We start from the raw sequence: 144,179 nt of genomic DNA on the forward strand, positions 1-144,179 counted from the left end.
GCCCACTCACACTGAAGCAGCTATTTCCCATTAGAGAAACGGCCCTCCGACCTGGAAAGGCAGAAATGTCCTCTCGTCTAATGGTAACTAGCCCATTCACACTGACGCAGCTATTTCCCATTAGAGAAGCGGCCCTCCGACCTGCAGAGGCAGACAGGTCCTCTCGTCTAATGGGAACTAGCCCACTCAGACTGAAGCAGCTATTTCCCATTAGAGAAACAGCCCTCCGACCTGGAAAGGCAGAAAGGTCCTCTTGGCTAATGGGAACTAGCCCACTCACACTGAAGCAGCTATTTCCCATTAGAGAAACGGCCCTCCGACCTGTAAAGGCAGAAAGGTACTCTCGTCTAATGGGAACTAGCCCCTTCACACTGAAGCAGCTATTTCCCATTAGAGAAGCGGCCCTCCGATCTGCAGAGGCAGAAAGGTCTTCTCTTCTAATGGGAACTAGCCCACTCACACTGAAGCAGCTATTTCCCATTAGAGAAACGGCCCTCCGACCTGCAGAGGCAGAAAAGGTCCTCTCGTCTTATGGGAACTAGCCCACTCAGACTGAAGCAGCTATTTCCCATTAGAGAAAGGGCCCTCCGACCTGGAAAGGCAGAAAGGTCCTCTCGGCTAATGGGAACTAGCCCACTCACAATGAAGCAGCTATTTCCCATTAGAGAAACGGCCCTCCGACCTGGAAAGGCAGAAAGGTCCTCTCGGCTAATGGGAACTAGCCCATTCACACTGAAGCAGCTATTTCCCATTAGAGAAACGGCCCTCCGACCTGGAAAGGCAGAAAGGTCCTCTCGGCTAATGGGAACTAGCCCATTCACACTGAAGCAGCTATTTCCCATTAGAGAAACGGCCCTCCGACCTGGAAAGGCAGAAAGGTCCTCTCGGCTAATGGAAACTAGCCCATTCACACTGAAGCAGCTATTTCCCATTAGAGAAGCGGCCCTCCGACCTGCAGAGGCAGAAAGGTCCTCTCGTCTAATGGGAACTAGCCCACTCAGACTGAAGCAGCTATTTCCCATTAGAGAAAGGGCCCTCCGACCTGGAAAGGCAGAAAGGTCCTCTCGTCTAATGGGAACTAGCCCATTCACACTGAAGCAGCTATTTCCCATTAGAGAAGCGGCCCTCCGACCTGCAGAGACAGAAAGGTCCTCTCGTCTAATGGGAACTAGCCCCCTCAGACTGAAGCAGCTATTTTGCATTAGAGAAACGGCCCTCCGACCTGGAAAGGCAAAAAGTTCCTCTCGTCTAATGGGAACTAGCCCATTCACACTGAAGCAGCTATTTCCCATTAGAGAAGCGGCCCTCCGACCTGCAGAGGCAGAAAGCTCCTCTCGTCTAATGGGAACTAGCCCACTCAGACTGAAGCAGCTATTTCCCATTAGAGAAAGGGCCCTCCGACCTGGAAAGGCAGAAAGGTCCTCTCGTCTAATGGGAACTAGCCCATTCACACTGAAGCAGCTATTTCCCATTAGAGAAGCGGCCCTCCGACCTGCAGAGGCAGAAAGGTCCTCTCGTCTAATGGGAACTAGCCCATTCACACTGAAGCAGCTATTTCCCATTAGAGAAGCGGCCCTCCGACCTGCAGAGGCAGAAAGGTCCTCTCGTCTAATGGGAACTAGCCCACTCAGACTGAAGCAGCTATTTCCCATTAGAGAAAGGGCCCTCCGACCTGGAAAGGCAGAAAGGTCCTCTCGTCTAATGTGAACTAGCCCATTCACACTGAAGCAGCTATTTCCCATTAGAGAAGCGGCCCTCCGACCTGCAGAGACAGAAAGGTCCTCTCGTCTAATGGGAACTAGCCCCCTCACACTGAAGCAGCTATTTCCCATTAGAGTAACGGCCCTCCGACCTGGAAAGGCAAAAAGGTCCTCTCGTCTAATGGGAACTAGCCCATTCACACTGAAGCAGCTATTTCCCATTAGAGAAGCGGCCCTCCGACCTGCAGAGGCAGAAAGGTCCTCTCGTCTAATGGGAACTAGCCCATTCACACTGAAGCACCTATTTCCCATTAGAGAAACGGCCCTCCGACTTTTCTGCCTCTCTAGGTCAGAGGGCCGTTTCTCTAGCTACTTCAGTGTGAGTGGGCTAGTTCCCATTAGACGAGGGGACCAATTGATCTCCTGTTGATCATCAACTTGTCCCGAATGTCCTCTTTCTGATAATGTTCAAAACAACACTTTATAGCCAACCCTCACAGTGCTGTAACAAACTCCTCAATGGTCTCACAACATTTCTGTTGTCTGATGGAAAATTGATAACAAGCCAAAATGTTATTCCCCTTCACCTCGTAATGCGTGTCCATCTTGGCTATGCATACATCAAGCTGGTTGCCCATCTTGATGCATTCAGCTAGTTTTAAGAATTTGTTGTCCAGCCCGACCTCTACAAAGAAACAGTGCCTCTTTCTTTTTACTCAAATAATTAGGACCATATACTGCTAACATATGCTTCTGGAATCTTTCTTTCGATTTAATAACCTAGGAATAACCCAGTGCCTGGTATATTTCCCATAATCTTTGAATTCATTTCTGTTGCTTCCCTATTTTTGTGCTCTTGGTATTTGTCACCTTGTTCACAGGGACAAATGTCTGTAATCTCCCTTTTAAAGTGCAATGAAAAAACACCTCTCAGAGTAACATCCAATTGTGCTACGGCATGCTCCCTTCTTTATGTGTGCAAGTGTTTCTTTCGGTCGTTACAGTGCACGTGGGACAGGCACAGCACGGAGCGCAGTGTCCGCAGTGAAGGCCTTCAGCTTGTTACATAGCTAAGCAACAGGCATGTCAACTCTTTATCATGTCTAAAATTGCCAGGTAACAACTTGCAACACCGGACAATGCGTCCTTGGATCACGTGTTCTGTCGTCTGCATGCACGGCTATGCTGCCAGGGTGCTTCCTGTGTCCTCATAGGCTCACGCACAGCCCAGATAATCCCCAATACATGCCTGGAGAGTCCCACTGAGCTACCATTTTGACTGTGCAACTAACCCTGTACCTGTTCAGCCAGGGCAACCACACTCAATGGCAAGTGCAGGCTCTTTGTCATTGCCGCAACTCATCACCAGTTAAGGAAGTGAACCAGAACACAGCCAGTATGTGTGACTTAATTTCTTTTAAGTTCATTTTTATGCTGTAACAACTCTCTCTGTCCTCCCCCTTACACCAACCACCATACAACTTGCCTTGCATTCTCTTCTAGTGTTCTCTGTTCACATTCCACACCCATAAGATTCCGTCTGCTGACATTCCTAACACTGTAAGGAGTCCCCCTTTCTTCTAGAGGACTTTAATCCCCTGGCCACTTTCCGTATTCTAATATTACTCAACTAGAGTTGTATTGCCAAGTGGGAATGCTTCAGTTAGTCCCCCTCTAGTGCTCTATATGAGCATGGGTTGATCCTCCTCGGATTGACGACGCATTGGCCCTATTGGGCATGAAGATTTGTTTGCTCTCCTGGCCAGAAAGACCATTTGTTTGTCCCGGGCTTGAAGATGCGCTGGCACTCCTGGGCTTGAAGACAAAGATAGGCCCTTCCAGGGGCCAGAAACCAATGATGTGATGCATCGGCAGGGCCAGAAACCGAAGACAGGCCCACTCAGCTTGGTGTTGAGAGTTAAACCACGGTCAAGTTGGTTTACCCAGGGTACTGCACTCCTCCTCAACTTTCCAATACCCCTCTCTACTTTTGATGGGCTAGGTATTAGGTTAAGATGTACAACCAGGCACCAGCTAGCATAATACTTAATGGACACAGGCTTTCGTCCACAGCATTTACCTTATTTTCAGGGTCCACCTTCTGCACTTCTTCCTTCCTCCACCTTCCTTTTCTTCCTCAGTAGCTTTCCAAAAATGTTCCTCCATCGGTGGCCCTCTTCCTACACCGATTTTGTCTGTACCTTTTAAACTGTTCTCCAAGTAATTTCTTCCTTTCTCTTGTGTCTCACCTTGCATCTCTGCTTTTCCCCCATTGCTAGTTTTCCCCTTTTTACGCTGCTCTCCACTTTCCCTTCTTTTGTCCCATCTTCACCTTCCTCTCCCATCCACCTCAAGTCTTACTCTCCTTCAACTCCCTTCGCCTTCCTTCTTCCTCTTTTACTCTGCTCTTTACTGCAACGCTTGTTTCTAAACTCTCATACTAGGCCTTCTACCAAAGCCTCCCTGTATAGTCCTGCCCCTTTTTATACTGGAAAAGGAAAGGAGTTAATTAATGTGCCCAACTCCTTGTGTGTACGTGACAAAGTGATTGGCTCTTCTGAGTAACTCGCCATCTTCAGATCTAGTGATTCTTATCAGTTATAAATTGTCAGCTCCCAACTTGAAGTCAAGCAGCGCTGTCATGGTAGCTGCCTGACCCCACCATGGTGCCTCCTGCAGGCAGCTGCGCAATAACTCAGCCAACATTGAACCTCCTCATATGCCAACTTCATTGCATACACAAGCTCAAGTAGGTCTTTTCCACAGTCCATCCTGCAGACTGTGTATTCAAATGTACTTTTAGTGGGATCAAAGACGATACCCACAAAACTTTTGACCTTCTAATGCAGAGTTGTTCATTCTTCAAAACTCTACCAGGTCTTGAATTACAGACTGGAACCTGGCAAAGGATAAAGTGTATAGGGTATACGCCTTGGGAATACCTTATATACTGGCTATTATCTTTCTGAAAGTACAGGCCCCTCCAGGGTCTCGTAGCTCCATTCCCATATGTCCACCTAGAAACATGGTCACAGTTCTCTCCTTTTTTATGCTGTCACTCAGTTCATTGTTGTACTTAATATGTAATTCTTTTCATTGACAGTTTCATATTTTAAGTCGTTTATATTCCATGAAAGTATTTATATTGTTAAAGTAGGCCTTATTTTCATTTATTTTATTACTCGAGTTATCAGTTCATGGTTCTTACATATTTATCATATTCAAGATTTATTATAACCATTTAATTGGACCAAAGTGTGAAATATCTTAGCCGTTGGCATAATTATGGATCTATGTGTTTAAATTGAACCTGAAGTAATTGCATTTTTTCCAAATTTTTTGTACCCATTTTTTTAAATATCAGATTTTGGGGTAGGTCGCTCTCACTGCACTTGAGGATGGTGGACTCACATGGGAGACAGATGCCGAAGGCCGGGGACATCACCTCCAGCCGTCCTCGAGTTTTGGCTGGGCTACATTACAGCTTTTCCCTTCGTGGAGGTTTTGGCACACTGCCGGGGCTCCCTGGTGGGGGAAAGCTGTAACATAGGCCAGCCAGAGCTCCAAGACGGTTGCAGGTAAAGTGCCCGGCCTTGGGCGGCTGTCGCCCATGTGGGTTGACCATCCCGCAGCCCAGCAGCGGTTCCAGGAAGCACCAGAAGGGTGCCACTCCCTCACGGTAGGTGACCCTGTCAGTGCTCCCTGGGACAGCCGCTGCACTTGGAGATGGTCACTCCATATGGGAGACAGCTGCCCAAGGCCAGGAACAAACTATCCTGGAGTTCTGGCTGGCCTGTGTTACAGCTTCTCCCTCTGGGAAAGGTCGGGGAACCTGCCGGGGCTCCCTGGGAGTCCTGCTGCACTTGGGGATGGTGGACCCACATGGTAGAGTCATCTAAGGCCGGTGATATCACCGCAGACCATCCTGGAGCTCTGGGTAGGCAGCATTACAGAATTTCCCCTCAGGGAACGGATGGAGACCCTGCTGGTGCTCCTTGGGAGTGCCGTTGGACTTGGGGATGGTTAACACTTTTTCACCCAGGTAGGAACACCCACACGAGGTACTGTTTTCATCCAGACACCTTTGGGAAGGTAGGCCATGTGTTGGCGGTATGTTTCAGTAGTTTCCAGGTTGGAAATGTCTGAAAATTGTGTTTATTTTCCCTAAATTTCAGACTTTGCCGGGCTTTTGGGTAATAAATTCTAGGGCAATTGGCACAAGTCAGATCTCTGTGGGTTCCTACGGGAGTCTGCTCTCCTGAAACGCTTGGGTTACCAGTGGTTTAGCCCTTTCCATTTGCACCCAGGTAGTTGCACCGACACATGAGGTAGAGTTTTCGTCAGGACATGTGTGGGTATGTAGGATAGTAGGACATTTGTTGTTTTCTCTTGGTTTAACATTTTCATACATTTGCTATTGCACTTTGTTACACAACCCTTTAATTTCCCAAATGTGAACTACATGTAGTTGCCGATTTAAGCACTGTATGCTTTTGTAACCTGCTCAAGTCACCTACCCTTCAAAAGGGCTGCCTGTGCTCTTTCAAAAATGGTATGCTTGCCATTCCTCACATTTATTTTCCTTATTTACACATGCTAAGCCGTCAGCATAAAATTCCTGTGTACTATGGCTCAGTTTTTGGCTTATGGTACATGCGATTTCCTAACTGGAAAAGTCAGGGGAATGTAGCGGGGCACTGCTTTTCTAAATATTCATAGAAGCCCTTACCTTACAGGTCCAACCATGTCCAGCACATACCTTTCTTAACTGTAATTTTTCAAATCTTTCCCCAAACTATGGGCATTTTCCCTACATAGATGTTGCCTCCCCTGCACAAATCACCCTTTCCTAAACTTGGAATTTTGTCTTCTTTTCAGAAATGTATGCCTTGGTCTTCCCTTTCAGCTTTCCTACCCTCCTCTTCCATTCTGTCCCCGCATGGACTATTGGTGGGGGGGGGGGAGGGGTAAACCTGCATAGCTCTCACAAAATTGATGGTAACGTTATTTTTTTGGTTTTCACTCAACCTGTTCTTGAAAGCCTGGAAAATGGCAAATTCAGCACAGCAAATCATTTGTTCCTAGCTCTTACAAGAAAACACCCACAGGCTTCTTTGTACATAATTTTATTGGCATTGTCTGAAAAAACACGAAATGTGCTCCGTTTTCGGTTATTTTCTCTCACCCCATACAGCAAACTAGGATTCCTAGGTGGCGTTATGATCACCTACATGTGGGAAGAAAGGGGGCCAAATTTGAGGGAGATATCACATGTAAATAAAGCATTACAAGGGATTGAATGGCAACATACCGAAACCACCAAAAAAGGGCTTGGTGCGCGGGGGGGTGGGAGGCATTGGCAGTTAAGGGGTTAAAAACAAATAACACATTAGCTTAAAGAAATAGACAATTGGGAACTGAAGTGTTTTTATTATGACAAGTGCTTACACTGTAAAGCAACAAATAATACATATACAATTGTAAACCAAAGATCAAATTGGTGGAGCCATATGGAGTGAACCTGCATTACCTGGGGGATTGGAAGGAAAAAGAAGCCGAATAGTGAAACATTTATGGAAAAACAGTTCTCATAACTGCAGATGAGTCGCTGCAAGAATTGGATAAAAGAAAAAGTAAACTTTATTATTGCAAATGTTCACAATCTTTTGTCACAATATTTCCTGTAAGGGCTCAACAGATATTACGACTTCACACCTTCAGCAGGGGAACGATGATACACAGTGCCGGAGGTTTGTGACGCAATTATCGATCTATAAATTATTTGCTTTTCATAATGGTGCTGTAGTGTGAATAAGTACAGGTAAAGTATAGACAACTAAAGGTCTCAGAATATTTGCAAGTAAAAAATGTCACTCGAAATATGGATTTATAGGACAGTGGGCCTCATTACAAGGTGGGCGGAATGGGTTTAACAGCGCCGGTAAACCCAATCCACCCTATTACGAGGTTCCCTTGCGGGACCCCCCTCGGAACGTCTGGTCAGACCAGACGTCCTTTGCGGGTCCCGCAAGGGGACCATTCCCATTGAGCCCTGTGGGGGCTCAAATGGAAATGGGGATGGGTTTTTTGAATGAGGAATTACCGGATCCTCCAAGGTTGGAATGGCCTGGTAATTCTTCATTCAAGGAACCCGGACCAGAGTTTGGAGGCAGCCATGGCGCTAATAGCACCATGGCTACCTCTAAACTCGTAATGCGGCCCAGTGAGTTAAAATAACATGAAAAGCAACTCACACTGCCTAAAATTAAAAATGCGATTAGAGTGGAAGGAACTCAGAAACACTTGACACGTTTCTCAAGCGCACCTGGCATTTTTTGAATCCGTTATACTCTTGGCACTTTAGTCAGGCATTTGCAATAGTTACAATTTGCCTTGAAGTAATATGGTTCTGCTTTGACTTTATGACGCATTTGCACACAGCACTTTTATATGGATGTATAATGGATTTATATGTACAAGGCAGTTCGTCAGTATTTAATATCAGGCATTCCAAGCGGAGTGGCCGAGCACGAATGTACAAACAGAATTTAGCCTGTAGACATTCTGCCCCAGTTCCATAAAAGGCATGATGTACTAGACATTAGCCCTTGACCTGAATGGGCTTGGCCATGGGTAGCCAATGAAGATGGTGCACACATGGAGTAATGTGAGCACAACTAGGTGTGTAAGTGGCTACTCTGGCTGCAGAGTTCTGCAGGACCTGAAGGTGCCATAAGAAGTAGCCAGTTTGTGCCAGAAATGGGGCGTTGCAGTGTTCCATGGAGGACATAACAAGTACGGACACCACAGGCGCACGTAACTGAGAAAGGAGTAAACAAAGAACCTTACTATGGGGTTTTCAGTTGAAGATGGCCCCTTTGACATACTAGACTTAGCTTTTCTGTCTGCGGAATCTCAGATGACATATTTACCCCTAAAGATGGCCAAAAAGAGGGGGTCCAAAAGGCAGTAGAGGAAGGAGGGCCCACCACCAACACCTCATTTTTTCCCCTTGAAGCAGCCATTACACATCCATGCACCCACAGCTTCGAGACAGGACCTAAATCTGGTCGCTGTCTCGACAAGAGAGAGATCTAAACGGACCAGGATCTGTGTGATCTGTTAAGAATAACAGTGGAAGCCGTGAGAGCAGATAAGCTTGGTAAGAGGTTACATGTACATGTTAAACAAAACCTGGAAGATGGAGGAAACCTGAGGGAATCCATATCTCAAGGCAGACGGTACAGAGTGAAAAGGGGGGGTATGGAAATTGACTGTTCGGTTAGAGGAAAGCAAAGAAAACCAGGAAAGTACGGCACCAGAAAGGCCGGTCCAGACGAGCAAGGCGGCATGGTCAACGGTATCAAAGGCGGCAGATAAGTCTAGTAATAAGCACCGACGCTGCCAGAGTTGTGCATCCAAGCCGCATCATCAGCGTTGGAGACCAGCACCCCCTCTGTGCCACATCCTGGACGAAAAATGGATTGAGAAGTGTGGAAGAAAGATTACTCAAGAAAGGGAAGACAAAGGTTCAAAAAGCTTCATAAGAAGATTCCAAAAGGGCCCCCGTGACCACCCCACCGTGAGGAGCGCGCTCCTCCCCGGCCATCCGAAAAAGGAGCAATAAGCTGCGTTACAAGACCCCACGGCAGCAAAAGCAAAGGGGGCGACCCGTGAAGCGAGCGGTCCCCAAGAAAACTTCAACTGCAGCGTTTGGGGGCAGAGTTAGTGGACCTGAGACCGCCAGCAGCGATGCCTGTGTGGGGACTGTCAGTCAAGCCGGAGGAGATCAGAGAACCCACGCGGGTGGTGCAGAAGACGGAGGGTGCCCATTCAGCCAAGGCAACATAGGCGAGACTGGGGAGTGTGAGCGGACCACCTCGGATCCACTGGCAATACAGCAGAGCCGGCGCAGCCCGGACACCCAGCTACAAATGAGAGGGAGCAGGTAGTATTCCCCTGAAATCCTGCGCCTGCCTCTGCCCCATACAGCAAGCCCGGCTCCACGCAACGCAGGGCCTCCATGAACCACGCGGCACAGGGCCCCCATGAGCTGTGATGCGCCCCAGCTGGCGCAGGGTAAGTAGGCATAATTAAGGGAGTTGGCAGCCATGAAGCAGGCGCACGCAAGACGCTCCTCTCCCAAACAACGGACATGGAGGTTTATGAAAGCATCTGCCCCAGCGCACCATAACCTACACTTGGAAGGAGACCCCCCCTATGGCAGGAGACCCGCAGCATACCCGGACCCCAGCAAAGGCCCATGACCATACCATTCAGCAACATCAGAGGCAAACTGCAGTAATAGAAGGGTGACAGCACTAAGTCTCCTGCGGCATCCCCCCCGCTAACGGCCAGGGAAGGAACCCGGGGCGAGGGGTGGGGACGGCACGTGTCCCCAACCCTCAGCATTTGACTCTGCAGGAGAGCGCTGCTTCGCTCCACCACCCACCCTTATGAAAACTAACCCTGCCATGCAAGATTAACCGAGAAGGAACCTCCATGGGTTCAAGAGCATACTTAGAGGCTCAGGAATGGTGGGAGCACGGGGGCCCCCCGGGAAGAAATTCAAGAAGCTCCTGGGCTCCAGGCCAGTGTGACACTGCGACCATAACCACTTTCACCTTTGAGCGTATTAGCCCCACAGCCCCCAGGGGGCAACCAACCCAGGCTCTAAAGGGGAGCTAGACCCCCGCTGCGCACAGGAGGGAGAGAAAAGCATCCCCTTCCTACAGAACAACTGGCCAATACCCCGGGGTCAAGAGGAACCTCAGAGGCCTGGGAAGAAGCCCCCTACAGTAAGGTGCAGGCAGGCACTCGCCATCAGCAGGCAATGTTGCGCAACAAGGCCAAGGAGGCCAAAAAAGGCCCCTCAAGGACCAAGATCTCAAGAAAACAGAAGGGACCCTCCAAAAGCTATGTAGAAATGAGGGGGAAGCCCCGGAGGAAGAGGATCCATGGGTGACAGAGAGGCAGCAGTTGGAGGAGCCCCCGACGCTACCACAGGGGCAAGAGGTCACGAGCAAGGGGCTGCAACAGTGCTTTAAGGCATTCAGTGACCAAATGACTGCTACCCTTCAGACACAATTAAGCCTAATACGCACAGAACTTGCACAATCCCTGCAGGAAATCAAAGGCGACAGTTGAATTGATACAAATGAAACGCAATTCAAGAACTCACTTAAAACACCCGGAAGATAGATGTATTAGCGAAGCTGCAGGCGGTAGCAACACAACCTGGAGCTCCAAGCCAAGGATTTGGAGAACCGCTCGGGAAGGTCCAACATCAGGGTGAAGGGGCTGCCAGAATGTGTGAGCGATGCCGACCTCAGGGAAACAATGCAGCATGTGTTCAAAGATTTGCTGGGCATGGCTGGGGGAGAAATTCTCAGATAGATGGTCCGCAGCGAGAAGAACCCGGGGCCAGGCCAAGAGAAGTGGCGATGGCTTTACAGCGATACGACCGAAACAAATGGATAATAATAATAATAATAATAATAATAATAATAATCCTCCAAGCGGCAAGGAAAGCAACCCTGATAAAAGTGAACAGCGCCGTCAGAACTTTTCCAGGACCTGGCCAAATCCATACTATCAATTAGGAGGCAAATGGGCCTGGTGACCAAAACCCTTACCAAAGCCCAGATAAGATCCAGGTGGACATTCCCCTTTGGAATGGTCTTCAAGTGGGAAGGGTGCCAACACCACATCATTACGTTGGATGAGGGACCCAAGATCCTGAATATTGAAGAAGAAGGGGATGCAGGGGGAGGACCTAATAGGAGGCCAGAACATGAAAGCCACCAAGAGAAGCCATGGGAGTGGAGAAGAGAAGAGAGGTCAGAGCCGAGACACAAACAATTGCAGGGTCCGGGGGGGGATAGCAACCGAAGCCCCAGGTTGAATAGGCTGTCCACTTAACAGCAGCAGGGGGGTGGGGGGAAATCACGAGACAAGGGTTAAGACCCGGTGGGGTTACACAGGGAATGTCAGCCTAAGGGTCGGCTCCGGGAGACGGGGGGTTAGGGGGTGACGGATCTTGGAAACAGGGGAGAGCAGAGGAATGGCTCTCCCTGCACAGTTATTCTCTGGGATGTGAACGAGATCAAGCAACCTAGGACGACGTTACGGCTTGGGGAAGTTGAGCCGAGTCCAGCCGGAGGGGGATCGTTTCGACATGGTTACTCTCAGAACGTAACGGGGTATGGGTAGGGATCCAAATACTAAAACTCAATTTTAGAGGACTAAACACACTGACTAAAGAGACAGAAACTGGAGAACCTCCTCCAGGATACCAAGCCCGACATTGTGACGCTCCAGGGGACCGATATCCGTAAGCAAGACAGATACAGAATGAAGTTGAGGATAACCCCAGGTTCTGTAGGCCAACGACAAGAGCAAAGCTTGAGGGGTCCTCATAGCATTTAGACACCTACCTGACATCGAAATAATAGGCACAAAAGTCGACAAGGAAGGTAGATTCCTCTTCGTCCAGCTACAACGGGGGGTGGCCTCTCACAATCGCCACAGTGTACGCCCCCAACTCAGGGCAGGAAGAATACTTGCAGGGGGATTTGGAGAAGCTAAACCAGTTAACAACGAGCCAGCTAATACTGACGGGATTTTAACTTGGCGTGGCGCCCATCCACGGACAGAAGCACAGGACACCCACATCTGAAGGCCCATCTAGTAAACTACAGGCTAGCATAACAGAATAGCATTAGCAGATACATGGCATGAACTAAAAGGGGACTCCAAGGGGTATACTACTCACATGTGCACCGAACATTCTCAAGAATTGATTACATATTGAGACACTGCTCTGCCAAGTACGGATCATAGAAAGGGAAACCATAGCCCTGCCCGACCACACTCCCCTGCAGCTAGAAATCCAATGGGAGGGGGGGGGCCTCTGGAAGTGGCGGTTCCCCTGACATCTGCTGATGCAGTAATTTGCGCCGAGATACACAAGTCCACCCGCAACTTCTTTGGGGAAAATAAGACCCCGGAGGTGCAGGAACATGTAGTATGAGACGCCTTTAAGGCAACCATGCGGGGGTGCTCATAGCAAAGCAGGCATCTCGAGCCAAACAGGAGGAGGCCCTCTAGGTGGACCTAGAACAGGGGTTAACGGAGACAGATAGGGGGGTAATGATCAGGAGGGAGTATAGGCATATCAAAGGGCAAATCAATATCCTTCTAGCTAAACAAGCATTAAAATCGCTCCGATTCTTGAGGCAGAAGTATTACCTCCAGCAAACAAGACAGGCCGGCTCTTAGCCAGGTAGGTTAAGCAGAAGGAGGCGGCAGGTACAATACGCCACATTCAGATGGTGGAGGGACAGGAAACCACACGTACAGAAGAGATCCTTCAGGCGTTCACAGAGTTCTATACAAGCATCTACTCTGCGGAGGCACCGGAGAGTGATCTCCAAAAGGCCTTCTTAAAATCTTGCTGGCTAAAAAGATTAGAACAGAGCCAGCGTGACGCTTTAGAATGGACGATTACCTAAAACGAGGTGCGTGCAGCGATCCAATCGCTATAACCAAATAAAGCCCTAGGCCCGACGGGTACCCCGCCACATTTCTATAAAGCATTCCATACCACATTAGTCCCGTTAATGGCATCCCTGTTCAACTCCTTCTCCGATACGGGCCGCATCTCCCAGTCCATGGAGGAGGCCAAGGTAATCCTCTTCCCTAAGCCAAACAAGAAACAAACCCTCTGTAGCCTACCGCCCTACTGCCCTAATAAACCTTGATGCCAAAATCTTTACAAAAAATTCTAACATCTAGAATGGATAAAGTAATCACTGACCTGATCCACTCGGATCAAGCAGGCTTTGTCAAGGGGCGACAAACGTTTGTCAACATTAGGCGAATATCCCACCTGATAGAGAAGTCAAACAGGGCAGTCCTGAGGGTAGGGAGTGTTAGCACTAGATGCAGAGAAGGCATTTGGCCGAGTCAAATGGTCATTCTTGTTTGCTACGATGATGGTTATGGGGTTTGGCCCGGGACTTGTCCACCTGGTCAAAGTCAACTATGGAGCACCACTTATCAGGCTGGCTATCAATAGGCATGTCTCCCAGGCGATAAGGATCACTAGGGTTACTAAGCAGGGCTGCCCAGGTCACCATTCCTGTACGCAAACTTTCTCGAACCCTTCCTAGCTAGAATTAGACAGGAGAGGGGAATAAAAGAGATTACATTCGGTGGGAAAGGCCATAAGGCAATGGCCTTTGCCAACTACCTCCTAGTCGTGCTAACAGACATGGACACTTCCCTCGGGAAGTTAACAGCACTCCTAGGGGAATTTGGCAGAGTGGCAGACCTGAAGACCAACAACCAAAAACAACAGTAGATTAATGAAAACATTATTGGCTAATGCTTTCACTTTGGTTCGTCTTGCGCTGGTCCAAGAATTTTACCTCTAGCAGCACAATACGAATGCCCCCGGCCGTCCCTCTTAATCACGGCCCCAGTTCCGAAAAACAACAAAATAGAACCAGTGTCCTATTACATTATTCCTAGCTTAAGTATTCAGGTGACCAGCCTGCTTTGAACACTGTACTTTTTTCAAAGTAAACGTTTCAGACCCCCAGGACGCTCAGGCAGGGGCTGGGACAGGCAGTGGTAGCTCGCCTCACGGCGGACCGCCAGCTCAATCCTAAAATCCAACTACAAGCTTTTTAACTGCAGCAACTTTAATATATGCTATTGGAGCTGGAGTTACCGTGGCTGCTGGCACCAGACTTGCCCTCCAATGGGTACTCGTTAAAGGATTTAAACATTGTACTCATTCCAATTACAGTGCCTCGAAAGAGTCCTGTACTGTTATTTTTCGTCACTAACTCCCGGAGTCGGGATTGGGTCATTTCGGCGTCTGCTGCATTCCTTGATGTGGTAGCCGTTTCTCAGGCTCCCTCTCCAGAATCAAACGCCGATTCCCCATTGCCCGTGGTCACCAAAGTACCATCGAAAGTTGATCTGAATGCATCGTCACGGTCACATGGATGTGCGATCGGCCTGAGGTTATTTAGAGTCACCAAAGCGGCCGGGCGAGCCCGGATTGGTCTTGGTCTGATAAATGCATGCATCCCGGGAGGTCCGCGCTCGTCGGCATGTATTAGCTCTAGAATTACCAGTTATCCAAGTAACAGATGGCACGATCAATGGAACCATAACTGATTTAATGAGCCATTTGCAGTTTCACTGTACCAGTCGTTTGTACTTACACGTGCATGGCTTAATCTTTCAGACACGCATATGCTACTGGCAGGATCAATGAGGTAGCCGCACCTGATGGAGGGTGGCAACGGGGGGAGCTGCGCGACTGCCTCAGAGCCAACCTGAGCACCCTCTTGGGCTGTCTGCAGGACCCGAGCGCCAAAGAGCATCCCTAGACGTGTGCGTGTCTGGTGGACAGGTTGGTCACGCAGGCGCCGGCGGCCGGGCCTGCTCAGCCATGCCACAGGGTGGGTGGGAGGGAGAGGCCAGGCACAACTTGAACTGGTACTGGGGTTTGCCAGCACGCTGCCACTGGTATGGCGACAGAGGGGGTCAGCAGCCAACGTGTGTTCCGAACTGCTGGAGAAACGTGCTTGGTGGAGGAGGGGCCGCGTCGTGGCTTGCGAGGGGAACCCATCTGATCTGACCACTGGGGAGCTGCCGGGCTGCTTAGCCTTCACTCTAGAGCTGCCCAAACGAGGGGGCCCTCCCCGAGGGAAGCAAACCCTTGACACGGTCCCAAGGCGGGTGGAAGCAAATTGCTTGAAACAGCCGAGGATGGCCAAGCAGTCCAACCCTAGACAGACCAAGTGCACCAAATCGATCCCATGGAGTGCTCGGAAGAGCACCCCCAGCAGGCCAGTCTCTGCTGGGGCATTGCGTGGGGCACGCCCCCCGGCTGGCCCGGGTTTTCACCATAGAGCCCGGATTGGGCAACGAGAACCAAGAGGAGCGCAGACAGGTCCCTCTCACCCAGTCTATAGTAATCCGGAGGAAGGAGACTAAGTTTCGTCATCTGTGTACCCAGAGTGACAGAGCGGGACCTCTCGGCAAAAGCCTCGGGCTCCTTAGAGACCCAACTGGAGAAACATTTTAAACTGACGCCCATCAGAACTTCCAGAGCAGCCAAGCCGCCTGGTCCTTGCAGACATTCCTCTGGCCAATAACCAGGTGGCCGGGCTCGGAGAGCGGCCATCTGGTAGGTCAAAGCATTCCAATGGGCCTGGATGGGAAGGGCCTTTGGCCCCCCCACCTGACAAAGGACAGGGCACCGGCAGGTGCCCAAAGGCATGGGCCAGCACCAATCGTCATCCTCGAGCTCTGGCAAGGCCACCTTAGAGTTTTTCTCCCCCCCCCTCCACATAAGAGGTTTTTGATCCACCCTGGAGCTTATCTCTCTGGGGAGGGACAGTCGCCCCACATGTGAGACAGGTACCCAAGGCTGGGTGCTTGGGGGGACCAGCACCCCCCCAGCCATCCTGGAGCTTTAGCAGGGCCCATTTAGAGCTTCCCCTTCCAGGGCTCCCCGCAACTACCGCAAGGCTTGGGGACTCCACCCACACGGACAAGGCTGGCACCCAAGGCCAGTGGGGGCAGCAGCCCCAGCCACCGTGGAGCTCTGGCCCGGGCCGCCTTAGAGCTTCGCCCGCCACATTAGAGCTTTACCCTCCAGAGAGGGACAGGGCTCCCCACGATCACCACCAGGCTTGCAGACAGTCAACCCAGACGTGAGACAGGCACCCAAGGCCAGGACACCCCCGCCGCCAGCCACCCTGGAGCTTTAGCAGGGCCCCTTTAGAGCTTTTCCCTGTGGGGAGCGATGCGACTACCACTGGGTCCGGGGGCTTTCACCCTGGAGCTCTGGCCTGAGCTGCTCTCACAACATTAGAGCCTTTCCCTCCAGGACTAACCCACAAACACTGTGGAACTCAGGGCCGGCCACTGCGAGAGCATTTACCCCCACGCGGAGGAAAGGGACCCGCTCAGGGTGCCCCTTGACACACGCACCTCGTCTTGGACCTGACCACAACTGGTTGATACTTGCCAGAGGACCGGGAGCAACCCACGAACGCCATTGAACTAAAGCTGGTAATTGCGCCACGGCCGCCCTGAAGGCCGCAAGGTGGCACTTCCATCCCAACCGTAGACAAATGCAGGAGTCAGCCGTGGCAACCACAACTCGGGCCATCTGGGCCTACTCCCAGGGCCAGATGACCCGGAGGCCGTACCTGCCCCCACCGCCCAGGGGCACAGACTTAAGGTACCACCCCGCGTGCTCTGGGGTGGGTGCTTAAGCTGCTGCCTCTCTTCCCCGCCCTGGGTTTAAGGCACCAACTCAGCGCTCTCAGGCCGGGGAGACACTTCCACGCCGACTATTAAGCGTACGGAACCCGACCGGAGACAAATGCAGGAGTCAGCCGCAACTCGGGCATCTGGTCCACCAGCCACAACTTGGGCCACCTGGGCCTACTACCAGGCCAGGTGGTCCAGTGGCCAGCCGGGCCTGCCCAACCCCACTTTCCAGGGGCACAGGCTTTAGCTACAACCCCGCGCCCTGGGGTGGCTGCACCCTCTCTTCCCCTGCCCTGTTCGGGGGCTTAAGGCACCACCTCGAAGGCCCGGGCCCAAGGCAATCTGGTCTGCCAGGCTGACCAGGAAAGGTGAGAAGAGTGCTCCCCGCCCAGCCCGCACACCCCCGCAGCTGCGCCCCTATGGTGGGTGGTATTTTCCTGTGCACCCCGCATGCCCCAGGAGGAAGGATGGAGAACCTTGGCGGTGCTGCCGCCTTGCAACAAAAGCTTGGCTCAGAGGATGACTTCCAAAAGATCGCAGCGACGTAGCTGCTCTGCTACTTACGAAACCCTGAACCAGAATCAGGTTGTCGATGAATGATTTAGCACCAGATTCCCACAAACATGCGGTGCACTATGGGTGAGAGAGGTGGCCCCCATTCTGTCCACACTCAAGTCCTGAGGCAAGCGGCTCTACACACCGGCCCCAAGGCCGGCTGTCCTAAGCTAACTGATGCTCGACAGCGCTGCAGTATCACGGTCTGGGGTGGAGGGGGGGATTTTGGACGTAGAGGCGTTCAGTCATAATCCCACAGATGGTAGCTTCACCCCATTGGCTCCTCAGCCAAGCATGCACACCAAATGTCTGAACCTGCGGTTCCTCTCGTACTGAACAGGATTACTATTGCAACAACACATCATCAGTAGGGTAAAACTAACCTGTCTCAACGGTCTAAATCCACCTCACGTTCCCTATTAGTGGGTAAACAATCCGATGCTTGGTGAAATCTGTTTCACAATGATAGGAAGAGTCGACATCGAAGGATCAAAAAGCGACGTCGCTATGAAGGCTTGGCCGCCACAAGCCAGTTATCCCTGTGGTAACTTTTCTGATACCTCCTGCTTGAAACCCAAAAAGTCAGCAGGATCGTGAAGCCCTGCTTTCACGGTCTATATTCATACTGAAAAATTGAGATCAAGCTAGCTTTTGCCCGTCTGCTCCGCGGGAGGTTTCTGTCCTCCTTGAGTTCACCTTAGGACACCTGCGTTATCCTTTGACAGGGTGTACCACCCCAGTCAAACTCCCCACCTGCCACTGTCCCCGGAGCGGGTCGTGCCCGCAGGTGCCGGGTGCTTGGAGCCAGAAGCGAGAGCCCCATGGGGCTCGCCCCCCGCCTCACCGGGTAAGTGGAAAAACAATAAGAGTAGTGGTATTTCACCAGCGGCCCGAGGGCCTCCCACTTATCCTACCTCATGTCTCTTCACAGTGCCAGACTAGAGTCAAACTGAACCGGGTCTTCTTTCCCCGACGATTCTGCCAAGCTTGTTCCCTTGGCTGTGGTTTCGCTAGATAGTAGATAGGGACAGTGGGAATCTCAGAAAGATGACGAGGCATGTGGATACCTTAAAGGTCATAGTTACCCCATCCGTTTACCCACGCTTCATTGAATTTCTTCACTTTGACATTAGGAGCACTTGGCAGAAATCACATTGCGTCAACATCCTCCACAGGCCTTCGCAAGGCTTTGTTTTAATTAAACAGTCAGATTCCCCTGGTCCGCACCAGTTCCAAGTCAGCTGCTAGGTGTCGCCGAGGCAGAATGCCGGCCCTGAACCCCCAGAGGAAGAACAAGATTGGCAAACACTGCAGCTGGGGTGATCCCCAGGAAGGGACCGGCTTGCATCCAGAGGCTGACTTCCCGTACCTACATTGTTCTGACATGCCAGAGGTTGTACGCCTTGGAGACATGCTGTGGATATGGGTACGGCCTGGCGCGAGATTTACAAAATCTCACCCAGATTTTTAAGGACCAGCGGGAGCTTACCGGACGCCGCCGGAACAGCGACGCTTTGCAAAGCTCGGGCCCCTTTCTCGGGGCAAACCCATTCCAGGGTGCCCTGCCCCTCACAAAGAAAAGAAAAGAACTCTCTGTGCGGCTGGGGGCGTGGCTACAGAGCCATGTAGGAGGACGTGTTTCCAAGGAGGCTCCTGATGATCCTGAAATGATCAGAGAAAATGTGACACATTGAAACCATCCTGGTCTGAATACATCGTTTGCCCGAGTTCATGAACTGACACTGCCCAACTGGAGCTGGAGATGGCGAGGATCAGCGCTGTGATGCGAGCGAAATCAGCCGGAAGAATTTTGTGGCAGTGCGCTTGTGAGGAATCCAAAATGGCGATCCGCCAACAACAAAGAGATGTGGAGGACAGCTGACTCACGAGCAGCCCGTTGTAGGAGAGAGAGCTGCACTCAGATCGGGTCTGCCAGAAGGGGCCGCGAGTAGAGCAGAGCTGTGAAGACCCCCTGTGGCCACAGCGCGGGACCCGGGGGAGAAGCCCGACGTCGGAGTAAAACGGCAAACGAACAGTGCCGTGATTGAAAAGCGCATGCCCGGTGCGCGACGAAACGGGACTGGAACCCCAAGCAGTCCGCGTGTATGCGTGATAGACTACAAGGCTGCTCACCCATGAATAAGTGACAGTACAATATACACTGCAATACTCGGCAGTGTATGCGCAACACATACGAGGCACCGGCGTGCCCACAAGCAGCTGTAGCGAAGTGACGGCGTGTGAGCCGTCCAAGCATTATGGGCGGTTTCGCTTGTAGCCGCAGTGGAGCCTTGGTCATTAGACAGGCCTATGACAGGGCAGCTTTTCGGGTCGCGCATGATGTCCACGGCTGCAGGCTCCGTGTTGCGGCCATCCGGACCGAAGGTAACGCAATAACACGGATGTACAGGGCCAGCTTAGTATACGGAGTGCCACACAGGAAGACCCTGAAACGGATGCAATCAAGTTTCACTGATAATAAAGCCGAGCACAGCCTAAGGGTTGCCTGAGATCTGACGGAGGCACACAGGGGGACCCTGATTAGATGCGATAGCAGCTCCTAGCAAAACAGATGCCAGCTTAATCATATTACCCTTTGCAACGTGTATAAATTCACGCATCCACCGGGGACAAGGGAGTTGATCTTGCAATTGCAGCACAGGGCAGGGTCATGCAGAGCGCTGACCCTGCAAACATGGAACTATTGCATGATGGAATGTGGAACCAGTAACTAGAATGAACCGGTGGCGACCAGAGCACTACTGACTTATATTGAACTAACTATCACGTTGCCAAGCAATTCTTTGAATGGGCTGCGATGCGGAGCTTGGATAGCGCATTCAAAATGGCGCCAATGCGCGCGTGTATATAGACGCAGGGAGCTGCCCGGTACGCTGTGCACCAAGCGGATCGATCAGAGGGAGGCGACGCTGGGAGCGTCCGTCTCCTTTAACGAGGTGATGGGAGGAGAGAAAAGAGCACTGTTGCTGCTCACAGACAGCTGATAAGCTGAAATGCCCATGACACAATAAACCCAGCGCCGCACCGTGAGACGAAGAGGCGCAGGCACACATCGGCAACCCAACCTGCAACAAACTCCACTAAACCATCCTGTGGAGGCTAGTAAACACAATAGCACAACGAAGAACAAGACATGCCTATGATTGATTTACGAATGCTGATCCAGCCACCCGAGCGGCACAGACAGGCTTAGACAGAAACACAGAGACTTGCAGCCGCCTGAAGTGGGAACAAAGAGACGCAGACAACGTGCCCGAGGTGGCCGCAAGAGGTAACTGCAGATGAAGGTGTACGGGGTTGCCCCATGAAAGTGGGGACCAGCAAGAGTGGCCACCGGAGCCCGCAGAGCCACACCAGCGCCAGGCAGACAGCCCGGGGAGCTAGATCGACTAGGGCAGGGTCCTTAGTCCTGTGAAGGCTGAATGAACCCACATGGGTACATGGGAGGACACAGTCCATTCTAGAAATAGGGGAGGTCGCTGGAGGACACCCCTGAAACGATCAGGCCGGGCCTAGACATTTTGGGCAACTTAGCACGTTCTAAAAGAGGACAGCACGTTTTGGGGCCGACTCACTTTACCCTGACGCAACAAGATGTCCAACAAACCCATCAGACAGAAAGGCAAGCAGCCCACACTGGACGATTTTGCCAAAACACCACCAGGTGCAGAAGGGGCCAGGAAGAAAGACAGGACCCCCGCTGGGGGCCCAGACATTATGGGCAACCAGGAGGTACTTGCTGCGATTGCGGACCTGAAAGTGGCCTTGGAGACCAAACTGGGCCTGGCAATCAGTGAATTGAAAGCTGTAACACGTGTATGGGATTGCTGATGGTACTCTTGTTCAGAGAGGAATTGCCATAGCATTTCGGTGCTGGACTGCCCTTGTGGGCGGGACAAAGACTGATATGCAAATGGATATTTCCCATCTGTGAAGGTGCAGTGAGCAAAAAGCAATGGCTGCGAACTCTCAATGTGGTTAATAACCACTGAACAGGTTATCATGCCTTGTTCTTTCGAGAGAGGGGCGCCTGCTACCTTTTTTGCAGAATTGAAAGCTTTACTTGAGCTCAAAGTTGGAGCGGTGCAGGAGGACGTAAATCTTCTCCGGCAAGACGTACGATTGTTGGCTGAGCGCACGGAGGACCTGGAAAAAGAGGTGGCCCCGAACACAGCAGCCTGTGCTGCCCATAAATCTGAACTTCACGCCTTGGTACAACGTGTGGGCAATCTGGAGAGCAGGTCGGAAGAGGCGGAGGGACGCGCCCGAAGGAACAATATTCCCATTGTCGGAAGGAGCTGAGGGAACTAACCCTACGAATACATCGAGTCTATGCTATTACAGGAGATAATCGGGGGAGCTCTGTCCTAGGGGTTCGCTGTAGAGAGGGCACACAGGGCCCTGATGAGGAAGCCACCGCCGGGGAACCCTACCCCCCCCCCAGGCCGGTGATAGCGAAGATCCTAAACTACCGGGACCGGGAAAAAAATCCTTGAACACTTTCGGAAGGGCGGCACGATACAAAGAGGTGCTGCGAACATAACGGCATACCCGGATTATACCTTGCAAGTACAGCGCAGCCGCATGAACTTTGGGTCCGTGAAAAGAAGATTGCGGGATGCAGGCCATAGGTACATGCTGCTTTTTCCAGCTAAACTGAAGGTTTTCTACAAGAGCAGAACCTTGTTTTTTGACACCCCAGAGGACGCCATGGGATGGTTAGATGCGCAGAGCTGTCCCCAGGAACCGGACATCCAGGGAGCAGAAGGTGGAGATAAGTAACATGCGTCGGAAAAGCGCCCTAGGTGCTGCAGCTCATGACAATGGGACTTGAATATAGCATTGCATATACCGGCAGAGGAGTGTGTTCAGAGCTACAATTATAAATATGAGACAGTAGCACTGGAAACCTTGATATAGATATAGGAGCTATATGGAGCATGACCTCACACCCCCATAGCAAATAGTTTAGTTAGGTCACTGGTAGTTCGGTGACACCCTGCTGGGTTCTGGGCTGGGGCCTTTTAGGGCAGAACCAAACGCAGGGGGGCCCGAGATCCAGGGATGGAGCTGGGCACTTGTTGGGGTAGACGAAGTGGGGGAGGTGGGAGGGTGAGAGGGGTGTGCAGTGGTTTGAAGTTGGGGGATGGGGAGTTGGGAAGGGGGTTGGAGGGAAGTTTGATGGGAGGGAAAGGGTATTGAGCCAAAATGTGACCCTTAAGAGGCGGGATATCATGGTGATGGCGCCAGGGTGCCTTACAGTGGTTACCTGGAATGTCAGGGGCCTCAACAGCTATCTGAAACGTAACAAGATGATGATGTATCTGAAAAGGATGAGGACCGACATAGCATTATTGCAAGAGACCCACCTCACTAGGGAGAAATTGGAGGTGGTTAAGAAGAAGTGGAGGGGGTGCCTGGTGGGATCCACATACTCGGCCTACGCTAGAGGAGTTATCATCTGGGTGGCGCCGCAGGTGCCATTTCAGCTGCTTCAGGTCACGGGTGACCCAGATGGCAGATTGACTGTTGTGAAGGGTATATTGGAAAACCAAGAAGTGTGTATTGTAAATTTATATGCCCCTAACCTGAACACAGCGGCTTACTTTAGGACCCTGTACGGTAGAGTCGGCCCTCTGCTGGGTGGTGGGATTATTTGGGGAGGTGATTTTAACTGTGTACTTAACCCTAATGTTGACAGATCGGATAGTAAGATAGACAAACCAACCCCAGCAGCAAAGGTGCTGCAGGCCCTCCCGAGGGACTTCGACCTAGTGGATGTCTGGAGGCAGTTGCATCCAGTGGATAGACAATACTCGCACTATACAGCACCACACGCCCTTCACACAAGATTAGACTATGTGTTCGCCTCCACAGAGTTGGCAGGAGAGATGGAAGGTGCGGAATACAAAGCTACTGTGCTTTTGGACCACTCCCCCCTGGTCCTGGAGTGGCGGCATCAACCTCCCAGGGCACGGATTCCCACTTGGAAACTCAGAGCCGAGGCTCTGCAGGACCCGGGATTCAGGGAGGATTTAAGAGAGGCGATCACTGAGTACTTTGAGATAAATACTGGTAGTGTAAGCTCTATGGGAACTGTTTGGGAGGCGTTTAAGGTGGTTTTGCGGGGGGTTGCCATTTCGAAGTCTATGGGGATCCAGGGGGGCATAGAGCAGAGTGGAAGGGAATTGAGGAGGAGTTGGAGGGCAGGATGCGTACGGAAGGCACCGCTGATGAGGACAGAGACAGGATAAGGCAATTACAACAGGCCAGTGGGGACTGCTGGGACAGGTTATGTAAACTAAGCTATAAGAAATACGTGGAGAGACAGCACACAGGGGAAGATAAGCCGGCAGGTTGCTGGCCTGGCTATACAAGAGTGAGACGCCGCGAACGGTGATCAGGGAAATTAAAGGCAAGGGAGGGTGGACTCAGAATACCCAGGAGGGGGTGAATGAGGAGTTCCTGAGATTCTATAAACATCTTTATGAGGACCCAGGTGGCCCTAGAGACCATGAAATTCGGGTAAGATTGGAGGACATGGGCCTACCCACCTTAGATGAGGCAGAACGCGCAGACGTAGATGCCCCTATTACGATGGAAGAACTCAAACTAGTGGTTCGCTACTTGCCCACCTGTAAGGCCCCCGGGTCCGATGGGCTTCCAAGTGAATTTTATAAAACCTATGAACAAGAGTTGCTTCCCCCGCTGATGGCCATGCTTAACTAGTCGTATGAGCAAGGCAGGCTACCAGAGACCCTGCGAGAGGCGGTGATTATCCCGCTTCTGAAGCCGGGCAAGCCTATCACTGATTGTGGGTCGTACAGGCCCTTATCGATGCTCAATCAGGTTAGTAAAATCCTCACTGCTGTACTGGCAAATAGGCTTAAGACTGTCATTGGTAAACTGATACACGCCGACCAAACGGGCTATGTCAGGAACATAACTGATAATCTCAGAAGACTGCATCACATCCTTGACCAGACAAAAAATGACCCAGGTGAACTGGCAATAGTTTCACTAGACGCGGTCAAGGCCTTCGAGCCAGTGAAAGGCCCTAGTTGATCGCGACCTTTAAGGGCTATGGAATGGGACCGGGGTACCTCAGGTGGGTGACAATGTTATACAGCTCCCCAATCGCCAGGGTCAAAACGCGTGCTATCATTTCGGACAAATGGTAACTAAGCAGAGGCACTAGACAGGGCTGCCCGTGGTCGCCCATGTTATACATATGGGCACTGGAGCCATTGGCCACCTGCCTGAGACAGCAATACGAGGAGATAGGTATTCGCACTGCGGATGGCATGCAAGTTGTTTCTTTATATGCGGACTACATACTGTTATATTTACGCTACCCAGAAGAGAACATGCAATATATTCTAGACATGATGGAGCAATTTGCCGTTCTCTCTGGCATAGCGGTTAACCCCAAAAGGTCTAGCGTGTTCCCTCTGGGGAGATACAAGCTTGTCTTGCCCAGGAGTCTGCCAGTGTTGCCGATTACCCTGGCACACAAAGTCGTTCCGATATCTCGGAATTGACATATACCATATGGCAGAAGAACATGCACGCAACACGGTTAAAGCAGTAGAAGGAATTAAGAACAGCATGGGATTCTGGTCCAGGTTACCCCTGGCTATGGTGGGGAGGGCTGATCTGCTAAAAATGGTAGTTTTGCCCAGACTGTTGCATTTCTTTGTTAACATTCTGCATGGGATCCCGAGGCGCTTTTTCGCTAGCCTCCATAGCCTGTGTAGGAGCTTCATCTGGGGCAACTCCAGGAACAGGGTGGCCCTCTGGAAACTACAGAACTCGTGTGATAGGGGAGGGATCAACCTGCCAAATTTTGAGCTATACTATCTGGCAGGGCAGCTGCAGTATGTAGCAAGATGGCTGTATGGCGAGAAGACGGCAGAAACCAGGCTGCTGTGCAGGGAACTGCTCCCCTTCTTTCACAAAGAAGTGGTGTGGCTGTCCAAGTCGAGGGTCCGGGGGATGGCGGGGCTGCTGGTACTGGGATGGGAAATATGGCACAGAAAGTGGCAGATTGCGGGACACCTGGTTCCGTACTCTATGCAGGTGCCGCTTGCAGCACTATGTGGAGAGGATCCCCAGCTGATACAAGGGGTCCGCAAGTACTGGGAACCAGTGGGCCTGGCCACCCTGGGAGACATATGGCTGGAAGGGGAGGCATTAGAGTTCCCGAACCTGATCGAAGATACTGGGGTGCATAAAGGGCAGTACATAACTTACACCAGAATTGTCAAGAGAGTACGAGTGAAGTGGCCAACAGAGGTGCTCACCGGACAACCGGATGCCACCATGGAGGCTATATATGATATTTCAGAGGGCGGGCATGAGATTTCCTGCATATACGAGCTGTTGGGGTCCAAGGTGGGGAAGGACTTGACCCAACAGACAACTTTGGGAGGATGAGGTGGGCGAGCCCATGTCGGATGGGCTCTGTAAAAGAGCCCAAAGATATCATAAAAAAGTGTCCCGGAACGCAAGGCTCCAGCAGATCCAACTATATGTCACACATAGAGCATAGCTCACCCCCAGTAAGATCGCTAGTTTGGTGGCCATACGACTCAGAAATGCCCTAGGTGTGGGGTGGAGGAGGCTGGGCTACTCCACATGTTTTGGGCCTGCCCTGAGGTGGGGACACGCTTAGCAGGAAGCGGTATTACACTGGAGGTGGAGTTGGCCTGGGCATGCATGCTGGGGGGATTCCCTAGGCCACGTAACTTAAGGCACATAAGCAAAATGAAAGATCTAGCATATGTCCTGGCCAAACGAAGGATAGCAATGTGCTGGAAGGCAGCCCAGAGGCAGAGGATAGAGTTGTGGTGGGCTGACCTCTTAAAATGGGCAGAGGCAGAAACGGCTGTTTGGTGGGACACGGTTTGTAGGGGAGGGGAGGAGGAGGTAGGACCCCTAATTGAATGGAGGCAGCTGGTGGCTACCATGAGTGGCCCCCCCAGTCTGATCAGAGCGATGATAAAACGGATAAAGAGACGACGATAAACCCGCCTGAAAAATCACAGGATGATGACATGGACATATTGGCTCAAGTTAGGGGGGAGGGAGTTTCATGAGACTGGACAATGCTGATTGTAACACTGACGCTGAATCTGATGATGGAAGTCCCAAGAATTGTGTGTTATATAAAATAAAAATAGTTTTTTCCAACAAAAAAAAACTCTGTGCGGCTCCCGCCGGCTTCTCTGGGATCATTTGCATTGCCGCACTGGACGCCGCAAGGGCGCCCGTCCCTGCCACTCTGGATTTGGGGATCTGAACCCGACTTCCTGTCGATCGGCTGAGGGCAATGGAGGCCATAGCCCATCCCTTCCGAACGGCGCTCGCCCATCCCTTAGGACTGACTGACCCATGTTCAACTTCTGTTCACATGGAACCCTTCTCCACTTTATTCTTCAAAGTTATGTGCTACTACAACCAAGATCTGCACCTGCGGCGGCTCCACTCGGGCCCTCGCCCCGGGCTTCTGTGCGTACTGCAGCAGCCCTCCTACTCGCCTGACTTAGCCCCCGCGGCTCTCAACGCCGGCCTGGTATGGGCCTGATGCTCCAGGGCCATCCATTTTCAGGGCTAGTTGATTCGACAGGTGAGTTGTTACACACTCCTTAGCGGATTCCGACTACCATGGCCACCATCCTGCTGTCTGTATCAACCAACACTGTTTCTGGGGACTGATGAGCATCTGCATCATGCGCCTTAACCCTGGGTGCGGTTCATCCCGCAGCGCCTGTTCTGCTTACCAAAAGTTGCCCACTGAGCACTTTCATACAATACCCGGCTCCACGCCAGCAAGCCGGGCTTCATACCCATTTAAAGCTTGAGAGCAGGTTGAGATAATTTTGGCCCCAAGACCTCTAATCATTCGCTTTGCTAGATAAAACTGGGGTTTCCGTGCGCCAGCTATCTTGAGTGAAACTTCGGAGAGAACCAGCTACTATATCATTCGATTAGTCTTTTGCCCCTATACCCAGGTCGGATGACCGATTTACACATCAGGACCGCTACGGACCTCCACCAGGCCGAGTTCACCATCTTTTGGGTCCTATCACACACGCTCATGCATCATCTCTGACAGAGCGGGGGAGACGGGTCGGTGGAGAGCCCACCGCGACAGGATGCCACTGCAATCGCCGGGCACCGGCCCTCAACATCATTACATCACAGGGTTTCATTCATCCCTCTGACTCGGGCAGGCATTATATTCTTAGTGTTTCCAGACAGGTCGGGTGGTTAACCGACCCCTGGCGCCCTTTGTGGGCCTCCCCGCCCGGCAGCACGACGTGGTTGGGGTGTATTGAGGGCAGTCCACCACAGTCACATCGGGAGCCCCGTCTCCCGTGGCCACTCTAGCAACCCCCAAGAGGGGCCAGGACAGTTGCCGGGTAAGGGCCCGGTGGTGGTCTATCTCCCTCTGCCCCGTGGACACAGCAAAACTGCTGTCAGGGGGCTGTAACACTCTGCTGGAGCAGAGAGCCACCTGCCCCCTGGAGCCTTCCCAAATGCACCCTGCTGGGGCTGGATGTGCCCGGGCCGCAGACCCGCAAGGGCCTCCACCGTTCCAGGTGACCAACCTGCCTGCCGTGTTGAATCCTGTGGGTGGACTGCACAGACCCCACCAGTTTACCGCTCAACCGTTTCACACCCTCTTGAACTCTCTTCAACTTTCCCTTACGGTACTTGTTGGTCACCAGTCTCGCGCCCGTATTTAGCCTTCGACAGAGTTTACCACACGCTTTGGGCTGCATTCCCAAGTAACCTGACTCCAAGAAGACCTAATCCCGGTGTGCAACAGGCCTAACACCATCCGCGTGGGGAGACTCGATCAGAAGGACTTGAGCCCCCTGAGTGATGCCGGGGAGTCGGTCTTCTGTACGCCACATTTCCCACGCCTGCTGCTGAATGGGGATTCGGCGCTGGGCTCTTCCCTTTTCACTGGCCGTTACTGAGGGAATCTTGGTTAGTTCCTTTTCCTCTGCTTAGTAATATGCTTAAATTCAGCAGGTCACCATGTCTGATCTGAGGCCGTGGTCGACGAGCACAAAGCTCAGGGCAGCTGGCCTCAGGTCCGTATGGGGGGTTGCCCCAGCCCTTGGCGCAGGCGAGTGTATTCTGTTTCAATCTGTGACCGAAGCCCACATGGTCACGAGGTCCGTGCTCCATGGTCATCCTGCGCCGGCAGCCGTGGGACACCAAAGACAGCCACACACAGCACGGCCAGGTGCCCCGGGGTAGGGTGAAGGTGCGCCAGGCTTTTTTAAAGCCTGCTGCCGCCGCCATCACATCCGGGGCGCGTCGGCCACCCGGCCCTCCCGAAACCAGCATGAGGTGGGGAAACTGGGGAAACCAGGACGCGTCAGCAATGAGCTTGCGCGCCAGATCCAAGGATCCAGCGACGGTGCTGATCGGGGTCTGACCTTAGGGGGATGAATGGAATGGGGTCCCTGCGACAGCCCCAGCCACGCCCCTGGGAGTGAACCCCGGGGCGATTGATGTACAAGCGACCCTCAGACAGGCGTAGTCCCGGGAAAAACCCAGGGCCACATGGTGCGTTTGAAGTGTTGATCAATGTGTCCTGCAATTCACACTAATTCTCGCAGCTAGCTGCGTTCTTCATCGATGCACGAGTCGAGTGATCCACCGCCAAGAGCCACAGGCAACTTTTTTTGTCCTAGACGTCGGCCTGACCCTGCCGGTGCAGGAGAGGTTGGGGGAGGCAGCGCTGGCTGTGGCAGGACAGCCCAGCTCCCTGTCTAGCTCGGCCGAAACCATTGTGGTTTCAAAAAAATAAAAAATAATAATCCAGGTGCTCAGCCTGACCGCCAGCTGCAGCAGCACAGCGCTTCCCAGGGGGATGGAGGTAGGCCGCTCTGCCACCTGCCCACACGGCCCAATCCACTCATCCTTCCCCGACCCCTTCCACTTCCCTTTTGGGAGATGGACAACGAGGCAGGCCAGAGACAGCACAGACAGGGGGTCGGGTGGGACCACTAGAGTCTTCAAACCCCAGCCCGGCCGCATAGGACCCAGCTCCAGGTACCTGGGCAAGAGGGAAGGTCACCCACTGTGCCAGCGGGCCTGGCCATTGCTCACACACAGATGTGGGCGGCTGGAACCTTGGCGCCCACCGTCAAGTGAGCCAGCTGCACCATGGCTCATGCCTGGCTTGCCCGGGTGCCTGTCTGCCTGGGGAGGCACCCCTCGAGAGCAGTCAGGTTTCCCTCGGCTCCCGGCTGCCCCCAGTCAGGGCTTCCCTGGTGACCGGGGTGTCCCCACCAATGCTCAGCCGCTGGCACGTCAGAGAGAGGAGTGTGCGCCCCCCGGCCAGCGCAGATGCGGGCTCAGTGAGGAGAGGGGGCTGGTTGACCACGCGCACCGGACCGCTCTGCGAGAGGTGCCCCGGGCTGTGGGTGTGCACGTCTGGGATGCAACCGAGGTCGGGCGCACGGCTCTCCCTCCCGCTGCTCCGCTGTTAATGATCCTTTATGCCCCCACCCACAAGCAGAAACCATTCACACTCAAATGCCCCATTTCTCCTTCCAAACACGTTCCAGATTCAAATGCCACCTCCCTCCTGACCTACATGCCACCATCCCTCCATCCGAACCCACAAAGACACCAACATCCGTCCCTCCATACCTACACCAAGATGCTCCATCCCTCAGAGCCACACCCATATGCTTCATCTCTACCTCCACACTCAGATGGCGCCATTCGCCCTCTCTCTATACCCACACCCGATTACCCCATCCCTTCGACACACACATGCTCCCACCACTCCAATAAACCAACATCCTTCTCTCCAGACAAACATACCCCATCCCTCCATTCACACCCAGATGCCCCCTTCCTTCCCACCAGAGCGCTCCAGCCCTGACCCACATGCTCCACCATTCCCTGACATGCCCCCATCATATGCCCATTCCATATCAACAATGCCCCCTCCGATCCAGACTCCACGATGCACAATCCCTTCCTCAAGACACATACCATGATGGCCCATGCTCCCTCCACACAGAAAGATGCCCCTATCCGTCCTCCGACCAATGAGCCCCAATCCTTCCCTCCAGACCCACACCAATGTGCCCCATCCCTCCCTCCAGATGCACATCAATGTGTCCTGTGCCTCCCTTCATACCCAAAGCAATGTCCCCATCCCTCCCTACAGACCCACACCCATGTGCACCATCCCTTCCTCTCAGAACCACACCAAGATGCCCCATCCCTCCCTCTAGACCAATACCATAATGCACCATCCTCCCTCCACATAGCAAGATGCCCCTAGCATCAGATGCCCATGTGCCGATCCTGAATCACATGCAGATAGCCCCAGCCAACCCCCTCTAAAACCACCCATCCTAGTATGCCCCCATCTGCCCAGACCCACACCAATGTGCCCCGTCCCCTCCTTCCAGACTCACACCAATATGCGGTCATCCCTCCCCAGACCAATGTCCCCATCCCTCCTATCAAACCCACACCAATGTGCCCCCAACACCTCCCTACAGAGCCACACCAAGATGCCCAGTCCAACTTCCCAACCCACACCTAGATGACCCATGCCACCCTCCAGACCCACTGTGCCCCATCTCTCCCTCCAGAAAAACGCCCATGTGCCCCATCCACCTCCCTCCAGAGCCATACCAATGTGCCCCACCACCTCCCTCCAGAAACACACCAATGTGCCCCCACCACCTCCCTCCAGAGCCACACCAATGGGACCCGACCACCTCCCTCCAGAGCCACACCAAGATGCCCGTCCCACTTCCCAACCCACACCTAGATGACCCATGCCACCGTCCAGACCCACTGTGCCCCATCTCTCCCTCCAGAAACACACCCATGTGTACCATCCCTCCACCCAGATCCACACCAATGTGCCCCCACCACCTCCCTCCAGATCCACACCAATGTGCCCCCACCACCTCCCTCCAGTGCCACACCAAGATGCCCCATCCCACTTCCCAACACACACCTAGATGACCCATGCCACCCTCCAGACCCACTGTGCCCCATCTCTCCCTCCAGAAACACGCATGTGCACCATCCCTCTGCCCAGATCCACGCCAATGTGCCCCCACTACCTGCCCCCAGAGCCACACCAAGATGCCCCCACCACCTCCCTCCAGAAACACACCAATGTGCCCCCACCACCTCCCTCCAGAGCCACACCAATGGGACCCGACCACCTCCCTCCAGAGCCACACCAAGATGCCCGTCCCACTTCCCAACCCACACCTAGATGACCTATGCCACCGTCCAGACCCACTGTGCCCCATCTCTCCCTCCAGAAACACACCCATGTGTACCATCCCTCCACCCAGATCCACACCAATGTGCCCCCACCACCTCCCTCCAGAGCCACACCAATGGGACCCGACCACCTCCCTCCAGAGCCACACCAAGATGCCCGTCCCACTTCCCAACCCACACCTAGATGACCCATGCCACCGTCCAGACCCACTGTGCCCCATCTCTCCCTCCAGAAACACACCCATGTGTACAATCCCTCCACCCAGATCCACACCAATGTGCCCCCACCACCTCCCTCCAGATCCACACCAATGTGCCCCCACCACCTCCCTCCAGAGCCACACCAAGATGCCCCATCCCACTTCCCAACACACACCTAGATGACCCATGCCACCCTCCAGACCCACTGTGCCCCATCTCTCCCTCCAGAAACACGCATGTGCACCATCCCTCTGCCCAGATCCACGCCAATGTGCCCCCACCACCTCCCCCCAGAGCCACACCAAGATGCCCCATCCAACTTCAGAACCCACACCTAGATAACCCATGCCACCCTCCAGACCCGCTGTGCCCCATCTCTCCCTCCAGAAACACACCCATGTGCCCCCACCACCTCCCTCCAGAGCCACACCAAGATGCCCCGTCCAACTTCCTAACCCACACCTAGATGACCCATGCTACCCACCAGACCCACTGTTCCCCATCTCTCCCTCCAGAAACATACCCATGTGCACAATCCTTCCGCCAAGATCCACACCAATGTGCCCCACCACCTCCCTCCAGAGCCACCAATGTGCCCCCACCACCTCCCTCCAGAGCCACACCAAAATGCCCCGTTCCACTTCCCAACCCACACCTAGATGACCCATGCCACCCTCCAGATCCACTGTGCCCCATCTCTCCCTCCAGAAACACGCCCATGTGCCCCATCCACCTCCCTCCAGAGCCACACCAATGTGCCCCACCACCTCCCTCCAGAGCCACACCAATTTGCCCCGTCCAACTTCCTAACCCACACCTAGATGACCCATGCTACCCATCAGACCCACTGTGCCCCATCTCTCCCTCCAGAAACACACCCATGTGCACCATCCCTCCGCCAAGATCCACATCAATGTGCCCGACCACCTCCCTCGAGAGCCACACCAATGTGCCCCCACCACCTACCTCCAGAGCCACACCAAAATACCCCGTCCCACTTCCCAACCCACACCTAGATGACCCATTCCACCGTCCAGACCCACTGTGCCCCATCTCTCCCTCCAGAAACACACCCATGTGTACCATCCCTCCACCCAGATCCACACCAATGTGCCCCCACCACCTCCCTCCAGATCCACACCAATGTGCCCCAACACCTCCCTCCAGAGCCACACCAATGTGCCCCCACCACCTCCCCCCAGAGCCACACCAAAATGCCCCGTTCCACTTCCCAACCCACACCTAGATGACCCATGCCACCGTCCAGACCCACTGTGCCCCATCTCTCCCTCCAGAAACACACCCATGTGTACCATCCCTCCACCCAGATCCACACCAATGTGCCCCCACCACCTCCCTCCAGATCCACACCAATGTGCCCCCACCACCTCCCTCCAGAGCCACACCAATATGCCCCATCCCACTTCCCAACCCACACCTAGATGACCCATGCCACCCTCCAGACACACTGTTCCCCATCTCTCCCTCCAGAAACACACCCATGTGCACCATCCCTCCGCCAAGATCCACACCAATGTGCCCCATCACCTCCCTCCAGAGCCACACCGATGTGCCCCCACCACCTCCCTCCAGAGCCACACCAAAATGCCCCGTTCCACTTCCCAACCCACACCTAGATGACCCATGCCACCCTCCAGATCCACTGTGCCCCATCTCTCCCTCCAGAAACACGCCCATGTGCCCCACCACCTCCCTCCAGAGCCACACCAATGTGCCCCATCCAACTTCCTAACCCACACCTAGATGACCCATGCTACCCACCAGACCCACTGTGCCCCATCTCTCCCTCCATAAACACACCCATGTGCACCATCCCTCCGCCAAGATCCACACCAATGTGCCCGACCACCTCCCTCCAGAGCCACACCAATGTGCCCCCACCACCTCCCTCCAGAGCCACACCAAAATGCCCCGTTCCACTTCCCAACCCACAACTAGATGGCATCATGCCACCCTCCAGACACACTGTTCCCCCATCTCTCCCTCCAGAAACACACCCATGTGCACCATCCCTCCGCCAAGATCCACACCAATGTGCCCCATCACCTCCCTCCAGAGCCACACCGATGTGCCCCCACCACCTCCCTCCAGAGCCACACCAAAATGCCCCGTTCCACTTCCCAACCCACACCTAGATGACCCATGCCACCCTCCAGATCCACTGTGCCCCATCTCTCCCTCCAGAAACACGCCCATGTGCCCCATCCACCTCCCTCCAGAGCCACACCAATGTGCCCCACCACCTCCCTCCAGAGCCACACCAATGTGCCCCGTCCAACTTCCTAACCCACACCTAGATGACCCATGCTACCCACCAGACCCACTGTGCCCCATCTCTCCCTCCAGAAACACACCCATGTGCACCATCCCTCCACCAAGATCCACACCAATGTGCCCGACCACCTCCCTCGAGAGCCACACCAATGTGCCCCCACCACCTCCCTCCAGAGCCACACCAAAATACCCCGTCCCACTTCCCAACCCACACCTAGATGACCCATGCCACCGTCCAGACCCAGTGTGCCCCATCTCTCCCTCCAGAAACACACCCATGTGTACCATCCCTCCACCCAGATCCACACCAATGTGCCCCCACCACCTCCCTCCAGATCCACACCATTGTGCCCCCACCACCTCCCTCCAGAGCCACACCAAGATGCCCCATCCCACTTCCCAACACACACCTAGATGACCCATGCCACCCTCCAGACCCACTGTGCCCCATCTCTCCCTCCAGAAAGACGCATGTGCACCATCCCTCCGCCCAGATCCACGCCAATGTGCCCCCACCACCTCCCCCCAGAGCCACACCAAGATGCCCCATCCAACTTCCTAACGCACACCTAGATGACCCATGCTACCCACCAGACCCGCTGTGCCCCATCTCTCCCTCCAGAAACACACCCATGTGCAACATCCCTCTGCCAAGATCCACACCAATGTGCCCCACCACCTCCCGCCAGAGCCACACCAATGTGCCCCCACCACCTCCCTCCAGAGCCACACCAAAATGCCCCGTCCCACTTCCCAACCCATACCTAGATGACCCATGCCACCCTCCAGACACACTGTGCCCCATCTCTCCTTTCAGAAACACACCCATGTGCACCATCCCTCCACCCAGATCCACACCAATGTGCCCCCACCACCTCCCTCCAGAGCCACACCAAGATGCCCCGTCCAACTTCCTAACCCACACCTAGATGACCCCTGCTACCCACCAGACCCACTGTGCCCCATCTCTCCCTCCAGAAACAAACCCATGTGCACCATTCCTCTGCCAAGATCCACACCAATGTGCCCCACCACCTCCCTCCAGAGCCACACCAATGTGCCCCCACCACCTCCCTCCAGAGCCACACCAAAATGCCCCGTCCCACTTCCCAACCCACACCTAGATGACCCATGCCACCCTCCAGACACACTGTGCCCCATCTCTCCCTCCAGAAACACACCCATGTGCACCATCCCTCCACCCAGATCCACACCAATGTGCCCCACCACTTCCCTCCAGAGCCACACCAAAGTGCCCCACCACCTCCCTCCAGAGCCACACCAGGATGCCCCGTTCCACTTCCCAACCCACACCTAGATGACCCATGCCACCCTCCAGACCCACTGTGCCCCATCTCTCCCTCCAGAAACACACCCATGTCCTCCATCCCTCCCCAGACCCACACCAATGTACCCAAACCCACACCCCTGTCCCTATCCCTCACCCAGACCCACACGACTATGTCCTATCCATCCCTCCAGACCCACACCAATGTGCCCCTTTCTCCAGAGCCACGCAAAAGTGGCTCATCCCACCAGACCTACACCAGCATGCCCCTATCCAACCATTCAGACCCCAGCAAGATGCCCAATCCCTCCCTCTAGTCCATTAACATAATGCCTGATCCTTCTTCCAAATAGCAAGATGCCCCTTCCCCCTTGCAACAGATGCCTGTGTGCCATCCCGAATCACACGCAGATAGCCCCAGCCAACCCCCTCCAAAACCACGCATCCTAATAATCACACCCTCATAAAACATTAAATCACTCTATTAACCCCGTTGATCAGTTAAACACAAGCATACACTGTCTCCCTATTCCTTTTCTTAGCCCTCTATACCTTTCATGTTGAATAGCTGAGCATGATTTTTAAAGTAAATGTAATTTCCTGCTCCCCCGTCTAAATCGGGTGTCTTGCAGGAACGTTCACGGTATCCGGAAGAAAATTTCAATTTACAGCCAGCCAAAAGCACACGGGTTGCTGCTGTTCCTGCAGCCTGGCAGCCAGAGCCTTGCAGCTCAGGACCCTCCAGGGCCTCCTAGAAATGTTCCCGGTGTTGAAATGCCAACCCCAAACGCTGCTAGCCAAAGGCTGGCAGGGTCTGGTTGCACTTGCACCGGCGGCAGCCAGAGCGTTCAAAATTCCCGCTCAGCCCCAGCCCGCTTACTGAACTTGCTCCGGAACCGCTTCTCTGCTCCGGAAAGCACACGAATGAGGGAACTGCCTTTAAACTCCCCTTTGTGGTTACTGGTAGTTTTGTGTGACAGGTCGGGGCATTAGAGAAGTTGTGATGTAAAATTTCTGTTGCTGATGTGGCAGGTCAGACTGGCTGCAGGTCATAGGAAGGGGGAGATTGGTGTAGAGGGGAGTCTGAGGGGTATTGAAGTGGGTCTGGGCTCCGGGGGCATGGCCCCTTTTGATGTGGGGGGAGGGAAGCACAATGGGGGAATGACACGGGAAAGGATGGGGTGGTGCTGTTTGCACAAGCGGGCCACCCCGGGGGAACAGGTATTGAGCCTGGAGGGGCATGGCCCCAGGGAGAAAGCGGGACGCTTGGAAAAGGGGTAAGGAGATGGTAGGGTCCAAGGGACAGTTAGGGAGGAAATGGCTTTATTTAATTATTTAATTGTTGGGGGAAATGAAAATGTGTAATTAGTTAATTGGTTGTTTAAATATTTCATTAGTCTGTAAGGCCATGGAGCCAGTTGTAAGCTTTGGCCTGTCACTTTAAAGCGACCTTTTCCACTTTTAAATGAGTCTGGGTTTTTGTGCAGTAAGCCAAAATGTTCATTTAAACGTACGACTCTTCAAATATCTGTGGAAGGTTGGACAACTGTCATCCACGTGTTAAAATTAATGTTTTCAGCTTTTGTTGTTGAACTGGCAGTTTATTGAAATAAACAAAAATAATGATAGCAGTACAATTATGAGCCTCCTGGTTCTGCAGAGGTGTTACAAATATATTTTATCATGCATCAACGCAAAAAAAAATAAAAAAAATAAACGCTCACGGATAGGATTGGGTTTACAAAGAACGTCTTCGGGTGGTACGCAGTGAATTGGCAGTCATGAAGACAGTGCAAGTAAGCTATTGTCCCCACAATTGGGAGGAGTTGGGAAGGAAACATTGGCTATTGGGAGTGTTGACACTAAGAAAAAGTAGCCCAAAAGCAAGCCACGTAGAGGACTTAGTGTGCACTTTTGACAATTCGCATCTATTGGCTGCCACTGTTCGAAACGTGTGCTGTACTGCGTGTCTCAACTGGGATATTTTTGTTGGGGCTTGTTTTCCTTTTAAGTCCAATTTACCAAAACATTTTTTTTAAAGCTGGCGTTATATTCGTTTCAATGTTTTAACAGCAAGTTCTTTTGGCTGGCTCTCTGATAGAAACATTTCTATTTTTAATCCCCCTCCTACCGCACCGGTAACTAAGCAGCTGGAAAGGGAAGAGCGCGCTGTTCTTCCACTGAGTGCCAGCTAACTTGACTGAAAATAAAACTGAGCAATTAATTAATCCTCCCCGAGACCTTACTGTCTTCCCTCCCGCCGCCGTGCGGTGGCGCAGTAGAGTCCATTCAGCTGTAACACGTATCTCCGCAGTAAAATCTCCACCGATTGGCTGCCCAAGCGCCTGGTGAAATGAGACACGCTTGATGGTTGGCTGCTTACACGGCAGCGGGTCTAGGGGGCTGGCGCTGAGCTATGTGTATAGGGAGCCCGGGAGCTGCGCTCGGGAGATCAGCGCGCGCAGGACAGGGCGTCGGGAGCCGAGGGTTAAGCATCCGCAGTGGAGCAGCAATAACAAGAGCAGCCCTGGCGGGGACTCCCACCATGTTGTGCTTCGTTACGAGGCCAGACGCAGTGGTGATGGAGGTTGAGGTGGATGCCAAGGCGAACGGGGAGGACTGCCTTATCCAGGTGAGGACAGGGGGTGCTGGTGACTCCCGGGCCCCAGGGAGCCCCGAACCGCTGCACTGTGTGACGTCCCTTATGGAGCTTTGCTCCAAGCATTTCGCGCCCCCGTTCTCAGACCCTGCCAGTTCCATAGCGTGCCTCATCTAGGGGCCCTGGTCACGGTGTCTGGATCCGATTTTTGGTAACTTTAGTGTATCGCTCCCTACTAGGGCTTTCCATGGTTGGAAACTATAAATACCAGATGTTGTTTAGGCGCCGATTCTGTGGCACGTCTTTCACCGAGTTTTGAATTTGATCTGCACATATCACACATGAACACTAGCCTCATTTAGTACTGCCCCATAGCACTGTTTCTCAACTAAGGCTCCGTGTGAACCCTAAACATCTCTTTTGCGGGGGCTGGCCTGCCACTGGAGACGTATAATGCCACTGATTTGAGGCATTTCTGACCATGATCTGTCCCCCAGCATATAGTTGGATGTTTAGGGCTTTTTGTAGACTACACTTCAGTTCTCCTTCACTTGTATATTATGGGACTGCCAGAACGTGTTGTGTTTTTACGGTTCTATACGCCTCGCCACGTTTAAGAACTCCGTGTTCTAATTCATCAAAGCATGACCCTAAAGAGCGAACCTGTGAAGCCCCACCTATTCCCACATGTAAATCATAGTCTCGGCTGTAAACACCTGGCATCCGCGGAGTACTTAATGTTTCTTTAGGACTTCGTGCCCACATCGTATGGGATGGGTTAGTTGGACCATGTCACCCAGAGGCAAATAACCACGGCGTAAACTCACTTGGCCACAATGGATGGCTTTAGTGACACACTAACTCGGGTGACGTGACATGCATTTACGGACACTGATTGGGTTGTGTGTTTTTAAGCGAGTCACATCTCCTTCTAAAAAGAAAATCGTCAGACCTAAATGACCTTGCATGGCTATTTGACTCCTCTCATTGCAACACAGTAAATGCTAGGTATTGTTGGTGGGCCAGGAACCAACTTCAAATAGCCTGAATGTGCACTCTAAAACACTGCAGCCGATTGAGGGCTGAGGTCTCCTTTCTTGCTCTATTTACGATGGGGCTTCTTTGCAGAGCCATGGGTTGATTGCCAGGTTGGGCTACTAATCCCCTTCGCCCTTTGCATAACTGCTTTGGTTGGCCCTGCTACTGAAGCTAGGGTGACCAGATTTTAAAAGTAGAAAACCAGGACAGGGCAACTAACATAAAAGTAGCACTAACTCTTGAAAGTGGCTGTCAAGGCACTACACTTCAGTAGCGATTGGAGGAGAAGGGGGTTTAAGTGTTACTATTCAAAGAAACTCATATTATAATTAATTTATCACAAACTAACACTATCTTAAGTTGTAAATGCAGCATTTCTTCTGTGTCATATTGTGCATTCATGCCTGTCAGCTATGAAGGCCGACTACCAAAAACCGGGACCACTGCAGTTTCCAATGGGAACATAATCTGGAGAAAGGGGGACAGAGCAGCAAAAACCGGGACAGTCCCGGCAAAACCGGGACGTCTGGTCACCCTAACTGAAGCAGCGCATCTCTTGCCCCATTTTGCATTGGGACGTGCCTGGGTGGCATAGATGTGTGGTCTCTTGGAGATGGGGTGGCTCAGGTGAAACCTGTGTTTCTGTTTTTATTATGTACAACCCCGACCCCCTCTCTCGCGCAGATGTACCTTAACCACCTTTGTATCGGGACTTACTGGTAAGAGTTGCGTGGTTCTGATGCGATTAGAGACCCTACCCGTTGCCAAATAACTCTTAAGGGACTACTTCATTTATTGGTGGTTGTAAAACGCCAACCGTGAACTCAATTTTCTTCGTGTTGCCTCCAAAGCGAAGGGCAGAAGACATCAGAACGTTCACAAGACTTTGGAAACCTGCCCAGCAGTTGGGTGCCAAGGAGATGAAGCTTGGTGAAGTGCAGGAATACATTGAAATGGGCACGAAGGGTAGATGTGCTGGTGATCTGCGGGATGGCCAGGCGGCCATGTTAACCACTCTATTCGGGAAGTCGGAAAGAAAGTCTAATCTGGCAGATGCCTTCTGATGTAAAATATTTTCTGATGGGTGTCGATTGCCTTACCCTTTTGCTGTCAGGGCCCGTTGGGCAAAACAACACACGTGTCGCTCAGCTGCGGCCCTCGTCATTTCGATGGGAGTAGAACACTAAAAAGTTTGTGTGTGGCAGGCCCTTTTTGTCCTGCTCGATGAGGGCGTTGCTGTGAGGAGCAATACCGAGGTGTTGTGCTGCTCCTTTGTTTAACTGCTCCTGCACACTCTTTTCTCCCGTGCAGAAAAGATTGGTTTGGGTGGGGGGATGAGGAGGGGGGGCGTCAGCAGCTGCTCCTGTGCTACGAGAAAGTTTGCCCACCTTTTGCTGGCAGATGGGTCCCGGTGCTTTTGTGTGTCAGCAGCTGCTCCTGTGCTACAAGAAAGTTTGCCCACCTTTTGCTGGCAGATGGGTCCCGGTGCTTTTGTGTGTATTGTTTGCACGCGTGGGGGAGGGATGGCAATAGTGTCTGTTTGTTTGAACCAACATCTGTTTTTATCCACCCGCCTCCACTGCAGTAGGCATGCTCCTATGCTGGCCCCTTTACTACATTTTTTGTACATGGTTTTTATAACCACTTAAATAGTTGCAGCAAAACATCACAGGTTTCTAGAACTGCCGAATGTTCGTGGACCCACAGTTTCATTGGCTGGTTGTTAAAGTATACATGATTTATTTTAGATGGTGGGATCGTTTTTGTGAAAGGCGTCTTCAGTGCGCAGTTTATATGTGCTGTGTTAACGAGTTGGACTCGTGGCGATTTATTTAATCGTAAATGTGGATTCGGTGCCCAATGTATGTGGTAGCTGATGCCATGGTGTCCGGCGAGCATGGGCTCCTGCCCCTAATCACGCTTACACCACCAATTAAACTGGATTAAATGATTATGAAATAATTGCTCTCCTGTTTGAATGCAAATTATAATACACTTAAACACGTGGCTATGACTTGGGCTCAGTTTTATTGTAAACTGTATAAAAAACGAATCTTGAGTTTGTTTGAAAAGAAGAATCTGAAGTTCTGAGCACAGCTGAAACTTGTTGCATGTGGCACCGGCAGCGAATGGCTGCCGGGTAGCATGTTAAGGAGAGTGAGTAGTAGTCCGGTTTGGAGAGAATGGTGGGCGAAATGAATGCTCAGTCAGTGGCCTGGCGGGTGGATGCGAGCAGACAGCACTCCATGGTTATTATGCGTTTGCTGGAGCTCTGTCTCGGGCAGTAGGTTAGTTGAAACCAAAAATCACATCTGGGCAGAACAAACTGGCCGTGAGAAGGTATTAAAACGGACCTGCGCCTTTTCCGAGGGTGGATGATAGTAGCGAGATGTTCACGTTTTAACCACAGTTTATGTAGGTCTAAGAATTTTGTAAAAGCAATGAATGGGGTTTGGTTTATTTTCTTTTGATCCCACCATTGACATGGAACGTGGGGCCACATATTATGAGATGGTAAGGTAAGGGGGCCGAGGGGTCCACTGCAAAGCTCTGTGTAACCGAAAGATCATAGACTTGAAGTCGGTCAGTCGATTAACTTCCTCGCATCCTGAGATTGCTTGTACTCTCCACTTTGATGCAGGAAAGATTCTGCACGACACCCGTTAAGAACGCAAGAGATTGCTTGTAGTATTTTTATGAATTGTGAGTCTGCGGGTGGGATGATGTGAGAGCGGTCCTAGGGTTGCTGGCATGCGCAAGCCCTGGCGACGATCCTCGGGTGCGTGCAGAACGAAGCTGTGCAGTGTGCGAGGGTCTCACACTGCCCTGTTTCCCCCGCAGGTCTGCAGGCGGCTGGGCATTATAGAGGTCGATTACTTCGGGCTCCAGTTCACCGGCAACAAAGGCGAAAGCCTGTGGCTCAACCTGAGGAACCGGATCTCGCAGCAGATGGACGGCCTGGCCCCGTACAGACTGAAGCTGCGGGTCAAGTTCTTTGTGGAGCCGCATCTCATCTTGCAGGAGCAGACCAGGTGAGGAGCTGGGCTGCGGCTTTTTTTGCTTTATTCTGAGATGCAGGCATGCTTCCGGGGTTCTAAAACCTATTTTGTGCCGCGAGATTTTCCACCTTACATGATGCTCTACTTGTTGGCTTAAACGTTTAAATGCTGCGGTGCGCACATCGGTCTGGTTCCCCCGCCTCGTGCGTTTTTAATGTACCTGGAGTACAAAAATACGTGATTCCAGTTACCAATGGGGTTATTTTTGTAGGTGTGTAAAACTATAGTTGTACGAATGTTAATGTAATCCATGCTCATTTGCAGTTATGTTGCATTGTTTTACTCCATGAATTCCTCTTCAGGCGCATGTGCCCTTCAATGTCTTCCAGCTCCCACACCTATCCATGAAAGCACCCCAAGACCAGCGCTCTGGTAGAATAGCAGGTTACCACTGTACAGATGCCAGCCCAGTTCACCGGTCATCGGATGCGCGGGACGTGCCGCATTTGTTCTTTTCATGTTGGATATAAATTATGGTGACCAGAACCAGAGTGCACGTTTTACCTGGACTGTCCCAGCATTATGTCCTCGGATTACTGCCATGGTGCCAGAGGCGCCGGTTGTCAAGTGGATGCATAGCGATGCCTGAAGTACTTTCAATTGGAGCAAGAGCTCCTTTGTTTTTGACATGCGTACATTCACAGCCTACACCGTACACTATGTGCCTGATTCATGGAATATTTGCACGGTTCAAAGTGACTTTGCACTGCCGACAATATATCAAGGACTAGTATTGGAAATTGTATTTTTTTTATTTTTTACTGTGGGTCCCACCAGCGTAAGATGTGTGTTGAGGGGCGGTGTCTATAATCTTATTTTTGTTTTTGTGCTCGGCTCTGAGGTACTCGTTTTTATTTTAAAACTCGCCCTAATAAATGTGCTACCGATAACATCGGGCTCGTTTGGTAACCTTGGGTTCGGTCTGCTGTGCAGTGACCCTGTGAAACAGTTGTATTGTATGCTCGCATTTGTGTTGTATTGAAACACCACGCATGCGCCGGTTGTCTCCCTGAAACATAGATGCATTTTAAGTGGACATTTCAAACTCCTTTTTGCTGAAGCGTCCTCCCTGTGGTTTCGCTTCAGCAAACTCTGCACAACAGATGGATCAAATGACAAATAGTTGACGTGCCTCGGGCAAGTCTTCATGAACGCGAGTAACCCTCCTTGCGGGCCGTGTTACTGCAGGTCATCTGCAACCGCCTGCGCAGGAAAGCAGGAAATGGTTCCTCCTGCGTGTAAACATGTTAAACTTTTTCCAGGCGTGCCAGTGGCGCAGTACTAAACCGGAATGATGTTTGGCCCTTGGTGACGTATATCCTTGTTTTCTGTTTGCTCGGCTCTGCTATCAGTGTATATGGGAGCGTACCGATTATAAAAACAAAATGGCTTCATTCTTTTGACCTGCTCAGTCTCTCTGGAGCTGTGCAGGCAGATGGCGATTTCAAACGGGAGATTATTGATGTTTTGGGAGGGTAGTCCCGTTGACCTCTACAGGGAGGGGGTGCGATTTGATTTATTGGGTACAGGATGAAATAGGTCCAAGCAGGGTGACACCCTCCCAAATTAGTCAGAACTCGAATCAGTTAGCTCATGGCTGCGAGGTGTGATGGATACGAGGCAAGAGGCATAACCAGGAACGAAATTAAGATTAGACCAGTAGGAGCTAAAAGTGGATCCTGGGCATCTAGCATTAACCAGTGACCAGGAGCTGCCACTGGGGAACGAGGAGCTAGTACATAGCATTGCGGAAATCTAACTTCCATCTAAAATGCAAATGTATAATTTTGCTAATTATCCATGTCCCATTATGCTTTAAATGCCATAAAGATGTACCCTCGTGTTTTATCTCGTTTTTTTATTCATAGATTGTCCCAAATGCACAGAGTTAAATGCATAGGTGTGTGTTCGTGTGTTGGACATCAGGTGGTCTGGGGAGACACGTCAGGGTCGTTGTTGGGGTCAAGCTAATCTGACTCTTCTAGGTTACCAGGCTACTGGTGGGAGCTAAATAGTTCCTAGCTCCCATCAATTTCGAACACTGGCATAAAGGTGTACTAAATACACTATCTTAATTATCCCAATGTAAACATTTCTTTGATGGGCTGGAATGAGGAGACTTCAAACTTTTGAGGAAATCCATTCATGGCAGCCTGGTTGTCAATGGGGCCAGTGCAGCAATTGAAGCACATTTACACAGTACCAGGATCTAGAAAGATGTGCCTAGATGGTTCCCAGAAAACACAGCCCGTGTCTACATACTAGTTAATATTGCGTCCACATTGATAAAAAGGTGAGGCATGGGCCACTGTCACTGTCATCTCCCTTGATTTTGATTTGATCGTGCTCGTACACAAGTTCAGAGCGCGGCAAAGGAAGGAATAAGGGAGAACTAGGTCCAGTGACATTGAGAACGTGCAAGTGCACGTGAGAGGAAAAGGGCAAAAGTGTATGGATAGGGGGGGAGAAGTGGAAAGTGCTGAGCAAAGTAAAAACGTACATGATAAATAATAAAGTAACAAACGATGGTAGTGCAGCCACTACCATCTAGCAAGTGGCTAGTGCTGGGATTAAGACATGGTATCTGGTAAGTGCAGGGGGGGGATGCTGCTGTATGGTAACAGAGATACAGACCCCAGTGCAAGGTATTTCCAGGAGGCAGTGTGAGTGGGTGGCAGAGTGAGCGGGGTACATGTGCCTGGGAATCGGAGGGAAGGCTAGGTGCACATTGTCGAGGGAGAGATACTCAGGGCAGAAGAGGGGCGAAGGCAGAAGCAAAGAGGACGATCTTGAGGGGCTTCTGGAACTGGAGATGGTTCTCCTCGAGTTCAGAGTGGCAGGGAGGCTGTTCCAAAGGGAGGCCCCAGCCGAAGACCGAGATTTACCCTCATCTCGTTTCTTTGAAAAACGACTGATCCTGAAGGAGTTAGAGGAGCGAATAGCTTGAGAGGGGAGGTATTTATGGAGGGACATCAATGTATTTTGGACCCATGCCCCAGAAAGCCTTGTGGACAATGCATAGGGTTTTGAATTTAATCCTTGCATCCACTGGGAGCCAATGGAGAGATTTCAGGGCTGGAGAGATGGATCCCGGTGCTTAAGGCCAATGACACAACTTGCAGTTCAGTTCTGGATGAGTTGCAAAGGGCTAAGAGTAGAGGCAGGTAGATTTAGAAAGAGGCTGTTACAATAGTCCAACCTAGAGAGAACCAAGGCTCGGGAGACGGTGATCTTCTGGGGGAAGGAGTGGCAATCCAGACTACCTCTGAGGAGGTGCTGTAGAAAGTTTGGCTTTTTAGAGACATCAGAGATGTGGGCAGAGAAGGAAGTGTGGAATCAAAGATGACACTTCGCAGGTGGGTGTAGGAGGATGGTCAAGGGAGACTGGCCAGAGAGTGAGGGGAAAGGAGGGTGAAGGTGTGCCGATGAGGATCTCCGTTTTGCTGGCATTCAGGGAGAGATTGTTAACGGCACACCAATCTAGAATGGCAAAGGGGCAATCAGAGATGAGAGAGGGAGAAGAGGTGGCCGAGGGAAGTCTGAAAATGAGTTTTGAATGTCCTCAGCATAGCACTGGAAATTGGAGCAGAAAATGGCAATGCAGTGCTTTGGGGCGGTTTCTTGGTGCAGGTGAATCACGCTGCTTTAGTGGACTCTGACTTCAGGATGCAGGATTCTTGCCCTGGCGCTCTTAGTACATTGCAAGCAGACTGTGTGTTTTTCTTCTGTCAGTGCTTGGAACACAAAGGGGACAAAAACATTAAAATGAATTGGCACAGGGTCTTGCGCTGGGGACTAATATATTTTTTGCGTGTCTTTGATTATCGGAGCATTTTGAGTGGAAAGCTAATGAGAGATGGCTGCAGGCACCTAAGCGATTGACCCATTGAAAATTTCTTTTGTCTGGCCTGTTACCTCAAAAACGGAATATTAGTTGATTTAGAAATGGGACAAGGGCATAACAATCTGCATGCTGTGAAACAATGACTACATGCCAGCAAACTTAACCATACATTTTATTTGTGTCTATCTTAAAGCCTTGCTGGTTTAGTTGTAAAACCAGAGGAAATGCGTTCTTACGTTATTGTGCATGTATAGTACTTGTAGGCTTCTGTCGGGATAAGAACTACAATCGTATTCCATTTTTTTTCCCTCAACCTGTTTCTCAAACATTTCAAATGATGTCAGGTTGGATTGTTGTGTAAAACGGTAAAATTAACACAACTGTATAATGCATGGTGCTGGGAAGAGATGTGACGAAGTGACCAACCAGGGTTTGCATTTAAAGAGAGCTGGGAGCTATTTAGGTCCTGCTTGTAGCCTAGAAGAGCCTGGTTGACTTGACCCAACAGCTACCAGGAGGTAATTTTAGCTCCCCTGGCCAACTGATGCCCAACAGACACACGCATATAGGAATATAAATCTGTGCATTTTTGTAAATAAAACATTAGGACACGTCAACGACATTTAAAGCATAAGGGGTCAAAAATAATGGACAGAATGTTGTTTTTTTTATGTGGAAGTTAGTGGTCATTGGTTAATGTTGGATACCCAGGTCCTGCTTTTTAGCCCCTCCTTATACGATCTTAATTTCAATCCCAGCCAAACAGCACACATGGTTCAAATCCCAGTTTCACCCCTTAACCAAAGTGCCTCCAGTGTTACAAGCGGGAAGTCCTAGAACGATTGAGGTGTTTTTTATATTTTTTACTTTTTTATAGTGTAGTAGTATTGCTAAAACAAACTGTTCTGGTTTTTGACACTTATTTCTTTGGTGAATATGTTGCAACTAAGAAACGTTTTTAAACTGTAAACCAGATCCTCCAATAATCTACACATTTCCATTGCCCTTTTGTGGCTGCAAGGATTTTCAATAAATGTAAAACTGATAGACCTATTTACAAGCCTGTAAAGGCTGGAGAACGGCTATTGGGTCAATCGAGCGAAGGTGAAACATATATATTCCTTTATAAGCAATATGCTTGCAAAGGCCTCACAACTTTTCTGGAGGCAATACTGCAAGATTTGACAAAGAGCACATTGGAAAATATCACACCCAAACAGAAAATAATGGAAGTGGAGATCTGCAACATTAAAAAATGGTGTAAAGACAGTGAAAACCGCAACTGAAGAAACAGCCGCCTATTCGCACTGCTGGAGTGGGCAGAGAAGGACGGCCCAAGAGTATATCTACAATCCCTCTTACCCAGAATACTGGACCTAGATCCCAAAACCAGGCTGAACATCCAGTGTGTTCACTGTCTGGGCCAGGGAAACAGATTGTCGTGCTGCCAACCCTAGACGCAGAGGTCTGATTATGTACTCCCTAGAACATACTCGGACCATGCAAGTCCTGGAGGCTGCAAGGAAAAGGAATATAACGTAGATGTTTTCAAGGCAACGGCAGCAAGGAAGAAATAATTCCTAGAAATGATGTTATGGTATTCTACAGCTTGGTAGATGCAAGATTGCCCACAACGACAGAAGCATGACGTTTGATGACCCCAACTCTTTGGCACGTTTCTTAAATGAACTCCATTCCGAAGACATGGAGATCCAGTTGAAATCAATGGATCAACTAGAGGCTTCCCTGCAGTGCCCACTGTAACCTAAGGAGGACTATTAACCTGCCATACCAAAGCTCGCTCTTCTCGAAATATACTACACTAACACCCACCTCTGGTGCATGCTACTTAACTGTTAAAATTAACACTGTATACAAGGGAATCGGTGCTCCAAATACTTTCCTGTTTATGCACTGCTCCAGGTCTGTCCTGTTGAGGTAAATGTCCAGTAGTTCGGAAGGGGGCGGGTGTAGGGGGTGGCTGAACTGTAGGAAAGGGGAGTGCTTTTTAGATGTTGCCATACCATAAATTACATGCTCCAAGGTCAAACAGCAAATTCTGTCACATCAACAGAAATATGCACCCACCGCTTTGGTTCCTCAACACCTACGCTGCAGTCCACTATCCCAAAGATATAGCACATACATACAAACAGCCAAAAATCGCTTATGCCGTTATGCTCTCTAGACACACGTTTTCACATTTACCGAACCCGTGACATATTTAGCATGAGTTCTAAAGTATGCAACGCTATGATGTGAAAAATTAATACAAATAATAAAACTATTTAAGCAATGAGAAATGCAGAGGAGGTTCCAGACTGCCCTAAAAAACACCTCCATTGGTCTCTAACATCAAACCAGAAACTGTTGTGTAACCATTGCAGAAGATGGTAGATGATTACGTGATGGCAATGAAAAATTGGTGGTAGAGAATGTAGACAAATTTAAGGATTTTACATACGGTCTTGTGCATCCTCTTGTACTTGTAACTTATGCTGGATGGAGCAGTCATAGGTAGCTGCTTGAGGTTGAGCTTCTCAACTCAACACTCCATCTTCAGGTTTTTAATGCTCCGCTACCCAATAGTGTAGGTGATGACCTGCTTGGATGGATATCAATGGGAACATCGTTTCCTCTTCAGTTTCTCTGCCAAGTTTGTTCCCCCTGTTTCTATCCAGTCTCATCGTGTCAAATGTACCCACACATTAGGCAGGTTTTATATCATCTGTGTCTATTGATGGAATATCATGGTTGCAAGATTAGATTGCAACTGAGTAAAAAAGGAACTTGGCACCATTACTCATCACACATGGGTTCCCACTCATCATACTCCTGTTTTTATGGTAGTACAAGGAAAACTAGTGGTCGTCATGTCAGTGAGGGGCACACTCCTGAGCAGCAGCTATCTCTGCGGGGGAGAGTGGACCAGACTTGGCATGCCCAGCCATTAAAAAAAACCCACCAGTGTTACTTTATATAGTATTGTGTAACGCCAGAGGACTAAATAACCCCACTAGGGGGCGAAAAATACTATCCCATGTTAAGAAATTAAAAACGGACATTGCCCTCCTTCAAGAAACTTAACCCACCTATCTGAGGCTGAAGCTATCAAATTAGGAGGCCCTATGAGCACTGCCTCTATTCTCAGGCCATGGGTAAGAGAAACTGTTTATAATGCTCATTAAAGCATCAATTAAGGTGGCTATAACTCGCACGGAAATTGACTCGGAAGGAAGGTGGTTACTTTGCTCACTGTCTATCAACGGCAACCAATATCACATAATTAACATATATGCGCTGACGTGCAGTGAGACTAGCTTCTGCAATTGGATAGGTAAACGATTGACATGATGGATCATGAGATGGGGCCAATTGTCCTATGGGACTGCGCACCCGTGTCACTTCTGGTAGATGAGAACCACACTGCTAACTAAAAGATGGCGGTTTAACGCATCATTGCTCCAAGATTCAGAATTTACCAAGGAGATGGTGGGCATTTCCCAATACGTCCTGTTATTGGTGCATCACCCCATGTATACCAGCTTTCTAGCCCAATATTATTCCACCAGGTCTTACACGTTCTTCCACTGTTTGTTAGGGGCGACAGCGCTTATAATGGTTGCTTTTCTTTTGCAAAATCTCCATAACATTTTTCAAACTCAAAAAAACTCTTTTACAAGACTGGTTTCTGATATGCAGTTGGTGAGTTAAATTGGATCCATTCTTAACCCTATTGCATCCCCTCCCCAAAATCCCCTTAACTCTGATGAATTTCAAAACCCATCCCTCAAATTTTTGGGAATTCGCCCTCTCGTCATCACTTTTGACTCATGTATTTCAGAAGTTTTTTCCCCCCAAAACTTAGTTCTAATGGAATTTAAAATTTCACCCCACCCACCATCTTAATTCGTAGCAGTAACCAACCTAATCAACCATGTTGCAAGTAGACCAATCCCTTATCCTCCACGCCCTACCAGGGTGCAAATGTGTGGACACCAGGGCACCAATTTTAAATTTGCACAATTGTAGAACATGATTTACTAAATAAAATATAGAGCCAAGCTGGATCCTAGAGGCAACTGTTCCCGAGATGTCTCTGCTTATTTTCCTTACTTCTGATGGGTATATGAGACCCCACCTGAAGCGCCACCATCACACAACTATTTGGAGGAGATCCGATCAAAGTGAGATAAAGAGTAATTTATTAGGGGACATGGACTATATAAGACAAACCATTTTCCCTGTGTGGTGGGGTGTTTTTAAGATTAGGCAATGCTATGTATGATGTATGGACCACATTCATCTTCACCACAAGAGTTCAGCAACGGCCCCGCATATGATCGTACGGCTTTTTTAGAGTTGGCTGTTGCACCATGTTTGTAATGCAAAGGATGGTGATGTGGTCTAGAGCCTAACGCTTCAGTCCTCGAAACGTGGACTTTTGGGTTCTAATCCCCGCTCCAGCATTTGTACAGGGTTCTAATCCCCGCTCCAGCATTTGTACAGGCACTGCAAAAGAGTGGCCAAATCACTTTGTATCCCTGTCTCAAATTATTTTCTGTGTAATGACAATGTGCAAAACTAACCAAGTAGGTTGCCCGAAGTTCTAACATTCGGGGGCTCAACTAAACCTGGTAAACTCCATAATACGGTCAGTACAGCACCTCCCTTTTAGAGCGCTCTGCTGCAACAATTGCAATTTATGCATAAACCGCTGTGCTTTTTTGCTTAAGGTCCACACTGCGCGCTTTAGCTAAGGGTACATTTTTTTTCCTCTTCTCAAAATCCTAACATTCAGTTGATTTAAACATTATTTTTTTTTTTTAAAGCCAGCCCAGAAAGGATGATTGTGGTGTTTATGCATGCCTATATGCGTGGGTATGGGAGACTTTTATGCGTGGGTATGGGAGACTTGCCGAGTGCGAGCTTAGAGGATGTGGTTTTATTAGTCTGTTCAGTGACCTGCGTTTTAGTTACGTTTTTAAGATGCAAATAAAGTATATTTATCGTCTCCTCTTATCTCAGTCGTCAATCTGTACACGTTTATCATTTAATAAGGTGGACGTTTTGTGCCTAATTTTGTATGACCTAAGCTTCATCAAATTGTGCCGAGTGACAGTTGTCTGTCCAGTGGCATAGAATATGCAACTTGCACCCCGCTTTATAGAACTGGCACATTTGGATTGTAATTTATTTATTTTGGTAAGCTTGTTGCCACGTTGAAAGCGTTTTCCTCCAATGTGTCAGTGTTTTAATTTTTTCACCCCGCTGTCCCCATACACGTTGTTTGTTTTTGTTACGTGGAACTGTCGTTTTGCTTCTCTTGCAAGTCTTGTCGAGAAGGCTGTCACTGCTCGCATTGTGGTATGCTATAGGTGTGTGTATCCGACTTGGAAATTCACCCTAAAAAGCAAATAAAATCACAATGATGTTGTTTTGAAAAATGTGGCCTTTATGTTGCAAGCCATATTCTTCATTTCTTTGCCTTGTCTTTCAGTCGGGTGCTGTTTTTTATTTTTTTCCTTCGGTCTACTTGTGGCTCATTACTTTCTCCAGGTAAACTTGGTTTGGTGGATACGGCTGTACGCATTAAATTGTAAAATATTTTTGTGGTTGGAAGGGGGGTGCTCATGGCAATCATTTTCATGGCTTCTACCCACACTGCCCCTCCGCCTCCCCCACACCACTCTTCCTCCATCTCTTAGAATTTCGCATGACGGACTAGATCAGAAGCCTTTTTCAGAATGTCCATGGTTATCTAGATCGATAGAATGTGTGTTGTTGGCTCTTATGAAAGCGCACAGAAACCTGTAGGCATAGGGGCGCTGTTAGAGACCAGTTACCTGCAGATTAACAGAAACAAATGGTAAGTCCGAAGACGGATAAAAGCGGACAAAAACATCAAAGTTCAGTGGGTAGGAGCTCTGGCCTAGGCAAAAAGCCAGGTTTTGAGAGCTCTCTGGAATACGCAGTATGCCGGTTCTGCTCTTGGGGCAGGTGGCAGAGAGTTCCACAGTTTGGCTACAATGGAGGGGAAGCTAGAGCCTCCTGCTTTAGTGTGTCTAGTTTTGGAGCCGATGTGCATAGGGGGTTCTAGTAGGTCTTATGGGAATTTGTGATTTTTTTTTTCTGGACTAGGTAGGGTGACGCAGTGTTGGACATGCACCTGCGAATAAGGTTTGGAAGATGAACCGCTCACGGACAGGCAGCCAGTGTACCGCTCTCCCGGTGTCAGTGATGTCTTCTGTTTGGGAATGTTGAGAGCTGCTCCAACGCATTGTTTTGGATAGTTTGGAGCTTTTGTATCTTTTGGGATGAGTTGCTGGCAAATAGGACATTGCAGTAGTTGAGCCTGGAGTCGGACTGCACGTGCAATGGTTAGGCAGCTGTCTTGGGATAGAAAAGGTCTGAAGGCTTTTGTCAAATTGATTGTGTAGGCAGCAGAAGAGGCAATGGCATTAACCTAGCGGGTAAGGGAGAGGGTAGCGTCAAGGTGGACGCCTACTGTCTTGACTGACTTGGAAATCAGGATCATGTCATCAATTTTGAATGCAGTTTATTGGGGGTTGCGCTTATTAAGCACCGGATGCTGCACATTACGGCAGGAGGTGGCAGCCATGGTATGTGACTGGGGTTGTAGGGTGGCTAGTTTGGTCTGGATCTTTTTTTTGAAGTGTCAATTTTGTTAAGCATGGCGGATTGGATATTGGTGCACCAGGCTTCATCTTTAGTGCTTGAAGGGAGGTAGGAGATTCGAGCTATTTGAGTATGGACAAGTTGTCTTTAGTGTCTGATTTAATGTTAGCTATTCTGGAGTTGAAGGAAGATTTAGCAGAGGTGAGAAGTCTAGATTTTAGAGGCTTTGGTGAACTTAATTTTAGCAGAGATTGATGGTGTTTTTTCCAAGTATATTATGCTAGTCATTTTTTTGTCACTTAGATCGTTTAGGTCAGGGGTGAACCAAGAGTTCAGGTGTCTTGAGAGGTTTAGCTTTTTGTTGAGCTAGGGGGCCACAGTGTTACTGCAGAAGTTAAGGTTGAAGTATAGATTTCGGCCAGAAGCTTAGGGTCACCTAGATGATGAGGCTCTATGGTGGGCGTGTCCAGTAAGGGCATGATGGAGTCTTTCGTGAACTGCGGGTAAGAGAGGGGGGTAATGTAGGGGTGATAGACTTGTCTTGGGGTGATGGATGGTGAAGGCAATGGTGTGGTGATCGGACCTCGGACATGGCGCATTAGTCGATGGTGATCTGACAGTTATGTACAACCCAGTTTTAACATTGGGCGGTTTGCTGATGAGTTGCCTGAAGTTATGGGCCTTTAGTGAGTTAGAGACTGGGGTGGCCTTGGGGGTTGGGGGGGGGTCAGAGGAATCATTAAGGCCTAGGTTAAGGTCGCCGAGAATTATGATTTGGGACAATACCTATGATGTGAAGCAGGTTTTCTTCGAAGGAGAGGATTGGTCCCTGTGGTCGTTAGTCCACTTGAGTGAAAGGAGATCTGCATTCTCCTCTAAGGAGGTATTGAATGGCCTTATAATAAGGGAGTCTTTTGCTAGTATTGCAACCCCTCCCCTGCCCCTCCTTTTTGTCCTTTTGCGTTGAGTCTGTCTTTCTGGTTATACCATATCCTGGTGAGATTGCAAGGGACGGGGCTGGGCCCGGAGGCTTCATGTGGAGCCAAGCTTCGGAGATAGCCACGGCATCGAAGTTATGGGACGTGTGAATGTCTAGGGCATGGGCAGCTAAGGAATGTGCCTTGATTAGGGTGCACTTCAATGTGGATATATCTGATGTAGGGGTGTTGCAGGAGTCTTTGGAGCTTACGTTTTAGGCACCAGAGCTCTCCTAGTGGTGGGTAGTTTTTTTGCATGTAATCTGCTTGGTTTTATTACTCTTTAAGGCTGGGCAGTTGTCTGTCATGGGTGATTTTAAGGCATGATGCATTGGCTGTCTGGTTAGTGGGTGTCACAACCCTCGCCCAAAACCCCCTCTGTCAAACCCATTGGCCAGGTGGAGTCAGGACTTGGGCCGCTACAGCCTGGCATCCTCTTCAAAAGCCTTCATGGGGCCAGTCCTGGCGCCTATGGCGCCAGGCTCATACACCATGAACAACAATGTGCTTGGGAACTACTTTATTGTTTTGTCAGCCAACATGGAGGCATCCACATAGCTTGGTTCCTAAGAACCTAGCTATGCGGTCTAGTGTTTTAGGTGTGGCAGGCCTGGAACTACTTTCCCTGGTACTACTTTACCTGGGCTATATAAACCACATCCTGACTGCAGAACATGCTTCGTGTTACTTTGCAGCTTGCAACGTGATGCTCACCGTGTCAGGCTATTCCCTCGAACCTCGGAGAAGCAGAACCTGCAAGGAGACAAAAGGAACATCATTCGCAGCAGCAGCATCTTACCTGCAGTCTTCATCTTTAAACACTTGCAGCTACTGAGAACAGTTTCCTCGAATCTGCACGCCTCCCAGACAGAACGACCTGAAAGAGGAAGATCGAGGCAACATTAAAGAAAGCTGTAGACATTTATAAATTACGAACTGCTCAAAAGGCTTACCTTGCTGGTCGCCTCTCGGCTGGCACCACTCCGGACATTCCACTCACGCTGAAGAACACCGCGACCTACAAGGAAGGAAAACACAGGTTAGCAAAGGCAAGACTTTGCAGCGCTGCGCATTGCGCTTACTTATCGCATCATAGCTCTCTTAATGCGCCATCATTTACCAGCGGAGGCTCAACCAAGCCAGTTCGTCGCGCTGCAGCTCCGCATACCTAAGGAAGGAAAAAAAGGCATGCAGGATAGCAACAAAACTAAAGAACAGCAATAAGACCTACCTGAAAAATATCAAACAGGCCAGCGTTGGTGAAGTAACTGGACCGCACTCGCCCATGAAAGACAACGCGCCCCTGCAAAGAAGGCAGGACGGAGAGCACGCCTAATTCTACCACAAGGTGAGAAGAGGGTGTGAAAAGAGAAAATAATATGAGGCCGGGAAACCCAAAGGAAACGCACCAAACACTGGTTACAAAGGAACATACAAAGTACTTTATTTTAAGGTCAAGCAATGACAAAGTCAATGACAAGTCAGATGGCTATCGGCCCTCAGTGCAACACAACGAACTTCAACAGGGTGCGATGTATTCAGTGAGAGACTGTACATTGGGACATTCAGGCTTTTATACATTTCTCCAGCTTGTTGTCCAACCCCTTCGCGGGTTAACCATTCCATGAATGTATTACTGGTCTAGGGTCTCTGCCAGGTCAATTCTAATTTATTCATTAGTATGTGCATAGATCAGTTCCGTTGATGCAGGTAATCCATTTACATGCAGGTCAACAGAAGGACAAGGTCTCAGTTCACGACCCTAAGAAGTGGTTTGCAGGCAAGTTATACATTAGCTGTGCGGAGGTCATGTCGACCAGATTCTGTTCGGAATGGCATTGTCCACCATTTTGATGTACAGGGTGACTTTTACACATCAAGAGAACCTAAAATGGTGGTTTGATTCAAGATGGCGGCTTACATCAATTTCTAACGTCAAGACCTTGCCGTAGAGTTATTCGCATACAGTTTTATGCGACTTGGCGTAGGCCAATATACATACAATCGTTTACAATAGGAGGCATAATTTAATATCCAATTTGACAAAGGCGCCATAGGGACTGAAAGCATACGAGAGTGGAGGGAGGATACTTGCCCCAGTCGGTCAGTCTTGAACACAGTCCTCCTGTATTTTCAGGCAGAACCTTCCCCGCAGACCACATCAGGGCAAACCTGAGAAGCATACCAGTGAGTAACCCAGCTGGGTGGTGTCCCTGTGGATACCAGGTGAGCGTAACAGTGGGCAGCATCATGGGTTTTGGAGCAATTAGATGGCAGGATGCATTGGCCACAGGGTTAGCCGGCGGCAACATAGGATTGGGTCTAATTACATGGCATGGTGCAATAGCAGCAGTGTTAGCAGACAGAATCATAGATTTGAGGGAGGACAGACCTGGTTAGCAGCATTAAAATCATGACTGGGTGCTAATATAGTGGTACATGTTGGAGAACTTACAGCAGTGCTGTCTGTGTTAGAGGTAGTGGCGGTTATAAGTTGGCACCACCAGGGTTACTCTTTTTATGCTGGTTTTGTGACGAATTGGGAGTAGGGCGTTGTCAGCTTTGCTGTGTGAATCCGATATCTGGTTAGGGGTTGCAGTGAAATACCTGCCGAGACAGTTCCACAGGGGGGGCCTTTTCCTTGTTGCTTGTGGTACCGTGTGATGCAGGAGAAATTGGTACTTTTTTGCAGAAGTCGGGTGACAGGAGAACATTGGTATGAGTAACTTCAGGGGCAAAGGGGAAGCACATCCTCCAAAAATGGTTTCTTGCCAGGAGCAGACATGGGTAGGAGCAAACGGAACACCTGTTGCTTTGTACCAGAGATTCGGGTTTCTCCGTTTCGTATTGCAGGGGAGCAAGAGTGGAGGTTTGATGCAGCGTTCGCGCTGTAATTCAGGAAGAGTCATGATGTTGGTGAGGATGCCCCCATTTTCGGGCCAAGTGTGGTAAACCCAGATTAGGCATGCAAGTAGGTTTGGAATGGCTGGGAGTAACGTGCACGATCAGCGGATGAGTGCTCAACGCCGGAAAGTGCCGCTGTGACGTGCTCCGAGAGCGATGCAGTTCCTGGCATGCAGCTTTGGATGCCAGTCAGGATTCTTCAAGAGATCTGTTGAGCTCGTACAGTGCGCAGCATAGACTGGAGTCCGGCGGGTAGGGTTAACGTGGAGTTTCGCGTTACCGGCGAACCCAGGGTCCATGCACCCCATGCGATTCGCACCTGTAGGTATATGAGAGGGTGTAGGGTGCGGCAGTGGGATGAATAGTGATGAGTTAACTACTCTATTGGATTTGCAAAGGGTGGCCAGCTTAGAGGCAATCATTGACTGTGGTGCACAGTTTTGGCTTGCCTCAGAAAGCTGATCTGGTCAGATCAGTCTGAGCAACATGAGTGGCGGCTTCCATGCAGCTGAGAGCAGCAGAGATGGCCTTAAGTACTGGCCTTGATTGGCAGCCGGCTTCGGCATCCGGCACCGAAGCAGCTTCTTTTTCAATTAGATGTGCTCAGTCAGGTCCGGTCCAGTTGTGCTCAAGAGAGCATTGTGGATGCCTAGAGTTTTCGTTTCAACGTTGGTGGCCATCTTTAAAGTTGCTGCCTTGTGGTTCTTTGCAATGGCTCCTGGTGGCTGTGTGAGGCTGGGGGCCCCTTGTGTCTGGGAGCTACTCACTTTCTACCTTCATGCCAGCATGGGTTTGGGATTCTAAGGTTGATCCATAGAAAAGTCTGGTAAACTCTGGAACTGTGTGTGTGTGTGTTTTCAAAGCCTTTCATTGTAAATTCCTCTGCTCCCCGCCTTAGCAACCCATTCTCTGTAAAGTCAGGCCAACTGCAATCGCAAATCTACAAAGACCATATTTTGCTTTGTTTGGCCTAATGAGAGGACCATCTTTCCAGAATACGCACCCACATGATCTATGTTCGATCATCTGCCATTTTACACAAAAGATGACAATCTTCTCTTTTGTTGGTTGGCCTAACTGTCTTTATTCAACTCCTGGTGGCCTAGACTCTGGGACACTGTTCCCATGGAGCCACACTCCTTTTTAGTTTGGTGAATTTTTGTGGTGCTTGTGCAACAAATTGAATCGTTAGAACCGAAGAGAGGGCATGGGGTCTTTCTGAACTGAGAATATCTAGTTGGCATAGCAACAGGCAATGCCATGAAAATTCCAAATAACTAAAATCTTTTTCCGAACTCCTGTGCCGTGCTACCCAACGAGAAGTTACTTAACAATATTTGCTTCGATTGGCTGTGTTTTTTGTAAGAAGCAAGTCTGGTGCTGGACTTTCCATTTCCAAACTGCGCATTGATTTCTATTGGACTATTTGACACTTTTGATGGCGGGTGCTGCCTTTCTACCCCAACTGAGTGTGCTGGCTGGGTTTTTATTGGGCTATTTTTGGATACTTCCTCCCAAAGCTGCTTTGTTCATGTTGTTTGCCCCTAATCTACAGCCATCACCCACCCCACCCTCTTAGATTGGACTCTTCTCCCCCCCCATCCTGTATACCTCCACTCTTTACCCCCACCCTACCTCCACTCTTGCTCTGTACTGTACCCCCACTCTTGGGCCCACCCCCACTCTCTAACCCCTCATCCTTTCTCTCACACTCTCGCTTTGTTTTACCCTCACTCTTTCTTGCTCATATTTCCTCTTACTCATCGGTGGTACCTCTCTCAATCGTTTACTTCCTTGCTCTATTGTCCTTCTCATTCTCTTGCACACCTGCGCTCCTTATTGTATCCGCCTTTGAAACTTTGCACTCTGCTCCTTGTACCGTGGTGCTATAAATGCAAAGAACAGCAATAAACGCCAAAACTATTTGCTTTGCCAATGCTTGTTAAACTGTTTGCTTACTCCCACATCCCACACGCCAATGTCCTCTTAGTTACTTCTCTCATTTACCATCTAAGCTGCCTTATGGGGGGCATGCTCTGCAGTACAAATGTCATTTATTTTGCCCCACATCAATTTTCCATGCAGGAAAATCTAAATTACAATTCCCAAGTGGTTCTTTCACGTACCCTAATGTGCAGTACACTTGTGGTGCTTGAGCAACGTCCCTGCAAACGTGAGCCTTGCTTTGGAATGATCTTCGACTGCATGGCATGGTACTGTGAGGTAGTTGTCGCTAAACGAGGCCTTTTTTCCGTCTGAAACTCCTGCTCGTTCTTGGGAATTTCAGGCTCTAGGAAAAAAGGCTTCAGCTCCCAATTTGTGAGGCTTTTTATTTTTATAATACATATTCTCCTTTTGGGTCATTACTGGTGCTTGGGAGAAGGGCAGTTGTACCTGCACTACGCAGTTGATTGTAATATATTCATCCCAATTCGGGCACGCCCAGGCTTGTAATTTTTTAGGGTTTTATTTTGGGGAAATGGACGCTCTTCCTTCTGCTTAAGTTCATAACTCCCGCACTAAGCTTTTTTAGCCATAAGTACTTGATGGTTTCCGTTTGTGATGATGGGAGCAGAGCTGGCTGGTGAGGAAAGTGCCTTGGATCCGCTTTATCTGGAGTCTGTTTCGGGCGGTGCAACCGTTTCCTGGGGTAGATTGTGTTGCTGGCGGTGGTTTCCAGTCCAGCCAGCCAGCATCCACGTTTGCAGAGATCATGTGACGGTGTAACTGCAGGCCAGTGACTGCTAGTAACCTCTGACACGCCTCTACTGTACTGTGCACATGGAGCAGCCTCGTCTAGCCCTGCAGCGCTTCCTCGTGTGCACCGAAGCCCGACTCCTGATTGGTTGGCAACTGTTGTCTCCATGCGGAAAAATCTGCATTGTTATTCGACACCGGCCCTTCTGAACTTGATGCGTTTTTTTTTTTTTTTTTACTTCTGGCTTAGACTCGGGCTGAAACTGTCGATGATAACTTGCTTTTTTAAAATATCCAGCCGGGGGTGTTGGCCCCGATCAGGACTGGTCACTTGTGACACGTGAAAAGCTTTGCTTGAATTTATATATCTGCCAAAAATAAAGCACCTCTACGGGTCCCCTAATGTAACGCTGAGCAGAGGCATTCCTGAATTCGACACCCTTGTGTTTGCTGCAGGAAGGGGATTGGGGGAGGGGGCCTGGGGAGGCGGTCGAGAGGATATGCCTGAGGGCAGTAACTTTGCTCAATGTATGAGGAAAGCTTTTATATTTTTCTGGGAATACGATGCCAATTTTTCTGTCACTTTTTTGATTGCCTCTTCGCCCATTAGCAGTACTTATATAAAGCTCGTGAACGAATGGACCTAGCGATCAGTGTGGCACATGACCTTTTTTGCGGGTGCGTGCGTAGTGGGTTCGACTAAATGCAACGAAATGGAGAAAAGACTGAATGGTTTATTGACCGGTTTGTCATCATGTTTTCATGTTACGGTCTTCAAGCGTTGTATTAGATGTTTAAACCGACCAAGGCAAACGAGTATGCGCTCTGCCTCTTCAATAAGCGAGCTATAAAAACAATGTGCCGCTGTCACACGTAAGCAAAACAAAATAAGTGGGCTGTGGAATCGTAAATGTGCGAAAACTAGAATCGTCCAATGTAGCGCAGCTAAACACTGTCCAGTTGCAGTGGTCCCAAAGGGCGCATGCGTGCGGGACACTTGACAAAAGTATGCTTTCGGGGAAACATGGGAAATTAATGGCACGAAGTCCGAACATGGCATAAACTTGGATTGCTCGGGTTGTTGGATGGTATCGTTTTTAGTTCCTCTTTGAAGAGGGGAGGAAGGAGGGGGCGGGGGGCGAGAAAGACGAGGCAATCTCTTGTAGCAGGGCAGCAACAGGAGTCTTGTCTATCTTGTTGGTTTTTGTGATGCATCCAGTGCTTTAAATGAGGGGGGAAAAGTGCGGGTACTCGCCAAGCTACGAAGCCGGACATTCCAGCGCAGCGATTTCGGCACTGGCCATTGGGCACAGATCCATTTTGTGCACACCTGTTTGCAGGTGTAGTGTGTGCCCTTCCCAAGTGTGTTGACCATATAATGTGATGTCCCTCCGATGTGTATTGCCCTTTTTAAGACTTTTTAATTCATAGCCCAATCTAATAAAAGGAGCCCCTGCGGGCACGTGCATCAGAACGGCTGCAGACTCAAAAGTGGAAAGACTGAGTCCATCTTTCAATTTGGCCTGCAGGCCATGTTGCCATCTCGCCAGCAAGGTGGCAAGGGTCTGTTATGCTCGGTAGACTGACCTGCCCACCCCCCATCTAAGAACGGGTGTTCCCCTGCAACCCCTGAGGCACTGGGCCTCGCCTCCAGGGTGCTGGTGTGCCATAGAACCCATGGGCGGGCCCGAATAGCCAGCTTCCACCACAGCAGGCAATGCCCAGTGTGATAAAATGATGTGCCAAGGTGCACATACCTTGGTTAAGCAGCCTATCAGATCCTAACACAAAACTTCAGTTTGTTATGCATTGTGTAAGTTTGAGTATCTATATTAAATGAGACTTTTCTTTTTTGTGTATCAAACTAGCATATATCATAGCTGTAAACTAAGATTTAAAAGGTGAGTTTTATTATTGCTCTTTCATTGCCAAATAACACATGTGCTGCTAGGTAACAGGAGCTGTGTGCGCATTCAGTTGAAAACGATCCATCACAACTCCATTTACATATTAGAATAGGCACTGCTAATACCAAACATCTTTTGAAAAGTAATTTTCCATTCCTTCCAAATCCATCCCAGCTCCATCAAAGGACACCAATGGCAACAGGTGAATCCCACTTAGCGAAACCATGTTCTGCATCTAGTGTGATGCGAACACAGTAGATGCATGTTTGTCTCTGCTTTTGCTCGGCAGGGTGTTCCCTGGAGGAGACGTTATGGGCACTGTAGGTGGTGGAGAGCGAAGAGAGGGTGCTGCTTTCAGGACCTAGGCTACACAAGCGTACTCTAAGTTGAGATAAAGTGAAATGCAATGCTTTCATTTTCACCTCTCAACATAGTTGAGTACCGGTACTCTTTCAGGCATTGAGAAGTGCAGGTACTCAAATGCTCAAAAATGTGAATTGAGAAGTTCAGGTACTGAAGGCCGGGTAGGACCGGCCCTTCAAAGGTCTGGGTGTGTCACCTTTGCCCTGCCGAGTATAGAGGCATGTCTACCTGGTTGGTAGACTACCTAAATTCGTGGTTTCAGCCCTGAATATGCTGATTCGCCATCACTGAATTGTGATCGATGTGTTGTAGAGCACTCGTGCTCTGCTCTCGCTGCCTATTGCCTCTGTGTTTTCCCCTTCAACCAGAACAGGTCCTCGTCCGAACCACTACCTTTCTTCTGGACCGATCTTCTGGACCTATTGCTCTCTGGGTCCTTATGCAATGGGTGCTCTTAAGTTGGTGGACCATTCGTTTGGCAGGCGCAGCCCGGAGAGTCTCTCCCCTGCAGGTTACAAATCTTTTACTACCATTGAACCAATCCCTTTCAACAGAGAAGCATCCTGTGAAGGTCGCTCATTCTCTTACCGTTTGGATTGGTGACCGTGCTGTGAGAGCAGAACATTCAGAACCTGCAGATCGTTGCTTTTGTGCATTCTCGTGGTGGTAGTTCCATGTTGGTTCTACCGTGGCGTGCAAAGTGTTGGGATAAAGCAGTTGACTGGACATGCAGTGCATTGGCATCTATGTTGGTTTATGCCAACATTTTAAGTCTAAGATGGCTCGGACTGGCCTCTAGGGCAATGCTCAAAACGAAAAAAAAAGCAAAATGCTAGTATGACCTACTTTATTTGGCCAATGTGGGCCTGTTTGAGTAATTTCACTATGTGGCTAGTAATTGTGACCATTGTTGCAGAGTAAATATTCTTTAAATTGCGCAATTTGAATCACATTGCATCAACAACAAAAAAAACATTGGGTACTGTTCAAACAGTCTTTCACAAAAGAAATTAACTGGTATTTGCAACCGTGGGCCACTTTTTCATTGGTTCCCGAGACAATTGTATGCCCCAGTCCCAACCTTCCTCGGAGTTAAACGCTCGCGCGGCATGCATCGAGATGCCATTCCTGATGGGGGTGAAGCGGCCGATACATTCCGTTCCAATGAATAAGGCAATAGACTTTATTGAAGCAGTTAGAAGCAGGAGAAATACTGATCAATTCTCTTTAAATATGAGATGGTTGGTAGCACTTTTGCCCAAGTGTTTTTTTTTTCTCTCCCCCCCCCCCCCCCCCCATGTGACATTTTTTTTAAGTCCAAGAGAGCGTTTACGTGGTGATTATCTGAGCAGTTACTGCACCTGGTATATTTGCCTTGCATATCCAACCGTCGTTTTGCAACCTTGGGAATGTATGAATGCCGTCCATTGCGGATTTAGCAGCTTTTGGGCTCTGTATTTGTTGACTGATCGGCAGCATTTTAGATAAGCAGGCCATTAGAGGTTGGCTTTGTTGACCTGGAGCGATAGCGCGTGTTGGAGCTGGTGCTGGAGGGAGCTGCTGCCAGCCTGCTCTCTCTGTGAAGTAGGGGAAAGGTTACTAGAGTGCAAGCCAGCCGGCGCCGGGCGGCTGTGCTCGTCCGCTCATGCGCGCTTGTGTGATTATGCACAGGGTAGTGTTTTATTGAATCTGTGACGCGTGTGCCTACCGTTCGCTCTTGAAGTGGTGCCGGCTTTCTAGTGGGCTCTGGAGGTACAGCCAACTACATTTTAAAGCAAGAGCCTGGTGTGTTGAGAATAACCGGTTGTGGGTAAATGCAGTTGCTTTCCTCATGGGCGGGAACTGACTCGCTCACTGTGAACAGGTCCTTTGTTGGGTGTGCTAATCGTAACCCTGCCGTTTGTCCCTGGTAACATCAGGCTACCAGCGTCTGAATGCGGAAATGAACTCCTGAGGTCGAGGTTTGGGTCCCTATTGTGAGATGTAAGGTTTTTTTGTACCAGAAGGTGCAATTTGGACAAAACACTACCCAATTCCAGGATAGGAGGGCGACAAAGGGCCCAGCGCCAAAATAAGTGGTTAGTGAGATCAGTCTTTTTTTGGGGAAATGTGGGAAATGGTACTTTTTTTATTTTTATTTTTTTTTTAATTATATTTAAAAAAAAATGGCAACACAAACGGTCTGTCCCTGAGAAGTGGCTCAATGTCCCCAGGAATACCAGAATTGCACCGATTGGCCCCCTGTTTTCTCATGCAATATCTATACCACGTGCATGTTCACATCCCCGTTCAATATCCTCAAGGTGCTTAACTGTACCTCCCATTTTTAGTTAGTCGGCAACATTGGGCTCCCTTGGTGTCTCTGGGGAAAAACGGTATGGAGTCATTACCACTCTCCTACATGCATTTTTTTCTTTCTTTTATTGATGCATAGAAGGTTTGAAGGGTAGCAATAAAATTAATGTACGCTTTGGTGGTGTCCATGAAAAGCATATCAAATTGCCCTGTGTGGCTGGAGAACTGGGGACAGATGGCACCTGCCTTTCCACCTCGTTCCTAATGAGTCCTTCCCTGACCCCTTATAAGTAATGGCGGTGGCTCCAACCATTGCATAAATCACCAGCCTAATGTATGGAGATGGCGGGCCCCTTTGGAAGCTGGAAGTTATGGATGTGTGTTAAGTACTATTCAGCGCAAGAACAGCTGGTGGGACAGTTGTCGTGTGTCCCCTTCCAGCATCTGTTTCGAAATGGCAGTAGCATCTGTTGCGAGTGCCTTCTATGCCCCTGTCCTTTCACAAAGCCCCTTTTTGTTTCTAGCACGAGAATGCCCGTTGCTGGAGTGAAATTAAATATTTCAGCCGAATGCCCAATGTTAGGTTTTCTGGGGACGAATTTAAACGGAGTTTGTTACTGTTCGGGTTTAATTCGTGCCACATGAGGTGGGTGCTGTGTTTATTAGGTCGTAGAAAAGGCAGGTGAGCATTTTACAAATTACACAAGTAGCCAGGCTATCTTGAAAAATTTACGTTAGGGTAAAATATCCGTGTACAACAAATTAGCTCGTTTCCACCCCGAGAGCAGGGACTTCATCTCGGAAATTGTACTCCAACCGCCCACAGCCTTCACGATCAGCTGTGGGCCTGTAGGAACAACTGTACGGAAGCATCTTTAAAGGGTTTTATAGCAACAGTGTGCTGGATTCCCTCATTCACAGCACCGCAGCTATTCGGGCCAAGCGTTCTTGGTCGGCCTACGATGCTCTGTTATTTTCTTTGCTAAGTCGCTGTGTACTCCGCATACAAAGCGATTTCAGATCTACACTCCAAACGATGTGTTTAAAATATATATTTTATGTGTTTGAGGAAGGCAGCCCTTGACACGGGGCTCTGAGCTGTTGAAGGAATGAAGTTTGATTTATTTTCTGAAATGGTCTACTGATTTCTTTTATTTATGTAGCTGCTTATCGCAGCAGTATAGTGGCCTGCGAGCACTGGAGCTAATGTCCCACTGTTGACCAATTCAAAGGAACACATTCGTTCAGCCTTGGAAGGTTAAAAGGCAGAATTGAACAGCAAACTCCCCTGCCCAAAGCAGTGGGCTCTTAACTTGCAGAGCTGTCTTGCCAGACCGTTCCAACATTCTGTCCTCAGTGTTTGGTATAACTGAATGACATCTGAACGCATATAATCCCATTTTATCATGGGTAATTATTTATATAATGCTTTTACATAGAACATTTACATGCAATTTGCACCAACCGAAGTTGGTGCGCATTAACCAACCTCCGAAGGATAAAAGGCTGAGTTGGCCTTGAGACAACCTTCAGCTCCCTAGACTCCTCGTGCAAGGGACCTAGTTACCGCTTATGGAGATAAACATTTTAATTCTCTGTATGGTATTCTGCTACACCTAAGCATTGCCCTATTCATTAGTACTCTGCACTTCTGCAGACTATGCACAGCACTCGCAACTTAACCAAACAAACCCTAAATATAACATGGTGACCAACTCCAAACGGGGCCGGGCCGCCCAAGGCATTACAGTGTCCAGTCTGTTGGAAATCTATACTTTCTTGGTGATCCACTGCAGTCCAGTCCGTGCCACACCTTCAAGCCCCTGCCACCCACATAAGTGACTTCCAGACCTATGTCTTCGGATTGTCATAGGTAAGAAATGGCAAGGGTCGAAAGATATGATGAGCAGGAGCTAAAACCAGCTCCTTGTTGTCGGGGGTCACCCTGTAGGCAGGAGCGCACTTGTTGGGCCTTAAAAAAAACAAATAAAAAAAAAAAAGCAGATCGTGGAAAACCTACAGAGATGACTGCCAAACTGAAAAGGCAGCATTTCCTCTTCAACTGCCACATCGAAATCCTGTTTTCAAAGAGGGAGAAATGCACTTATTAAATTGGGCCTTCATTGGAATTGACAGAGCTTAAAATCAGAGGCCTTCTTTTCAACACAGGTGACCGATGCTAAAATGCAGCGTGTATAAAAGTAATTGTTTACCAGTGAATGTCCTTGGTCCAAATCACTCAAAAATATATATTAGTGAAGGGGACATTGATGTAATGTGAGATATTCAAAGTGCAAGTTTTTTGTGCCAGAAGAGCAGTGTTAAGCTCAGACATTTTCACCTCTTACCCTGCCCTCACCAGATGCAAAGTTGAAACTCTGCACCAGACTTTTTGACACTCACAGAGCGAAGGTTAGTGGGCAGAGATTGGGCCTGACTGCAGGTTTAGCAGATGCAACCATGGATAAGCAGAAGACCCATTCATGGAAGTAAAATCTTAAAAATACATGTGTTTAAATTCGTTTTATGGTGTGGTCAGGACTTGAATGACAAATTACATGTTACAGAGCCTGCTCCATAATGTTGAGAAGGCAGAGGTTACACCATCTGGCCAAGAAGATAAGATCTCTTCTGCGGACCTCTCACTTAAGAGAGATTCATGGTTTTACACCAGGCCTGAGTAAACCGAGGAGAGGGCCAGATCTCTTGTTCAGTGGAGAAGTTAAACCTAATGTACTGGCATTAAAAATATGCATATATAACTTAAGAGGTGGCTATAGGAGGGTGTGCAGGATATCACCCTTTGCCCATTAACCTTGGAACTTGTATAAATCATTTAAATATCACTGTAAAGCTGAGAACCAGGCCTTTCTCTTATCACAATACACATCAAAATGTTGGAAACCAAGTTGCAACCTAAAATGCTCCCCAGAAAATGTTATGAAACAGAAACTTGGGGAGGTAGTTGCTTAGGGAAGCATGTAACTATTTGGTGACACTGACTTGTATTCTGTGTGTTAACCACTGCTTGAACCTGCACCCTGTGCTGAAACAGGAGTCATTTAACCAAATGCGGCATGATCGGAGTAATGTAAATAAGTATACGTTGTTAGGTTTATTTGGAAATTAAAGAAAGTTGTCATGTAGGACTTTTCCAGTGCAAAAATTACATGTGTAAAAAATGTAAAGCCCTAGTGATGGATTGATAGTTCAAATATTTGGAGGGACAACAGGATTAGATACACTTTGGTCAGTCCTAGTTAAACGAACTACAATAAAGTGAAATAAAAACTGAGTGCATTCATTTTATATACAGGGGACCATATCATCTAAATCGAAAGGAGAAAGAATTCAATGTGCTACTTATTTTATTCAATTCAAGTAGGAAACGTATTGTTAAGAATCGAGTACATAAAAAGAATGGAAAACATTAGTTGTAGAAAAATAGGCACATGGTAGAAAAATAGTATGCACATAGTTAGTTTAATAACTTTTTTACCATCAAAACTACAGGTTATTCAGTGCAAAACCTTGTAAACCATACTAAACTTACATATATCAAAAAATATCCAATCACAATACAAATGCATACATATTACATGTGATATACAATAGACCTATTCAATCATTAACTTAGTTTGCAGTCTAAATATTTTAAAATATGTATAGCATCATATTATACCGACCTGTTTCTTTCCTTTTTGATCTCGTTCTTATTTAGTTTAGGAAATTCTTCAAGGGAATATTCAGTAACAATTATTCTTTTTATATGATGTTGAAGAAGCTTGACCAGATGATGTCATTCACTCCTTTTCGATTTTATGGTCTCTTATTTGATTAATAATCTAATTGGATGGGGGTGGAAATCAATATCTTCGTACTCTTTTTGAAATAATTCAATCAAGTAGCTCGTGTAAGTTGTTTTTCAAGGTTGGGAGGGATCTTCAGGAGTGTTGTAATTGGCCTGTTCCGAGGGCCGGTGCACTGCAGACAACAAATATTTTTTGTTATGCGCCAGATTAGATGTATATTAGGATGTCCAGCAGGTCAGGGCCTGGTTCCCAATTGCCTTATTCGTTGTTATGTTACAACTTTATACACTTGCACGATTGATGTTCCCCTAAACTAAACCTCATTGCTCCAGGATCCTATCCAGAGTCTACGCCTGGGGTGGGGGGGAATGAGAACCCCTGGCGGCCAATCAAAATCAAGAACCAACAAGCTGGCACCTCCCAAATTATTAAGAATTTGGATGTGTGGATAAGTCAATATAATGGGACGCACAATTGAACTCCGAAAACTCCCTGGGAAATGAACGAGGATTGCCTGAAATCATCTGGGTGGAACTGCTAACCACAGGACAGAGGCTGGGGACCTTTGACCAAAGGAAGCAGAATAGAAGGGAGACTAGAGAATATCCGTGACCGATGTTGGATTTTTGACCAGATTCCTGTCCTGAACCTGAAAGATGACAGGCTGCCCTTTCGTATGCGCAAACCCAGATATGAGCATGTAAGGAAACTTTCAACTAAACCCTAGTCTAGTCAGGATCTGCTTAAGTTCATACCTTTCCCTTAATTAGTGCATTGGGGGCTGGCAGTAGAACCTTAGCAATTTTAATAATTTAATGACTTCTCTTATAGCCAAATTACAGAGTAATTTTGTTGAAGTTTGAAATCGACAACATTGTTTCCAGTGTGAATACAAGCTATAGCCTATAACGTCATTGGGTAGTCCAATTCTTTTGCCAACTCCAAAACTCCCTAAAAGAAGCGATGCATAAAAAAAACAAAATTCCCTATGGCTTCCAGATTCCCCTGAACCCGGCATTAAGGTAGAGCGGTCACAAATGATTAACTTTGGAAAGCTATTTTTTCTGTTCGCGTACACAAACCCAGTCTTTCAGTTAAACAGAACAGCCCCTGATTTGAAAAGCACACTTTCTACAAAATAACAAAGTGGGAAAGTGTTTCCTGGGGGAAGAGCGATTTTGCATTGCAGAGTGGTGATGAAAAGGGCTACAAAAATAATGGAAAAGGGCCTGTTTTGAAAAGTTTGTTGTAATAAGATTATCAGCTTTGCTAATTGCGCATCGCCAGCCAAAATTAGGTTTACAGGTTATGCAGTTAAACCCCACCCTCATACCTTGCTAAGCGCACTTAGAGAACCATATAGATCGCTGCATGTGTGAAATTGTTTTTGCAAAGTAAAATGTTGCAATTTATTTAAATTAAACTTTATAAAAAGCATTAGTGCCAAGCTCATGTGGTGAGGTTTCAAGGTGCTAAATGTGATTTTTTAAAAGTGAACGTCCTGTAAAGTCTATGGTGTAGTTAAGGTGCTGCATCATTTTTGCATTCTGGGATTTTGTAGGCGATAAGTTTTGAAATGTTCGTTTGATCTGTATTCCATTTACTGGCGACTTAAAAGCAAAAGACACATGTGGTGCAATCTCAGATCTTTTATTACTGTTTATTCCCAAAAGGTGAATGATTTGTATTGAACCTTTATTTTGGTGCCACAGAGGTGGTGTCATGTGAAGTAGTGTACTATTAAAGCTTCCATAATTAATACAAATACATATTCTTTTTATACACCGGACTGGTTCTTGTCTTGACATTGGTAACGGGCTAGGGGTTCACTAGTTGTAGATGAGTCCCAGATAGGGATAGACTATCAAGGTCTATTTGTGTGGTGCTGTTGGAGGGGGGGGGGTTGGGGTTAATCCCATATTACCAGGGATCCCTCCAATATATTTCACAAAAACCTGTACTAAATGCGTCTTGATTCTTTGGAAATTACATTCTTAGTTAATGTTTAATGATCATATTTGTAAGGCACCAGTTGTCACGGGGAGCTGCTGGTAGCTGTTGCTTTCAAGTAAACTATGCTCTCCCAGGCTAGAAACGAGAGCCAAATGGCTCCCAGCAATTTCGAACCCTGAATGGGCATTCATTGCTTATGCACTGCCGACAGATATGGCCATAAAGAGAAGCCACAAAATATTCATGCATGAGGTTGCCTTAAAACCACTCATTTAGCAGACGGACCAACAGCAAGAATTCTAGAATTCTGAGACGACTTTAAGAAATGTGGATGTCGGAGAGAAAATGGTCACTGCCTTAGAGAACCTGACGTCTGACCAAATTCCCCTCTCGGTGCCAAACCCTAAGATACTCTTTGAAGCCAGGCATTCTGTCTATGAACTTTCATTTTCTTTATCCTCGCAATGGCAGTCAATGCAAGTTACCCAGGACAAAAAAGAAAGCAATCAGTGAATCAGGGCGCCTTTTCCCCTCTCATCAATCCCCTATTATATATAGCAGCTGGTGGGAAACGCATGTAAGCTCCTTTTTTTGTGCAGTCTTTATAGTTTCATTGTAAATATGAAACTGTCTTGCTACATCATGATTTGTGAAATTCTTTTAATTTCAGAAATTATTTGCTTAAAGAGCAGGTTAAATTGTCTGAATTTGCTACAAGTATCAACTTGTGCGTCGGTCGCCACGATTTCATAACTGTTCTGGGTCTTATGATCCAAAGAGGTTGTCCCAGGATGATCGCTGCTGCTTACTACAGTTGTCATCCGTAGTGGTTGACTATATGGACTGTCTTAACAATTGTGGGACTGCACAAGATGCTCAATTACGTGTACATTTTGTATTAAAATTACTCATTTTAACAATCTTGAGCTGCTGGGCTTCTTAATGTATGGCATATATTTTAGGCCCGAATTTCAGCAGAGAGCAGTCCACATACAGAACTGTTACCAGCTACTTCTTGTTTGTCCAAATGTTTGTTTTAGGACTCTGGAATTTGGTGTAGTATAAGCAGAAAATAAAGTTAGTCCTGTTGCTGGTGAATCCCAAGATCATGCATGCTTGAAAAACCACCTTTTTGTCCGAATTATTGGATTTTGTTTTAAATTGGTCTTGCAATAACTACATTTTTTATAATGGGGTTATTGAAACATAATACTAACGTTAACACTAGCCATCAGTGTCCTCTGACTTAAAGGCTCGAGCAGGCCTGTGCACTGTAAAAATAACAATGGCCCTGTCATAGTCTCCTTAAATCGAGCAGCTTTGGGACCTTATGATGATCACTGTTGTGTTTATCTTGAGACAAAGAGAGCCTGTTGACTAGATCCCATTTATGCTTCTATGCCAGAGTGCGTTCGTTGGTCTGAGATCTTTTTGGATTTGAAGATTACATAGGAAATAATGACACGCTAGTTTGCTGTGACTGTTTGCATTTGAATGTGTGGAGAACAGTGTTTTGTGGTCTTTTTACCGGCTGCTTACCGCTTGTGTATGAATTGCTGGGGTCTCATCTTATGTCAGAGGTTTCTGCCTATATAGCATGAGGTGAGCATAGGCTAAACACAGGTGGTCCATTTCAAATTTCAGCTAGACTGCAGTTCTCCACATGATGCACACAGTACATCATTTCTTACTTCCTAGTGGTTAGTGCAAATTTGGAAGCAGGCACACTTCTACAAAACAGAATTCTCGTTATGTAGCTGACCAAAGAGCAGGAGTTCTAATGGAGAGCGGACCACAACAGAATATTCTCACCCTCTAACCAAATAATCACCAGGTCAGGATCCACGAGTTTTGCTCTTCGATAGATCAAATCTGCCAGGAAGTGCTGTAGAAACTCCACTTCCTCTAAAATCTCTCACCCCTGAAATAGTTGCCAGCGTTGCAGAAGACTGAAGAGCCTCATCCAAGGTTCAGCTAACAAGGGCGCTCTTCTTAAACGCAACATTCCTCTTGGCAGGATGCTGCACAAAGTTTGCTTTTCCCTGTGCTCCGCTTAACTCTTTTCAGCTGTCCAGGTCCTGTGGCCTTTTGAGTTACCCAATCACAAGACACCTCCGCCCCCCTGCTAGCCTTCCACCAGTTGGATTCAGCACCTGACCCAGCACACACAGTAACATTCCAAGCATTGAGGCATTTCATTGATGCATTGACCGTTAACCCTGTGCTTTTTTTGTTTTGTTGGTTTTTTAATAGTCCTATTGAACACCTTCTCCTGAACTATGGGATTAGGAGGGAATGATGCTGGATCTCTCTTCGTTCTTCTACAGTAAATACTTGTTAGTAGATGCTTAATACTTTCGGACCAGGAAGGTGCAGCGTAGCAGTGTGACGTTCAAGCTTTCTCTGAGGAGCCCTTCTGTCACTGATCGCTTTACCTTTTGTAACCACTTTTTGTTTCTAACCAGGTGACTTTTGTCAGTTCATTTGTGGCGAATTCAGTTAACTGTCCTGTTACTCAGAGCTCATGTTAGCCACCTAATGAACCCCCTACACTAGCAACCTTCATAAAATAGTGCATCAGACCTACTAGCAGTACAGTGGACAAAATGTACTTGTGGCAACATTATTTAATCAACCCTGTCTCTACTTAAAGCTGCTTTGCACGCTACATTAAGACTAGACTGCTTCTAGCAGTAGACACAATTTGTCCAAGTTCCTGCTATATTTACATTCCTTTATTGGGTCTTTCTGGATGCTCCTTCTCCACTGTGACACCTGAAGCAGTTACCAGAGTTGGCCGCTCCTTGAAGGTCTCTGCTAAACTGGGTTCCCCTTACTCATCCAGAACCATCAAGGATAACATTTGCTCCCTTGCCCCCGCATTCGCTGATTTCTGCAATCACTCTTTTGACACCGGATCTTCCCTTCCTCCCTTAAGCATTCCCTTGTGCGCCTACTCTTGAGAACCTTCAGCAGACCCTACGTGCCCTGCCAACTACCACCTTATTTCCATAACCCCTTTCCAGGATAATCTGTTGGAGAAGCTGACATAACCCCAATTTGACGCACACACCAAACTTGTTGACGGTCTCCACAAACACCAGTCTTGATTCAGAGCATCCAGAGGCACGGAAACTGCTCTTCTGGACACCAGTGAAGAACTGCTTGCCTCTCTGGACGCAACTTCCCCTTCTGTCCTCATCCTTCTCAATCTCTCCTCTACCTTTGACAAAGTCAACCATTCCATCCTCAGACAAAGGCTCCACGATACCCTTGGTATCTCGGAATGGGCAATGGACTGGCTAACATACTTCCTGACTGACAGCTCTTCCCAAGTAATCATGGGAACCTTCTCCTCCCCTACTTCTCCACCTGTGGGGTACCCCAGGGTTCGATCCTCTCCCCTTGGCTCTTCCAACATCTTGTTTGCCCTGCTTGCACGACTCCTCTCCTCCTTCACCTCCAACTTGCAGTTTTACCAGGTGACGCACAGCTCTTTTTCAAACTTCCTCCTGTCCCTCTTGCACCCTCCATCATCCCTGACTGCCTATCTGCCATCCAGACCTTTTGCATCTCCAAGGATCTCTGCCTCAATGCCTGTAAAACTGAGATCCTTCCTATTTGGAACCCCACTCCCTCCTTCACTCTGGCCTTACTCCTTGGGCTCTCCACCAGCCCCTTCTTCTGAAGCCAGAAACCTTGGAGTCATTTTAGGCTCCTCTGTCTCCTTCCCCCTCCCGCTCCCCCACCCCCTTACACTCAGGATATTGCCAAGAAGTCCCACTTTCGGCTCTTCCTTCTCAAAGGAATTCTCCGTGTTCTCACTTTTCTCCAGAGACTCAGTATTACCCGAGCCCTGGTTCTCTCTAGGATTGACTATAGCAATAGCCTTCTGCTGAATCTACCTTCTTCCGCTCTGCGACCCTTCCAGCTAATCCAGAATAGGGCAGTGAGACTGATCCTTGGTCTTAAACCCAGGGACGGCATGTCTCCTGCCCTAAAGTCTTCATTGGCTCGGGGACCACACTTTCTACAACTTTCTTACTCAATGCACTCCCTCTAGACCACTTTGTTCCTCTGGAACCAACACCTTGTGTGTAAAGCACTTTTGTGGTTGATTGCTTTCCTCCCTCATATGGAACCCTCCCTCCTATGGAACAGCCTCCGCCTGCTTTCCTCCCTCTTATGGAACAGCCTCTGCCCTGCCTCTGCGCCTTGAGCAGGACTCTCTTAAATTCCAGAAGCGCCTCAGGTCCCACCTCTTTACTATCTCCTTCCCTTCTTCTCTTCTAATCCCACAGTTGCTGTGATTGGTGTCCAGGGCCAATATGCATCCTCGCGCCCCTGTCCTCCCACACCCAAATCTGCCCAGCTCCTGCCTACCCTCAGCACTTGCCTTGACACACACTCCGTCTCGGAGGTTCGCACTTCCTAACGTGATCCCTGGCCTTGTAGCACTCATCAACCCAAGCACTTCACCTGTGGCTCGCCCATGAGCCCAGACTCCTCAGCACTTGCGCTCTCCGCCCTTTCCCTTGCTGCACTTGCACGTTCTGGATACTCACAAGACATAGGTTCGTCCTGCCTCCTTTTCCCTCCACTGCTTTTATTAATTATTGTGTTTTGTAATGTATTTCACTCCCTTGTTCCCTCCCCTCGCCCTGCGGGAGCCTTGAAACGGTACTTTACTTGCTGTATAAGCACCTAACAAGAAAACGATGAATACAAAATGAGCTGCATATACAATTTGCAATGCCCTCTGTGTTGCTGTTCCTGTAGTTATAAAGTAGACTGTTGCTCTATTAGGAGCAAATCCAGTCAAAGAAATTCACCCACTCAAGCCAAAGCAATCAACCCCTCTTAGTTGCTCTGTGCTTTCACTTTAGTTTTTAGGTAATGTTCAGTTGATTCATACCACGCACAGCTACCATTTGCAGCGTCTCCAGGCGCTCTCGTGGCTCTAAACTGGGAGGGGGGGCTGGTTACGGAGCAGTAGAGGGATAAAACATGTGTTGTGCTCAGCTGTTGATGCGCGTAGAACCAGGAGCAACTGGCATCTGCATGTGTTTTTTTTGTACACTGAATATTTGTTTCCGGATTGTCAGCTTTCCAGTGTTTGTTTGGTGTTAGCACATCACCCTCAAACCTACTTGCACACCCACGGAGCATCTATGTGGTTCACTAGCCATCTCCGCGTGTGTGGTGGTGGAGGTTGTGGAGAAGAGGAAATGGTTTGTATGTTTTGGGTGATCTCTGCATATTGTGCGACGTATGCTTTTTGTCAGGATCATGATGGGTTATTTATAACGTGCTTAATACCCAGAGGTTTCTAAGCGCGGACCCGGGGATCAAACCTGTGTTCCGCGTCTTGCTTCCAAGGCAAGCACGTTGCCCCTGCGCTATCCTCCCGAAACTTAGGGCAGTCAGTTTTGTGTTCCAGCGCAGTAAGATTGATGGGCTAAGACTAAAAGGAAAGGACTGCTTAGCATCGTAGTAGAGATTATTGTCCAGCTGTTTGTAAACTGTCACTGGGTTGGGTATGGGCAAGGAGTCATTGGTTTCCTGGTTTCTGTTGATCAGTTAGGCAGTGTTGTGTGAATATTTCTTGAAACATCGGTGTGCTGCGTTCAGTTGTCGTGATTCTTGTGATTCATACCCTCTGGGGAAGAGATTCAATGCCTTTTTGTTTGCGGAATTGTAAGTGGTGGTAGTGGTCTCCCCATTAGGTTGATCATTGTGAAGTTGTCCATCTGTTTATTATCCCAGTAAATTGAAGAATCCCATTTTTAGCAGTTTCCTGAAGATTAGGTGGTCTCCCATCATTTTGATTTCCTTTGTGATAGTTACATAGTTTGGTTATGAGAATGGAGAATGCACTTCCTCCTGAGTTTATATTTGAAGGTCGGTGCTAGATCTTAAGGTTCTTCTGGGATTGGGTGATTTTTTTTTTTTTTTATTATACTTAAACTTTTCTGGTATGTTAGCTGCGGGTACAGGTAATGGTGTTTTCTTTGTGTCTTGTTCAGTACATTGAAATCGCAGCGTGAGGTTGTAACCAGATTTCTTCTGAGAATTTACCATTAGTTGGCAGATTTTAAGCCAGAATTGAAGTATGTGGACTCCGAGCTGATATCACTTTTCTGCAGGCTGAGACCGGTCTATGGGGCAATGCCCGAACCAAAAATGCTAGTGTGGGTCAGGTTTTTTTTGGGTCAAATGTGGGCCAGTTTGACTTACTTCACTAATGCTAGTATTGTTGACCAGTGTGGCTGAATGAATATTCTTTAAAATGCAAATATTGTCATATTTTATCCCCAAACTCTATTCAAACAGTCTATCACAAAAGAAATGAATTGCCATTTGCAACTGTGGGCCACTTTTTCCTTGGTGCTCGAGACAAATGCATGCCCAAGTCCGACCCTGCTTTTCTGTTTGTGCTCTTTGTTCCATGGTTGATTGTTCATGTGTTTGCTTTTTTCCTTTATTTTTAACGGTCACGTTGCTACTGTTGAAGGGCGTTCCCCGTCTAGAACAGTGTGGGGATGTTCGTGCATTGTGTTTGACACTAATTCTTCTACATGCCTTTCAACCTCCACAAGAAAGGTTTGTTGGGTATGTGCTGCGTAAAGGGGAGGGAAACATGTCTCTAGAGAGGGCTCGGCTCACCTGCCAGTAGGCTTAAGGACTGTTTTGCCCAAACAAGTTTTTCTGAAAAGCTGCCAAGAGCGGGAAAGCAAGAATATAGCGTGCATGTCTGATGCGGGCGTGTAACCAAGTGCATGGATCGAAATTGAGATTTAATAGTCAGGAGTGTCCTTCTGCTTATTTCTAGTTTGTCCCAAACTCGGTATTAAAATTCACATAGGTCTGTCAGTTCAGTATCAGTTGGCCTGGGGAGCCAAATGTAGCTATTGGTGTCAAACTAACCAGGGTCTTCTGGGCTACAAGCAGGAGCTAAATAGCTTTCAACTCCCCTCAATTTCAAACCCTGCAAGTGTATGAAGTTCCCTTGTTGGGGGAACTGCTCTAGGGTGCAATAGTGATTTAGTCCTTTAGTCCTGTTACCGTATAGTAAATTGTAGTACTGTTATTTATTATTATTTTTATTTTTTTTTGGTCGCTTGTTACTTTTTTTTTTTGTGCGTTTCATTCGACCTTTGTATGCACAGTAGTTGCACTTTAAATTCGTTTGTATCCGTCTATTAATGGAAGGGGATGCTAGCATGCATAGCCATTAGCAGCTACTGTACTTCGCTTTCTGAAGGCTGTATCCTCCCACTTTCACGACATGACTGGGCATTATGGAATTCCTAATCCACGGCCATGACCTCACACTTGGCCCTCGCTTTTTTGGTTGCTCTAGGGCAGTGGTCTTCAAACTTTTTTGGCCAGGGCCCCCCTGAGCAAAATTTGGGCAGGTCGGGACCCCCCAGAAATGCCAAATGGACAGTATATATTGCGCGCCATCACCTGCTCCCATCAAAGTCGCTGGGCTCCCTCATCCCACTCCTACCCAGTCGCTGGTCTCTCCCCACCCCATCACACACCCAGGGCTCTCCCCACTCTGCTCCCATCACTATCCCATGGTTCCCGCCCATTGTGCTCCCACCATAGTCCCTCGGTTCCCCCATCCCGTTCCCAACACAGTCTGAGGGCCAGTGGCGGCTGGTGAATCTTTTTTAAGTGGAGGGGCATTAAGGGGAGGTTCGGGGGGGTTTCCCCCTGTGAATTTTTTTTAAAATAATAGGTTAAAAATGTTGCATTGTAGAGCATACTTTTAACAAAAAATGGGTAAATAGCCAAACAGTTTGCAATTGTTGCTGGGAGTCCAGGGGGCAGGCATTGATATTTTATTTCTATCGCGCTCGTACACAAGTGTTTCAGAGCGTGACAAGGCAAGGGAGGGGAACAGAGGAGAATAAAACAGCGATCTTACTAGGCCCAGTGACATTGAGAACGCGCAAGTGTGAGGGGAAAAGTGCATGGAAGGGGGGAGAAGTGGAAAGTGCGAAGCAGAGGAGAAACAGATAAATAACAATAAATAAATAATAAAGGCAACAAACAGTGGTAGTGCAGCCAGCAATTTGCAAGTGCTACGTTTAAGGCAGCAGGCAGGGTAGGTCTGATAAGTGCAGGAAGAAAGATGGTTCTCCTCAAGTTTTAGAGTGGCAGGGCGCTGTTCCAGAGGGAGGCCCCAGCCGAAGACGGAGATCTACCCCCAGCTCGTTTCTTTGATAAACGACTGACCCTGAGGGAGTTGGAGATAGAGGAGTGAAGAGCTCGAGAGGGGAGGTATTTGCGGAGGAATAGCTGAAGGTATTTTGGACCGAGGCCCCAGAAAGCCTTGTGGACAAGGCAGAGGGTTTTGAATGATAGATGTTTGGTAAAAAGATACCATCCCTGTCCCCTGGGCCCCACTGGTCCTAACACAATGAACATGATTATGTGTATATGCAAGGCGCTGCACATTCATACAGCAATCTCTATCATTCACATGAGCATCCATCACCATACACTCACTCATAACGCATCCATACACATGTTTAAATAAAAACAATGAACATAAACGTACCTTCTGCATTGGCCTGTGTGTGGGTGCTGCTCCAGCTGCTCTGTCCGTATGTGCGAGGAGGCGCAGGAGCTCCCCCTCGGACATACAGACATGCAGTGCCCCAGCCAGCATTTCCAATGAGCTATGCATTGCTGGCGAAGCAAAACGCCCCAGCACTTGCATGGCTCAGTGAGCATGTGCGGCTGGGGAACTAAACTGAACTGTCAAAGGGAAACAGTGTTTCCCTTTGACAGTTCAGCCAGCCCAGGAGCACTCCATTAGCTGGATAAAGCAGCTGAGGGAGTGCTCACTGTTTCACTGGGCTGGCTCCTTAGCTCCTCCATAATGGGTGAGGGGCCACTATGCAGTTAGTAATGTTGACCTTGTTGCTGAATATATCACAATTTACTTACATTTTAACACAAAGCACCCCTTTGGGTACTATTGAAACAGTGGGCTTCATAACTACTCTGGCGGTAGCTGTGCCGGTAAAACCGGCACGGCTGCCACTGGAGTTGCATCCGGGTCTGGCACCCGCGAATGGGCAATTACTAGGTCATGCCGAGTTAGGCGGACATGATAATTGCCCTTTCGAAGGTGCCGGTAGATCCCCCATTCCCATTTGAGCCCCATATGGCTCAAATGGGAAGGGGGAGCTCGGATGCACCGGCACCGTTAATAACGGTGCCGGTGCATCCGACGAGCTGAGGTCAGACCTGGCGGGGGCTGTCAAGCACCCACGAGCACAACTCTTACTATGGCGGAATGGTAGCAACGGTGCTGGTAGCTTACCAGCACCGTTGTTACTGGTCCGCCATAGTAGTAATGAGGCCCAGTCTGTGACTAAAGGAATGAATATCCATTTACAACTGTGGGCCACTTTTTCATTGTTGCCTGAGACAGTTTCATGCTTCAGCCCGCCCATGTGGGCCACCCCTGCCCATTTCTTCCAATCTAAAAAAAAAAATAAAAAAAAAATCTTTTTTCATGCTGAGCTCTCAGGGCCCCCCTGGGATGCACCCGCGGACCCCTAGGGGGTCGCGACCCACAGTTTGAATACCACTGCTCTAGGGCCTAGGGAACCTGCCATTTTTTAGTTCCCTTTTGCCTTCCAGAACTATACCTCTGCAATGCTTGTCCACCGGGACAACAGTGTTCAAGGGTAGGAGTACACACAACAACTCTGTATGCGTTTTTTTTTGGTCGATGTCCAAACTGCCACAAATGTTCACAAATCAAGCAATTTAGATCTGAACTTTAGTTTTTATTGTACCTGTTGAAATTTGCTCCACAAAGGTGGCCGTGCTAGGTCACTCCCCTCCACCCCAACTTCGCCCTTTATCAAACCATGCAATGCTGCCACCAACAAGATGCCATATTTATCCTGATTTAACTTATGTTCATAACTAGACTATGTAGGGCAAGCTGTAATGTATAGCCACAAACTGGGCACACACTATGGTGACAGAAATGGCTGTGTTGGTGGAATGACGTGCCATTGGCGAGATTTTAAAGCCTTGAGGACTGGCTATAACCTTACCTGACTGGAGGTGTAAAATAGGCTACTGTGTACGACCAATCTCAGTCGACATGCATGTTTAACCTATATAGTGCTCTATTTGGTTGTGTGCTGGTCGGTTGTTTAACGCACATCCCAGCCCAGTGCTTGCTTCCGCTTCACTGTGTTTATAGGCAGAAAGCTAGCTGGAGTTTTTTTTTAAACTATATCCACGTTGACATGCTAAATGTTCCAGAAACTAGACACTCGAGTACTTGGTTTACCATGACCCGTTCCTGAAATTGTGTAGCCTTTTTCCTTTGTCAGTATGCATTAGGAAAAGTTGGCCGACTCTGGGTTCTTTTGGCGCTGACATGTTTGTGTCGGCACATTTTTTTTAATTTTTTTTTTAAATAAAAAAAAAATGAAATGCTGTCTCGAACGCTGGCCTGCAGGGACGTCAGACCGAAGAGCTAACCACTGGGCTATTGAAGTCTTATCAGTTTGAGATGCACCAGTTACTTACTGACGTGGGTTATTGAGAACGCTCGTTAAGCTTAATATAAGTAACTGGTGCAGACAGAATCGATAAGAGCTCTATGGCTTCGTGGTTAACTCTTCAGTCACCCAGCCCAACAGGCCAGGGTTTCACGGCGATTGTATATATTTTTATTTTTTAATTTAAAGTGCACTGTTAAAGTGCAATGTTAATTAAAATTGCGGCAAGCAGGCTGCGCCGAAATGTCCTGCTCCAAAAAGGGAGTGTTTGGAGGGTGCATTTTTAGGGAAATGTCGCCACCTGCGACCATTTTCATGGCAACATGATTACTAGATATGCTTTGTGGAAGGTGCTGCCGATGCCTCTGGTCCGAGTACACAACTAGTGCAGTGCTGGTGTCCTACATATTACTCCCCGGTTCTTGCTTGGTTTATTATTTTTTTTGTACGGTATGTGAAATGATCAGCGAGTTGCTTCTGAGCCCAGATTGTTAACCAGTTAAATTTAAGCGGCAGTATAAGAACACTTCGCCGAAATCTTTAGTCTGTAGCCTGCTCTAGATGCTCGGTTTGACTCCCCGTCAGCAACGCACTAGTTTTCAGTCCTGACTTTTCTTTCAATTGCACAGCTTTGGTATCGGTTGTTTCCAGCTTGCCAAGTTGAGCATTGCTGTACCTCCCAGAATATATAAGTTTTTTAAAAGAATGCCTAGGAACTGCCTGAATCTATGCCTCCAGACAAACCAAAATGTGTTCTAGTTTAGCACACTACTATAAGAGCCACCAGGTATAAATGGAAAGTTTCAGCACTCTGACCTAGCTTCTAAATCTGTCTCTTGTTGGTTTTTCCATCCATTTTCTTAAACCGTACTGTTTTGTATTTTCTCTCTCAGGCATATGTTCTTCGTGCATATAAAGGAGGATCTTTTGGCTGGCAACCTGCAGTGTTCCCCGGAGCAGGCAGTCGAGCTCAGTGCATTGTTGGCCCAGATGGAGTTTGGGGATTACAACCAAAATACGGCGAAGTACAGCTATCATGAGCTATGTGGGATGGACCTTGGCATCACTGTTTTAAACCGGTAAGCAGTCCACTCTGAAGCCGATTATGTTTGCCCTGACACAATATTTTTCAATTTTTTTAATGAATTGGGTAGATTGGGGTGGGGAGGGCTGGTCGATTCATAAACCATTAACCCAAATGTGTGTGCTTGGTGTCCTCTTGTCTGACTGTTTTTATGTATTGACTACTCCTTTCTAGCCTAAGCTTTTCCAAGTGTTGGGCACTTTATTTATTTTAATTTGTATATGCTGCGCCGCATGCCCAAGGGCCTCGGGGCACACAGAAAAGACAATACAGTAAGGACAGAAAACGGATAAAGAGTAGACAGTTCAAAGTCAGGGAGAGACGGGTGAGGGCATCGGTCAAATGTAATAAAATTAATCATGGGAGAGAGTGAAGAGAAGTCTTCAGCCTTTTTTTAAACTCCATGGTGGTAGCAGTGGATCTGAGGGAATGGGCAAGTGCGTTCCAGGCAATAGGGCTTTGGACATCAAATCTACCACCGCCTGCTTTGGCGAGTTTAAACCTTGGCTGAGCCAACGTGAGCATCTTATGGGTGACTATATGCTTCATGGGGAGCCAATGAAGATCCCGTCTAGAGGTAGTGATGAGTCACTTTAGAGAGGCCGCAAACGGCTCCATTCTGAGAGATTTGAAGAGAAATTGGGTCGAGCTGGGAGCAGCCGTTGAGAAGACTATTGCAGTAATCCAGTCGAGAATTGACAAGGGTGGTGGCGAGGATGGCAGCATTACCATGCGACACAAAGGCCCGGATGTTACAGAGTATATTGACAAGGCCACATGAACGGATCGGGGCAACATGCTGGTTCATAGTCTGCATCCAAGGTGACGCCAGGGGGCTTTACCTTTTTAGCTACTGGGATGATGATGGTGGTAAGAATAGCAAACTCTTATATTCCTGCCTTAACGTTTTTGACTGGAGGCTACCATCAGGAGTTCAGTCTTCTTAGCATCCAATGCCAATGAGTTAGTAGCCATCCAATCATGGATAGCAGAGTAGATAGTATTACATTGGCTGAGTCATGGGTTTATAGACCTGTGAGTCTCACGACGACCTGGGTATCAGCGTAATTAGTATACTGGGCACCCAGCTCATCTAAGGGATATAATATAGATATTAAACAGGGATGGCAATATTCAAGCCCCCTGCGGCACGCCACAAGTAGTTAGAAAAGGCCTCCGCAGTAATCTCTCTGGCATTCTGGGGGCCAAGAAAGGAAGGAATCCATTGAGAAGCCTGAGTGGAGCAACCTACTATGGTTTGAAGTCTATCCTCCAGGATATCGTGGTCCACAAGGTCAAATGTGGAGGAGAGATCTAAGAGCATCAAAAGGGCTGGTTGGTCAAGGTTGACAGTGTGAAGTAGGTTCGCTTTAAGGTCTATCATGGCAGCCTCCGTGCCATGACCTGCTCTGAAGCCTGACGGGTGGATAGCAAGAATATAAATCTCCGAGTTGTGTGTAGGCCACCTTATCAAGGCTCTTGAGAAGAAAGGGACGTTTGTTATGGGACGATAATTGTCCACTGAAAAAGGATCAAGATTGTCTTTCTTCAAAATAGGGGTAATCCAGGACTCCTTGAGAAAGGGGGGTGGACCCCTTCAGCAAATGAAATATTGACTATCTTCGTTACCCGTGGGCAGAGCACATCAATACAGCTAATAAGAGACTGGAGGGGCAGATATCACCCTGGCATGTGGTGGGCTTCATGCCTGTAATTATCTGAGAGATGAGTCTCATTTCATGGTGAAAATACAAAGGGGAGGGTATTGAGAGTTCTCGGAGAATCATTTTCAGGTAGAACAGGGTTGGAGTTTTCCTTGATATTACACAAGTTCCTATAGGACAAGATGGAACTTTGGTGGGTGGTAACTTTGTCATCAAAGGCGTTATGGATGGTTTGACACCAGTCATTATCCTTCACTGGACCTAGGGTAGTACAAGACTTGCCCTTAAATTCATTCAAGATAGCAAATGATTATTTAGAGCTAGATTTAGCCTGTGAGATCCTAGAATTATACAGGGAAGATTTAGCACGGATGATGGCTTCCTTGAATTATTTGACCAGTGATGTATACATGGTCCGAGTAAGAGGGTGAGGGATTCTTTCGCCAACTGCGTTTGGTAGACCGTTTCTGTAGTCTAAGGGGGATAATTGTGTAATTGAACAAGCCTTTAAGGTTGCTAGGAGATCGATGGCACACTCCAGAGTATCGATATGTGGTGAGCTAATTCATCTGCCTTCACAAAGTCCTCCCTGGAGCCAAGTTTACTATGGAGTAAGGCAGAAAGTTTAATGGGAGTTATGCTCTTGCAGTTCCGAGTTTGAAGGACCAATCTGGGGGTTGGTATCTAGTCTTGCTCCAGGCCCCAGAAGATTGACAAAAAAAGAAAGCAGAGAGTGGTCAGACCGGATACAAGGAGAGATGTCAAGTTTTACTATGGTGAGAAAGTGTGAGAGGACCCAATTGAGTGTGTGCCCTGCAGTATGTGTAGGGCCTGACATCCATTGAGGAAACCCTATGGCGTCCAAAGCACATAAGGAGGCCATGGCAAAAGACTTAATAGCGGTTCTTCAAAGAATGGACGGGCCCTGGGAGGAGGAGGGGGGGGGGGATAAATGATGATGATGGAAATTGACATATTCTTTGAAACTTCAGTTTCACTATAAGAGATTCAGTCATCTGGCGACTCTAGGTGGTAGCGTAGCAAATAAAAATTAAAAAATAGCCCTAAAAAATAGCTCCCCCCCACACCTTCCCCACCCCCCCCCCCCCCCCCCCCCCCCCGACAGGCTTTGCGATCTTCCCAAAAGAGTTGGTAGTTAGGAGCAGCAAGTAGCGCTTCAGAGGAGGTGGCTTCATTATGCCATGACTTGGTGATTGCTATTAGATCAGGACTTGAGGTGAGGATCTGCAATCTCTACTCCATGTAATTCGGGGGGTGGGAGGGGTAGGGGGAGCGTGTGTTGAGAAGGGCACAGTGAAGCAGAAAATCGGTAGCAGAAGTGGGGATTACATGGGCTGCGGTAGAAGCAGTGTGAGCGTATTTTGGAACACTGATGGTATTCCTTGGGTGGGCTTCTGAGGACTTGGTGCTGCAAGCCTGGCTTTCCTATTCCTCTGAATGCTCATGATTAATTCTGAGCGGGACATGAGCTCAAGTGCCGAAGCTATAGTCCCGGACAGTACTTGCAATAATCAAAGTGGCATCTCACAGATGCCAAAGGGCACACGCGACACGTACCAGGCACAAACCAGCTCAGTCACGCTTGTAAACAGATTAAAAGGTGCAAAGAACTACAAAACAAGCTAGGAAATGTAGTTCAAATGGGCGTTCAGCGTTTAACAAGCCCACGCTGATTCAAAGCGCCCAAGATGAGAAGAGATGGATGGAGGGGTTAAGAAAGGCACTAATGAAACCAAGATGTAAAATATAAGCAGTATACAATTAAAAGTAAGTCACAAATCGCAATGTTTAAAAGCACAGTAAAGTCAGAGCGTGACAACATGCAGCCGAGAAGGAATCGCAGATCCAGATCCTTCAGGAATGTAAGAGCGAGTGCTGCTAGACTATTTGCATGTTAAAGCGCTGTGTATGGCGTTGCTGCCATGGAGTATGGTTGTGTAGCACTATCCTTGTCTAAAAGTGCATTCGCTGCAGAACTCGAGCTCGGGCGTTTTAGTCAGCTGTAGATGGCCTTTTGGGGGATGTGGTTTCTTGTGGGCGTTTGTGTAACAAGTGCTTTTAATGTGGTGCCATTGATGCTAATGTAGTGTAACTGGCATCTACCTCCCTCAAATTGCAGATGTATGCCACCAGCACTAGTCCCCAGCCTCTTTATGTAGTGGTCGGTGCCTTCTCCACACTTTGCGGGTTGGCTGCGGGAGCCCCAGGTGTTTTTCTTTGTTTTTGGGGTATGTGCAATAAGATACCTATGTGGAGACCTGAGGAGGGGAGTGCTTCATTGCTTGTGCTAGCCTGGGAACACAGTGGTTACATCAGTACATTTCTTAGGAATCCTGACCACTGAGGTTCTTTGTCTGGGGGCTTGAGGGAGGAGTCCCTATTTCAGTATCGATGCAAGATCATGTTCGTCCTCTAGCAACCTACTGAATCGCATTGCTGTGTTTATTTTTAAAAGCACGTTAATTTTATCCCTTCCGAAATGTAGATCTTGGTGCGACTGTTATACCATCTCATGAGTTCATCCGCACATGCGGTAGCTTGCACTTAGCATGTGTGTATGCGTGTGCTAACTACCACTTGCCACCCTTTTCTTCCTGCACAAGCAGAAGACCCTGTTGGTTCTGAATCTGCGTTATGGGGAGTCTATTTTTGGGGGGGGGATTAAGCTGTGTTAAACTGCTGTATTTTGAGTTTCATTGAAGGGAGGCGTGGAGGATTCTGGTGTGAGCTTACCCAGTTTCTTGGCCATCTTGAATTGGAAAGGAGAGCACTTTGTGTCACTGATGGAATGAATGTGTAATATTCGGTTATGATCCCACCCCTGGCACACAACTAATGAGCGTGAACCGCTGGCTGATGCGAGAAGCTGCCTGGCGTATCCCAGGCTCATGTGTCGGATTGTGGTGCTTCTGCATTTCAAGCTGAAGTGTTCTCACTTCTGCAACGCTTGTCTTGTTAAGCTGACAATGTAAGAGGGTGTTGTGCCAAACCTAGTGGCATGCTTGCAAATATGAACTCTGTGCATCCGTGTTATGGCTCCAATACTCTGGCCTTGAAAGTCCACCCGCCCGCTCTGTCCATGTCATTCCTAACAAGCTGTGCAGAGTAGCTTTTTAAAGATCACTTGTGAAAAAAACTCACTTTATCCTGGCTTGTTTGCTTTCACGTGATTCAGGTGCAGCATAGTGAAGCCTAGCCTGCTTGGGGCTTTACTCGCATTGTGCTCTGAAGCTAGCAAGATGGTGCTATGCCTGGCCGTCCAGTACTCGCCGGACTTATGTAGTGCTTTCAGGACAGGGTCTAGAAAGTGAAGCTGCTGTGTGCCAGGTCTTGTTTTCCACAAGTAGTTATGATGCACAGCTTTCCTCCAGTATATGTTGCATGCTGTGCCTGCATATTGGAAATGCATAGTGGTTAAACATATGCGCCATTCCCACGTGGTCTGAATATCCCTAACTAGGCTTTTTGTTTGGTCCACAGTATTACCGCAAAGCACAAGGGGCTTGAAGGGTTGAGCCAGGCTTCGGCTGAGTACCAGGTTCTACAGATCGTGTCGACACTGGATAACTATGGGGTGGAGTGGCACTCTGTGAGGGACAACGAAGGGCAGAAACTGATCGTCGGCATTGGACCCGAAGGTGTGGCCGTCTGTAAAGAAGACTTTAGCCCCATAAACAGGTAAGCCCAGCGTTGTTTGCTTGTCTCGTGTAGTCCGACATTGGGCAGCCCTCCCTCAAAGAGTAGTATATTTGGACACATTGCAAGGGACAACTTTAAAAGTTGTTGAGGTCTCTTGGCAACATACCCTTTTCAAAAGGTTTTAAATATCATGTAGCACAGTTCGAGTCAGTACTTTTTTAAACAAAGGATTTGTATATTTGCAGAGAAACAGTTTAGATCTTTCAAATTGAACACATGGTTTTGGTTTGTGAGGTTGGCTGTCCTAAATTACCGGAGAATTTACTTGACCATCAGAGAAGCTGGCAAAGGCCCAGTGGATTAGAATCCGTGCAACTGCCTCAGATTTGTCCATTTGGGCATGTGCTTTAATTTGACCTTGTACAAGTGGTGACTTTTTGTGGTATTAAAACAAACCTTTGAATTTGTAACATTGACTCCCTCTAAACCTTCATCGCTAAAGCAAATGGGCTCGTGGTGTTTAACACAAAATTATCACCACCAAATGTTTCCTTGTCACCCGAGTATGTGGCTGGCCCATCCTTGTTGGCATCCAAACCTGTAGTTAAATACACTTCTGGAGTGAATCCACAGCCCACTGAAATGCCTGCCTTGCTATGGCGGGTCCAGGTGCTGTTTTAAGGCTTCAATGAACTACAAAGTTGTTGCTACTCTTCTAAGGTCCACATTGCTCAAGCTGGCACCAACCATCAGGTTATGTGTCCAAAAGAGGTGACCTTAACGAGATTACCCCACACATAGCCAGGCATTTGTGCATACGTGCAGCCTTTGGCTCAACCAGCACTTCTACACAAGTGAAATCTGTGTTCACTGACCTCTGTGGAAGTTGCAGACCCTGTCACGGGTCATGGGTTCTTCAGGCACACACAAAACCCATCCGTAGATCTGAATGTGGGTCCAGTATGTGACTGGTTCCTAAATCGTTCATACACATTTTGATTAATTTATCATTTTAAATAGCTGGTTTTGACTGCTGGGCACACACCAGTGCCGGCTTCATGCGCTGCTACAATGTCGAGCAGATTTGAGAGATTGTGAGATTTGCTGTTACTATAGTCCCATTTTAGTAATGATGCAATGTAACCAAATCTCTTGTGTTCCCTTTGCAGGATAACTTACCCTGTAATTCAGATGGCAACCCAGTCGGGAAAGAACGTCTACCTTACTGTAACCAAGGAGTCTGGGAATAGCATTGTACTTCTCTTCAAGATGATCAGCACAAGAGCTGCCAGCGGACTCTACAGGGCCATAACCGAAACGCACGCCTTTTACAGGTGTGTGACGAGATGCATCTACTATGCAGAGATGTCATGCTCTAGGTTGTATGTAGGCCATTAAGTCCCATGTCCCCCCCCCCCGCCGATATGTAATAGAAGAGGCAAAACTACAAATATGGCTCATACAAAGAATAAACTATACCTCAGTTATTGGCAACTCCTTTGACTAGGTTACTATTGTTTAAAGTGGGGTGCTTTGCTGCTCTCGGGGAGGTAATCGAGTATAACATTCTCCATAGGCAGATCTCTTTACTGCAGGAGTTTAGAAAATTAGGCGATGCTGTAATTTCCATCATACCTACCCTGGAGCCTTTCCAAGATGAAAATGAACTTTTATCGTATTTTTCATTTCTGCCTGGAGTTATAAAAAAACCTGAAAAGAAAAACACTCCTATATCTCCTCTTGGGTGACATAGGGCGCGGGATAAAAAGAATTGTGCAGAGGGTGGAAGTTGGGCATGTCAGCGGGCAAGTTTCCGCATCATTAAATTCCTTTCCACGTTTGGCACCTCTAGTTGGCAGAATCTGCAATGCTTAGGATTCAATTGCACAGGAATCTGAGCTCCCGCATTCAAGCCGCCATTTTGACACCTTTCACAAGCGCTCCATTCTCGCAAAAATGTGCTTTTTCTTAAAAGGGCTACAAAACAGTTTGAAAAATGAGTGCGGCTCAGACGGACTGCACGGCTAGGCCATTGAACAAAACAGTGGGCGTTTGCATGGCTGGGGTGTGCAGCACTTGTTTTCACAGTCCATGGGTTTTGAAGGTGCTGTTGAGTCCGCTCGTTAGATGGCTAACTGAGAGCCAAGAGAGTTATCAATGCAATGCAGCAAAGTCTCGCCGGATCAAGATTCGAACTGTGTTTATGCCAGCCCGTTGTACTCTTATCATTAAACTATAAGGCATTAAAATAGCACTTGATGGTCTTATTCCTCAAATGATGAATTTTAAAATTCTCAAGCTTGTTTTTTTAGATGGTGCCATCCCTGTATGTAGAACTGGGCTTCACTGTATGACCTCTCTGCCCATATCCTGCGCCAGCCATTGATTCCCTTCTCTAAGGACTGTTAATGTCTGTAGTCGCCAACCTCCCTTCTATACTGGTGGACCTTCCCTCTTGCTGTCACACAGCAAAGGCATCCCTCCCATTGATGTGCTGAGGGAGTATAAAACCCTGGTTGTTTCTTTTTTTTAGATTGGGTTTATGTAGCGCTTGGCTCCTATTTGGATGGCCTCTTGGCTCTCCGGCAGATCTGAATGAGGTGGGCTCGGTCTGGTTAGTGGAGGGCACGGGGGGAGGGATGCAAGATGATCTCGACGTTGATGCATTCAATCAGAAGTACCCAGGTACCGTTTGTGAGCCTTCTTTCTGGTTGGCTTTTGTGGGGGGTATTTGAGGCATCTGTGCCCAGAGTGAAGGCTTGTGGTCTTGTAGTGGGAGGATGTGTTGGTCAGGTTTGTGATCTAGAAAGTTGGTTGGAGGTATAGCCTTCTGATGGTTGTCTGGGTGGGGTTGCTCAATTACCATGTGTTGAAACTTGGAATAGGAGTGTTAGTGTGGGGAGCAGTCAATGGAGACTTCCATGGGTGTTCGGAGCAGCCATCTGGTAGTGGTATACCTATGCTAGAGGGTAGTCGTGTGGGGTGGTTTTGAGGCCCCTCTGGGGTTGTTGTTCCTGCCAGAAAAAGCATGCAGGACTGGAGACTATAGAAGACCTAAAGGAGCCGACAACATTGGGTAGTCCAGTTGTGGTTTCTTAGGGCCAGTTAAGTCTTTCAATTTTTTTTTTACTGCTTTAAACATATTGAAGAGCGCTTCAGACCAGACACGTACTTTTTCCTTTTTGGCCAAATCAAAATATTGCCGAAGTGTGAGAGCCCATCTTCTCAGCAGCAACGATGTTAAATAACTTCTTCCATGGGAAGGTACCAGGGCCACTCGGAGTTTAATAGGATTTTTTATAAGCTGTATGTTCGTATATGCGCACACCTGTATTGGTATGTATAAATGGCATGCGGGTCATACTCTGCTAATCACAGCTTTTTTTGTTTTCCTCCATAGATGCGACACCGTTACTAATGCCGTCATGATGCAGTACAGCAGGGACCTTAAAGGCCATTTGGCCTCGCTGTTCCTGAACGACAATATCAACCTAGGCAAAAAGTATGTTTTTGACATTAAGCGGACTTCAAAAGAGGTGTACGACCATGCCCGCCGGGCTCTGTACAACGCTGGCATTGTGGACATGGCCCCCAGCACGGACCAGAGTGCCGCAAACTCCCCCCTCAAGTCTTCGGAGCACGACGTGAACTGCGACAGCTGCGAGGGCCTGAACTGCCACCAAACCAAGGCCCTACAGGAGAAGCTGCGCAAGCTCAAGGAGGCCTTGCTCTGCATGCTGTGCTGCGAAGAGGAGATCAACTCGGCCTTCTGCCCGTGTGGGCACATGGTGTGCTGCGAGGCCTGTGCCGCGCAATTGCAGGTGACTACATTCATAATCACTCACTTTAGATTTCAAATTGTGCATGTGGATGATATGCGTCTCCACAGCGTTGTTCTAAATAATGCGAGTTAAAGAACCGTACTAAAAAGTCAAAAATGGCCCATATTTAAACACCAAACTTGCAAACCGTCACGTTTGATATGTCCGGCATCTCCCAAACAAAGGCCTTTTACATTTTTTATTTTTCTAACTGTGGGCACAGTGCCTGAGTGAAACTTGCGGTTTAGAGATCAGAGACCCACCGCGAGTGTGCCGAGTTAGAACTACTCTTATGGTGTCTTGCCATGCGTTGGTCACTAAGGCCCCTGTGCTTCTTATCAGACGTTTTGTTGAACTATTTAGATGTATGCCCTTGTCAGCCTTCTGCTTTTGTTCAGGAGTTTGGAGTTGGTCGCCGTGTTTGCATTGAAAGGAAAGCCTTTAGCAAATCCTGCCACAAGCTACTACTTTGTCCTTCCCTTTCTCGACCGTCCTACCCTATTGAGCGCCTGTACATATGTCATTAAGGATTGGGGCAAATTTCTTTGTATCGACGCAGCTTTCATTTGTTTATAGTTTAATTTAAAAATGTACACATTTTTCTAGTCTCTTCCTCGGCTTAAATTTACGAGATTTCCAGGGCATTGGTTGTAGTACAGATGCAAACATAACAACATTTGCATGCCTTAAGCAGAAGCATTATGTGGCTTTGTAAACATATTTTAGATCTTATTTATGCTTGAGTCTCAATCCTCTACGCATTGGACCAGGTCAAACCAGTGCTGCTCTGCATTGTCTCGTTGCCCCTGATCTTTCCTCCCAGTCCGCTCATAAAAGGGCCGGAATCAAGTGCAGCTGATGCTATCCATAGGAAGAATGGCCTCTCTCTGCCTTGTACATTTGGGTTCCATCTGTAAGAGCTGTGACGCTGTCGTGGTCCGCCCAGTTCGCAAGCCATCTCTTCAGTCAAACTGTAGGTGGCCATCCAGCTGACTTGGCTGGAGGTTTTGTTGCATGTTACTTACCCAATTTGCGCAGGATTTTAGGTTGAGATGGCAAATTAGAATGTGGACTCTGGTTGAATAGGAAGTTTGGTCCAGCTTGGCCTCTTGAGAAAATGTGGTGCTTCTGCTGGTCCTATGTATTGCTGATCTTTTGCTGATGGGGAAATCCCTCTCTGCCTAAAGGTAAGGTGCACACCGACCATATGTTTACTTTAATAGAACACCTTGTATTATCACAGTATCAAATGACCATTTAGCAGTTTTCAGTTATTTAAAAATCTTGCTATTTCATGATACTAAAATGCATGCATCAGTCTCTCAAAGTGTGGTAGCGAGTGCAAGTCTGAAGTGCGGGTCTGCAAACATGTGCGCGTGTTGATGCATGGGAGAGAATCTATGTTCAAGAGTTCGGGAGTTAACGCTTGTTTAAATGGTGAAGAAACCTGAGTGCCACGATTGCACTTTGTGTTGGCCTCTTATTTACTGTACGGGGCTACCATATTGTGGCGATGACTGGAAGGCGCCCCATGGTGCCAATGGCCTTCAGAACCAGCTATGCGTGACTGCGGGAGGAGAGCAGCGAACAGCAGCAGTAACCCCGCAGCAGCGCAGACCATCCAGGAATTGCTGTTGGCACTGCAGAGCGAAGACTTTGCTGGAACCCGGTGGCCCTTAACGCTTTTAGAGGATTAACAAGTGACCAAGCCAACCAGTATGGTTGAACATGTAAAGTACGCATGCCAAACCCCCATCCCATGTTTCTTGCCTGTCCCTGGGGAACCATCCATACCATGGAGTTATGGTATGACTCATTTAAAGTATATATCAGGACAGCAAGTAGAGCAAACTGCACGGACGACCAGAAGGAGGTAGTCCTGTTTGAACTGCTTGGGGACGGAGGGCCTGCACATTTTCAGACACTTGCCCGGTGAGGATGTAGTGGTGCAAAGAGGGGCGGAGGGCAGAGGAGTTGAGGGCATTGGTTGCACCTATGAGACTGCATTTGAGATGTTCCAAAAGGTTTGCAAAGAAGCTCAACGTTGTACTGCAGAGTGCCTGGTGCCTTCTAGAGTGCAAGGGGCTGAAGAATCTCTGGACAGCTACGCCACTGAACCAAGGACACTCATTGCAACATGCAATGTTACGGCTTTGTTTGTGTGTATATAATATATATATATATATATATATATATATATATATATATATATATATATATATAATGTGTATATATATCCGCATAATGATGGGGACGCACGTGCAATGCTAGAATGGTTGAGGATCGGTAGGGACCCACACTTGGCGAAGGCATTTGAGCTGGCCAGGGCTGAGTCTGCCAAGAGCATTCGGACGCTGTCTCACAAAGACTGGGTACAAGGTGGGGGGGGGGGAGTATTACCCTGGCTGCACAGGCTGTGCAGCCGAACAAGAGGGCAGAAGGTGGCAGTTTTAGTAAGAACTGGGCAGATGGACAGACAAGGGCAAAGCCTTGTTGCATCTAGCGTGTGGGTGGTGTAGTCCTCCCACAGGAGTGAGAATGTCCTGCTCTGTCTGCGGCGTGCAGGTGTTGCAGTGTAAACGGATACTTTGCGAGGCAGTGAAAAGCAGCCAAGGAACGGTTTTGTTGCCCCAGGACAAATGTCAGCATGGTGGAAGAGCTGGAGGGGGGGGGGAATAAGACACCAGAGATGGAAGAAAGGTTGTGGCTCCACATTCATGGGGAGTAGTAGTATGGACCATGGGATATGGTGAAGGTCAATGGTGCTGACCTTGAGATGAAAGTAGACTTTGGGTCCCCTTATACTATGGTGTCTCCTGAGTTGTAGGAGTACACCTTTTAAAAGTCAGTGGACGGCCTTCTACATACAGATATAAATCCCAATGCTTATGCACATGTTCCCATCGCCGTGTTGGGGTATGAATGGGCAGATATCCAGGTCTTGGGCTGGAAGATGAGGCCATTGTAGCTGTATATAGCCTACAAGGGGTCCAGTGTGCTCGATCGGGATGAGCAGGCAGCGTTGGACATCCAGATAAGCCTGTGAAGGGCTGTACCTGTTCTGTGTGTGGATGCTGAGACGCATATGTCCGGGGAGAGCCTCAAAAACATGTACCCGGCAGTTGGGAAAACTGAAAGATTTTGCACACAAGATTGTGCTGAAGAACTGGGTGAAGCCTATTGCACACAAAGTAAGGAACATCCCAGTACCTTCCCCGAGAGGGGCTCGAAACAGAATTGGACAGGATAATTAGTGGCCATTGAATTGTCAGTGGCTGTCGCCTGTGGTGTTGTCAAGGAAGCAAGTTGAGGACTGAGGATGTGGGAGGACTTGGGTGATTTAAATGGCAACATCTGAGTGGACAGACATCCTCTTTCGAACATTAACAAGTTGTTGACCACCATGGGGCTAGTGTCATGGTTTTCAAAGTGTGACTTTTCCTCAGCCTACCACCAGATTGAACTGCACATGAAGTCTTGGCATTTAACTTATTTTATTACGCCGCATACATGTTCCGTAGGATGCTGTTTGGGTTGGCATCTGCAGAAGTGGTTTTTCAGCATCTGGTGCAACAGTTGTTTGGTGGTTTGGCTGGAGTGAACTATTTTCAGGATTAGGTTGTGGCAGGTAAGCTAATGTGGATCTGGGGGGCTATAGTAGCTTTGACAAGGGAAAGGCAGAGAACAAGGATGGAAAATGGGCAGTGTGTGGAGCGTGCTGTCTGTCTGGGTGATGTGGTGCGGGTGAGGATTCCCAGTTTTTGTGAAGAAGGTGTTACCTGTTTTTGGACTTTGAGGGTGATTGTGTAAGGCGAGGTTATGTAAGATTGCATGATGGCACAGTGGAGCAAGAGCAGGATCGCCGTCCAGGATGTCTGGTGTGTGTGGTCGATGGATGATGGATTTCCTGACTTAATAGATGGGGCAGTTTGTGGAGGTGATGGGCCGGTGCCTATAGTCGATAGAGAGGAGGATGAGCGCCCAGTGAGATTGTGGGTTGATGGTGATGACAATGCTCGACAGACTGCCATTGGTGGTGTAGCAGAGCATTTGGCTGTGAAGCTGTCAGTGGTGACATTACGGCTGCAGTGGCTGGGGTACGTTGCTCCAGTAGCATCAGAAAGTTGCGAAGGAAGTAAGTTGGATGATTATATTTTGTCTAGGTCCTATAGTGTTTGAACTGGATTTAGCAAATGTGTTTTCTAAAAACGTTGTCCCAAGTTTTTTTATTTCGCCTTTTTCCCCCCTCATGTTTTCCTTCCCTGACGATTAGTGATTTTTGTGATGCGGGTGGGAGGTGTGTAGTAGCCCAGTGCTTTGGCGTGCGAGGCCTCGGTGTGGGGGTTTGCGAACATTTGCATGTGCGTTTTGGTCCATGGGAGAGAATGTGTATTCAAGAGTTCGGGAGTTAAGTTGTATGGATGGTTGAAAAAAACGCGGTGTGCCACTATTGCTTACCTTCATGTTGGCCCCTTTTTTACTGTAGGCAGCTACCCCAGGAAGCTGAACACTAGTCTCAGACATCTGGATATGTGCCTGAAAGTTTCGAGATCTACTACAAATCAATGGTACCGGGCAGTTGAACTGGCTTTCGCTCTGCTTCAGTTTACTTAAAAGCCTTGGGCACTTTTCCTGCTAGATTTTGGTCCATCTCCAAACTATAGCAGATCTGAGGAGATCTGGGGCGCTTTAGCCTCCTTGGGGCTCGTTATGGTTGTTTCTACCAGTAGAGCAGCTATTGGCGATGAGTCGTTTTGGCATTCTTAATGGTTTTTTAATGGAATCCTGAGTGCTCGTGCAGCTTGTATTAGAGGTTTGCCAGATATCCTGCAACATCCTACGGTTCGACCTTATTTTTGCCATTACTTTCATACCGCTTTCCCAAATAGTGTTTTTCTGCTAAATCACGATCATGCCACTAAAGTCTCTGCTATTCAGCGGAATACGATGCAAAGTTAGATGCACCGTTTTACTTCCAGTGGTGTTTGTTTTTTAAAAGGTGATGTAATCGCCAGTTGATTTTTAAGTACCAAAGTAGGGACCTTGTTCAGCGTTGAAACTCGTTTCCTCTAGTGAAACCTAATATTGGTACATTAGAACCGAACTATAGCCAGAATATAGAAAACATTGGAAATGATCTCTTGAGCTTAGGTCCGCCATTGTACAAGATTTCCTCCAATTCCCGACAGAGGTAAATTGGAGATTTTCTTTTTGGTTCAATGAAAATGTTTGTATATATCTGCTGTTCTGACTGGTGATCTTTCAGTGTGTTAAAGTGAATTGAAGTGTCCCTTTTGAGTGTTGGGCAGAACTGTCACAACTAGTCAAATAAAATTTGAGCGTTCAGAAGATTCCGCTTGCGCTATTTAGTTACTATAACTGAAGAGAAGATGTAATGTTCTTGACTTAGCAAGCATTCGTTTACCTGATGAGCACTTGCACTTGATGTGTAATTTTAATAACCATTTTGGGATAATTATCCTTTATTAAACAAATTTAATGTAATGGTCTATGCTCTTGTTTTATGCACCCACTACTTGTGCTTTAGAATAGAACAGTAGCATTGACTCATTTACAAGAGTTTGCCTACTTGATTCATCGCTTTGTTACTACCTCTTATGTCCTACCCTCTAACGATGGCTTATTTCTGCTCTTAACAAACGCGTAGCACATTGGAATGCAGTGCATTGGGGTCACTATTATCTTGCCCCATTCCACTTCGTCATGATGGTGGTGCCAGCCCGTGTCACGAAGCGACGCACCCTCCACCTGAGTCAGAACAGCTATGCACTGAAAAAGCATGGGGCTCCTGCTCTTTCAATTGAACGCAAAATCATTGCACATATCTCATTTTTAGCAGCTTTTGACTCGTTGTTTTTGACTGCAACTTGCCAGCATAGTTCTGGGAGCCATAGTTTGGATACAGCCGTTGCAGTCCTCTGGGAGAGCTCCGTAGAAGAGCCCTGATTTATTCTAAATGACACGTTATGTATAGCTCTCCAAACCATCTGAACACCTGTGCTACTGATCTGCCTGTAGAACTGTTATGACTCTCAAACATATAGTATGATTGGTGAAAAGTAAGGAAATGCTTCTTGTTGCTCTACTATATTAATTTTGATAGGATTTATGTATGGTTGGTATTGATGATTAACCCAGAACATAAGTGGTTCTTCCACTCACCAGTGGGGTCATTTTCCGTTCACGGTCTGTATGCCATGAACCGGGAAGCCTGGGGTACAAAAGGTTGCGCACAGAAGTGCAAGGTGCTTTGGGTTGGGTTTCTGAGTTCAAGCCTGCAGACCACGAATGGAGACGCAGCAGTTAAGTGGAGTAGCAGAGGGTGCCTCGCCACTGAGGGAGGACTGTGGGGGTTGGGGTTGACCCGAAAGAGGCCAGGGGAGTACTGCAAACAAAAGACCCACCCTGCAGGTGTGGCCTTTTCAGCTTGGAAACTGCAAGGTTGCTCTTTGCCTTGGGGCATGGTTTTTAATGTTCATACGAATGCTGCTGCATCTTCTAAACCAGTTTCCCTTTTCCTTTTTAGTGCTGCCCTGTGTGCCGATCGTCTGTGGAACATGTACAGCACGTCTACCTGCCCACCCACACAAGTTTGATGAACCTTACTTTGATATGACAATTGGACTGCTGTTCACTTATTTTCAGACATTATGTGCACTGTACCTTGTTGAATGGCCTGCACTACCGAGCTGCAATAATTGTGGTGAAACCAGTCGGTCTCTCCAGCATCCGGCCCATTTGAGGATCCGAAATTGAATTAGCCAGCAGGTGCTCATCGAAAAGGAGCTGGAGCTCTCCCACCTTGTTTTTCAAGAACTGAGTGGCATTGAAGCAGCTTTCTCCCTTTCCATCCACCCTTCAAGGGGCATTCCTTTCTTATAGGACAATGTTGCCAAAGGAACATTTTAAGCAATGTTCAAAGAGTTGTGACCTCTGATGCTTAACCTAAACGCTGATGATTGCCGCTAGCTGTCTAAGGCATTTTATCGGATTTTATGTGTGAATTTTTTTTTTCCTTCTGATGACTCGATTTTATTGTTTTTAAAGTAGGGAAATAGTTTTTGTGTTTTTAACTATCTTTGCTTTTTAAATAGTTTGTTCCATGTTAGTTTGGTGTTTGTTAAAGCTAGATACAAACAGTATTAGAGACAATGCACATGTAGATTCAAAAGACTGCACACCGATTTCTCCGACTTAATGCAGAGCATGGAACTCTGACGTTCAGTCCTCATGAGAACTGACTAGGGACACATGGGTGGGCTAGTCTTTATCCATGACACTGCCCGGATATTCAGATTTTGTTGCTTTCCTTTTTAAAGGGAAATGGTGATTAGTGTGTGCAAACTTCAAAACGCGTTACGTTTTGCAAGGTTACTATGTTTTAAGATGAACTGTTCTCTGTATTTCAGCCCCACTCTCTCAGGAGTTGGTTTTGTGGGACTAATCCAAAGCAATGCCCATTTACTCAAATGGCATAACTCTACAAACGGTTTTATTATAAATTGTACATTTAAGTGTTCAGAGAAGAATTATCTTGCTTGAAAATTGGTTACACTTTTCTGCCCTTTGCTCCCAACGTCCCATCCTCATTGGCATTCTTTTTCTTAATACTTGCCAACCTGGGCATTTTTGGTCTTGAGCTTGCCAATAATTTCCTTGAGATGCAGAAGAAATTGGCAGACCGTTTTGTGTGCAATACTAGCTGTGTGAAAAGCTGGGAAAATATTTTACTGTCACTTTACAGCAAAAGTTCCTCTATTTTTTATTCTTTTGATATTGCCTTAATGTAGCAGTAAACGTGTTCTTTATGCATTTTGTTTCTTTGCACAGACATTTTGTCAAACTCTTAACGGAGAGAAAAACTACTTTTTTATGGCTCATGCACATAGCCTTGTACTCCCGAGAGGTATTTATTTTTTCACTTTGTAAAATACATGTAGTTTCCAAAAAAGCGGCGACAAACTTCAATGTTCTGTGTGCCAGACAACTTCTGTCTTGTTTTATATTCTGTTCTGTAGAATAAAGGACTAAAATGGATTTATAACATAGCTTCGTCTGCTCCCTTGTTTCTTACCTTCCTTGTAGGACCTTCCAGAATAGGAGAAGAGGGACTTGTTTTGTAAGTGCTTTTCCAGTGGTTGAGGGAAGTAAATCTGAAATGTCATATTTGATTTGGCAACGAGTAAATGTCAATGTATACATGTTCCTACTCCAAATGATCGTTGTGGGTTTGTATTGGCCTTCAGGGGCAAACATGTGCCTTCGCCCTCTGGAAACCAGGTTCATTGTCAGTGAACCAAAGCTGTAGCACTGCTATTAAGTAATATATGGGAGTAAAACAAATAAAGCCAGCACGTCTTTGAGCAACCACCAGAATTATAAGAACCTTTAAAACACTCAGTTATATAATCTAATGGGGCCCTACAAAGAGAAGCTTTTGATGTTCTGTGAAGTATTGTTTGGAAAATTCTGATAAGCTTCTCAACTCGGCTCTGAAGTCGGACGATTATAGCCACTTGTTCTAGCAATTTGTCTTCCTGCCACAATACACCTCCACCTTTTTGTCTCAAAAAATTACAGTACGAGATAAGACGCCTTTGAAACACTACCTCAGTATCTGGCAGTAACTATTTAGGGTTAGGCCAAAATGACCGAGATCACCAAAAATCCGACCACATTTGTTCGCATATGTATATGTGGGGGGGTAAAGTTAAAACAAAATGTATAGGCATACAGTGGAGGGGCTGTGGGAGGGGTCTCCCCCCACATATATATGCGAACAAACCTTGACTTATGGTCGTTTTCTCCCAAGTTCATATTTAAACTGTACCTGGGGAGTTAGGAGGCCATGTGAGCTTCCTCTGGACCCATCACCCCGCATTTTTCGATGTTCCCCAATAAGGTGGCCAATTCCTTCAATGTCTTGTTTAAAAAAAAAAAAAAAACTTTTTTTTTTTGGCAAGTAAAGTCTTTCTTGGCTCAGCTAGCTCATGGTGGCTTGGGATGTCGTGTTCGTCGGGAATCCGTGCCAATTTGCTCCTCACTCCACATTCAATTTTATGCCGTAGTGCCTGACCAAGAATGTCCAATCCTAAGAAACTGACTTCCTGCGCCTTTTTGAATCTACTCCACAGCTCGAGCTACTTATGAGTGGCTGAGCACCCATACTTTCCCGATAAGGAGAAATAAATGCTCATTAAGTTTGTTATCACGTCTATTTAAACACAACACATTTAATGAATGGTTGTCATTAATTTTAAATGTTACATTTTTTTTAAATGTACGCGCTTTGTGGCTTTACATTAAAAACCTTTACCATACATCCACTATTCTCATTGAACTTAAAATCATAATCTAACATATAAAATTACAAGGTGTGCAAAAAACCAGTATGAATGTACCTGAAAGTTCACAATGAATTCTAGCAATTATGACTATAACAATATGGCTAATCAATACTAGGGCTAATCATAATTCCACCTAACAAAACCATCTCCTTTTATGTGAAAGGCGGCTGCAGATATAACCAAAGACTCAGCGGCATAGATGGTACTGCAAAATTGGTCAATTGTATTCCTTCTGTATGACTAACAAACCTGTTTTAGAGCTTAATATATTTTCCTGTAATAACGAGCAGACCATAAGTAGGTGCCTGGTTGTTTCCATGAAGCTTCCGCCTAGGCAGCATTTCCTATGCTTTCTCGAGATGCCCGCAGCCACCTATATAATTGGAAGGATATTAAAGCGTAGATAAAAGCCTGAGTGCTACAGAAGACATTTTTAGCAAATAATTACAGGGGGATGTCAGACAAAACCCTTGTGTGGAATATTCCACACAACTACTTTTGGTAACCCGCATCACTCATTCTGCGAAGCCCCCACAACAAACCTATTCACCAAGCTAGGTACAACAAACCATCGATGACTGTTATATTACAGAAACTTGCTATAAAATAGGCTGAAACCTACAGCCTTTCAAGGCTAGCCCCCCTCCACGAATCTAGGTGTAGCCCCCTCCGTTTGTTCTTTCATATGTGGAGACCTCCTGCACTGTGAAACCTGGGCCGCCTGCCCACAATACAGGATTCTCAATGTTAGGTGAAGCCTCCACCTTGGCTTACTATATGACAAATCATACTTCAGGGTGATACCCAGGCCTCTCTCCCAATAAAATGAATCCTCAAATCTAGGTGTAGCCTCAGTCTAGGTTTGCCATATGCTTAAACCTTTGGCACTGTGAAACATAGGCCTTGCTCCCACTTTATAGGATCCTCTAATCTAGATTTTGACTCGTTCTGTTTATTATATGCTGATACTGGCAACATTATGAAACCTAAGCCCATCGCTACAGGACTCTCAATTCTAGACTCAGACAAATAAGCAATCTCGCAGCCTACGGTATGTATATCTCACACCACTAGTGTGGACACAGGCCGCAGGCACGGCCAAACATCCATGCACGATAGAACATTTCTACGGCTAAGCACATCCGGCCTAGTTTCACACAGCCGTTCAGACTGAAACATCTGATGTACCTCTGCCACTAGCATACAGCGACCACCACCCGAAAGGAACCTGGTATAGCTGGCCTCACATAGACTCTCAACAACAGCAATCTAACTCTAACCCTCAAGAGCACCCACCCATGTGTCTGACCTCTACTGGGCTGCTTAGTTGAGCCTTGCCAGACACCCGAGTCTTAGAATGGCAAACATGCACACACGCATCTAAGCTAATCTCCCTAGAATCTCTAACCACATCGACTATGGTCACCAAGGGCGTTCCAACCATGGAAAAAGCGTATTGAGGCCGCACAAGTGGGGAAAGTGTGCTATATAAATAACAATATAATACTTTTGAGGGATAGGGCTTCGATCTTTTGGATATAAGTCATTATAACGCGCCTGTACACAAGTCTTTCTAGGCGCGACCCCATCTCACATTGTTTATCTTAAGAGTTTGGCAAAAATAGACAATTCGTATGTCTGAAACGTCAGACCTAGTGCAGTTAAAATGGGTTGCCACAGAGGTTTTTAAATTACTATATGCACTGTTTAGAAGATTTCTTTAGCTAGCTTTAAAGCCCAATAGTAACTCTGGCAATGTTATGGCCCATATCAGCTTAGCAAAAAACGGACATCGCTGTACTAAACATAACAATCTTGATGAGGTAAGGCTAAGCTCGCACTGCAAGGTTTGCACAGGAACAGCTTTTGCGACGTCCAACATAGAGCGTAACAACTTGCCTTCCTATTGTCTAGCCAGGTTACCAACGCAAGAGGCAAAGTCTCCAAACAATATAGAATGCTCAATATTACGCTGATTTTATAAATTTGCAATGATCCCTCGATTATATCCCTTTCTTGTGTTTTTTTTTTTTTTTTGTTATTTAAAAAATATCTTTTAGTCATCGTGGTTAAATATTTGCCTATGCTCAAAGCTGATGGTCTTATCATTATAGGCATACATAAAGATACTTCTCTACGACCTCCAAGCTGACTCTTCCTAACATCCTAGTAAAATATTTTTTCTTGGCTGGACGTTTCTCAATGGTCATAATTTTGGTCTTATTAAAGACCACAATATTATTTCATATAATTACAAGTGGCATAGGCTAACGGGGCCTCCAGCTAACGCTGCAGACTGATTGGCATATGATCTAACAGCAGTGTCAGCAGCATACGCCAACCACAGGACAGATTCATTTGCAATACCAGGTGGGGCGTTGTTGGCCCCTCGGATGGCAGTGTCCATATCTGCTGCATATAATTTGTACAGCAAGGGTGCCAATATGCACCCTTGTTTCAGTCCACAATTCGTTGGTATAAAACCAGTAGTCTGCCCATGCTGGTCAGTTTGCACAGACTGAAGTATTAGAGTACTTTTGACAGATGTAATGCAGCAGTATAGGATTAATGCCCCAGCGTGCCAAATTTTCCCATAACCTCGAACGAGAAACTTGGTCAAACGTACTGCTATAATCTATATAACATGGGTATGATTTTTTATTAGGAGGTCGCTGTGTATTGACTAATAAATATTGTAGAGCACATAGGTTATTAAGAGTGCTATGTCCGCTTCGGTATTCCGTTTGATGCATTCTTAATAGATTGTGCGTATCGGCCCAATGCTGCAGCTTCTGCAACAGTAAGGCAGAGAATATTTTACAGCAAGAATCTATCATGGCAAGTAACCTATAATGCATCGGGTCCTGTAGATCACGTCTTTTGAAGACCAGTACCGGGATAGGTTCTTTCCAGCTGGATGGTATGTTGCCAGATTGGAAAACGTGAGTAAACTATCTCTAAAGCATACGCCCAAAAGTCAGGATTGCTCTTTATTGCGGCATTAGACAGGTCGTCTGGTCCTGGTGCTCTAGAGCCCTTTTATTTTCCTTATCACCAAAAAAATAACTTCCACATCAATGCCATCCAGGAAATAATTGGTATGGAGCGAGGGACTCTTGGGATCAAAATAAAATGGGATTTAGATCAGTGGCAGTTTCTTCGGCCAAATATTTCCTGTTATATAATACCAAATTTCTCCAGCATGGGGTCTGGCATAGATTCACATGCTCATGAATATTCCCCGTCGTCAGGCTGTGAATCCTCGGTAAAGAAAAAATCAGTTTGTTTCATTTCTGAACTGTCTTTCTCCTAATAACCAATCACTGGTCTCTGGGTCTTACTGCCCCCAGCCAATGACTGCCTTCTACCTAAGCCCCTCCTCTGGCAGCCATCTTCAGATTTTTACAGCACTTTCAAGTGTTGCGAGTCCTCGTGCTATAGCTCTCGAGCTTTTACTGCGTTTTGCAATTTTTTAATGTTTAATCTCATTTTTTTCAGTCAATCGAGCCTCAAGCTCCACCGTTTCTACTTCCGATCAACGGGGACCCGTTTCGGAATTTTCTACGCCCCTCAAGGGCAAGGTTTTCAACGAGTTTCACTTCTTGACGGATTCTGGAAGATCTTTGAGGCCTACCCCGCGTGGGCATGGCCCCGGACAAAGGAAACACGACGCCCGGATCCAAGCTGTCCAGGAGCTGCCCTGGATGCGGATTGCACAATGTCTTCAAGGAGGATGAGCATTCCAGATGCCTCTACTGCCTTCATGAAGACAAAACGCACGTGGAGAAGGACTGTGCGCTTTGCAAGAACATGTCGGAACGGACTATGAAGGATCAGTGTATCCGCCTCCCCAACTGGCTGGAAGGGAAGAGCCCAGCGGTAGGTGAGAAGAAGTCCGAGCGGTCTTCTAAGACCTTTGAGGGCGCTCCAGGGACGGGGGCACAACAAGGCAAAGCACTGGGAGCGCTGATCTGTCTGGTTCCTCGGTTGCCAGGCAGGGTGCACTTTCACCGACGCCATCAACCACAAGCCAATGCTCTGGCTCGGGGAAGAGGAAATCTGAGAACCCGGGTAGGCTTCGGGAGAAGTCCCGGTCTGGAGCGAGGTGGTGACCTCTCACCCCCCCCTGCAAGCTGAAGGCCTCAAGCGCGTCCAAAGTCGTGAAGGCCCTGATTCACCCGGCTAATGTCTCTATCGAGGGAGTCGTGGCAGCCCTGGCGAAGCCTGTGGAGGCTACCCCAGTGGAGGTGACCTTGGGGCCCAGAGATTCCCTGCCACTGCGGAGGGAATCCTTTTCAACCCATCGATAAGACCCCTGTGAAAACCCCAGTGGAAAAAGAGGGGAGGGGGCCCGGTGGCCATCACGGACACAGATACAGCCTCTGAGGAGGAGGAGCTGGCTGGAGTCGCGAAGATCCTGAACAAGAAGTTCGAGGAGGTCCGGTCCCACGGAAGGGATCCCGACGAGGCGGACGAAGAAAGCGACAGTGCTGCCGACGAGGAGCCCGTGGAGGCAGAGGATTCCACTCCCCAACAGTCGCGCCTGTTGCAGCTGGTACCTGGGCCACAGGACAACTTGAGGGCAATCTTGATGGCGATCCAGGCCTTATGTATGGAGATAAGGGCAACCTTGTCCTTACCCCCAACGGACGATCCAGCGGAGCCTGGACCGTCGAGAAGCCCTCCAAGCAAGCAGAGGAGAATTCACCCAACCCTTCCAGCCTTCACGGCCTTCACAGCCCTCGTCGCCTTCCCCTGATCCGAGGGATAACACTGGAACAGAGACGGCCACGACAGGGACAGATGACGGTGGTGACGACGGGATGGGCCTTCCATCACCACCTCCTCGGGCCTCCCTGCCCGACAAAATTGGCTCCTTCCACGCCATGATTGCCAGGGCATCCGAGCTCCTCCAACTCGGCCCCGAGGAACAGAATAAGGAAGGTTTCCTCTATCAATGGCGTGAGGCCAAGAGGAAGACGGTCCTCTCAGTGCCATTACTTGACATCTGGGACGAGGGGCTGTCGCTCCTGAAGAATCCGTCCACAACTTCTCGTACCGGTCTCTTGGCAGGAGAAGTACCGGGTCCCGGATTCCGCCCCGATGTGCCTTAGGGCGCAGCTGACCCTGGATTCGGTCGTCTCTGCGGCAGCCAAGAAGAAAGCGGCGGGGGCGACGGCTTCAACTTTGACCTCCCTGCTGGACGGCGAAGGGAGGATACTGGATGCCATGGGTCGGCGGGTCATCTCGTCGGTGGCGATGACGATTAAAGCGGCCAACGCCCTCGCGATTGTGGCCCGCTACGACAGGGAGCTGTGGTTTAAGATCGCTCCCCTGCTGGATTTCCTCCCGGACGACAAGTGGCCCTGCAGATCCTACAGGAAGGCGAGGTGGCGTCGGACCATGCCATAACGGTAGCCACGGACATTGCTGACACCAGTTTTTGCCAGATGGGCAACAGTGTTTGCCTTCGCTGGCGTGGTTGGCTCAAGGCAACCGATTTCCACCAAGACGTGCAGACCAGAGTTCTGGACATGCCTTTCGACGGGAACAACCTGTTTGACAAGACATTGGACCAGTCACTGCAGGCCATCAAGGCCGACACAGACGGCTCGGGCCTTGGGGGTGTTGCAGCAATGACGGCCGCCCTTTCGGAACTCGAGGCAAGCAAGGTGCCTCCAAAAGATTTGGCGGCAGCTCCTTGACATACCGCCAGGCGGCCCGCTTCTCCTCGCAGGAGGCCTACAGAGGATGCGGCAAGTCGGGAGGATCTCGTCAAGGAGGCCAAGGTGGCAAGGCAGTGACCAAGCAGGACTGAACCGGCCGTAGCGTCGGGGCCCCCTACCTGAGCACCCTGGTGGGAGGCCGGCTGGTGAAGTTAGTCAGCATGTGGGATTCCATCTCCGACTGATGGGTGCTGGATGCCCTGGCCCGCGGGCACACTCAAGTTTCTAAAGAAGTGCCCCCGCATTCCACCCGTGGGTAGGAAGGAAAACTACGTCCCTCAACTGCTGCTGGAAGGAAGGGCGATGCTGAAGAAAGGAGCCATCAAGCTCGTCCCAAAGAGGCTCCGGGGCTCCAGAGTGTACTCGTGATACTTCCTCGTAAGAAAGAAGACCGGCGGCTGGCGACCCATCCTGGACCTTCGTCGTTTAAACAAATACATCAAGTCCCAGAAGTTCTGGATGGTCACCCTCCAGCACGTGCTGGGACAGCTGGAGGAAGGCGACTTTCTATCGTCGCTGGACTTGGAGGATGCCTACTTGCACATCCCCATTCTAAAAGGACATCGAAAGCTCCTCATATTCGTAGTCCAAGGGCGACACTACCAGTTCAAGGCCCTTCCCTTCGGATTGAAGTCGGCGCCAAGGGTATTCACCAAGTGCCTAGCACCAGTAGCGGCGCGGCTGCGCCTGCAGGGGATCCACATCTACCCCTTCCTGGACGACTGGGTCATCCGAGCAAATACAAGAGAACTCTCCGTCGGGCACACAGCGATGACCGTCCAGCTGCTCTGATCTGGGATTTTTCGTTCAACTTCACGAAATCCCACTTGGTACCATCGCAAGTCGCCCTGTTCCTGGGAGCCAGGCTCGACACAGTGGCCCGATTGGCCTCTCCGTCGGAGGAAAGGACGAAGGCCATCCTGGGAAAGGTACAACGGCTGTCAACCGTGGACGTGGCCAAGGTGAGGTCCATCAAGTCCCTTCTCGGCATGATGTCCTCGTGCATCTACCTCGTGCGCCTGTGCAGGCTGCGGATGCATCCACTGCAAGAGTTCCTCGATGCCCGTTGGATGCAGGCGGCGGGCAGCTTCGAAGACAGGACCCCGCTCAACGAGACCTTCCGCCAAGCAATCTGGTGGTGGGGCACCAGCATGCATCTGGCGGCGGGTATGGACTTCCAGACCCCGAGACATCAGGAGAAGGTTACAACGGACGCCTTCCTGGAGGGATGGGGAGCGCACACCGGAGATCTCCACGCAAGCCTTTGGCTCCCGGAGGAGAGGTCACTACACATCAATGTCCTGGAGCGCCGAGCCGTGTTCTGGGCCCTCGGGTCGTTCCTCCCGTCCCTCCAGGGCAAGGTGGTAAGGATTTCACTGACAACACCACCACGATGTTCTACATCTGGAAGCAGGGAGGCACCAGATCCCCAGCCCTATCCAAGGAAGCCCAGGATCTGTGGCACTGGGCCGTCGCCCAAGTGATGTTTCTTGTACCCTTCCATCTGGCAGGAATAAAGAACACCATCGCCGACTCACTCAGCAGGGAGCTGCGCTCGTGCCACGAGTGAAACTGCATCAGGATCAAGTGGATCTGCTATTCCAACAATGGGGCAATCCCCAGATCGACCTATTTGCGACGGCGACGAACACCCAGTGCCGGAGGTTCGCCAGCAGGTTTCCCCAGCCGGGGAGCATGGGCGATGCCTTCTCATTCCCCTGGGACGGCCTGTTCTGTATGCATTCCCACCGTTGCTGCTGCGACTCATCAACCAACTCAGAGGGTCCCGGTGCAGGATGATCCTCGTCGCACCGGCATGTCAGACAGATCTGGTTCCTGGACATGTCAGCGTCCTCCCCAGTCAAACTGCCGACGGAGGCGGATCTCCTCGCCAGAGAAGGATGCGCCATCCTCCGCCATGACCCAGGGTCGCTGAACTTGCACGCCTGGCTCCTGCAACACTAGGGTACGATATCCCAGCGGACTGCAAGGAGGTGCTCGCAAAGGCCAGGGCGTCCAACTCTCAAGTGCTATGGACACAAATGTAAGAGGTTTTCTGTCTGGTGCCGGGCACAGAAGATTAACCCTCTGCGGATTACGGCCCCTCAAGTGCTGTTTTACTTGCTATCGCTGGCCAAGATGGGGCTGGCCCATGCCTCCATCAAGATCCATCTGGCGGCATCTCCCTCTACACCCGAACTCTGGGGCGCTCATCGCCTGGTGAAGGAGTTCATGAAGGGACTGTTCCTATAGTTCCCGCCGGTGAAGGTTCCGGCCCCGGTGTGGGAGCTCAACGTGGTGGTGACCAGGCTCATGGGGCCGCCATTCGAACCTCTGCATTCAGCACCGTTGAAGTGCCTGTCGTGGAAAACGGCGTTTCTTGTGGCCATTAGCTCCGCACGACGAGTGGGAGAGATCCAGTCCCTCTCCTGAAAGCCTCCATACCTGACTTTCCACAAGACGAGGGTGGTGCTGAGGACACACCCCTCCTTCATGCCCAAGATGCCGTCAGACTTCCATCTCAACGAGCCCTTGGTGTTACCTGTTTTCTTCCTGTCTCCTTCGTCGCCGGCCGAGAGGACTTTGCACTCGCTGGATGTAGCTAGAGCGCTGAAGTTCTACATGGACCGCACAAAGAGTTTTCGGAAGACATCACAGCTGTTTGTGAACTTTGGACCTGTGAACCAAGGGAAGGCCCTCTCGAAGGCTTCCATTTCCAGATGGCTCTCCGGCTGCATCATGCAGTGTCACCGGTTGGCAAACCGACCGTTGCTCGGCCGTCCGAGAGCCCATTCGACCAGAGCGATCGCTGCTACGACGGTGTTCCTAGCTGGTGTGCCCCTGCTGGACATCTGCAGGGCCGCTACGTTGAGGTCGACGCACACCTTCACAAGATTCTACTGCATCGACCGGGATTCCAGGGAGGAGTCCAGAGACGGCCAGGCAGTGCTGCGCAACCTGTTTGTCTGAAGGTGGGCTTGGTAAAGGGGTAAGCGATGCTTAATGTTGAGTTTATATAATTGCTTAATGTTGAGCCTTGCCACCTCCCGTGGTTGTGCATGTGTGTACTGCTATGTATTCTTGTATTCATGAGCATGTGAATCCATGCCAGACCCCATGCTGGAGAAGGAACAATTTACTTACCTGTAACTTGTTCTCCGGCATGGGTCTGGCATGGATTCACATGCAAACCCTCCCTCCTACCCTTCTGCGGCTCTTCTCTTGGTCCTACTGCTACTTTACGTGCTACCAAATCTGAAGATGGCTGCCAGAGGAGGGGCTTAGGTAGAGGGCAGTCATTGGCTGGGGGCAGTATGACCCAGAGACCAGTGATTGGTTAGTAGGAGAAAGACAGTTCAGAAACGAAACTGATTTTTTTTCTTTACCGAGTATTCCCAGCCCGGCGACAGGGAATATTCATGAGCATGTGAATCCATGCCAGACCCATGCTGGAGAACTGTTACAGGTAAGTAACTTGTTCCTATTTTGAGTTGGCAGGTATTAAGTAAAATAAATAAGAATCTCCAATTTGCATTACTAAGGCAATGTTTATAATTGCATAACCAATTCGTATATTTATCGCACAACAAAATAATACAATTATGTCTTACATGAAGGAGATTTCTTTATTTTTTTATTTTGTGGGGAGTGGGCGATTCCGAGCAAGTCGAATTTCGCTGCACAATGTTTTCTTCTTATCAGATATGTTAATATCAAGGAGTCCTAATCGTACAAGAGTTAACCAGAGTTTTCCTTTGAACCGTCTATGCAACTCTGGCTTTGTCCATTATAGCTTTTAAATTACAGCAATTGGATGAAATAATGAAATAAAGGAGTCTACAGCCCAGCCACCCGATTAACTAGAATATTGAATTTCTTAACAATATAAACAATCAATCACTTTCCCTGAGTATTAACAATCTCGGGAGGTGGTTTATTTTTTTTATTTTTTTTTAAATTTTGTTAGCATGCCCTAGGCATCTAATGGTCCAAGAAAGTACACAATTGTAAGCTATGGTATACCAGAGGACTGAGGTTTGTGCTACACAAGCACAGTTCAGCAGAGTACTGATGGCCCAGCAAACCCTCTTCCAGTAACTGACAGACTCAGCCAAGGGCAAGTCTGAACTGTTCTTTATTTTCCATAACAGACAGGGATCATACAGGAAACAAGAAATCTCCAGCAATCACAGCTCCTGAGACTGTGTCGGTGGCTTTTGCTGATGCTTGTTGTCACAAGTTGGGGCTCTTCCCCAAATTACACTATTGGTGGCTGGCGTGGAAGTGCCTATAGAGGTTAGCTAACTTGTCCTAACATGTCAGGTGGTTTCGCCTCAGACCTCCCCAAAAACAATCTATTACATTGTTGCAGGGTCGCAGGACTACCATTGGCCCTTGCCCTTTGCCATCCACCCCTGGATTTGTGTTCCCTGATTGGCTGGAGCAGGTCTCCTCAGGCTTGGGACCCAGCTCTGTTCTCAGTGCTCCGTGTACCTTCCCATGGTGATGAGAGAAAGACTGTATCCCCATTGTTTCCACTAGTATAACCACCTCGGCTTAGAGCGCCTGCAGGTTGCAATGTTGTCACACATGTATCAGTTCCTGTCTGCTTTGCTGGGAACTGCTCCTTTTCCCACCGCTGGTAAATGCCTATTCGGCTCGGCCAGATCACGTGGGTGAAGACAGCAAAATTGAGTTTTTCTGTCTGCAATTAGTGAGGATTTATTGTGCTATTTCGCAGGTGGCTGCCTGTCCCTGGAGCCAGGAATGTTCTGCTCATCTTAGACCATGTCTGCTAGCACCAGCCCTGGACAGTGATGCAAAATCTGTTTTTCTTCGTCCCTTTGTATGACGCCTGTGGCTTCAAGTAGTTCTACTATAGTTATGCTATGATTTCCATACGTCTATAGTGTATTTGCCTTCTGAGTTAGTGGTACTTTTACAAAACTGTAATTCGATATGGTTAGTTGCAATAAGCAGCTGTAAGCTTCTTCTGCATCTCTTGCTTTCTTGCGTTTCTGCGTTTTGCTAATGAAAAGGACAGGTTTCTGACAGTATGTCTATGTATGTGTGAAAAGAAACTATATTTTATTTATATCGCGATCGTGCACAAGTGTTTCAGAACGCGCTAACAGGGTTTCTGTTCTAGAGAACAGTGTAAGCATGTTCTTCTTGAGTGTCCATGTAACCGTGCATGGATGCGCGTTTGCTTTGTGGCTAACATTACTATGTCTTGGTGTGTCTAATGACGTCAGCGCAGCTGTATATTTTATCATTCGTCAACCAGTTAAACAACATTTAAATGGTTGTCTAAGAGAATATCTGTTTGCATATGTAGAAGTCACAAGCCCTCCTGGTGTCTGGCCAAACAGTGACTGGCATCTTGCGTGTCTGGCTCTTCGGGCTGTCCTGCTTATAGGGGTCAAGAGGGACATTCCAGGGACCCTGTCTTTGCCCCCCCCCCCCCCTCTGGTCGACTTGTCGACCACACCTCCAAACCTATTCACCGAAGCTGTTGGCAGCCATATCTTCGTTACTCCTCCAAGATGACCATAGTAATTTACATGGTCATCCAAACTCCATGTCATGTAACAGCACTCCTCCTGGGTTGTACCACACCCATCTCGCCCAATATTTCCTGTTGTCCATGGGATCATCAAATGTTGTTCTCATCTTGTTCGGGAACAATAGCCACTCGCTTTAACTGTGTCATTTAGTTTATTTCTTTACTCTACTATCTTGTCTTCTTCACCATTTGTATCCTCTAACACTTCAATTCCTGCAGCATTGTGTGGTGCACATCTTAATCACACATAATGCCACTAGAACAAATATTGGTGCTCTCAGTAGTACTTTACTTTAATAACTTATACCGCGCTATCCATGGACCTGAAGGCTTTAGGACGCCACAAAACATACTCACAAAAAACAAAGACGAAAGGAGGCTAAAATTGCCAGGGATGACTGAGGCAATAAAAACTAACAGGTTAAAAGAAGAGTTACTTAAAGCCATGTCCTGAGTTTCCCTTTAAAAATATCAATAGATTTCATTCCCCTAGTCTCCGGTGGTTAAGCATTCCAGATTACAGGAACACCATGCAAAAAGGCCGTTTTACTGGCCTTAACCGTGTTGAATTTCGGGATGTACAACAGGTCAATATTATTTGGCCATGGGCACCTGCAATGACCCTTTTCACTAATCAGGGCCTGAAGAAACTCCGTCATCTTTCCCTGCCGACATTTGCATACAATAAGAGCAAGGCGGTATACAAGTCTGGATTCCACTAGAAGCCAGTGAAGACAGCGGCGGGTCTCTGAAACGTGATCTTTGTGCAGTGCCCGTGACTATTCTCACTGCAGTGTTCTGCACTGGTAAGATTGATTTCTGAACTCTGACCTGGTGGGCAGAGGTTCAGGAGGCCAGCCTAGTTTCTTGGAACAGGGTAACCCTTTGGACAAGCCAGACAAATCAAGGTAGCTTGGCGGCGGTCAAGACTAGGCCTCGGGAGGGGTGAGGGTGACTGAAAGACCTCAATGAGCACACAGAGTAAAGGACACTTACAAATCACTCCCAGTCAGGTGTAGATGTATTAAAAATACATATACATTTATTTCAAGGCCTTTTGAGTTTCAACACGCAAATCAAATCACAGTAATACTATCAAGCGAACACAATCCTACCTAAATACATATATACAAGACCATTGGGGTCTAAAGCGTTACTGCATGAAATGGGTCCACAACCTAAAAGGGGAAGGAAACAGGCAGTGCAAATAGTTTTTTTTTGTCCCTTCCGCATCCAACACACTCCTAAGAGGAAGTCTGATCCCTAAGAAGAGTGGAGCCTAATGCTCAAATTTACATACAATGCCAGTGCACGCGGTTGTTCACATGGGTAAAACGGGGTCTCTTCATGGGTCTATAGCAACTCGGGAAGGTGGGTGAGGCAATGAAGAATAGGTTCCCACTATTCGAGGAGGGTCTCCACTTGAGGGCAGAGTCGATTCCAAGAGTTGGGAATAGTTCACTAGTTCGCACTAGCAGGGGAAAGGAGAGGGGCCCCAAGGGGCCACTCGTGCGTAAAAATGGATGGAGACGCTAAGGGCCACTGGTTAGGGTTGCAATTACTCACCGACTTCCGGCGCACTCCGGACCAAACTTCGGCAGTCGAGTCCACTTCGGTTGCAGGTTAAAGTGCAGCAATTTGGCGGCTCTGCCGCTTTCAGCGATGAAGATACAGTAATGAGTCCCAAAGCGATTTCTCCGCACCTGGTGGATGGATCAGGCCAGTTTAACTGCAGCAGTCTTCAGAGGCAAGAGGGGCACAAAAACTAGCGCACCTGCAAAGTTAGTCACCTTGGCTGGGCGACACGGTAACCGCGTAGGCTCCGGTTCTGGTGCACCCGTCTCACTTCAGACTTGGGAACGGCAAGTGTATGAAATTCGTTGTTAGTGCCATGAACACAGAGCTTGCGATATACCAAGTTTCGAGGGCCTCCTCGAAACAGTGGTGGTATCAGGTAAAGCATCTGCGTAAGCTGGTCAGCCCACTGGTTGGCCCAGGGGCACTTTCGAGAAGGCTTACTTGCAGGGTTTGATGAAGGTGCCGAGAATAGTTGGTCCCACTATTCCAATGGGTCGAAGCATCTTCGCAAACAATCTAGGACAACCAGATGCAGAGGTGTCCCACGGGATGACAGTGGGCTCAGGGTGCCAGACCTTCCAGCGGGTCACCAGCGGTTCCTCGACTTGGCTTCTTAGTTTCAGGATACTTGGATGCTATCCTTCATTCAGTGACAACTCCAGAGATCGACATTGGTATGGGTGTTTGGGGCCTTATCTTAGCCAGAATCTTCTTTGTGCCAAAACGAAGAGGACCCAATGGGAGATCTGCTCACATACAGGCATACCATACGTGGACCAATCCCGGACCAAGGTGGTCCCAGGCATTCACAGCACTCCAGACTCTCTGGCACCCAGGATGTGTTTTGGAACCAGACGTTCCAGCCCACATCCTGGAGGCACACACAAGGCATGCAGAAGCCCGTAAAAGCTTGGCGTTTTTGTGGGAGAATGCATGCCCAAATAAGGACTGACCTGGGTCTGCTCGACCTGCGGAAGGTGAAGGGGCAAGATGGCCAAAGGACAGGACAAAGGACCTTGTGGTATGGCCATTTTGGAGCCAGGCCACCTATTTGTGCCAAAAGCGGTAATCACCGTTTACCTGGCAGGAAAGGGTTAAAAATATATGAAATAAGCTGCCACAAACCCTGTCCAAGGCACATCTGCACTTCTCCTAAAGAATACTTCAAGAGTATCCAGGAACTTTGGAAATGACTAATAGATCCAAGTGTACTGTACTGGAAGGTATATTGCACACTTGTTACATGTTACAGAAATGTTGCAACATTAGAAAGGACTAAGCGAAACAGTCTCCCAGTACTGACTGTCTTAAGGGCATGTCAGTTTCCCCATTAAGTGAGCGAAAAGCCCAGAGGAGTGCAGCAGCAGGCTGGGCTCCTCTGGTAACGTCAGACTATGATGTTTAACGGCAGCAAAACGTTGGGGCGGGGGGTTCACAACTGGAGGGAAAATTACACATATGGGAATCTTTCCGAACATGCACGACCTGCAGTCTTACATTCTCCTTTATTGATTCCTATTAATAAGCTGCTACAATAATCTATTTTAGCGCCCACTATTGCTCTAGCGATGGTCTCTGCTTTCTGTTGTGTAATAAAAGGGAGCAGATGAGCAAGAAGTTTGAGCTAATAATCAGACGAGGACACAATGGAACTGACATGCTCTTTCATGGTAAGGTGTTAGTCCAGCACTACCCCCAATGTTTTAACCTTTTTTGGTGTTGGGTTTTTAATTTCCTTAAGGCTAAAACTCTCATAGGCTGGGCCTAGTTTTTTTAAATCAAATATTTTGAGCCCACGACCATGAGCTCGGTCTTGTCCTTATTAAGGGCAAGATTTTTCTGGACTATCCAATTTTCTACAATGGAGTATACCTTGTTAAGATATTATTCATATTTCTCAAAGTCAACTGTTTAGTCTGTCTTCCATCCATGTTGGCATCCATGCATGTATATACGGCGGCCAGCTTTGATATTTTCCTGTGCCTTTTGCTTCCTCCATCTTGGCGTGCATTTTCGACAATCTGGTTCTGTGAGTGCCATTTGCTTCATTGTTTGCAGGCACAAATGTACAGCAAAAAGACCCGCTCTTGGGGCAAACTCCTTCCATTGCTACAAGAAGATCTAGAACAGGTGTGTTCTGGAGGGCCATAAACCTTACTGCTCGGAGCTCTTTTATCACATTGAATCCATTTCCAGTTGAGTTTGTCTGAATCAGCTTGCATCTCTTACTCTGGAGCCATTTTGCATTTGTGTATGACCGTACACCTGGAACTGAAGTGAAGAACCTCTGTCCTACTGAACTATCTGCATTTACGTGGTACTTCATCCAGGGATCCTTCTGTAGAGGAGGTCCCAAATAAAGCCTGCACTCAATCATCCATTTTGAAGTACCAGAAACATTTACACCGAGATGTGACATATGATGAGCAAATAAACCAGCAGAGAGCCGCAGTAGGACTCTGCCCAGTACCCATTAGAAGAACAGCACCTATTGACATACCCATACCAAGAACATCATGGACAGTAGGTATCCATTAAGAAAACCCTACCAGCAAAGGAGACGAAATGAAGATTGCTTAAGTACCATCCCGGATGAAACCAAAAAGGCCTTAATGGAAGACTAATGGTGACGTCACGAGGGCCCGGACTGACTTGCAGATAGAAGAAATGACAACCAAAGAATGATGCAGAGAGACGAAAAGCTATGAATAAAGATATCGTGAACATAGAATGAAGGGACTATGTCAAAATGCAAGAAGCTTAGGCTGTAAGCAGGATGAAGATATCCAACCCGCTAACGCCTGTACATATGCTTGAAACGCAAGAAGCTAAGAAACAGTGAGGCTAGAATAGAGCGGCAAGTGCCATTATAACATAATGTACCTCACAAGGCACAGTATTGGAAGTGCAAGTCCGCTTTGCACTAAAAGCAGAATCAACTTAGGTTACTAGAGGCCAAACAAGACAAGATTTGTATTCCAGCAAACGAGAAGAGATGGCTGAATCGAAACTCAGCAGATGCAACTCGTGCCAGGAGAGCCAAGGACATACTAATAAAGGAACAAACAGTAGCCTCACATAATTGAAAAGTAAGAACAGAATATCCTGCTTCTGAAAGGCCAAAGATAAGGAGGCGTGGGCAGGTGGCAAGGTAAATGAGAATCAAATACAGAAACTGCAAGAAACTAGACAAATTCATGGTGTCTGCATCATGTGACCAAGCGAGCAAGGAGCAGCACGAGTTCACACCTACACCTGGCATCCGCCCAAGCAAGAGATATCAGAACTTTTCCAGATAGAAGAAGCAGTTTCGAGGCCAACCACAGTGAGATAATTGACACATAGTTGTTGTAGCGATGATTGATTGTAACTTTAAGTGGAAGAAAGCCAGGTAGCTGAGGGGGGCACCCTGCACCTGGCTGACCGTTCTGCGTGCTGCTAAGCAAAGTGGAAGAATATGCATGGGGTTGATGCCAACCCAATCGCAATGGACCAAATAATCTAGGGTCCTATAGATAGAAGAACCAATGAGACGACATACTTTTTGTGAAGTCTACAGTAGTCATTTTGAAGGAAGGGCTTAGATGCCCACCTGACAGTGTTTATCCACTCCCCTCACCCCTTTACCAAATTAAGATATAGCACCTATATTAAAGTTACCTTTTCTGAACCAATAGAAATGCTTATTAACTTTCGAGTGTCAATTATGATGAGTTTTGAGTATAAATGTTATTGTTTGGATGAAGTTCGATGGAGTTGAAGCGAGACGGATGATCGCATCACTGCTGATTTCCATGACTCCCCGTTTTTTTTACTTGTCATTAAACCTTTACCAAACCATTGAGTTGTCCTTATTAATTGGTGTTGGAGTAGTAAATCCGCACCCCAATCCATCTCAAGGTGCAGCTATCTCATCTTAAAGTACTCCAGAGCAAACCCGACTATGGGCGGGCCGGGGGTCTCCCCAGTACACTTGGTAGCGGAGATCGGATGGTTATGGATTATTGATTAAAGTAAGACACCTATTGACCGTCGACAAAAAGTAACTCTAGGTCTTCGGCAATATCACGAGTCCTTTGCCATTCAGCTGAGTAGACCGTGAAGCTCCCCGTAGACAGTGGCAGATTAAAGAGACTGCAGTCAGGGCCTTAAGGGACCTGTGTTCCCCACACTTCCCTTCCCATTCCTAAGGGCAGCTGAGCGGGCGGAAAAACCGAAAAAGGCGATAACAAAGGCGGTGATCCCAAGGGTCCAGAGAGGAACAATGAAACAAAAAATTGAATGTTTTGGCAAATAGTGCATGCTTTAGAACAAGTAAAGGGAAAAGATAACGGAAGGAGGCGGAAGAAAACAAAATATAGTCAGAAGTAGAGTACACTGTGTGTGTGTGTGTGTGTGTATATATATATTTCAGTGGAAAAACTTTGTTAAAGGGACGTTATGATTCCAAGCAAAACCGAAAAACCCTTGAAATTCGCCAGTTATGGTAAGCTAAGCAACCATAACTCGCGCCACCACCGTGCACTGCTAAGCCTAACACCCAGGACATCAAAGATGACATCACAAATGTCATTGATGACATCACATGCCTGACGCCCCCTTTTTTCCTTTCCTGTCCTATCTAGTAGTTTAACTAGGTAATCTCCCTTAATTTTTGTTAACGGCGGGTCGTAGTCTCGGCACGGGAGAACAAGGCACAGGGCACTTATACAAAAATGAGACTATTGACTACCCCACTCATAGTCCAGGCAGGCTGGGCTGGGTGATATATTATCGAACTTATTTGTGATGCAAGTCTCATGTTATTAGAACAACGTACGCAACCATCTCGCTTATACACCTTCACAAAATCCCAACACTAAAAATCAATAGTCATAAATGAGTCTATATCAATTTATTATTAAGACACATTTAGAAAAGTTAAAAAAGAGAGAAGGCAGAAATATACAGATATATGTCATCAATCAAAACTGCATAATCGACTTAATCTAATCCTAAAAACATGATAGGGGTTAGTAAATTTGATGAAAACTAGCTGATGTTGATAAAGCAGTGTTCTAGATGTAAGACTTTAGAAATTGATAAGTCTTGTCAAGTGTCGACATGTTTCGGCCTTGCTGGAGATTGAGACACTATCTCTAGTGTCTCTACACCTGTGATTTTTCGGCCTTCTTCAGGACAGACAATTTCTTTTATTCAAAATGGAAACCTCTTTCATATACCCCGGTCAATTTTGCATAATCTAAAAATGAACATACAACAGATTTTGTGAGCGACAATGGTTTAAATACCAATACAACATATATTAAATTGTCCATTGCTTGTACCAATGTTAACAAGGTTTTGTACGCTATATCTCTCCTATGGGTCAAAAATGTACACACAAGGTAGAGAGAAGCACACATTAAAAAGACACATCACAACTAGCACTATGGTCCCCCTTCGGGGACAACAGTCACAAAATATATCACGAAGCCACAACTTACATCCTGGATGGAGGTGAGAAGAACGGCTACAAATGGCCGTAGTGGGTGATGGTATCAAATTTCTTTGTCACCGGAGGTTCGTGGATCACCTATTCATTTGTTCACCCGACCCAACAGTTAATTGGGGCCTGCGTTAGAATGAAAACAAATTTCATATCATTTATCGCATCCGCATGTCTGTGTTATTTCAGATAATGCGTGCATTTTCAATGTATTGACTACATAATGATGTTGTTTCTTATTGTTACCAATATTTTACTCATGTATCTATCACAAATTGACTACAAATAGACAAAATAGAGAAATTGGAGGAATAGTATGCCTCACTTCAGTCATCTCAGTTAACTCACCTCACTCTGGGTGAGTTATTAATTCTTCATGCAGTGGAATCTACTACGTAGTGTGCCGCTCAGGCGTTTCTTGCCCGTCTAGCTATCCAGTGTCAAAGCTTGCAAAAGGTCTTCAAAACAACTCAAAAGTTGTTTGTCTGCAAGGTGAAACATTTTCATTTTTAGCATGGAAACTACATTGTTACTCCATTTCCCACCTTATAAAAGTTCTACCGTATTATAAGTGTGTGAGCGAAAGGCTAACATCCTCTTTGAAACGCCCTTACCTTGAGTAACTTGATGCGTGCAGCGGAACAAACATCCTCCCACCGGTGGTGTTCTCGCATCTCCCAGCCGAATGCGCTGTTTTATCTTGTTCAGCTGAGATCAGGTGATCGATCACATGATCACCTGATGCTCAAGCTGAGAGTATGCCTTAAAGGGACCGCTCGCTTCGGCAAGATGCAGCCGTGAGCAAACGTCAAGTAATGCCTAAAATGGGCCGGTAAAAAAGCGCGCTAGTGTTAGCTTTGGGAGGCGCCTGAGGAGAGGATACATATTTATTTGTACTAAGTTAATGTTGGTCAGTGGCCAATTCTGGCCGATGGGTACACAATAAAATTAAAATGTATATATCAGAATGTATCTGCTGTCTGGTGGGCTCTTATGTCAAAGAGATCAATGAATTCCACTCTACCGCACTATTTAACCCTTTGGTGGCAGTGTTGAGGGAATAAATCCAACGCTGTTCACTTAAACTCAAGAGTATTTCTCTGTTACCCCCTCTTTCTGTTGCTGGAATAATTTGTAATACGAACCAGAATAAATCTGTGTATTTATGTCTCTGCTGTTCATAATGTGCAACTTTGGGTTTGTTGGCAACTTTGTGTTTTAAACAGGATTTGTGTTCACTTATGCATTGTTTAACGCATCTTTTTGTTTTCCCTATATAAATCAGGTTACAGGGGCATTTTATACCATAAATTACCCAAGATGAATTACAATTTGAAAAACTGCGGAAAACCCAGTCTTTTCCATAAAGGTCAATTGATTTTATATTACCTGTAAAGGGGCACGCAATGCATCTGCCACATTTAAAATGCCCAATGACTGGTGGTAGATGCCAAAGACTCGTTTGGTTGGGTATCGTCTCTTTTTTCGGATAAGTATGTACAACTAGATCTCTGACATTTTTTTGTCTCTTAAAGGCAAAACGCGGGACAATAGGTTCGAAATCCGGAGTTAGTAGAATATGCCAGTTCTTTTTAATGCTTTTCCTGAGTTTGTTACTGGTGGGGCTAAATGTCGTCACACATGTGAGTTTGTCTTCCTTCACTTTGGGTTCTGGATGTAGACATCTGTCTCTATTTGAGTGCCTAGCACGCTTAAAGGCAGAATGCACTATTTTGTTCGGGTAACCTCTAGCTTTGAGTCTAGTCTTGAGGTCCTTTCCTTCTTTTACATAATCGGCAATATCTGAGCAATTTCTTCTAATACGAAGGAACTGTCCTATTGGAAGGTTTTCTCGCAGGGCCAAAGGATGGAAACCGTTGAATTGAAGGAGGGTATTCCTATCGGTAGGTTTGCGAAACAGGCTTGTGGATAGTCTACCGCTGTTGGATTTTCGAATAAGTAGATCGAGGAAGGGGATTTCAAAAAGATCCCATGACATGGTGAATTTAATGAACTCACTCTGGTTATTTAACCATCTTAAAAAGGCCTGTAGGGCCGGGACATCTCCTTTCCACACCATCAATACATCATATATATACCGATACCATTGTCCTATTTTTGTTCTTTAAATGGATTATTGGTATGGTATATAGATGTGTCTTCATAGTAATCCATGTTAAAGGTTGGCCAAATCAGGGGCAAATGTTGCACCCATGCTTGTCCCATGGATTTGGCGAAAAAACACACTGTCACACAAAGCAATTTTCAGTGAGTGCTAGACGGATGCACTCCAGAATAAACGCTGTGGGGACTTGCTCCAACGTTGATATCCGTTTATTCAAAAAGCTTTCCATAATCTTTAAGCACTCATCTTGAGGTATACTTGTGTATAAAGCTGTGACATCTAAAGTCACCAAAATCGAGTTTTCTTGACTAGGGAGTTCATTGATGATATTAATCATACTAGTGGTATCTTTCACAAAAGACTTCATGGTTCTAACGAAAGGCCTAAGAAACCAATCTGAATAGATCGAGAGTGGCTCCAGAACTGAGTTTATGGCAGACACGATAGGTCTGCCAGGTGGAGAAATGGGATTTTTATGGATTTTAGGTAAGAAGTAAAACGCAGGGATTGTGGGATTACTTTTAACCAAAAAACAGTGCTCTTCTACCTCAATCCAACCTTCGGCCAAGGCGTGGTCCATCAAACTTTTTATCTCTTCTTTAAGCCGAGGTGTGGGGTCTCTATCTAACATTCTATAAAAGTCCCGATTCTGGAGATGGAGGTCGATTTCCCTGCTATAGAGTGTTCTATCCCATAGGACAATTCCACCCCCTTTGTCAGCTGGTTTTATATGAAAAGACTGATTTTGCTGTAGGGATATTAAAGCCTTTCTTTCTTCTCGACTCATATTGTCTTTGTAATGGTTTTCAGATGATATAAGTTTTTTACTTTCGTTTATGATCTTATTTTCGAAAGCTACTATGGCTGGGGATACCATGTTATTTAAGGGAGTAAAGGTCGAAGGTGGTTTTAGACCTGTAATACTTTTTCCTTTGTTAGATATTGGAGAATCCCTGAAGAAGTATTTAAGGCGAATCACCCGAAAGAATTTTTGCAACTCGATTTGTGTTTCAAAATCTTTAGCCTTAATAGAAGGTACGAAACTCAGGCCTTTTTTCAACACTTGTATTTCAGAGGCAGTTAGGACATGGTTTGACAAGTTAAAAATGGGAATTACCAAGTTTGTGGGGGCCCTCTCAAGTTGCGTGTTTGCATTCTGGGTGGGCCCTGGTTCCAATTGCGCGGTTTCCTCCCTCGGCCCCTCTGAAAATGGGGCTGATTATTGGGATTTCCAGCTGAGTTAGTGCTGTCAGAGTCACTACTTGTCGTGTTGGAGGTGTTGGAGAAAGAAACATGTTTGTTTCTCTGTCGATTTTTGTTTCTACCTCTATTCTGTTGTGATTTATTTTGATCTTCGTAGTAGAACTCTACTAGGTACGGATAGATAGTAGTCTCTTTATATATTTCCGCATCTTTCTTGTACTTCCAAATCTTTTTGTCTAATGTAAATTTTTAAAATTTTACAATTTCCTCATCTATTTTTTCCAATTTCTCTTTAATGTCTTTTATGAGTTGATCTCCTTTCAGTCTAATTTCTTGAGTTTCAATCTCAGCTTTTTGTTTAACTGCCTCTTCTGCAGCTGTATCAATTATCAGAATCAGGAAGTCTCTTGAGCATTTGTTCCCAACTGCACTGAAACTACCTTTAAACTTCGGATTGTTTGTAAAAACACAAGGAATGTTTTTAATTTGTAACCCTTCGGGATTATCCCTGCCTTCAAGTATGCCAGCATCATCTGGCTGTGTGATTCTGTACGTATTAACTTTTTCTTTTTTTGAGTTAATAAATCAAGGTCATCAGTTTGTATAGGGGCAGGGGTCCCCACAGGATTAACTGCAACAATAGTCGGGAGGCCCATCAATCTCTGATAGTATTCCTCCGAAAAGGAGAGCGTATTCACGCCTTCCATTATGTAGGTATTTCACGAATACTCGTAGCACAATCAAATTGTACCTTCCAGCCACGGGCTGTCCAAATTAAGTAGTTTAACTAGGTAATCTCCCTTAACTTTTGTTAACGGGGGGTCATAGTCTCGGCACGGGAGAACAAGGCACAGGGCACTTATACAAAAATGAGACTATTGACTACCCCACTCATAGTCCAGGCAGGCTGGGCTGGGTGATATATTATCGAACTTATTTGTGATGCAAGTCTCATGTTATTAGAACAACGTACACAACCATCTCGCTTATACACCTTCACAAAATCCCAACACTAAAAATCAATAGTCATAAATGAGTCTATATCAATTTATTATTAAGACACATTTAGAAAAGTTAAAAAAGAGAGAAAGCAGAAATATACAGATATGTCATCAATCAAAACTGCATAATCGACTTAATCTAATCCTCAAAACATGATAGGGGTTAGTAAATTTGATGAAAACTAGCTGATGTTGATAAAGCAGTGTTCTAGATGTAAGACTTTAGAAATTGATAAGTCTTGTCAAGTGTCGTCATGTTTCGGCCTTGCTGGAGATTGAAACACTATCTCTAGTGTCTCTACACCTGTGATTTTTCGGCCTTCTTCAGGACAGACCATTTCTTTTATTCAAAATGGAAACCTCTTTCATATACCCCGGTCAATTTTGCATAATCTAAAAATGAACATACAACAGATTATGTGAGCGACAATGGTTTAAATACCAATACAACATATATTAAATTGTCCAGCATAAAAGATTGCTTGTACCAATGTTAACAAGGTTTTGTACGCTATATCTCTCCTATGGGTCAAAAATGTACACACAAGGTAGAGAGAAGCACACATTAAAAAGACACATCACAACTAGCACTATGGTCCCCCTTCGGGGACAACAGTCACAAAATATATCACAAAGCCACAACTTACATCCTGGATGGACGTGAGAAGAATGGCTACAAATGGCCGAAGTGGGTTATGGTATCAAATTTCTTTGTCACCGGAGGTTCGTGGATCACCTATTCATTTGTTCACCCGACCCAACAGTTAATTGGGGCCTGCGTTAGAATGAAAACAAATTTCATATCATTTATCGTATCCGCATGTCTGTGTTATTTCAGATAATGCGTGCATTTTCAATGTATTGACTACATAATGATGTTGTTTCTTATTGTTACCAATATTTTACTCATTTATCTATCACAAATTGACTACAAATAGACAATATAGAGAAATTGGAGGAATAGTATGCCTCACTTCAGTCATCTGTTAACTCACCTCACTCTGGGTGAGTTATTACTTCTTCATGCAGTGGAATCTACTACATAGTGTGCCGCTCAGGCGTTTCTTGCCCGTCTAACTATCCAGTGTCAAAGCTTGCAAAAGGTCTTCAAAACAACTCCAAAGTTGTTTGTCTGCAAGGTGAAACATTTTCATTTTTAGCATGGAGACTACATTGTTACTCCATTTCCCACCTTATAAAAGTTCTACCGTATTATAAGTGTGTGAGCGAAAGGCTAACATCCTCTTTGAAACGCCCTTACCTTGAGTAACTTGATGCATGGAGCGGAACAAAACATCCTCCCACCGGTGGTGTTCTCGCATCTCACAGCCGAATGCGCCGTTTTATCTTGTTCAGCTGAGATCAGTTGATCGATCACATGATCACCTGATGCTCAAGCTGAGAGTATGCCTTAAAGGGACCGCTCACTCCGGCAAGATGCAGCCGTGAGCAAACGTCAAGTAATGCCTAAAATGGGCCGGTAAAAAAGCGCGCTAGTGTTAGCTTTGGGAGGCGCCTGAGGAGAGGATACATATTTATTTGTACTAAGTTAATGTTGGTCAGTGGCCAATTCTGGCCGATGGGTACACAATAAAATTAAAATGTATATATCAGAATGTATCTGCTGTCTGGTGGGCTCTTATGTCAAAGAGATCAATGAATTCCACTCTACCGCACTATTTAACCCTTTGGTGGCAGTGTTGAGGGAATAAATCCAACGCTGTTCACTTAAACTCAAGAGTATTTCTCTGTTACCCCCTCTTTCTGTTGCTGGAATAATTTGCAATCCCTAGAAGTGCCACTGGGCCGATATAATCGGCCTTTGCTGAAACTGACAAAGCTCCGGCTGATCCTATCGGCCGAGAGCCCCACCCATGTAAAGGAGGAGAATTTTGTAGCTTCCACCTAATTTAAACCAATCAGAGATGTTTATTCTAATAGTAACCACACCCTCATTCATTACGTACGTGTGTGAGTTTGGGAGTGGGGTTAGGGGGGTTGAACAATAAGCTTTTTTGAGCCCGCCCCACATGGGCTGCTTCTTCCGTGAAAGGGAATCAATCCAATGGCTGTGAAGTATGAAGTGGTTTTGCTTATTATATTTCGTGGCTTTTCAACATTATTTACTACTTTATCCCAGCTCTATTGAACTCCATCCTGCACACGAATGCTTGGTGCTTTCATTTGTAATGGAAATAAATGTTGGAAAAATGTGTACCCCTTCGCTTGGGCCAGTTCATTATTTTGTCGCCCTCTGATTCATTTCCAGACTTAGCCCGCCTCTAAAGTCAATCAACTTCCTCCCCACCACACCCCCATGAGCGCTAAACCCCGCCCCTCTTCTTGCACTTTCTCGGGCTGCACGTGCTGAGTGTAGCTGGATCCGCCACGAACGTCCTGGTAATGTACCTCTTATTCTGCCTCATATCCATATTCACCTAATGCAATTTCCATATAAACAAACCCAATATCATAATGTCAGCACATTGTGGCTTTCAGACTTGCAGTCTGCTGAGTTTCCACCCCTACTATGGACCTTTTCTCGGCGTCTACCCAGCAACGTGTGAACGTACATTTGCAAAGTACGACGAATTTGCAGAAGGGATTTGTTGGGCATGGGAAATGGACAGGGCCCCTTTAAGAGAAAGGAATGGACAGAGGGAACGGGGGGCGGGACAAAGGGGAGGGGGAAGCGGGAAAGCGGGGAAGTAGGCAGTTCTGTATTAATAAAGCTAGAGTGAAGATGTGCCGAGTGTCGCAGCGTCTTTTGTAGGCCGGCGGCCCCATAACAACTGGCGACGGAGACGACGGACCGCGCACACGTAGAAAAGGCCCAGACAGGGAGCACGCGAGGCAAGGAGGAGCCAGCGCGCCCGAAGAAGATATCCGAAGCAGCATAAGGACCCGCCGCCGAGGACTGGACGCGAGGGACGGAGGATCCTACGCGCACGAAGGTACGCACGCGAGCGAGGAGGAGCGGGAGCCCAGCGCAACGGGAGGACCCGACGCCGGAGGCGCATACACACGCGAGTAAACAGCCGGAGCCGAGGAGGGACCCGCGGAAGGACGGAAAGGAAACGCACGCCGAGGACAGCGGAACAGCCCTAGAGGTCGTGAGGTGCCAAGAGCACACGCGAGTACTGCATGAAACCCACAGGTCCAGGAAAAGGAGGTAGGCACGGCAAAGCAACACAAGCAACTTGAAAGCGAGGAACTGTCGCAATTAATGAGCCACTTGAAAGCGAGGAACTGTCGCAATTAATGAGCCACTTGAAAGCGAGGAACTGACGAAATTAATGAGCCACTTGAAAGCGAGGAACTGCGCGCACGTGTGAGCTTTGAAAGCGAGGAACTGACGAAATTAATGAGCCACTTGAAAGCGAGGAACTGCGTGCATGTGTGAGCGCGTTAACGGCCACTCGAAAGCGAGGAAAGCGCCACTCGAAAACGAGGAACTGCATACGCGTATAAGTGTACGAGAGCAGTAACGGCCACTTGAAAGCGAGGAACGTCACGCGCAAGCGAGCACGACCAAGAGAAAGCGCCCACCCGGGAGCAAGGGAAATAAAACACGCACACCAACAGACACTCAACCCCACCTGCCATGTCGCAACAAGGAAGTGGTGGAAGCACAGCGGGAGACAACACGGCACCTGCCACGCCTGGCGTGACGCCCACAAATCCAGTCTCCTTCCTACGCCGCCCAAACCCATTCTCGCTGGAACCACAAGAAAACCAAGGACAAAGGTGGCAAGAATGGATGGACGAATTCGAGGAATTCATGAGGGCGGTAGGTAACCAAAACGCCCCGAACAAACTAGACATGTTCACTAACTTGGTCGGGAAAGACATAAAAAGCGTCATCAAGACCATCCCTGCAGCAGAAAGGGACACATACCAAAAACTCATCGAAGCAATCGACGGTCGGCTGATAATAGTCCCGAACAGAGACTACGAGCGCTACATCTTTAATCAATGCACCCAACTACCCCAGGAAACAATTGGCCAATTCATATTACGCCTGCAAAGGAAAATAGCATACTGTGATTTCGCCAACTTTAACGATGACGAGGCCATCCGCCTGAGAGTGATAGAGGGATGCCTGTCATCCATTTTCCGCAAACATCTTCTAAAAAAACCCCTCCCTCTGAAAGAAATTGCTGAACTCGCCAGAGTATATGAAAGAGTGGACGCTCAAGCTGCACACATGGAGAACCCAAGAAAGATAGACTCCATCGCGGCCGTCACCACCAATCAAATCAGCCGCAACACAACAACACGTACAGACAAGACCAATGGAACAACGCAAGACGCCCACCACCTGAAAGACAATGTTACCGATGCGGGTTTGAATTTCCCCACAGAGGCCAATGCCCCGCAATTGGCCAGATGTGCTTGAGGTGCGGACAAGAGAACCACTTTCAGAGCATGTGTCGGGAGAAGACACCCCCACTGTCAACATACAGACCACACAGCCAGCAACCGGTCACAAAGAAGTTCGAGCCGCGACCCGAGCCAATGAGACCACCCAACCCAAGACCGTATGCGGAACGAGAATACGCCAAACCAGCCGTCAACCCCAGAGCACCAAACAACTCTGGGTTCATCAGAGCGGTCGAAAATCTACAAGTGGACCAAGCAGATGCACCCTATGCCAACCATGAACAAATATATCACATGCAAGCATACCCTGAAGAGGAGATCCGGAGGGAAGACAACAATAGAGACCCATACGAAAACCCGCCAGTGGAAGAACACCCTGCCGAATACCTACCCTATGCCGAATACGACCGATACAGCAGGGAATATGTCCGACTCATCTCGGAAGCCTCCGACGACAGCGCGGCACCCAGAGTGACGGTACACCTGGGAGAGATAGACACACCGTTCCTAGTGGACACCGGCGCAACCGTGAATGTCATGAGCTACATAGCATACGAACATCTAGCAGACAAGTTTCCCTTACAACCATCCTACGCCCACATATTTCAATGGGGCGCAACACAGCCACTGACCTCAAAAGGACAATTCACATGTGATCTCATACACAGGGGCAAGAGAGCAACGACTACGATACACGTCATCCTCAGCCAGGCGACTGCCAGATGCCTGCTCAGCCACAAGACGGCCACAGCCCTAGGCCTCATCGACTTTCACTACGAAATGTCAGAAGTGATACAAGGCGTCCCACCTAATTCCGGTGTCATACAAGCCATTCATCACAGTGCCCCGAACATAGAAAATCTGAAACTGGCGTACCCAGCCCTATTTCAAGGTGTCGGCAGGCTGAAGGACAACGTCATCACACTACATGTTGATCCCAAGATCCAGCCAGTACCACAACACCCCAGGAGGGTAGGGTTCCACCTGCAGGCGAAGGTGTCGCACGAGTTACAAACACTACTGGACAATGACATCATAGAGAGGGCAACAGGACCCACCCCGTGGGTTTCCCCACTGGTAGTCGTCCCCAAAGCAGATGGACGCCTCGGCCTCTGTGTGGACATGAGAATCCCCAATACCGCCATTCAACGGGAAAGACACCCGGGCCCCAACATAGAGGACATGCTAATCAGGCTCAACCAAGCCACTAAATTCTCAAAGCTGGATCTCAACCAGGGATATCACCAGCTAGTAATTGACCCGGCATCGAGGCCCATCACGACATTCACCACCCATGAGGGCCTATTCCGCTACAAGCGACTCAACTTTGGAATCTCGTCCGCTGCCGAGATATTTCAGGAAACAATACACAGACTGATTTGCTCCGTCCCCAATGCATTCAACTACAGCGATGACATCCTCATCTTTGGCGCCACACAGGACCAGCATGACACAGCCCTACACCAAGTGTGCCGCATCCTACAAGACGCCGGACTGACACTCAACAGTCAGAAGTGCGAAATCAACACACGCACCCTATGTTTCTTCGGCCACATCTTCTCGGACCAAGGAATAAAAGCCGACCCGGACAAGATCCGCGCCATTACCAACCTGCCTAGTCCGCAAGACACCTCCGAACTCCGCTCGTTTCTGGGCATGGCGGGATACTGCGCCCGCTATCTCCCACAATATGCGTCACTAACATGCCCCCTGCGGCACCTGCTAAAAAAGGACCAACCCTTCCAGTGGACGGACCAATGCCAACAGGCGTTCGCCTCGATTAAACAAGAGCTTGCGGCCAATCGCCAACTGGCGTACTTCAACCCGAGCTGGCGGACAGAAATTACTGCAGACGCTAGCCCAGTGGGGCTGGGTGCCATCCTGGCTCAAACAGACCCACAAGACAACTCCAAAACTAACATAGTGGCGTACGCCAGTCGCGCACTCAACTCCACCGAACAAGCCTACTCACAGGCAGAGCGGGAGAGCCTGGCGGCAGTGTGGGCGTGCGAAAAATTTCACCACTTCGTTATCGGACAAAGGTTCACCCTCATCACGGACCACCAGGCCTTACTGGCCCTGTTTGGCAACCCGAGAATTAAGATGCCCCCACGCATCGAACGATGGGGTATCCGCCTCCAGGAATACGATTATACCATCATTCACAAACCTGGTGGCGACGCAAACCCAGCAGACTATCTATCACGGCACCCAGATGGCGCTCCAGACACCGCGATGCAAGGAGAAGCCGATGAATATATCGCATACCTATCACACAATGCTCTTCCCCCAGCCATCACCGCTGAACTATTTGCAGAAAAGAGCAGAGCTGACCCCACCATTAGAGCGGCCGTCCACCTCACCAACACCAACAAGTGGCGACAGGCTGCCAACCAACACTTCGAAGAAGGGGAAGGGGGAGAAGTAGACAGAAGAGACCTGGCCAGAATGGAGAAGATACACAACGAACTGGCCACAACAGACCAAGGCACACTACTCAGAGGGAACCGCCTGGTAGCACCCAAGAGTCTTAGAAAGCCACTAGTTATGATCGCCCACGAGGGTCACCGGGGCGCGGCGAATACAAAAAAAATACTCAGAAACCAGGTGTGGTTCCCCCACATGGACACCATTGTAGACGACATACTAAGACACTGCAACTCTTGCCAGATAAATGCGGCCGGATCACCACCCTGCCCCCTGCGCATAGTTCCGCTCCCGGACGGACCGTGGCAACGAGTAGCACTTGATTTCTACGGCCCACTCGAAGAAGGGGGTCACCTGCTCGTGGCCATAGATGAATACTCCCGATTCCCATTAGTAAAACACGTACAATCCACAGCCTTCCACCACGTGGTAGGCCCGATAGACGAAGTATTCAGCGAATGGGGCGTCCCCAACTTAGTGAAGACGGATAATGGATCCCCATTCCAAGGACAAGAGTTTAAGAAATTCGCGGCACATCTTGGATTCCACCACCAGAAGATCATGCCACTATGGCCCCAAGCCAACGGGATGGTGGAGCGATTCATGGCGAACATTAAGCGCACACGCCAAAAAGCGGCGACAGACCAAGCTGCGATGCCACAAGCCATCTCACAGATGCTACGAAGCTACCGGCATACCCCCCACGAGGCAACCGGACACACCCCAGCTGCACTCATGATCAAATATAAACCAAGGACCAGGCTTCCCCAACTCGAGGACTACACGCCGGAGGAGGATGACGAGATCCGACGGCGAGAAGCAGAGAGGAGACAGAAGGCCAAAGAATGGACTGACCGGAAAAGGAAAGCCAAGGAACCCCTGATCCCCGTGGGAGAAACGGTGCTAGTCAGACAGGCCCAACGCCGCAAAACGGACTCAAGACATCAACCCGAGTCCATGATAGTGACAGAAGTGAAAGGATCCATGATCACCGCCCTAGGAGACCGGGGCGAAATAACCCGCAATGCGTCATACTTCAGGCGAATGGTCCAAGGAGACAAATCGGAAGGCATGCCTCTGGAGGAAGAAGACCCCATAGACTCAGAGACCCCTCCCGACCCGCCCGAGGCGCCGCCACCGGCAATCCAGGAGGGCGAACGAGAAGAGCGAGTCGAGCGGCCCCACCGGCTAGCCAGACGGCCCCCCCGGCTCATCGAAGAGATGTGAGGACAGACTTCAATGATAAGTAAGGGGGGGGTGTTGGGCATGGGAAATGGACAGGGCCCCTTTAAGAGAAAGGAATGGACAGAGGGAACGGGGGGCGGGACAAAGGGGAGGGGGAAGCGGGAAAGCGGGGAAGTAGGCAGTTCTGTATTAATAAAGCTAGAGTGAAGATGTGCCGAGTGTCGCAGCGTCTTTTGTAGGCCGGCGGCCCCATAACAGGATTATAGAAACATGCAGTTTCGGGTAGAGTCTTTTCCAGATCTATGTTCCACCTCTATCTCTATTGCTGTTTCCGGAACCTCTCCTCTGTCTAGATAACCTCTGCTGTGCCCCGGTTTGCTGGCATGCACTTCGATGTGCTAGAAAGCTCCCTCTTTCACTTTTCACTGTTTTGTGCTCCGTATTTTGCAACTGCCATCTGCAAAGTATTTATTTTCATATTATTTTGAAGAAACTTTGTGCACTGGGGTTTAAATGCAAACACACACACGTGTGACGTCACTTTTACATGTTTTCATTTATAAACCGGTGCACTTCAAAACAACTAATAAACCTTGCATGGCTGCAGGAGTGCTCAACTGGCTGCTTCAAAATAACATGAAAATAACTACTTTGCAGACGGTAACGCGTGAGCGGGAAGGCAGCAGTATTGTTGATAGGGGCCTGGAAGGGGAGCTTTTCACGACATTTTGCTGCAAACAGAGCTCTGCATAATCCTGTTGCGGCAGATTATGGATACACTCGTCTATTTTGCCCCTTTACTATGCATTATGGGTGGAACCGCCCATTCCCTGCAGGTGGAAGAAACCGTGCTGACTGAGGGATGGCACAAGCAAGTCTCAGGAGGCGTTGCATGGCACGAGCAAAGCTCGGGAGTCATTGCATGGCACGCACGTGCCTCAGCAAGCATTGCATAGCACGAGCGAGGCTCAGGGAGCATTGCATTTGAACGAGGCAGCAGTTGAGATTCATCTAGGGCAGTTTTAGTTTTGTTACAGTCAGCGTATTTAAAAAAAATCGAAGATATTGAGACCAGGACAGATTTGACTCAAAATTGGACAAAAACGGAACATAAGGTAATTGCATTAAAGGGCACATGCGTGTTTAATCCATGCTGTTTTGTAATTGTGATAACGTTTCATGCAAACAATAAATGCCACATCTTTTATGTTTCCCCAGATGTGTTTTTTGTTTTTCAGTTTTGTACTTTGTAAACTGCTCATTTTTTGCACAGTTCTCTTGGGCAAAAAAACTGCAGAAAGCCTTTGTCCAAGTACCCTGTTGTTGGGGGTCTCTGGGCGCCCCCGCTGCGTGCCCGCGAGCCCCAGCATGCACAGATGGGACACCAACACGTCTGCACGCTTCGGGCTCCCCGGTCGCTCTCCCGCGGCCGGGAACGCCCCGTTTATTTAAGGCGCACGCGGCGACGTGCAACGTCACGCCGCCGCGTGCGTATCCCCTCACGGGGCAACGCCACACTCCTCCTTCTTCGGGGAGGAACAATAACAACAAAACACATCAAACATATTACTACCCACACTGGCATGTATAACTCACAAGCCCCCAGGCCCCCATTTATTAACAGCCTCCCGGATCCCCTTCACTCCGGAGCCCAGTCAATCGGCCCCAGCACATAGTCTCCGAGGTAGGCAGGTCTCCCTCGCCCAGCCCTCTGGGGTTACCTCCCACCTACCTCAGTCGCCGGACTCCCGGCCGCCCCGGTGTCTCGTGCTGGTGACCCCACGAATTCCCCCCGGGGGGTGTCTTCATCCGGGAGGACCGTCTCATCCGGGTCAGGCGGGAGTTCAGTCCGAGAGTCCCCCAGTTTCTTGAAGAAGCTCACGTTCCGGGTGACGGCCGACTTCCCATCCGAGGCCGTCACCATCGACCCCTTCACCGCCACTACGTCCAGCGGCTCGGGCTCATATGGAAGCGAGAGTTTCCCATGGGGATGCCGGTTCCTAATCAACACTTCGTCGCCCGGTTCCAGCCGCTGCGGACGAAGGCCCCTCCGTAGATTTTCCTGACTGGTCCTTGCCAGCCGCTCCGCTTCCACCCGTTGGTCGTCTATTACCCCGGGTACCTTCTCCTGCACCTCCGGGAGGAGACCTCGGGGGCACCTGCGGAACAGAGCCTCAGCCGGGGCCACCCCAGTTGAAGCATGTGGGGTAGTGCGGTACACTCTTAGGAACTGGTATAGCGCCCGCTGGAGAGGCTGACCTTGTCCCTGAGCTATCCGGAACGTCTTGTTTAATGTCCTCATCAGCCTCTCTGCGTCCCCGTTCGCGCGGGGCCACAACGGGGACACCTTCCGGTGGGCCACTCCGCAGCTCTCGAGGAATTCCGAGAACCTCGCGCTCTGGAATGGGGACCCATTGTCCGAGCACAGGGTCACAGGGAACCCATGGGTGGCAAAGATCTTTTCCACAGCGCCCACCACGTGCTCGAATGCCACCGACTCAACGAATTCCACCTCCGGGTATCGCGAGTACTCATCGACGATGGCTAGGAAATGAGTACCCACGGCCGTGGATCCGAAGTCCGCATGCACAACTTCCCATGGGCGGGTCCCCCGTGGCATTACCTCGATCTCAGGCTCCCGTTGTACTGGGGAAGCCGCCTGGCACCATACACAGGCCGCTACGAAGTTGTCCACCTTCTTCTCCAGCTCGGGGAACCACACCTTCAGCCTCAACCTCGCCTTCGTTTTGGCGGCCCCTTGGTGTCCCTGGTGCGCCAGGTTGATGACTTCGTGGACCTTGGAGCCCGGCACCACCAGGCGATCACCCCGCAGCAACAGACCCGACTCCGTGAAGGACAGTTCATCCCTCACCTTCCAGAGTTGCTCGAGGGTCACCTTGGCCTCCTGCGTGCGCCCGGCCACCAACTCCAGCACGGTCTTCCAGGACCCCGATTGCATCGAGCTTCGCAGGATGCGGAAGCATTCGTCATTGGCTGCTGCGGTCTCCAGTTCGGGGAGCGGCATCGCATTGGGGGTAGCACTCTCGACCACCATGCTCACGTGATCATCGGCCTCCTCAGCACACGACTCTTGGGCGGGCCCGTCCCTGCCCACCGGATGCCTGGACAGGTAGTCCGCCGCATTGTTGGCCCCTGGCCTGTAGATAAGGTTAACGCCATATTCTAGGAGGGCCAGCATCCATCGCTCGATCCTGGCTGGTGGTTTGGAGGAGGATCCGGCCATGATTGGGATCAGTGGTTTATGGTCTGTTACCACTGTCACAGGTCTCCCCAGCACATATAGCCGAAAATGCCGGCAGCCCCACAGAACCGCCAGGGCCTCTCGCTCAATCTGAGAGTACCTCTGCTCGGTTTCGGAGAGGGCCTTGCTCGCATAGGCCACGGGCTTCATTCCTCCGTCTCTGCCCACCTGGGTGAGGACCGCCCCAAGGCCAAACGGGCTGGCGTCCACAACAATCTCCGACTCCAAGGCAGGGTCAAAGAAAGCCACGGTGTCCTCCGCTGTTAGTGCACCTTTGATATCCTCGAATGCCGCCTGTTCTAGCGGGCCCCACTGCCAGATAGTGTCCTTTTTCGTCAGAGCCCTCAGAGGTTCCGACCTCGAGGCGAGATTCTTGATGAATCGCCCGCAGTACGTCACCATTCCGAGGAAGCTCCGCACCTCTGATGCGGACTCAGGGGGTCGTGCTGCCTTGATGTCTTGAACCTTCTTGGGGTCAGGAGACACCCCGCCCTCCTTGAAGATGAAACCAAAAAACTCAATGGTCGGGCGGAGGAACTCACACTTGTCCTTGTGGAGGGTGAGCCCCAGCGATTGCAGCCTCTCGAGAGTCCTGGCTAGGCGTTTCAGGTGGTCTGATTCAGTCCTCGCAAAAACCAGAATGTCGTCGCTAATGTTCAGGACGCCCTCCAGGTCTGCGAGAGCGCCTCGGATTAAGTTCTGAAACACCTCAGCTGCAGACGACACTCCAAAGCTCAGACGCTTGTACCTGTAGAGTCCCCTGTGGGTGGTGAAAGTCGTTATATAACGGGACTCTGGGTGGAGAACAACCTGGTGATACCCAGCCCGTAAGTCTAACTTCGAGAAGAAACGGGCCCCTTGCACTTCCGCAATGATGTCATCAATCGTCGGGGTCAGGTGTCGTTCTCTCCTGATAGCCTTGTTGGGCAACCGCATGTCCACACAGATTCGGACAGAGTCCGGTTGTTTAGGTTTCCTCGCCACGACAATGGGGGATACCCAGGGTGTGGGGCCCTCCACCTTTTCAATTACGTCCAGGTTCACCAGGTTATCGAGTTCCTTGTCCACCTGGTCCCTTAGATGGAATGGGATCCGCCTGTGCTTCAGGGCTATGGGCTGTACCGACTCGTCGATGTGGAGCCTCACGGGGTCGCCGTTCATCCTCCCGATCCCTTTGAAGATGTCAGCATACTTGTCGAGCAGGTCGTTGATGTCCTCCAAGTATACTGAATAGGCGAAGCTGACTATACCAAGGGCCTCCGCTGCCGCACAGCTGAGCAGGGTGTTGCTGCTCACCGGAGTCACATAGAAGCGGGCCCTGATCTTCGACCCGTCGTGTTCCACCTTGGCAACGAACACCCCATCGAGTGGCAAGGGCTCCCGCCCACCAAATGCGAAGATACGGGCCCTTGGTGTCGCCAGTCTCGGGGCTGGGTCGAGCGCAGCATAATGTCCTCTCGCCATGACATTTACAGAGGCTCCCGTGTCGACTAGCACAGGGACTGGCGAGCAGTTAACCTCCACGACACACCTCGGCTGTCTTCTGCTCCTTCCCTTGAGGACCTCCATGCTGGAGACGAAGAAGATGTTCTCCTCATCCTCCTCCTCCTCCACTTCTTCTTCCGCCGGGGCCTCCTCTGGTTCCACCTGTTCCACCTGAGCTACCCTCGGCGGGCGGTACTGCCGCGGGGCCCATAGACGGGGCTGCCCTCTCGGGATAAGTACAGGCAGAGTCGCCCTGCACACCCTCGAGAAGTGGTCAGGCACCCCACAGCGTCCACAAACTTTTCCTTTGGCCATGCACTCCGATGAGTGGGGAAGATCATATCCGCATTTCTGGCACGATTCTACCGGCTTCCCCGCTCTGTCTCTGGGAGGTATACCGGGTTTTCGCACCCCTCTGCCACCCCGCCAGATGGCGCACACCTCCTCCGGTTTCGCCGGGCGGGAACCGGCCTCCATTTTGTTGGCTCGAGCCTCCGCCACCTCATGGCACCTCCCGAGCTCCAGAATCCTGGCCAGAGTGAGTCCGGGCTCTCTTAGGACTTGTCGCCTCAGCTTGCCTGACGAGCACGCCTGGATCAGCATGGTCCTTATCATGTCCTCCGCATCCCCCCACGCACACCCTTGTGACAGGCGGCGCAGGCGGCCATAGAAAGTGTCAAGCGTCTCCTCTTCCTTCTGTTTGGCCGACAGCATGACGAACCTTTCAAAGTCCACGTTGGCAAGGGGGATGAAATGCGCCAGGAGGGCTGCTTTGGCCTGATCATATGTGTTACCCGCTGGAGTCAGAGATTCAAAGATCTCCTGCACAGTCACCCCTGCGGAGTATAGCATTGTGGCCACCATGCTGTCGTCGTCCGTGACTTGGGCGGCCCGAAAGTACATGTCTAGCCTTGCGATCCATCTCCTCCATCGTGGCCCTAGACTGGATGGAGGGCCCGTAGCATCAAACTCCGGAATTGGCTGCAAGGCCGCTTGCGCCCTGGCTTGGGCCATGGCCAGGGGTGGTGGTTGGACTGGAGGGGGGGCTGCACCCACCGGTTGTACAGGCAGTCCAGACGTCGTCGAGCGTGGGATGTGCTGTGGGGGGTTCTGCTGGAACAGGTCTGTTAGATCTTCATCCTGCGACTCCTCCGAAGCCGTGGCAGTCGCACCCTCCAGGGCACCAGGATCACTCATAGGCGCAAGCGCACAGGCACCCTTGTTCCAATTCTAAGGGCCGCAACTTGCACCACTCCCCACACTGCCACCACCCACGTGATGATGAAAGGGTTGAAGGAGAGTACCTCAAGGCGCCTGGTGTCCACGTGGGCCGCAGAAGCTGGAGCGTCATCCCCCACGTGATGATGATGAAGGGGTTGAAGAGGGTCCTGAAGAGGATCCGTGAACAAAAGTCTCCAAAAATTGAGCTATAAAAGGAATGGGCTGAGAAGGCCCAGCCACCTCAGTCCATCTTCCAGCTACAACACGACGTCACCGCCTGAAAATTCACCAAAATGACGAAATCTTGGCATGGGCCTGCAGGTTGTACTGCCTGCAGTCAGTTGATCCAAAAATTAGGTTTGGATGGTCTTCCTGCTCCAAACCGGAGCCGTTAGAAGACTCTCCACCTCGTGGGCAAGATGGCCGCCAGCCGCGTGTGGTCCGCGGCCTCGGCGTGATGCGAAACATCCACGGATGTTTCACTCGAAATGAAAAATTACTCCGGGATTGCGCTCACCGCCGGGCCCGGGCATCCGACACTCGTCGCCACTGTTGGGGGTCTCTGGGCGCCCCCGCTGCGTGCCCGCGAGCCCCAGCATGCACAGATGGGACACCAACACGTCTGCACGCTTCGGGCTCCCCGGTCGCTCTCCCGCGGCCGGGAACGCCCCGTTTATTTAAGGCGCACGCGGCGACGTGCAACGTCACGCCGCCGCGTGCGTATCCCCTCACGGGGCAACGCCACACCTGTCTTGCCTAGCTTTTCCCTAATCTCGTTGCTCCCTATTATCCTCACTTTGCTGCAGACACTAGTGGACATGGTTCTTCTAAATCACAGAGCGTTACAACCTGCAGAAAAAACAGCCAATTCGGGTCTCTTCCAACTATAGAAACGTCATTGATGTTTAACTTTCTGCTTCTCTGATCACTTTTTTTCCTCTCACGCGTGTGATTCTCCTTATCTGCCCATTTTTCTGATATGTACGGACCCTTACATTGCACTCCTACAAACACACTCACATTTGCAGAAATGCAAAATAGACTGCCCATTAACTTGAGAAAAGGCTTTTTTTCACGCTGTAATTTATCATTTATGGACGTATTGCCTACTTCAAAGGTCTGAAACCTGTAGCTCAAAACATGTGTAGAGCCTCAGCTTGCAGACCTGCTTAGCTTCCTTTTGCATTTCATATTTTTCACTGGTGAGTGTCTAGCCTGCATTTCGAATCCAATAGTTAGCTGAATTGCATTTGGAAATAAGCTTTCTGAGCTACCCGCATTCTTTCTTTATTAGTTGAAAGCCTAGGTTTTTTCCCCTGTTTCTGTGAAGGTCTCTTGGAGTGTGCAGTATGTAATGTGGAGTCTGTTGTGGTGTGGGTTTGAGGACATGGATATTTGAGTGACTGTGGTAGAGAGTGAGTAGCTGTTCTACTGATGGGGGTGTCTGTAGGAGTGTAGGGGAGTCTGTTGTGGTTGGTGAAATGCATTTTATGATGTGGGTGTGTCTTACGGGGAAGTGGGGGAGAAGTGTGATTTTGAGTGTCTGGGTGTGTGTCTAATGGGGGTGCGAGTGTTTGATCTGGAGATATTTTGGGCACTTCATTATATTTGTGTGTCTGATATGGTGTCTGTCAGTGTGTATTTCTGTGCTTGGGTTGTCTGATGGTGTCTATATAGTGTAATGCAAAGTAATTATGTTTAGCATGCCTCTGCCGTTTTGATGCCCTCATTGTAAATTAACCTGCATGTAAATTGAGGGCAGTGGGTTGAGGGGATATTGTTAGTTACTTAGAGAAGGGAGATGTCCATCCTAATGTGTTGATGAATGTAGCCTGGAAGTTCCAGAGTCCTGCGTATGTTATGACTAAGTGGTTGGAGGTGGAGGGGTTGGATGGAGGGATTGGTGTAAGTGCAAAATGGAAAAAACGTGTACACTTACTAAATGTGAGAACAAGCGAAGCATGCTCTTCTTATGCTTATATCATGATAAAAAGTGTATGACAATAAAGCTGAATCCTAATGCAAAGACCATACTTCGCTTTGGTTGAAATGCAGCGTGACATAAAGGGCTTGCATAAAAGGAAAAGCACATGGCTGTGCTTTATTTGGGGGTCATAGCTAATAGAAGAAGCATGACTTGAATCACTTGTGTGATAAATTCGAATCTCATGCTTTGCTTGGTCCATTCATTTTGGCAGTCGTGAAGCATGTCATCATTGCACTTGCACTCATTTCTGTAAATGCGCTGTTGGAAGTATTTTACATGCCAAATTTAGCACAGCATCGCACATGTTTCTTGCCACTGTGCCACTATTTTGGGCAGATATTTTGCAATGTGAAATTCAGGAATTCACCTCAACCTTACTTATGAGTTATACATGCAACTTTCCAATGCATGGTGTCACATTATCTTCTCTATTTGCCACATAGGTATATTTATTTGCCACCAATTGATCGGGGAAGATAAATATAGCTCCTGGTAGCTGTTGGCAGCAAGCTAGCCAGGCACTCTAGGGTTCAAGCAGGAGCCAAATAGTGACTAGCTCCTGGCAAATTCAAATGGTGTGGTGCCTTTTAGAGTGCTGTTGAATGGCATTGTGCAGAATTTGGAGAGTGTGGAGCTTATGCCGAGGCAAGGAGGAAACCCCTTCTGCCCGTGTTCCCTACCTTCTCACCCATGTCACCATCCCCTCCTACCTGTCACCTGCCCCTTCTTCTCCATTCTCCTATCACCTGGTCCTTCTCCTCCTGTGTCGCAGCTTCTGCCCCAGCCATTTGTCCCTTCTCCCTAATGACTTTAACCTCTTCTTCCCCTGTACCTTTCCCCCATGTTACATGCCTTCTTCATCCATGTCAACAGCCTTCCCTCATCTGTGTCATCAGCCCTACAATGTCATGTGCCCATTCTCTGTGTCACCATTCCCTTCTCCCTACACTCCTGCTCCTCAATTCTCTGTCACCTGTCCCTTCTCCCCCATATAACTTCCCCTCCTTCCCCCCTTGTGCCATCTTCTCTGTCTCACCCCATGTAATCAGCTTCTTGGAAACACATGGCAGTCCTGGCGGTTATGGGATGGGGGGCATTCAGTGGTTCCATAGATGCCTCTAAGCCACTCACCTTTGTCCTGTCCCCCCGCGCAGTGGACAGGGCTTCCCCTTATCACAGTCCAAAACTGGAGGATTGGAGCACCCTGGGCAGGAGCCACTTCCAGCACTTCAGTGACCTTGAGAAGACCCCTCTGGACCTGCAGTCCAAGAACAGCAAGGTAAGAGTGCGACCCTATGGCCCAGTGTGGTGACTGCAGTGTGACATGAAGTGTGTGGTGGAAGGTGGCAGCAGAGGCCTGCAGTGGGTGGGGGATGCGCCAGGTAGGATGGTGTGTGCATCCGGAGGATTGCAGGTGGGGATACTGTGCTTTTGGATGTCATTCCCTGAACCACCTTCCCCCTGGGGTGTCTGAGTATGTGACATGTGTTTGTGCATGTTTCACCATGTCTCTGAGCCACTGACCCTTGCCTGTCTCTGCCCCCGCAGTGAACACGGCTTCTCCTTATCACAGTCCACAGCTGGAGGAGTGGAGCACCATGAGCTGGAGCAACTTCCAGCACCTCCTCGTCGGCATCGAGAAGATCCCTATGGCCCAGGAGTCACAGCCAGGTAAGAGAGAGTCCCCTATGGTCATGCCATTGAGTGTGGGGTGTGAGAGTGCAGTGGGAAAATGTGTTAGCAGAGGCCTGCAGTGGTTGGTTCATGCATTCAGAGGTTTGGGGGTGCAGGCATTGTGCTTTTGGATATCATTAGATGGCACCCACCCATGTTTTCATTTGGGGGAGTGGGCAAATCCACAAGGTTTGTTTGGGTTTTTATTTTAATAGAGTTAAATGACACTGGCCTACATGGAGTGTTTCACTTCCAAGAACCGGGCCTTGTCTGGGTCGGTTTAAATTCCAGCATTGAGAGTTTGTTTTCTCATGTATTTAGGAGGCACTCAGTGTCACTAGTGCATGGGTGCAGTGCTGTGTGGGCATGCTTTGTGGAGGTTGTAAGAATGACTTGACCTCCACACTTTCTAACCTGCATCAAGGCTACTATCTCACTCCACCCACACCCACTCTCATTACTGGGCTGGTCTGTGATGTATGTGATATGTTAGTGTCTGAGGTCAATCAGTATATACATATTTCATACAAGTTAGATCTGCCAAGTATAATTGGGTACTGGAAGGCATAACATTACCAATTGATGGGTCGCCTGTAGCTCTCTACAGTACAAGGTAATTGGAGATTTGAAACTGGGTCAGTTGGTTGGGGAGAAGTGGGGATTTGGAAATAGTGAGGGCCCTTCTGGTGTGCCTTTGTAATAGGTTGACAGCAAATCTTCTATAGCCGTATTTCTCTTGCAGGTGGACAAGGGCATCTCTTCATCGAACACAAAAGACCAGGGCTCATCACTAGATAGGCCCATGCAGTTTGTCTATCCAACCTGCCCATCGGAGCGCTTGATGGGGCAGTGAGTTCTCCCCCTTTGCGCTGCCCTGGGCAGCTGGTTGATGGCAAAATCTTGGCAGCCATTTTTCTCTTGCAGGTGGACCCAGGCATTGTTTCCTCTACATTCAACACCACACACCATTGGTGGGTGAATCTGGGTCTCTGCAGGGGTGCTTGGATGAACATGGGTCTCTGCAGGTATGCTTCATGTGTTTGTCTACTTCAGTGGAAGGGGCATATGCTTATTCTTAGGCATATGGTTGCATGTAGGTGTCTATTGAGGTGTATTCAAGATGGCATGGGTGTTTTTTGTGATTGTCTTCAAGAGAATGAGTATGTGCTCGCTTGACCTCTACTCTTCCTTCGCAGATGGTGCCCGTTGCTGTTGCTGTCAACATACCTTTCTTGTTCCCACAATTGTAAACATTTTCACAGTACCTATGTGTGGTCCAAGTACCCCAGACATGGACTGCTATTGTTAGCTTTGAAATGAGAATTGTTTATTATACTAACAGGGTGCAAAGTTTTCACTCACCACTAGCCATTGGCTAGTGATATTTGACTCTTGGAAAGTACGCCATGGTGTGCTTTGTGAATGTATATACCATTGAAGTGCCAATTGACTTTTTATGGCTGGCTAGCATCTTGCAACCTAAATGCTGGCAACCTGTTACTAAATTAAGCAGGGGGACCAGAGGACTTTCTGGGAATACCCATGCTTTATTTGATAAATACATGGCATGCTACGGGTCATTGGATATTTCTATTTTTGTTGCATGTATGTTGCGGTTCTAAGAAGGGGGAATGTGCCTAGGTCTTAAAATACTTCAAGATGGTCCTGGCTTAATACCTGTGCCAAGGCTGCTACTCTCACTCTATTCATACCCATTCTCATTACTGGATTGGTCTTAAAGTGTCAGGTTATTAGACTGTGAATATCTTACAGGGTACAGTTGTTTTGATGTCTGGCGTCAATCGGTGTATATACACTTTGCATACAATAACATATATGGTGCTACCTTCGGACTACCAGCCCCAGAAAGTGTATGTTGTTTTTTACACTTGATTATTAAAGCTACAGGTACCCAAGGGAACCTCTTGCGCACCCCATATTCCGCTGTCTTCCATCAAATGTATACTTGACCACCAACTAGACTTCTCCAAGCTAGATCTGTCAAATTGAATCGGGTACTGTAAGGCAGAAAATAGCCCAGTGAAAATTGGTCTGTAGCTGTGTGTAATGTAAGGCAATAGAAGATTTATAGATGAGTTATTTGGTTGGGGAGAAGTGAGGGTTTGGGAATAGTGAGGACTCCTGCTGGTGTCTTTGTAATTGGTTGAACTATTAGCCTACTGAGACATGGCAACAGGACAACTGAAATCAGCTGTAGTGGATGTGGGGAGGGATTGTGCCTCTTTTGTATGACTGACTTATTTTCTTTCTGTATGTTTTTGGAACTAAACTACTGAGAACGGTGGCTGCGGATGTCTACGCACACTACCAGATCAATGTGCAGGCAAGTGTTGCAGATCATTGAAATCAACTTCCAGGTAATTCGGTGACTAGTTGGGTATACCTACGCCATGGGCACCATGTGGTGACATTTGAAGCAGCATGGTATACTTACTAGGAATCCGAGTTTATTACCAGCATTCTTCTTGCTCTGTGAATGTAAATACTTTTCTGAGGTTTGTCTCCTCAATGTAAAATGATAATTTAGGCGAGGGCACACACCACTAGATCAGGCCCATGCAGTTTGCGTCTATCCAACCTCCCCTCGGAGTGCCTGAAGGGCAGAGAGTTCTCCCACCTCGCGCTCCCCTAGGCAGCTGGTTGACGGCAAAATCTCTGCATCCTTCTTTTTTTTGCAGGTGGACTCGGGCATCGTCAACTATACACCCAACACAGTAGACCAGGGATTGCCACTAGATTAGGCCCATGCAGTTTGTGTCTATCCAACCTGCCCATCGTAGTGCCTGAAGGGCAGAAAGTTCTCCCAGCTTGCGCGCCCCTGGGCAGCGGGTTGACGGCATAATCTATGCATCTGTCTTTTTTTTGCAGGTGGACTCGGGCATTGTATTCTATACACCCAACACAGTAGACCAGGGATTGCCACTAGATTAGGCCCATGCAGTTTGCGTCTATCCAACCTGCCCATCGGAGTGCCTGAAGGGCAGAAAGTTCTCCCAGCTTGCGCTCCCCTGGGCAGCTGGTTGGGCAGCTGGTTGACAGCAAAATCTCTGCATCCGTCTTTTTTTTGCAGGTGGACTCGGGCATCGTCTTCTCTACACCCAACACAGTAGATCAGGGATTGCCACTAGATTAGGCCCATGCAGTTTGCGTCTATCCAACCTGCCCATCGGAGTGCCTGACTTTTTTCCCTAATGTTTGTGACAGAAAATGTAGGTCTATTTGTTGGTTTATAAGTGCTTTTTGGTGAAGATAAATTATAATTTTACCACACACTTTACAGTGATATATTGTAGGGACTGTTCATGAAAAAGGCTCCAAACATTTTCTGACAAGACAGTCACACACAACCTGTTCAGCTCATTTTTCTCCTCTTAGAAAGTACCGATATACTTCAATAAAATAACCAAATCTACCCACAGTCCCCAAATTTGACCAAATTATAAGAAATGTCACGTTTTCTCAGAAAGTCTCCTCACTGGGTTCAAGTGTATTACAAAAGTTAGATATGGGGCATGGCCAAGCAGCAGGTGGTGCTACAGTGCCCAAACATGGTCACTGTGAGTGACCTTTGCTAATAAAGTTCAACCTCGCAGCAGTGAAAGGGGAAAACAAAGGTAAATGTAGTCTCTGACTGACTGGAATCTCTCTTTGTGGGCTTTCTGTGTGAAGGAGAGAGGTGGTGTTTTTACTGCTCGTGTGAATCCATTTCTTTGTCAGGGAGATTGATTTCAAAGGTGAATTTGGACATTTTAGGTAACTAGGTGATTGTGTACCTTTACTGGGAAGGAGATTTTATTTTTTATTAACCCTTCCTGAGTCTTTCTAGGATACAGGATACCATCCAACTCCATCCCCTTTAGTTTGCAAGGTATTACGGTCACATCTAGTGATGGTTTAGTCCGTAGGTATGGCGAGGGATAGAAGAGGTCCGGAGGCTTCATGGAGCCAAGTCTCTAATATG

General features: G+C 48.4%; 1 protein-coding gene and 1 non-coding gene across 2 annotated transcripts; one reads left to right on the forward strand and one right to left on the reverse strand.

The window, feature by feature from the left end:
• Nucleotides 1–29,119: 29,119 nt before the first annotated feature.
• On the reverse strand, nt 29,120–29,270 carry LOC138481911 (5.8S ribosomal RNA). Its single transcript, XR_011274498.1, has one exon. It is a non-coding gene; the product is annotated as a 5.8S ribosomal RNA (ribosomal RNA).
• Nucleotides 29,271–38,084: 8,814 nt separating this feature from the next.
• On the forward strand, nt 38,085–98,587 carry MYLIP (myosin regulatory light chain interacting protein). Its single transcript, XM_069613563.1, has 7 exons — nt 38,085–38,287; nt 42,134–42,324; nt 81,183–81,368; nt 86,539–86,736; nt 87,867–88,031; nt 90,098–90,518; nt 97,066–98,587. The coding sequence occupies exons 1-7, from the start codon at nt 38,201–38,203 to the stop codon at nt 97,153–97,155; spliced, it is 1,338 nt and encodes a 445-aa protein (XP_069469664.1). The 5' UTR covers nt 38,085–38,200; the 3' UTR covers nt 97,156–98,587.
• Nucleotides 98,588–144,179: the final 45,592 nt, after the last annotated feature.

The sequence above is a fragment of the Ambystoma mexicanum genome, chromosome 5p, assembly GCF_040938575.1.
Source record: "Ambystoma mexicanum isolate Mex_15411 chromosome 5p, UKY_AmexF1_1, whole genome shotgun sequence".
Classification (NCBI taxonomy): domain Eukaryota; kingdom Metazoa; phylum Chordata; class Amphibia; order Caudata; family Ambystomatidae; genus Ambystoma; species Ambystoma mexicanum.

Bases quoted from the DNA above. Each gene is read 5' to 3' on its own strand.
- MYLIP (XM_069613563.1), top strand. From the start codon at position 38,201: ATGTTGTGCTTCGTTACGAGGCCAGACGCAGTGGTGATGGAGGTTGAG. The intron at 38,288-42,133 runs GTGAGGACAGGG...TTTCCCCCGCAG, and splicing joins GGGAGGACTGCCTTATCCAG to GTCTGCAGGCGGCTGGGCAT. The intron at 86,737-87,866 runs GTAAGCCCAGCG...TTCCCTTTGCAG, and splicing joins GACTTTAGCCCCATAAACAG to GATAACTTACCCTGTAATTC.